Source organism: Paramormyrops kingsleyae, chromosome 24 (genome assembly GCF_048594095.1).
Source record: "Paramormyrops kingsleyae isolate MSU_618 chromosome 24, PKINGS_0.4, whole genome shotgun sequence".
Lineage (NCBI taxonomy): Eukaryota > Metazoa > Chordata > Actinopteri > Osteoglossiformes > Mormyridae > Paramormyrops > Paramormyrops kingsleyae.
The window spans coordinates 12,733,167-12,877,345 of NC_132820.1; the positions used below are offsets into that span (position 1 = coordinate 12,733,167).

At 46.2% G+C, this 144,179-nt stretch overlaps 4 protein-coding genes and 1 long non-coding RNA gene across 10 annotated transcripts; 2 read left to right on the forward strand and 3 right to left on the reverse strand.

Moving 5' to 3' along the window:
* Nucleotides 1-6,935: 6,935 nt before the first annotated feature.
* Nucleotides 6,936-18,703, forward strand: LOC111850595 (ATP-sensitive inward rectifier potassium channel 1-like). 5 transcript variants are annotated; one of them, XM_023824640.2, is made up of 3 exons: nucleotides 6,936-7,348; nucleotides 16,525-16,630; nucleotides 16,884-18,703. In XM_023824640.2, the coding sequence occupies exons 1-3, from the start codon at nucleotides 7,301-7,303 to the stop codon at nucleotides 17,654-17,656; spliced, it is 927 nt and encodes a 308-aa protein (XP_023680408.2). In that variant the 5' UTR covers nucleotides 6,936-7,300; the 3' UTR covers nucleotides 17,657-18,703. The 5 variants fall into 5 exon arrangements, with proteins under 5 accessions (XP_023680408.2, XP_072562506.1, XP_023680405.2 ...); XM_072706405.1 differs by adding an exon at nucleotides 12,513-12,585 and having other exon boundaries at nucleotides 6,937-7,348; nucleotides 16,525-18,703; XM_072706406.1 differs by lacking the exon at nucleotides 6,936-7,348 and adding exons at nucleotides 12,292-12,414; nucleotides 12,513-12,585 and having other exon boundaries at nucleotides 16,525-18,703.
* Nucleotides 8,070-10,426, reverse strand: LOC111850596 (uncharacterized). The gene is made up of 5 exons (XR_002839848.2): nucleotides 9,469-10,426; nucleotides 9,099-9,155; nucleotides 8,822-8,908; nucleotides 8,498-8,656; nucleotides 8,070-8,209 (listed from the first exon to the last, which is right to left on the reverse strand). It is a non-coding gene; the product is annotated as an uncharacterized lncRNA (long non-coding RNA).
* A 220-nt stretch (nucleotides 18,704-18,923) lies between the features above and the next one.
* LOC111850594 (Friend leukemia integration 1 transcription factor-like) lies at nucleotides 18,924-38,784 on the reverse strand. 2 transcript variants are annotated; one of them, XM_023824634.2, is made up of 9 exons: nucleotides 38,695-38,784; nucleotides 33,630-33,844; nucleotides 33,057-33,208; nucleotides 30,282-30,485; nucleotides 28,428-28,499; nucleotides 24,102-24,161; nucleotides 23,787-23,849; nucleotides 22,104-22,151; nucleotides 18,924-21,617 (listed from the first exon to the last, which is right to left on the reverse strand). In XM_023824634.2, the coding sequence occupies exons 1-9, from the start codon at nucleotides 38,758-38,760 to the stop codon at nucleotides 21,088-21,090; spliced, it is 1,410 nt and encodes a 469-aa protein (XP_023680402.2). In that variant the 5' UTR covers nucleotides 38,761-38,784; the 3' UTR covers nucleotides 18,924-21,087. The 2 variants fall into 2 exon arrangements, with proteins under 2 accessions (XP_023680402.2, XP_023680403.2); XM_023824635.2 differs by lacking the exon at nucleotides 38,695-38,784 and adding an exon at nucleotides 37,998-38,246 and having other exon boundaries at nucleotides 19,058-21,617.
* Nucleotides 38,785-53,906: 15,122 nt separating this feature from the next.
* On the forward strand, nucleotides 53,907-69,602 carry LOC111850597 (protein C-ets-1-like). Its single transcript, XM_023824641.2, has 9 exons — nucleotides 53,907-54,040; nucleotides 54,351-54,963; nucleotides 61,884-62,003; nucleotides 62,483-62,683; nucleotides 63,744-63,818; nucleotides 64,226-64,456; nucleotides 65,965-66,207; nucleotides 68,776-68,894; nucleotides 69,369-69,602. Exons 2-9 carry the CDS (start codon nucleotides 54,906-54,908, stop codon nucleotides 69,582-69,584), a joined length of 1,263 nt encoding a protein of 420 aa, XP_023680409.2. The 5' UTR covers nucleotides 53,907-54,040; nucleotides 54,351-54,905; the 3' UTR covers nucleotides 69,585-69,602.
* Nucleotides 69,603-103,308: 33,706 nt separating this feature from the next.
* LOC111850622 (somatolactin-like) lies at nucleotides 103,309-107,929 on the reverse strand. The gene is made up of 5 exons (XM_023824694.2): nucleotides 107,885-107,929; nucleotides 107,541-107,728; nucleotides 106,627-106,740; nucleotides 104,230-104,409; nucleotides 103,309-103,530 (listed from the first exon to the last, which is right to left on the reverse strand). Exons 2-5 carry the CDS (start codon nucleotides 107,712-107,714, stop codon nucleotides 103,309-103,311), a joined length of 690 nt encoding a protein of 229 aa, XP_023680462.2. The 5' UTR covers nucleotides 107,715-107,728; nucleotides 107,885-107,929.
* Between the last annotated feature and the right edge of the window lie 36,250 nt (nucleotides 107,930-144,179).

Sequence of the window (144,179 nt, forward strand, 5' to 3'; positions counted from 1 at the left end):
AGCTGAGGACCTCATAGCTGCAATGATGGAAAACTAAAACCTCAATGTAGGAGTGTTTGGGTTGCTCAGCATGTGTTTGGTGAGCAAACACAGGTTAGCCACTGCTATGGGCTGTTAATGTCACTAGCTGTCAATTCACTTCTAGGACAGTAAACAGAGAGAGCCTGCGTTTGAAACGCGTGCAGACCAGCTTGGCTGCATCTAGTGTAGGCAGGCAGCTCTGCGGTAACAAGTTCCTGTAGTGCTTTAAATTATTTATACAGCTGGGTATTTCACCTCAAGAGATCTGTAGGGCCCTTCCTGAGAGCAGGGGGGTGATTCTTCGTACGTGGATTAAAATATCCTAGATCAGAGGCCTCATCCTGCATCATCTAATCGTGGATATGTTTATCCGGCTGTTTCAGTTCTTCGAAGACACAGGAGACTTGGAATAGCGAAGTTGGATTAAATGATCTGAGAAAACTGCACGCTTCTGTGGACACTGACTAGGATAAATATTGTATATCGACACTCGAAACCATGATCTGCAAATTGTGTGATTGACTGTCTAAGATGCCGAAAGCGAGGGTGAAATCTGTACGCATTTTTGGGGGCATTGCGGGCTTCGTAGGAATTGCGCTCTCGCTTTTACTGTACCATGTTGGGCACATGATATTTTATATACATACATACATACAGTGAGGGAGATAATTATTTGACCCCCTGTTGAATTACTAACTAGACCCGTTAATAAAGAAAATGAGAAGTCTGTAATTTCACTGGTAGGTTTATTTTAAGATAGAAGATAGATTTTCATCAAAACAAACAAGAAAAAATCATTATGTAACAGGTACGAATCAATTTGTCATTTATTTACAGAAATAATTATTTGATCCCCAAGCCAGCAAGAAATTAGGTCAAGTACATGTGCACTAACACAACACAAGTAGTACTTAATTAAGTATTAACAGATACCAAGCCAGTATTGTCATTTAATGGCATTACTTTGTTAAACAGCATTCTTGGGTCACTAACCTGTCTACATCTTCAACCTTATCACCATGGGAAATAACAAAGAGCTGAGACAAGATTGTTGACCTTCACAAAGGTGGAATGGGCTACATGACCATCAGCGAGCAGCTTGGTGAGAAAGTGACAACTGTTGGAGCAATTATCCACAAATGGAAGAAAGACAAGATAATTGTCAATTACCCTTGGTCTGGGGCCCTAAGGAAGATCTCATCTCATGTGGCATCAGTGATCTTAGGGAACGGTGAGGGCTAACCCCAGAACTACACGGGAGGAGCTCGCTAATGATCTCAAAGCAGCAGGGACCACAGTCAACAAGAAAACCATCAGTAACCGTTACGATTTTAAATCCTGCATTGCTTGCAAAGTACCCCTGTTCAAGAGGGCCCATGTTCAGGCCTGTCTGAAGTGTGCCAGTGAGCACCTGAATAATACCAATGAAGCTTGAAAGTATGTGATGTGGTCAGATGAGACCAAAATAGAGCTGTTTGGCATCAACTCTATTCTACCGCGTTTGGAGAAAAAAGAATGCTGACTGTAACCCCAGGAAAATCATCCCTACTGTCAAACACGGAGGTGGAAGCATTATACTTTGGGGGTGTTTTTCTGCCAAGGGCACAGGACGGCTGCACCGCATCGAAGGAAAGATGGCCAGGGCCATGTACCATAAAATCTTGGAGGAGAACCTCCTTCCATCAGCCAGGGCACGAAAAATGCATTGTGGGTGGGTCTTCCAGTGAGACAATGACCCTAAGCATACGGCCAAGGCAACAAAGGAGAGATTCAAGAAGAAGCACATTAAGATCATGGAGTGCCCTAGTCAGTCTCCAGACTTTAATTCCATAGAAAACCTATGGAAGGAACTCAAGCTTTGTCTATCCAAGTGACAGCCTAAAAATCTTAAAGATTTGAAGGAGGTCTGCAAAGAGGGGTGTAAGAAAATTCCTGATGATCTGCATGCAATCCTGGTGACCAACTACAAGAAACGTTTGACAGCTGTGCTTCCAAACAATGGTTATTCCACCAAGTGCTAAAGCTTGTGTTCCAAGGGATCAAATACTTATGACAGATTGGTTTGTAACTGTTACATGATTATATTTTCTTGCTTGTTTTCTATCTTTTGCTGTTAAAATAAACATACCAGTGAAATCATAGACTTCTCATTTATATGTGAATGGGTCGACTTAAGAATTCAGCAGGGGGTCAAATAATTATTTCCCTCACTCTACTATGTGTGTGTGTGTATATATATATATATATATATATATATATATATATATATATATATATATATATATAAAATGAAAAATGAAACATATATGAGACATATCTGACAATCTGACATAGCTGTCAAGGAGCATATGCTGAAGGTTATTAAAGGAGCATATGCTGAAGGTTATTAATGATAACCCAATATACACTCAATTTGGAACACTGTTCTTATTTGCCAAATAATGTATACATAAATGTAACTCTAAACTCTAATGGTGTGAAACTTTTTTCTGCATTTTACTGTAACAGTAACTACATGGACTTTCTAATATGTAATAACATGCTGTGAAGATATAGAGAGGTATTATGCTATACACACAAACACACACACACACACACACAGAGGCAATTCTAGGGACACTGGGGGCCCTAGGGGGGCATCCAACTCCCTCTCCCCCACCATGGTAAAATTACTGTGAAGTGTAAATTAATAATATCTGCAAAGAGAAGTTAATAAACAAAATACCTTTATTTTCACTTTTGTGAAATGCACAAATAGATTTTTTATTGCAAGCAAATTTGTCGTTGCAAAGTACCATGTAATTGACTGCCCTCAGGGGGCCTCTTCTCAGCTTGGAGCCCCAGGCCATTGCCTGCCCTGGCTGTCCTGAGGAAGAGAGAAAGAGAGAGACAGAGAGAGATGCTCTTCTTATTATGATCACACCAATCGGTTGCCCTCGTAAGTAAGGCGGGGCTGTGGTTGGACGGGTTTATTGAATGAGCACCTCTATTTATGTCAGTGATCTACTCTTGTTTACATTCAATAAACCTGCTCCAAGCAGGTCTGAGCTTACTGATTGGTTGCTGTAACAACTAATCCCTAAGCTCAAAAACAAAAACAAAGTTCAACCTTACAAACAGGACGATGTGTTGTGACAAAACTGTATTTATGAAACGGAATCTTAAAAGTTGAAATTGATTGCACATCTCGCAGACTGTGGCAATGCATTCCAAAGTTTCAGCACTGCAACACTAAATACGCCACCCATGAAAGGCTACCTACACCTATAGGTACTGGGTATGATGTTAAACTGCATCCTGCTCTGCAAGTGGTCCTTCAACTTGCAGGGACAAATTTGGGAGTTGATAGTGGGATTGGCACTCCAGCCACTGTAAAAATTTCACCCAGTGCCGAAACGGCAGACAGGACTCCTTTCTGCTCTGTGACACACCATCTACGGTCTAGTGACCCACGTCTTGTTTACAGAGCATTACGCACATCTGAATCTGCTCCTCGGAGAGTTGCAATCAGGGCAGGTGAGGGAACAGTGCTTATGAAATACACTGTACTTGCGACCCTCAGGGCCCGGTGAACTTCTCCAGGCTGGTGGTAAGGCTGTCCTCCTTGCATTGCAGGCAATATTTACTTTCATTTGGAAGACGGGCATCATCCCAACTGACTGGGAAAAAGGAGTTGTAGTCCTTATCTGGAAAGTGAATGGTGATCGGCTGGATTGTGGCAACTACTGAGGGATAACACTGTTCTCAGTGCTGGATAAGGTCCTTGCTAGGGTCATCTTCAACGGGATCCGTAATCACTTGCATGCCTACCAGCGACTGGAGCAGGCTGGTTTTACACCTAAGTCTACCATCGACCATATCCTGGCACTGAAGGTTCTCATAGTGTGCAAATGTGAATATTGGTAGAGTTTCTTTGTAGCCTTTGTTGATTTTCATAAAGGCTTCCACACAGTTGATCAAGCTGCCCTGAGGGACATCCTGAGACTTCACAGGATCCCCCTGAAGCTGCTGGACGTCATGGTCGGCCTGTACACTGGTACTGTGAGGGCTATGCAGGAGGGAGATCCTTTGCGTTCTTCCCAGTTGATTCTGGGGTTCCCCAGGGGTGTGTTCTTGGTCCTACTCTGTTCAATGCTTGTATGGACTGGGTGTTGGGCAGAGTCGTGGGGACCAGCAGCTCTGGGGCGTCCGTTGGTGAGGAAAGATTCACTGATCTTGACTTTACCGACAATGCTGTGACCTTTGCGGAGTCTATGTCCAGGGATTTCAAGAGACTGAGCGTCTGGGTTTGCAAGTATCATGGATCTAAACCAAGATGCAGGCCTTTAATGACCTCTTTGGCCAGCTATCAGTAGTGTGTCTGTCTACGGGAAGAATGTCGACCTTGTCGAGAGATTCACCTACCCCGGCAGCGACTTTCATGTCTCTGGTGACTCTTCCTATGAAGTCAGCAGACGGATTGAGAGAGCATGGGGGTCATGAGGTCGCTGGAAAGGGGCGTGTGGCGTTTCCGATATCTTTGCAAGAGGACGAAGGTCCAAGTCTTTAGAGTGCTGGTGCTCCCTGTCTTGCTGTATGGCTGTGTGAGATGTGGATGCTGTCCAGCCACCTGAGATGAAGACTGGACTCCTTTTGTACTGCGTCTTTTCGGAGAGTCCTTGGGTACCACTGGTTTGACTTTGTGTCAAATGAGCAGTTGCTCAGGGAGTCCTGAATGAAGAACATTACCTACATTGTGAGGGAGTGTCATTACTGAGGACCTGAGTGACTGGACCAGGCCAAGGGGACGCCCACATAACACCTGGCTGCGACAGAAAGACGCCCATTTTCAGGGGGTGGGACTGGACCAACTGGGATCCCAAGGTATTTCATTGTGTGGTGAGCATGGCAATGCACTGTACCAGTGCATCCTTCCCAACCTGACCTGACCTAGCTAGCACGAGGAAATTGGAACCTGAGGGTCTTAGTGTACGGGCCTGAAGAACAGTAATGTGGATGCATTATTTTTAGCTCTCTTCAGGAACTTTCTGCTGTATTAGTTAATGGGTCTCAAATGCCCCACAGCACTAGACTGCTGGGAAACTGCTTTGGGTAACACGTCTGTCCCCTCAGTTTTCACTGCCCCCCCCCCCCCCTCCTTCACGTCTGACAGGTTGGGTGACCTCCTCACCTTCTCCATTCTTCTGCATGCCTTTTCTCCCACTTGCCCCTGGGTTGTTTTGCACTCCCCCTGCTTGGTCCCCGCTCAGCATGGACAATACCTCCCTGGCTTTAAACAGGGCAGGTGTGCTTCGGGGGGGGGGGGGGGCAGACACACTAGTTCTTCAGCTTTGCACTGTATGTCATCTGCAGTGGCCTGATAGCACAAGCTGGTAGACCTGCTAACAGAGAGTGACAGGAGTTAGGTTCATGTCCAGCCTTATGAGTAGTAGTTTATCAATGTAAACATTCAAGTGGCTAAGGATACTTTTCCACCGCACCAGGCACTGTACTTTTTGTACTAAAAATTTGGTACTTTCGCTTTCCTGCTGACTTCTGGTTGAGTACCAGTACCAAAAGTACCAGGACCAAAAGTACCAAACCAACTGGGGTACTTTTTATGTATATAACCTGCAAATAACCTGCCTCGCAATCACAAAATACACACACCATTCTGGAAAAGCGTAGTTACAAATTCAGAAAAAAATTATAAACAAAGTGAAACATAAGTAATAATAATGGATGTATGGACTCCCTTCTAGTTCTGAGCCAGAGAATCAGTTCTTCTGCTGACCTCCCAGCTCTGTCTGCAGCTCTCCTCATGACAGCTGAACAGGATTTCGCAATAAAGTGTCCCAGAAAAAGAACCCCCAATTTTAAAATAGATCATAAAAAAATGTGGCCCTAACTGCTAAATTACAAGACCCATAATTCCAGTTACATTGTATGTGAAACTACAGTTTTGTTGATGCCGGATGCTTCCATGGTAACGCCAGGAGGTGTGCAGCGCAGTGCAAGGTGACGTCAGAGGGCTACGCTTCTCAGTGTGAGAAAATGCAGCTACCCAGCTTGTAAAATCCTTGAGTAAATAGCCCTTTTTTTGGGATTTGCCCCTCTAGATATCACGATCATCTCCTTAGAACCTCTGTGTGAAAACCCATGTTATTCAACCACTCTTTGAAGTCTTTGGTGTGGCAGGAATAAGCTGCAGAGTGTAGGAGAGCGTACTGAGGAGAGCGTACTGAGGAGAGCGTACTGAGGGTCAGAGCGACTCCCCAGGCCTTGCTGTGGCTCTCCTTCACATACTACTGCCCTGACATGCATACATTCTGCTCCAGACTCCCAGACTGCATTTCTGCTGTGCTTTAGGGTTACGAGAAATCGGTGCTGTTAGATTCCGCCCTTAGTACATTCCGCAGACTGGATGCCCGAGGCAAATTTCGATGGGTGGGGGGTTTCAAGCTCGTAATAACACTACCTGGCTGCGTGCCGAATCGGTAACTAAAAAATTTCGGAGGAGGTTCAAACCTGTTTCTTTTACTACCAGGATATGTGCCTGGTGAGAGGCGATCAACTCAAAAAATTATGATTTTATTTTTCCAAATAGTGGAGCAGCCAATTTATGCACCCAAGTCATGGAAGTCTTTCTTTATTAAACATTACCAGACCAAATTACCTAAAAAAAGCTCTGAAAGAATAAAGCAGCTAACCAATCCAAATATTTCAGATAAATATCATATGTATCAGTAGACAGTAGCCTTGCAGTGACTGGTATGCAATTTGCAATTTGCTTTGTTATTAACACCTATAATTACATGTTTTGGAACGTGACTGTGGGTGTGTTGGTTTTCCTACATAAAGATAGAGGGATACCAGAAGATTAATTAAGGGCGTTTCAAATTCCTCTTAAACGCAGAGCGCCAAGCTGTACGTCAAAAGTAGAGTACGACCTTAGACTGAACTCGTAGTGTAAGGAAAGCGTCGGTATCCGTATAATTACCTTTCCCAAAATGTGGCTAATTAGCAGTAATGAAGTCATGTCTAGTCTATTTGAATATTATCTGGACATTAACGCCTCTGCTCATCCAGCCGCAGATATATGCATTTTTAAATAATTTAAGTTACTTTGCTATACTTACTATTTCCGCATATCAGATATGTTAACGTGTCTCGCTTAATGTTACTAAGGCTTTAGACTGGGAATTCCCGAAAACGATATTTAAAGCGCTTCCTCGGAGCAGATCGCCGTCAGGGAGCTCTCCAGTGCTGAAGACGCCGGAGCCAGACCCCCGGTGGTGGGATGAGCCAGCCAGAGGCACCACGGCGCGGGCGAGCAAGGGCACACAGGGTGAGCGGCTGCTTCTAATGGAAAGTTACAGTTTTGTCATCAATCGCGGCACAACACGGTATATACAACAGCTGTATCTTACTTTAAAATCACAGTTTTTCCCAACGCATTGCCGAATTAATGCCGAATTTTCCGTACATTATGTATATTGAACGTTTATGGAACAAAAAGAGAAAACTAGTCATTTTAAAAGATTAACGAGTTAGTCGCCTTATTTATTTGCATTTTCCCCGACTTGCTTGGATTGAGGCATAATGAAATAATTACATATATTACTTATTTTTTAATTCTGATATACAGTCAGCACAAGGACGTCGTCGCTACGTCGCTGATACGTTTTTTGAAGGTCTTAGTATAATTTCAGTCGTTTGCACATTGGCACTACGTAGCGCCTCCGTAACAGCTCCGTCCAGGCGATGTAATCGCGACGTTCTCCGTCTCAACAGCGATGAAAATGCGACGTCTAGGCGAAATTCCGCGATGATTCCCCGACCCTTTTTATTATCCTACGCGATCATTTCCCGACCCTCTTATTATCCTACGATTGGCAATAATTATTTCAACGTTTTCTTTAGTGTTGAACACGTATCGATACTAATATATTTTATTTATAATATATAAAAATACAAAGGTGTTCGTTAAAAGAGTTTATTAAAAAACAAAAAAAAAACAAAACATGAAATGCACACACAAAATATAAAATGCACATGTTACAAAAATTCAAAAATACAGAAAAAAAAAATACTGAAAGGAAAGAACTATCGGACACGCCTGGTCAGCCTGTCACGAGCCACTCTTTGATGGTCGTTTCAGCTTCAGCCTCACTTGGACTAGACACCAGTGGGTTTCGTAATGCAGACTCTAAAAAACAGAACAGGCGCAATTCACTTACATTAGACCTTATTAAATGGTAAATGTCAATCATGAACAGGTGAGTTTATTGTTATTCCTTTACGTTGTGATTGTTCACTTTTTATCTAAAGTCTGAAAAAAAATCAACTTTGGCCATTAAAACCAATGAAAACTATGGGAAAGAATTAGGTAACGTGCACGGGGAGGTTAAATCCATATGGTGTTTAAACCTTTGGGATAAAAACTTTATCCTGAAAGGTCAAATTTTACCTTTGCCTAAACATTAGTTTTACTTACGGATAATCACGTCTATGATGTTTGTATTCCTCATCGGTGTTTTGTCCCCTCTGCCACACCAGTTTAAATGAACTGCCAACTGGGGAGCAAACACCTTTCCACAGATCTTCCAGACTGTTTTCTTTAGTGTTTGACCCCAGCCAGTGAGAGTTTGGAAACCTGGAGGTGACAACAGATGTTTGGTCATACAAAATTTATTACATACTTTTGGGTAGTGTGTGTATGTGTGTGTGTGTGTATATATATGATATAAGTATATATTATATTTCTTAGTATCCATGTATTAGCTATGTATAAGGTAGTTTTCTAAAACCATAATCATACCAGTTTAAAGTCAACATTTCCCAACTGCATTTCGATGTTCTTCAGCTCCTCAATGTCTTGCAGTGGAAGTCCACCATCCTCTGCACACTGAAAAAATAATAGATTCTTATAGAAAGGTCTTTGGGTAACAATCTCTGTCAGGTGTTGGACCTGGCTCTGCAACTCCCCCAACATTTGCAGAAGGATCCTCTCTGTTGCTGTAAGGTCAACAATAGAGAATACAGCATTAAATAATTAGACATTCATCGAGACAGATGTAGATTTGTTTTCAACTTACGTGTGCATTGACTTGGTACAAGTTGCTCTGTGGGTAACAAATTTCTCGAAGGAACATCTGTAAGAACAAGACAGTAAAAAAATACTCTAAAACCCTAAGTGATCACAATTACTATCTTGTATTATATTGAAAATTGAAAAGCACAATTGTGATAATTTTCAGTATACACATGTATTTTGAGAGTGATCTTACGCCATAGTAATACAACTCAAATTAACAGTAACATACAAACACATCACACAAAAGGTCGAGCATGGTAACGTTAGCATAGCCATATTAGTTAAAATTGTTAAAGTGCGATAAAAAGTTTGTAACAATAAATAATTAATCAAATCTGAAACTATTTAGAAAGAAATTATTTTCAACCTACCTTTCCAACCAAGCGTAGGCGATGGAATAGACTTTTTTTTTCTTGTCTTTTAAAGATGATTTAACAGGGAACAAAATATCTTATAAAACCACGTTTCTCAACCACTGATGAGCCACGAAGGCTACAGATTGGGCCGCGAATTTAAAATCAAGACTGGCTATTGGTCCGTATAGGGCTGCCAGCACCACGTTTACATCTAACCATGATGCATTGCGTCAGGACCAGAATGCATTGCTTTAAGACAGCCCTGTAAGCCCAAGGCACAGTGTGTGTATTGTGGATTAAACACTTTCAAACGAAGCTGTAAAACCATCAAAACTCAAGTGGCATATCGAAACAAAGCACCCAGAACTTATTGGAAAACCACTGGAGTACTTTCAGCGAAAACATGATGGACTACAACTGCAGAAGCAGACCATTGTCTCCCTAACAACACACTTATTTAAGAACAGTTGCATGTATAGCCATCTGACATTGCCAAGTCTTCACCCACAGTGGGACATCTCTCAATAGATCTCCACACAAGTGCGCACTCTTATTTAAAATACTGTCATATAAGCAGGATATCAAATAAACATTATCGATAATAACAAGAAACATTTAACAATGTCCAGTATATAAAATAGCTGTGTGAATCATACCATACCCTATAATATGACAAGTAATATTACTACATGAAATAATATTATTGTAGTAATATTATTACTTCCAGAGGCAAACAAACCCTTTTCTAAACAAGACCCGACGTGATGCGTAGTTTTCCCTACCAAAAAGCGACCTTCGACTTAAAAGCGACGATACGACATTTAGACGAGCAACGCTTTTCAACACCGCGACGGTCCGACGTTATCGCGAATAAAACGTGATGCTTCGTAATGGAACGCGATCCAATTGCAACCATCCGCCGTTTATGCGACGTATTGCCTACGTACTTGTGCTGACTGTGAAGTAATCTAAAATTGATTAAATTAGTTCGAGGTTCGGGGGCCAACTGTTCGACCGGGGGGTTAAGTTTACTGAGCTGGGGGCGGGGGCGTCCTACGTAAATTAATTAAAGGAAAAAACAAGTCCTTTGTGTGATCTTGCAATACTTATCTTGAAATACATATTTATTAATTATTGAACTGTGGCCGTTCGAAGTTCAAAGGGTAAACTAAACTATTAAACCATTAAAAGTGACATAAACGTGTCCAGTAAACTGTGCTTTAAGCAACCGATTGAAGGACAAGGAACACCATTTCATTTTAATGTATTTTTATGCATTTAAAAAATAATAATTAAACTGTGTCCATGCAACACCAGCGACTGTAAACGAGCGACAGCTGCGATACTGAATGTGCACAGTCACATATTAGAAAATTCGATAGAAAAGAAACCTGGGAAACGAAAGGCAGTTGCCTGATTTTACGGAAAGACAGGTCCATTACAACTGGAAAACTTTAGAATATAAAGGCAAGTTTCCTGAATACCTCTTGGTATTCGTGCCAGTAAGAAGTAGCCTGTACAGATCACTTGTGTTTTTGTGTTAGCACGCAAACCATTTTCTGATGGTAAATGAACACATTGTAATTATTAATAAATATGTATAAATATACATAATTTTTATATTAAATTTTGTGCACTGCCCCAGTCTATTGCCTAATTAAAGCACAATTTACAGTGCTGTACATAGACTTTTCAAGAGAGAATACATTTTGTTGGGGGTCCGGCAACCTTGCCAACAGGTAGGCCTACATTTTACCAACAGGGGGGTCCTCTCGGTATATTTCACCGACCGGAGGGTTCAAACTCCTCATTTTACTTCGTGGCTACGTGCCCGGTCCATTTGTATTACTCTTTGTACATTGACCGGACAGAGTGCAATTTAAAAAATTATGTATTGCGAGATAACTTCTACTTCTAGTAGGCCTATTTTATGTCCCCTTACGGGCTCGAAACCGAAAGACAATCTGGACCGGGTTTGCAAAGTCAAACGTACATAGTGTGCGATGTTGAGGGACATAAAAAATAAAGTCTTTGGAGCTGATTTTGAAAGCAGACATCGTAACGCAGTGCCATCGCCTCCAATACACAGAGGGAGATCCTCCTACCCCGGATACACTGGGCATAGCCCCATACCCCGTCGGCGCAAGGTCCGACAGATGCGCGCATGCGCACACCCACGCGCTCCCTTTCGCCCAGCCGACGGGACGCTAGTAAAACCGTTTGTTCTGCGTCCAGCATAAAGATAGACGGTTGAATGAAGCAGATGTCAGAAACTGTTCGCGGATGGTTTTATAACACCGCCCTTTGTGTGCCAGTAAAAGGGCACGAAGCGTATGCTAACACCCGTGTGAAAGTGTCGTTTGCTCCGCCGCCTTTATGCATTCGTAATAGGCTACTCGCGATTACAATCCCGTTATCGAGGGCATCTCCGAATTAGGCCATACGCTTTGTTATCTGCCTGTTTTGTCTGTCCACGTTATTTTATAAACTTATGAATAGGATGCTTGTCCTTGTATGCAGTTTAAAACATTCTGAAATGAGGATTATTTTCCTCACCTGGAAAATTAACACATTATGGCAACCGGGCAATCTCACCTTCATTTTTCCTTAAGGCATGTAGCCCAGTGGCTGTCTGTGAAGCAGGTTACTTTTTATCTATTTATTTTTTTTTCTTCCTCATTATTAAACCGTGACTTACTGTGTTAACGGTAAACAGCCCATTGTTGCTACATCTTAACTTAATAGCTAATAGGTTGATACTATTCACAGAAGGGGGGCGGGGGCGGGGGGTCAGACTGGTGAAAGGGTGGCCAGGCCCTGGATGAGGACGGGGGTTGTGGCATAAACACTGGAGAATTTTTTCCATTTCGCTATATAATTCCAAATACGGGTGTGGAGGTTAAGCGTGTAATTGGTGTTTATGGGAGGGGGTGTGGCCATGCAGGCTGAGGATATGCATGGGTAATTATCACCAACCTGGTCTATAAAAAGCCACCGGTGCTGTGCCAGGTACCCAGCCAGTTCCTCTCAGGCTGTCAAAGCCTTTGCCTGTCTTCCAGACTGCCCCCTACAGCACTAACCGACGCTCTCCCTGCTGCCTGCTCTTGGCTTCTGCACTTCCTCCGCTGAACGGTAAGCCTCCTTTCTCACATCTGCCGTCTCCATCTCCCCTTGATGCAATTTCCCCCCATAATGGGGAGAGGGACACCAGAGATGTTCTCTGCAGGCTTCAGGTCAGCAGATTCCAGGTGCCAACTCCGCTGAACCTGCTTGGTGGCCAATGGCTCTTGATGTCGGGCATCTCCTGGGTGATTTTGGAATAATGGATAACAAATTCGGACTGCTTCAGCTGCTTTGGCTTCTTGGGAGCGACGGTGCCTGTTTGGGTGTTTTAGACCAGTGTTTCTCAACCCATTCTTTAGGGACACCCAGACGGTCCATGTTTTTGCTCCCTCTCAGCTCCTGGTAGCAAAAACCTGGACTGCCTGGGGTTCCCTAAAAGATGCTTTAGAAAAACAAAAAACACTAAAAAGCAGAAGATAAAAGAGAAGATAAAGATTAACATTATTTTTCCGATCATTAAAGTTTCGTCAGTGTGTTTTTTATGTATATATTAATTTAATATGGTAGGATTTTATTTTAGAAATACGTAAGTTTGCAAGTTAAATATGCAGAGTACAAATACAAGGTTTTGCACAAAAAAACTACAGTTTAACAAGCTACATGTATGAAACCAAGTGTGGCCTTTGTAATACAAAAGAATCCCATTGGTATTGAGATGTGGCTTTTTACATAAGAATGTTTTGTGATTCACTGCTGAAGCATCTTGTTTTTTTGTCTACAGAAATCAGTTGTTTCCCATTACGTTTTGCCCTTAGGGACACAAAGTCAGCATCTGCATTTAAAACATCTCAGCCACCAAGCTGAGGATGTCTTTGTCTTTCCAAGTGGCGTCTGCTGTGATGTCATTTGTATTACGTATGGCGATCAGTGTTTGGAGGTCAGAGTGGGGAGGACAATGTATGTTGATCAGTGCATGGAGATCAGCATGGGGAGGTGAAATTGAGGATCTGTATGCTGTGGTCTGCGTGCAGAGATCTGCTCGTGGTGTTTTAAAGCAGCTTTTACTCACTTGCAACTAGAGATGCACCGATACCGATATTTGGATCGGTATCGGCGCCGATCCAGACCTATTTGACGGATCGGGTATCGGCCATGCGTGACCGATCCACGTCCTATACTTACTTATTTAGTTTTTGGCAGTCAATCGCACGACAGCTCTTTCCCATTTTACATGTGTGTTTTTGCGGAATTCAAATCGAACGCTATCGCTGCCCCTCAGTCTTTTTTGCTACTCAGTGGGTGTGAGTACAGTGACTTCCGCCTGCTGTGACGTCATGCACATACCCTTAGCAGTACGAGGAGCGTAAGATAAGACTTGATGATCTGGGAGTATTTTACACTTTTAACAGAAACCAGTAGCACGGCGATTTGCAATCTATGTAAAATTAAGTTTTGAGGTGGGAATAGCGTTTAATGGACAATCCCATTTAACAAAGCGCATGCAACTGCGCAGGGGCGTTGTTAGAGATTTTGGGCCCCATGAAAGCATATCATATTAGGCCCCCCAGTCCAAACCAATCCAGTTATTTTCCTAATTTTTTAGGGCCCCTGTCACTCAGGGGCCCTTGGAATCGTCCTAGCTTTCCTCCCCCTTACGGCGCCCCTGCAACTGCGAGACAAAACAAAGCAATGGATGATTTGGGAGTCGCTAACTTAATTGGACTGTTTTGCGAACTCGCTGCGGCTTATGATACAAGAGGGGCTGCCATCGCAACAAAGTGTAACTGCGCTGACGCCAATGGGAGAAAAACTGTGTTCAAACTTTAAGCATTCGCCACTTGTGTATACTTGCTTTGAAGATATTCATACTGAACTGCAAATGCCTCAAAAACGCTTAAAACAAACGAGGGGGAACAGTACGTTATGTATGTTTGTAGTAGCCTAATTAAATATTTTTTGTCATACATTTTTTCCATCTGTACTTACTAGCTTAAAAAAAAAAATATATAAAGTATAACAAAGTAAAAAGAGCTCTTGTATCGGAATCTGTATCGGTATCGGCAGTTGTGTATTGGAATCGGATCGGAACTGAAAAAATGTGAGTCGCCCATCTCTACTTGCAACACTGGGGCTGGTCTCTTCACTGATCCCAGACTGCAGGGTTGCCGACCAATGACACCCCCCAACCCCCCACATGCTGTCTAATGGTGCGTTCGATTATTTCTCTCCAAGTCGGAACTCGGATGAAAATGTCACGATACGTCACGAAAAACATCACTTCCCGTCGGAAACACGCCCCTTTTATGACGTTGAAGTCGGATAAGATTTTGTTGCCCGAGATGCCCTTGTGACGTAATTTCAACATGGCGACTTGGTTTGTTTGTAGTTTATTTACTGTTCGAAAAAAGAATATCGCTATGAATGTACTAAAATATTTTATAAAGCTTTTAATGTGGTTTGACTAGTTCGTGTTTCTTGTTTGTCTCTCGGAAAAATCTAAATTTCTCCATTTTCTTCATTTGTAAAACTCCAAATCTGCTAAAATATAAAGCAACAATACACAGCAACGTGTTCATGGAGGCAGTCATGTTTGTTCCGAGATGTGGGTAGCTTGAACGGGAGATTGTCGGACGTGATGTCACTCAACTCGGAATTTCCGAGTTCCGAGAGAAAAACGAACGCACCATAAGTCCACCTCCACAATCACTGGGGGAGGGACTGAGAGGGTGGGGAGAGGGTGTAGGTGCCTCAGCTGCTTTGTATGGTACCCCTGCTGCTGTTAAGGGGGCTGGGGGCGGGCTGGACATTCCAGCACTGCCCCCCCAGTAACCACCTCAGCCCCCGAACACTGAAGCTGCTGTGCTTTTTGCAGCCAACAGCACACAGTCATGAGAGGGCGGAGCTGGGGAGGGGGGGGGGGCAGGGAGGAGGTGTGGGGTAAGAGGAGGTGTGGGGTTAGTTTTGGGGCAAAGTTGCACCAGTCCAGCAGCCGACACTTAGATGCTTGCGTCACACGTGGGTGACACCCACAATTCTGTTCTTGGGCGGGCGGGGGGATGAGGGGGGGGGGGGGGGGAGCAAAACTGGGACATGCGCCTGGGATTAGAGCATTTCCCGGGGGATTAAAGTTCATAGCACTCGGGTGGGCCGTGGTGAGAGTGGAGGGGGAACCGTCTGGAGAGCGCCGCCGTGGCGTCGGATTGCAGGTACGTCCGGTGCGGTCGGCTGCGGTCGGCTAGCGGCGTGATGAAGATCCTTGTGCGCTGTGTGTAGATACGCTCACAGGAATGGAGCCTCGGGGCTCCACTGAGCTTCCACTCATGCCTGGGTTTGAACTTTTCTCCACTTAATTTACTCCTGTAATAAGTTCAGGTCACTGACCCACGTTAAAGAGTGACTGAGTTTTTTCCACTCTCAGCTCCAATGGCGGTCATTAAAGTCAAGGACATGTCATTCCTGGGCGGTATCCTTTCCGTTTGGTTGGCGAGGGGCCTATTCTGTCAGAACTCTGCATGCGTGAAATGTTGCATTTGGGCCATCATGCGCAAAAGCCGGCCTGGAAACCATTTTTGAAGGCATCGTAGTAGAAAATGCTGGAAAATTAATTACAGTAAGCCAATTGTTCCCCCTTTTGCATCACTTCAGTGGGCAAATTAAACTTAAATTGTAATAACTAAGTGTTTTAGGTTGATCTTTATATTACATTCTGAGTTTTCTGATAGCATTTAATTTTTTTATCTGCTTTTACAGAGAGAATGAGAAGTATCAGAATGCCAAAAACCCAATGTTAAAAGCTTTTCCTTTTAATTTAATTGAATGTATTTTTATTTAGTGCCTTGCACAATATTGTTGCCACAAAGCTCTTCATAAGTGTGTAGATATACATTTCATAGGTCAAACATCACTGACAGAAGAACCATGTACCCTTTTTAAATGGTTTTGTAAAATGTTCAGTCATGTGAATTACAAGCGATTTTATCTTGGCATCTCACTTTCCTCCTCCCACAGTTTAAAGATGTTCCAGTCCCTTCAGAAGCGGCTCCAGAACCGACTGGTGGATCGCCAGACCCAGAAGAACCGCCTCGTGACGAAGGACGGCCACTGCAATATCGAGGTGGGAAACGTAGAATACCACAAGCGTTTTATCCTCCTGGTGGACTTCTGGACCACGGTCGTGGAGATCCGGTGGCGCTACGTCATCTTCAACTACGTCATCTCCTTCACCGGCACCTGGTTCGGCTTTGCCCTGATCTGGTACTGGATCGGCAAGAACAACGGGGACCTGTTGCAGCAGAATCCACCACTGAATCACACGCCTTGCGTACGCAACGTATACGGACTCACCACGGCTTTTCTGTATTCGTTAGAAACCCAGACCACCATCGGGTACGGGAGCCGGTACATCACAGGCGTCTGCCCCAGCTCCGTGGCCCTCATCATCATACAGACCCTCATGGGCACCATGCTCAACTGCTTCATGTGTAGCATCATCCTGGCCAAGATGTCAATGCCCAAGAAGAGGGCGAAGAGCATCACCTTCAGCAAGATGGCTGTTATCTGTCTGAAGAATGGCAGCCTGTGCCTCCTCATCCGAGTGGCCAACTTGCGCAAGACCTTGCTGATTGGAAGCCAGATCTATGGCAAACTGCTGAGGACAACTGTCACATCGGATGGGGAAACCGTCATTCTGGACCAGACCAACATCAACTTTGTGGTGGATGCTGGCAAGGACAACCTGTTCTTCGTCTGCCCCTTGACGCTGTACCACATCATTGACAACACCAGTCCCTTCTTCGAGATGGCCATGGACACCTTGCACCAGCAGGAGTTTGAGTTAGTGGTCTTCCTGGATGGTGTGGCAGAGTCCACCAGCACCTCTTGCCAGGTGAGGACCTCCTACATCCCACATGAGATCAAGTGGGGCTACAGTTTCTTGCCTGTAATTTCCCGGACCAAGGAAGGCAAGTATTGCGTGGACTTCTCCAATTTTGCCAAGATTGTGCCAGTGACCACCCCTCACTGTGCCCAGTGTTTCCACAACGAGAAGGCACACAACCACCAATACACCAAGTCAGGCATCGACAACCCTGCCTTTGAGGTGATAGATATCCATGATCCATTGGACTTCACCAAAATGTGAGTCAGGTGGGTGCTGAGCCTTGGCCCAGTTTTTCTGTACTCATGTATGGGAGCATAAAGCCTTATGGACAAACCAAAGCATCTCTGGCTATTGCAGGAGAGCCTCAAAGGAAGTGGTGACCACAAGTCTCCAAAGGCTTCAACCACTGGGTGGTGCCACCTGGATTGTCTGGGCAGGAGCACTGTAATGGGATGGAGGGAGGGAGTTAGGATGATTCCAAGAGCCTCTGAGAGACAGGGGCTCTGAACATTTTTGGAACATAATGGGATTGATCTGGGTTGGGGGTCCAGTGTGATTTGTTTCGATGAGGCTCTGAATCTCTAGCAGCACTCCTGCCTCTGGACATGTGACGAATGAAGTCACCCGACTGTAAAACTTAAGTTGAATGGGGGCAGGATCAAAATAGCAAATGCTCGTGTTTGATGACATGCATCATCTGTCAAGGATTCAAGCTCGGTTTAGATGCGGAAGTATCAGGACACCTGTCAAGATGGAGAACAAACCTGCTGCTCTTCACACTTTAGAGAGATGTCCTGTAGAACACTTTTACACACACAAAAAGACTATGTAGAAATGTAGCGGTAATACTGCCACCATTCATGACTGTAAAGTTACAGAAAAAAAGGAATATGCAGCTATGTAAGACAATTTGTTGATTTGTTTTGGAAAATTCTCTCAGTACCTTAAACTCACGTCCTAACACTGCAATAGCTAAGGAGCTATTATTCCTGTGTTTTTCATGAGAAGGAGACTGTATTACGGGTCCACAAGAGGGGATTACGATCTAAGTCGATTTTAATTAAATATTTAACTGTCTGCAGGAATAACGGAATTTGTGTGTGTCTGTGTGTGTGTGTGTGTGTGTGTGTTTGTTTCTTTTATAGCCTCTGAAATAACACAGCTCATGTAAAGTCTGAGTATGTATTTTGTTAACTTGAGCACAGGAAGTCAAGATCTCTGCAAAGCAGGAAGTAGTTTTATATTTTCTCAGGGGAAGAAATGACTGAAATAATGTCAGGCCACAATAAAGATATTTGTCACACATCCTCTCATTTCTTGTGTATTTCATTCATAATTATTCTACCTTCTGCCTCTTAAAAGTTCTTGAAATATAAAATTTTGAGTAAGAAACAAAACAACCTTCCGACTGTGGAATTTTTAAAGATTGATTCTCAAGCTAATTAATGTTATTGTTTTTGTCAGCTTGTAGTCAGACACCAAATAACCCAGTAAAATCCAGAAAAATCACATTTCAGTGTATCAGATGCATTTTTGACAGCTGAACTGGTTTATTATTTTACTTTACTAGTAGACCTGCTAGATAATGCTAACCAGACACCACCCATGTCTAGATAAGAAGGTAATCTACTTTCTGTTGGAGATATTGCTACAAGAAACATATTCATATGTGTAAACAATATAAAAACATTTATTTTCTTATTTCTTCCGTATAAGAACTCTTTTGCAAAAGAAATGAATCACATGAATAATGACATTATTTACAAATATTTCATATTCAACGTACATTGCATATGTAAAATAACACTACCTGCTTAGTTTTGCCTTAAGCCAAACGGGACCAAAAGCTCATTAGTGTCATCTGAACTGGAATGGCCCGGAATGTGCTGGATGTTCAACTCAATTCAGGCACGTTTAACTGAGTGTGACTTTTGCTCTGGATGATGACTTTGGCTGACTGGTGACAGGGACAAAGAGTCCAGGTGTTTTTTGTGCTGGGTGGGTTTATTTAGTAAGTTGTAGCAAGCGGCCACAACCAATTTGTTTGGAATAACACAGTAAACTGGCATTTGGGATTAAATATTTATCTGTTGTAGTAAGGCACTGGGAATGACCTGTATTTACGGTACGGCTCAAATGTACAAATTTGAAACAAAATAGAGATGTACATATATACCTCAAAGACGAGTTTCAAAAATATCTGCATTTATAAGCGAGGTCAACTCGCATTAATTCTCCTGACCGTTTAATACTGCGTCAAATATGAAAATAGCTCTGCATAACTTATGTAGCTGGTTGATTTAACAACTAGCTAATGTCTGAGATTGAAGAAGCAGGTCTGGCGAATGCACAGCATTCGTGAATCGATCAGGAGCCCCTCCCTGCCATTGCTGGTCTCATCATGTCTGCATTTATTTAGATAGGCCTTTGCTCGTTGATGTTCCGGCCCTGATGATTCATTGATAGTTTTTTTACAAAACTAACAATGGAAAAGGGAGGTGGCGATGTGGGTAGGCTTGCTGAAGATGGTAAAGAGCACCCTGGCAATCCACAGGTTTGAAAAGCTTCACATGGGCCAAACCAGACAGCAGAGAGAGAGATACAGACAAATACAGAGAGACAGACAGAGAAAGAGAGAGACACATAGACAGAGAGACAGATACACAGAGAGAGACACACATAGACAGAGAGACAGATACACAAAGAGAGAGACACATAGACAGAGAGACAGATACACAGAGAGACACATAGACAGAGAGACAGATACACAAAGAGAGAGACAGAGAGACAGATACACAAAGAGAGAGACAGAGACAGATACACAAAGAGAGAGACACATAGACAGAGAGACAGATACACAAAGAGAGAGACAGATACACAAAGAGAGAGACACATAGACAGAGAGACAGATACACAAAGAGAGAGACAGACACACAGAGAGACAGATACAGAGAGAGAGACAGACAGAAAGACAGACAGACATACAGACAGAGAGAGAGAGATACAGAGAAAGACAGGTACAGAGAGACAGAGAAAGGGAGAGTGAATAAAAAGGACTAGTGGTGGTCTTCTGAAGTTCTCTAGGTGTGCTCGGATACTGAGAACTTCCCCATGACATGGATCTCTTATGAATCAGCACAGAATCTAAGAGAATGTAATGTGCTCAGCAGTGATCTGACCAGATCCCATGATACTACAATGACTGGCCAAAATACAGAACTCTGAGGCTGATGAGCGTTCCAGGATTTGACTCTTCACACCTAAAGAACGGCATCTGTCTATGGTTTGCTTCTTCCAGGTGACAGATCTGTAGACTCCACCATGATCCTGCAAGATTCCCGAGGCACAGGGAGGGACGGAGAGTGGAGATCTGGGGCCCATTTAAGCCCAAAACGGAAGGCGGAAGGTCTCTATCCCAGCTATATCCATGATGACCTGAATGCTGGGCTATTAGGAATAACGAGCCTTACCTTCATGAAAGTTATAATCCATTTGGCACTGAAGCTGAAATAAAGCATTTTCTTTTTTTATGTATCCTTTGGAAAAAACAGAAGAAATATTTCCTCCTGAAGAATGTCAGAAGAACTTCACCTTGCCAGTTTGGGGGAGGGTCCCTCTGCTTCCGGAAAGCTGAGAGTACAAACACCATAACAGGAATGTGTGTGTGTGTGTGTGTGTGTGTGGTGTTAGTTTTAATAATAACTGGCCAGATGTGAGGGCACTTGAGCGTTAGGGTGTCGAGGGACTCCTGGGCCCGGGTACATGCCCCCCCCGGGTGAGTTCCAGTAAGGGGGAGCCGGCCCAAAGAAGTTTGAGGAGGTGACAGGCACTGGGGAGGGGTGTGGGGGGGCAAAGGCCATTTTCTGTTGAGGTGGGGGGTAGGGAGGGGCGTAGCCCAGCTCGGGGGGGTACTTGTAGGCGGGGGGCTCGGCAGGGTGCGGCTGCAGTGCCTGGGCGATGCCGTGGAAGTCGAAGCGGTAGGCATAGCGCTTGCCATGCACCTTGGTCATGATGCTCTTGTCATAGTAGTAGCGCAGCGCGCGGCTCAGCTTGTCGTAGTTCATGTTGGGCTTGCTCTTCCTCTCGCCCCATCGTCGCGCCACCTCGTCCGGGTCCGTCATCTTGAACTCGCCGCTGGTGCCCTCCCAGGTGATGCACGCCGCGTTGGCGCTGTCCGACAGCAGCTCCAGGAGGAACTGCCACAGCTGTATCTGGCCAGATCCTGGGGATCCAGTGTGGGGGGGGGGGAGTGCAAAGGCAGGGGGTGCAGGAGAAAGTTCCACCAATGAGTTTCAGCAAAAATGTTTTTATTTTCGTATTTTATTTGCTGTATTCTTCCAGGTAGCCATCAAACTGGCAGCTGGGCAGCACCTACACCCAACCCTGGCTTATCAGCAGTGCCAGTAAACGGCATTTTCACAAATTAAATAAGAAAAAAAGGCCACTTTTAGGTTACACATTCCTGCAGACAGAGGGGGCTCTTATACTATAAACCTCGGTCTTTATCCAAACCATTTGCACAGATATGAATGTTATGCACGTAAAAAGGGCCAGTTTCACCATTATTTATTTGTAGCTGGAATGGCAGCTCTCTGAGTGGTATGACAGCACAGTCACAACTTGGACTGAGAATCGCATGGGCGCTACGTGGCCTGATGAGCCCCCCAGGGCAGGAACCTGTGAAAACATGCTGAATACAAGAGCTCACCTGGGTTAGCCAGTCGGCTGCTGGTTGGACCCAGGATCTGGTAAGGATCTGATTTAGGAGAAAGGAAAGTTTGTAAGGAGGCACCTAGATGATGTACGGTATGAGACAGACGGCACGGCAGCTCCGAGGCAGGCAGTGCCACCGCACGCCCCCGAGGACGTGGGTTCAGATCCCACACCGGAGGCTGTGTGTGCTCTCCTGGTGACATGCAGTCAGGATATCTAGGAGTTTCTAACTCGCCTGCTGTGTGTGTGTATCCTGTGATGGACTGCCATGCTCTCTCCATGGTGTACTCCTGCCTGGACAGGCTCTACACTGCTCCCCATGTGATCCTGGACAGGCTCTACACTGCCCCCCATGTCATCCTGGACAGGCTCTACACTGCTCCCCCTGTCATCCTGGACAGGCTCTACACTGCCCCCCATGTGATCCTGGACAGGCTCTACACTGCCCCCCATGTGATCCTGGACAGGCCCTACACTGCTCCCCATGTGATCCTGGACAGGCTCTACACTGCCCCCCATGTCATCCTGGACAGGCTCTACACTGCTCCCCCTGTCATCCTGGACAGGCTCTACACTGCCCCCCATGTGATCCTGGACAGGCTCTACACTGCCCCCCATGTGATCCTGGACAGGCTCTACACTGCCCCCCATGTGATCCTGGACAGGCCCTACACTGCCCCCCATGTGATCCTGGACAGGCCCTACACTGCCCCCCATGTCATCCTGGACAGGCCCTACACTGCCCCCCATGTCATCCTGGACAGGCCCTACACTGCCCCCATGTCATCCTGGACAGGCCCTACACTGCCCCCCATGTGATCCTGGACAGGCCCTACACTGCCCCCCATGTGATCCTGGACAGGCTCTACACTGCCCCCCATGTCATCCTGGACAGGCTCTACACTGCCCCCCATGTCATCCTGGACAGGCTCTACACTGCCCCCCATGTCATCCAGGACAGGCCCTACACTGCCCCCCATGTGATCCTGGACAGGCTCTACACTGCCCCCCATGTGATCCTGGACAGGCTCTACACTGCTCCCCATGTGATCCTGGACAGGCTCTACACTGCCCCCCATGTCATCCTGGACAGGCTCTACACTGCCCCCCATGTGATCCTGGACAGGCCCTACACTGCCCCCCATGTGATCCTGGACAGGCTCTACACTGCCCCCCATGTGATCCAGGATAAGTAGTTGAAAAATGGATGGACTAGTTAAGAAAGGGTAGTGGAGTCTGGATCATTTGCTGCGATGACTCTGCCCGCCATTCAGATTAGAGTGCTAAGATGACCATTGCACGTGTATGAAAAAAGGGGCGTTAGCATTTAGCATTGAAGGGACAGTTAATTTAGCTCAAGGCAGAAGCAATGAAGCATTTAGCATTGCAGAGAATCTCAGCATTTAGCACTTCAGGGAAGGTTAATTTGACTCAAGGCATTAGCATTTAGCATTGCAGAGAAGCCTTATTTGACTCAAGGCATTAGCATTTAGCATTGCAGGGAAGCCTTATTTGACTCAAGGCATTAGCATTTAGCATTGCAGGGAATCCTTATTTGACTCAAGGCATTAGCATTTAGCATTGCAGGAACAGTGTATTTGCCTCAGATTGTTAGCATTTAGCATTTCAGGGATGGTGTATTTGGCTCCAGGCATGACACGGTGCAGGTCTGAGTTACCTGGCTGAGTCCCCGGCTGCTCCGTCGTCTTGGAGACACTCTGTGTGACTCCTGGCAGTGAGCCTGGGGGACGGGACGTGCAAGGTTTGGAAAAAGAGGCGGAAATGGGCACCTGCCCCTTCTTTCCGGAGGAGACGGCCTTGAGACGTGGCGTCTCACCAGGCGCTTCATGGGGCTCAAGGAATTTCAAGGTGGGCGGGGCTTTGTTATCACCTGAGTGCACCGCGTGCAAATGGCAACTAGCAAACACTCACCTCTGACTGACTTCCGCTGCTTCACGACATTTCCTTACGATCATTTTAATGTTTCGCTCACCTTTCCCGACATGCATGGGCCCCGTCCAAGCTGCCTGCCCTGGAACTTCATAGGGGGTGTCTGACAAGGGAGGAGGGAGAGAGGTGTAAACGCTGAGAGGGTAATGGCTAAGATGGATGCTTCAACAAGACACGCCCCCTATTTGTATGAGGGGGTAAATTCACAGGTTGCTTCATGCTAGGGCAGTCACTAAGGAATATATAAATAATTGAGTGCCGATTCATCTGACGTTTCATTGAGAAATAAAGTTACTGTTTATATTTAAGCTGTAACATATGAAAAGGAGTGGGGTTGTATTCCAATATATCACGACTGCGATTCAGTAGTAGGCACTACACCTCAGGCATTCCAACGTTAGGCATCCCAATTAACTCAAGTTTAACGTATTGGACAGTATAAGGAAATCGGCGGATCTGCCGAAAAGGCACCCAGACACCGGGCAAACATGCAAACTCCACACACACACACACACACAAGCAGCGGTGTGCAGTGACAGCGCTTTCCAGTGCACTCCTGTGCCGCTAGGCCAGCACGCTGTGCGATGTGAATATCAACATGGCATTTCATGCAAGGACCGCGATTGTCTGCTGGGTTCAAACCATCGACAAATTGCGCTAAAGCATTTACTTTGTCACAGGAAACCGAACTTAATATGCTTTGCAATTTTAATGATGGTTCCTTTTCAGCATTATCTATTATAGGTCTACAAATTCAGTCTGAAGTTAACTGCCGCTGCATTTGCATGACCTCTGCATGCCATCTCCGAGCCAACCATATCATTTTCATCCCGTTGGACTGTGTGGGGCGTTTGTGAGAAATTAAGCAAATGAGTGAAGAGGAGAAAGGCGAAGAAGACTGGTCAGAAAAAGCCATTCGTATTTCGCTGTATGAAAATATTTGGTATTTTATAGTAACAATGAGCAAAAGCAAGTGATTTGTCGACAGTGCTTTGTGTCTGTTGGCGCAACTCTCAGGAACACCAAGTTATTTGACAGATTGTTGGTAGATATAAGCTAAATTAAGGTAGATAAGTTCTACATTTGGCTATACAGACGCTCCTCTACTTGCGAATGAGATATGTTCCGAATGGCTGTTCATAACTTGAAATGTTCGCAAGTTGTTATTCAACATCATTTTAAGCGTATACGTAAGTACAAAGAACTAGGACGCTGGGAGTTCGCACGCTACGCTGCTGCGCGGCGGGAGTAGCGGCCAGAAGTTGTACTAGGCGGAATTGGCGCGCAGAGAAAAAAAATTGATGTTGTGGACAGGAAACGGGAGCCCAATGAACACAATTTGGACTTACAGTCCTCTTCATTCGTATGTCTGAAAGTTTGTAAGTTGAAAGTTCCTAAGTAGAGGAGCGTCTGTATAGTTAATTTTCTCTAAATATCACAATCGTGATCTTTTTCTAGTTTCGTTCAGCCCTACTCAAAATACGCATTGCCTCAACAAAAGTTAATTTATGCTAATTGGTTATTGCGTACCGTATTAAGTAGAATGATGTGCCTAAGCAACAGGGTAACCTTCATTTTAGCAGCAATTATTTTCACATGCAGGGATCACAATAAGCAACATAAATTAAGGCAAAGTGATGACAAAGACAGGCTAGGCTGGACTGAGAGGCCACGTGGCACATATCTATGGGATAGCTAATCTTGCATTACTGGGTGGGTCCGTCAAACCTGAATGTCTTCTAAGATGTATTTGCTTTGCAGTTGCGCCATGGTGATATTCAAGTTCTGCCTTGCAATACTGACAGATGACTGCATTCTTATTCACTTGTAATGTGAAGTGCTTCCACACAAATGATGATTTCGCCGTTTATTTGGATCGTCTTCCCGCATGTGCCGTCTACCTTCCACCATATTGCCGAGTAATCGAGATGGAAATTTTTAATCAGTGCTTTTTTTAAATAACCGAGTAATCGAGTTTAATCGAGTAATCATGACCGCTCTATCCATACCATCCATTGCGCTATAAATACTGGCACAGAGCCCAGGTTGTACCAGTGATTTCTCAACAAATGCGCTATTCAGAATGAAGTGAATAAAATTCACCGGAGATTCTGCATATGACTGAGCCTGAGTTTGAAAAAGAACCAGGGGCCAGAGACTGTAACACCCTCTGGTGGAGCAGTAGGGCACTACAGGTAGGGGTCTGCAAGGTGAGGTCAGCTTCTGGCTGCTGCAGGCCGGCACCAGGAAAGCTGTGCATCCCTCCCACCTCACCCCATGCCACACACTTCAGGCTCTGACCTCACCACCCAGAACTTCAAAAACCACTATCAAAAAAGGGCAAGGCTAAATCTCTGTGGAGTTTCAGCAGAGTGAAATGCAGGGAAATGCTGCCCCCTACTGGCCCAAAACAGAAACACAACAGAGAAAACTCCACATGCTAGGCTCAAATACATTTCAGAACATATTTTTTCTGGTAGTTTCAGTTTTACCTTTACTTAAACATTATTATGCTTCCATAACGGTCGGTCACTGGCTTTACAGAGACGCACCAGCAATCCAAAGAAAACAGCAAGTGAGCAGCTCACTCAGAAACTGATGATCCAGGGATAAACTGCATCAAAGGCCCTTATTTTACTTTCTTCTGACTTCTCTTTGGGCAATACACTCTTTTCACTAAATATAATCAGAAATGTTACCTCTTTCTGTCCATGTGTTACTAATATTTATGTCTCGCCACCTTTCTGGCAGCAAAGTCTGACATCCCTCTGGATCAAATGTCTTTTTTTCACCATTTTACCTCAAAATAGCGGCAAGTGGCAGAAACTTTTCATCTGTTGAGCTCAGGAATCATTAATTACATTAAAACGAGGTCCAGCGGCCTGCTGGGAGTTTCACTTCCTGCCTGCCTTACCTCAGACAGCCCCTCTTTGTTTGGCCAGCCATTTACCACCCCCCCCCCCCCCCCCCACCTTGTTTTTCTCCATGAAAGGAAACCATCGGGGGGGGGGGTTAGGGAAGGAACACGGTATGTTATTTTTGGATGGGGTGCAGTCCAAACAAGACACTGGAATTCAGGCCCAGAGGCGGACGTGAGCGACTCAGCTACTGTCTGTGAGGGGAGAAGGGCAGCCACCCCGGAGGGGGGGGGTGGTGGGGGGGTGGTGACAATGTCGCCCCCTGGAGGGTGCTGCTTCCAGGAAGCGGGAAAACAATGACTGCATCTAATGGGACACAATGATAGCTGAATGTAGACCGGGGGCGGGGGGGTCGGCAAACCCAGGGGACTGGACAACAGAAAGGTGTCAGTTCTAGACTCAGGAGGGGCTCCAGTAGTGTCCTACTGTTAGTTAATCATTCAACAGGGCTTGCTCAAGAACCCAGCAGCACTCTGGGTATTTCATATTGAATGAGATACTTGCGCATATGCAAACCCAGCTTATGAGCTGAAGGAGAGCAGCTTGGACTTAGGCGGAGGCTTCAATGGTCCAACGGTGTGCAGCTCGCCAAACACGCTAACCACACGCAGAATACTGCCACCTGTAGCCCTGGCAGCTGAAATGCGGCCACAGGAGCTTTAACTTCACGTTTTGTTCTCCCTGACAACTAATCAGTGACCATAACAGCATCATGTGACTCAGCAGTAGCGCCTTATTGGTGGGGCCCTTATAAGCCATGTACTTCCATTGGCTCGGCACCTAGGAGGCTCCTGCCTATCAGTGTTATTGCAGCAGGGTGTCCCGCTGGCGACCCGCTTCCTGCTCAGAGGAACAATGAAGGAACCCAGGAACAATGAGGCGGGAACCGATTCCTGGATTGTGTCAGGTAAGTGATTTAGATTCCGACGGCGCACGTCTGCCTATGGCCGTAAATCTGGACAATAAATCCACAGACAGGAAGCGTTTAGTGTGTCGGGTGTGAGGGTGGGGGATTAGGGGGGACAAACTGCCTGCATCAGCAGCCTGAAAGCACCCCCCCCCCCGATCCCAGATGAAACACACATGGTTCCTTACTGTCCATACATAGACTTCACCCCCGCGTCTCTCCTACAGTACTGTCAGGCCCTCTGTGTTATTAGCAATGCACTACTGATCCTCTCATCAGGATACCCCCCCCCCTCCCCCATGTGATGTCACATGACCGAATTGGTCATGTGGCTATAGAAAATGGACTCCTGGTCTATGTGCTTCAGCAGGAGCTGAAGTCCATTTTCTCCAATGTGATTCCTATACCTCAGGGACACTGTGATACCGAAGGTACTTCTGCACGACTTCCAGAACCCATAAGTGCTTTTACAGCCCAAACATGACCGTGGCTCTGTTATGAAGACAAACTTGACCCTCCCAGCATAGTCATGGCATCACCATACCTTCCTTAGCCACCGGTCGCGTGTGGGGCTGGTCCATGTGAGATGGGACATTGTAGGACAACGAAGAGCTACCTGCAGGACAGGGGAAACACCAGAAGAACATCACTGAAGAATGTATTCAGGTGGGGAACATCAGAAGAACATCACTGAAGAATGTATTCAAGTGGGGAAAATCAGAAGAACATCACTGAAGAATGTATTCAGGTGGGAAACATCAGAAGAACATCACTGGAGAATGTATTCAGGTGGGGAACATCAGAAGAACATCACTGGAGAATGTATTCAGGTGGGGAACATCAGAAGAACATCACTGAAGAATGTATTCAGGTGGGGAACATCAGAAGAACATCACTGAAGAATGTATTCAGGTGGGGAACATCAGAAGAACATCACTGAAGAATGTATTCAGGTGGGGAACATCAGAAGAACATCACTGGAGAATTTATTCGGGTGGGAGGGGGACATCAGAAAACATCACCAGAGAGTGTATTCAGGTGGGGAACATCAGAAGAATATAATTGGAAATGTCTTCAGGTAGAGCACGCTGCAGCAACAGATGCACCTTAACCTGTTTAGTGATTGGCTCACAGCTGCAGGTCAGACATGCCCCCCCGCCCTCTAATCCAAGTACTGGGGCCCCAGGAATCACACTCTACATCCAGGTCCGTGTCTCTGGTTGGAGAATAACTGCTCCGCCCCTGTGCTTGGTATTGATTGGGGGGGAGAGAAAGCAGGAGGCATCCAGACTGGAAAGCGATTACCGCCTGCTGTAGACGGGGGCCAGCTGGGATGTGCGTGGTGGCGTGGGGGTGGGGGCGTTGGGGGCTGCACATCCGGCTGGCCCAAACGAGCCAAGACAGAATCCTTAATTATCATTTTTAATTCTCCTATTGCACTTTCCTGTCCTGTCAGCAGATGGCGCTGCAATTGATGGGGGTCGGGGGGGGGGGGGGGGTGTTAGGGGGTGTGAAGCAGCACACAGTGACCCACTGCCCTTTTGACACCACTCGTTTAGGACAGTGTTTACTGGACAAGCTGGGGCAGGCTGACCATATTGGCCACACAGCTGGAAAAACAGCCCCACCATCCAGGTGAACTGGAGGCCATGGCAGTGTCACTGCATCGCCCCTTGGTGACGTGCCCACATTGGGCCCAGTCCCTGCTCCTCCCACTGGGTCTCACTCACCGCTACATGTAGAGGTAAACCTCACTTCCAGAAAAGTTTCCCTCGCCCTCTCCCAAGAGAAACTGCAGTTTATAGCACGGAAGATGAATTTCCATCCATAAAGTTCCATTTAGCATAGGATAGGGGACCCTGGGGGCCCGTAGAGCAGGCGCGGGGGGGGGGGGGGGTGCAAAGACGTGTCGTAAATTGAGGAAATGCTGGTATTATCATCCGACTCACGCAAGCCAACCCACCCCCCGAAGGAACGTTAGTGTTCATGGTCGGGGGTCCCTAGTGCTGGTCTAAGTTCCAAAAAAACTGAAAAGCTGTGATAGAGAGGATCACTACTAGAACATTACGGGGGCATTTACCACATGGAGCAAAAAGACAAAAAAAAAAAAAAGGAAAACTTGATTTTGCTCACAGGAGGAAGACAGTAGTTCCAGATGCTCCGGGAGAACAGAGGGTCTGAATTATGAGGAGCAAAGTTCAAAACTCAGCGAGAAGCTTTCAGAAAGTGCCGTCAAGCTACGCGGGACTCATGCCAGTACGTAGAGATGTGAAAAAAGAGCATCAATGCATCACGACTGGCTCAGGAACTGAGGGCAGGATCTGACTGACCATAAGTTGGACAGCAGCCCAACACGGCGTTGGAGATAGTGGTCCACAAGAGAGGGGTCCTGACTTACTCTCCCTGAGGTAGTGCAGGTGGGACATAAGGACGTCAGCGCTGTACGCGGACGTGAGCCGCAGGAAGTCATCCTTGGCCATCCTGCAGAGAGCCTTGCCGTCGGTGCCCTGAAATGCCGTGGTCTCCACCTCCAGCAACCCGTATTCCTTGACCGCCCAGTCCAGCCACTGCCGCACGTGCTCCGGGGTCCACAGGCCGGGGTCTGTGGGGGACAAGTCGAATGTAAGCTAGTGCTGTCACCTAGGCAACCAATGTCGCGGTGCTGCATTGATATAAGCTGACTGCTACCACACCCACAATTAACGGGAAGTATAAGATGGGAACATTTAGCGTAAAAACACAAGATACAGTGGTACCTCACAACTGGAAATTAATCCGTTCAGAACTCCGGACTGAATCCTAAAAAGTTCGAGTTCTGATCGAATTTTCCCCATAAGAAGTAGTGGAAAACCAATTAACTGGTTCCTGGCCCCAAAAAATGACACTGAAATATGTTTTTTTTTGCATTTAAACACAAAACGAACTGGACAAAACAAGAAAAGCATATACAGTGGTACCTCAGTTCTCGAACTCATTAGAACTCGATTTTCTTAAAAGTCGAACCAACCAGTTAAAAAAAAAATTACCTAGAACTCGATCTGAATCTCAGAAATCAAACCGTGAACGCCGACCTAAAATAACGCGCAGGAAAATGAGTCATGTGGCACGGGGACGGAACGGAGACAAAGGCGCAGACGTCAGGGTATCGGGGAATACGGGGTTTAATTACAGGTAAGGCAGGCAAAACGCAGACGGACAATACAATGACCGGACTGTGGAAACAAACTGAAACGCGGACTAAAAACAGAGGACTAATGACAACAACCAAAAACAGCTGATCACACAGGGATTACACACGGGGTTAACGAGGGGGCATGGCACACGGAAGGAGCGGACGATCGGGGCAGGACACATTGTTTTTTTAACTTTACACATTGTTTGGATACATTTATTTTCTGATTTTACAGATTACTGTTTTGATAAATGTACTTACAGTATATGCTGTTCTTATTTTATCTGGTTCATTTTGTGTTTAAATGCAAAAAAACCATATTTAGGTGTAATTTTTTGTGGTCGGGAACCAATTAATTGGTTTTCCGTTATTTTTCCGAGTTTTTTAGGATTCGATCCGGAGTTCTGAATGGATTAAGTTCGAGTTCTGAGGTACCACTGTACTATTAATCCTCCCATTGAGATAATAATGTTGAAAATTAACTAAAACAAACTGAAAATGGGCCTTAATGGAGGCATAGACGTGATCAATAAAAATTATTTTCCTTACCTCGCCATTTAATTACAGCACAACATTATAACAGTTATTAGTTTACAAATATTATCACTATCATTGTCATTATCCTCAATATTATTGTTATGCTTTGTTGTTGCCCACAAGCCGCTGGTCACTATGCAATGTTGCCGGGGAATTCTGTTTCTCCATGGCGACGGGGCCCCTTCCGTTCCGTCGTGGCCGTCACTTCCCCCAGTGAGCCGCTAGCTACGTCGCCCTCCAGGCCCCTAATTAGCTACCATCAGCTGGCTGCTCGGAATTAATTAGCGCGGCTGAATTTTCATGATACCTTTTGGACAATGAGAGGGACTGAGCGGGCCGGACAGTGGCAGGCAAACCGTGGGCCGCTGCCACAAAGGCTTCAAAGGCTCTGGTGCCCCCAGGGCCCGCGGCACACGACCGGCAGAGTGCGGCGGCCGCGGGAAACCGCTCCGGCAGGGGCCGCTGAATAAAAGATGAGTCTTTGGACGCACAAGCCGTCTCGGGGAAAAAGGGTTTTCATGATAATTTGTGTCCATATTGTGATTAGAATGAAAAAGGCCTAACAAGTGTAACCGACCGGGGGATCCGAAGGAAAATAAACACAGAACCGTGAATGTACTGTGGATTTTATTGGTATTAATACAAATTATCTCAGCTTCCCCCTAACACACACACACACACACACACACACACAGACACACACACAGACAGACACAGACAGAAACACACACAGACACAGAAACACACACACACAGACAGACACACACACAGACACACACAGACAGAAACACACACAGACACAGAAACACACACAGACACAGACAGAAACACACACAGACAGAAACACACACAGACACACACAGAAACACAGACAGACACAGAAACACACACACACACAGACAGAAACACACACAGACACAGAAACACACACAGACAGAAACACACACAGACACACACAGAAACACAGACAGACACAGAAACACACACAGACACAGACAGAAACACACACAGACACAGAAACACACACACACACACACACAGACACACACACACACAGACACACACAGACACACACAGAAACACAGACAGACAGAAAAACACACACAGACACAGACAGAAACACACACAGTCCATGTATTCCTAGTTTTGTGGGGACTCTCCATTCCTTTCTCTGGCCATAACCCTAATCCCAACTATAACAACCTTACACCCTCCCCAGCTCTAACCCTAACCATAAGTAACCAAGCAAAATAAAATAATTTTATTTTCAGTTTTTTAATTGCAATCATCGATTATAAAATTGAGTTTCCCCTAGTGGGGCCCAAAAAAATGGTCCCCACAATGTCAAATATATGTTTTTCTATCACATTTGGTCTCCACAATGTAATACATACATAACCCTCACACACACACACTCTTGATGATGGTGATTCCCGTGATGACAGCCTGTCTAGCGCCCCCTACCTGCCGGGACAATGACCCTCCTCTCGCAGGCTCCGGAGGTCGCCAGCAGGCCACTCTTCTCATCAGCATAGCAGCCGTAGGGGGTGCGAGTGGCGTCAGTGCCACTGGGCTGCTTGGTGCCCTTCAGCAGACAGGGCGGCGCCAGAGAGTCACTGTAAAGTGGGGAAGGCGGGGGTGGGGGGGTGATGCGAAGGCTGGTATGAGGGTGACGTGGGACCCCCTCCTAGAACATCGGGTAGCTTTCCAAACACTGTCCACGTTTTTAACCCTGACAGGTGATTCTTACACCAGCAGGGTGTTAATAATACCAGCTCTCTGCCTAATCGGCCTAATAAAACAGTCAGCCAATGAGCATTCGGCGTGCTCAAAAAGCCACCGTGACTTTGCTGGCGCAGCCGTTAGCATAACCCTTAGCCGTTAGCATAACCCTTAGCCGTTAGCATACCCCTTAGCCGTTAGCATAACCCTTAGCCGTTAGCATACCCCTTAGCCGTTAGCATAACCCTTAGCCGTTAGCATACCCCTTAGCCGTTAGCATAACCCTCTGCGGTAAAGGGGAGTGCGCCCACCCACCTGGAGCCGCCGTTGATGTGCTCATATTCCCGCTTGATGCTCACGTGACGGGCCGGGCTCAGCCACTCATGCTGGGGGGGCAGGGGGTGAATGTCGGGGGCGGTGCCGTAATCCTGGGATCCTGACGCCGTCATGTCCGGCTTAGACAGCGGGGCAGCGGCGGCGTACGGGGGCTCGAACAGGGACTGGTCTTCACTCACGATGGACAACGCCTCCTGGGGGTCGGGATAAGTAAACACAGGTTCACGTTGGCCCCCTCTAGTGGAGATACAAGGAACAACACCATCTCACATGTTACCCCTAGGAGCAGTCCCACCCACAAACACATGGGGGCGCCCTGCCGCCATGCCCAGTCATTCTGTCCCCACCAGAATTTAGGGCCAACCTTAAACTGTCTGATGGAATGTTCTAGCGAGTCAGGTAGCAGGGTAAGGAGTCTGGATTTAATCTGACCGACTTGATTTGCCCAGTAAAATGCCCCTTTGTATAAAGAGGTAAGAAAGTATCCCATCCAACCATCTGCTTATACTGGTTTGGGCTGTGGTGTGCCGGGACCTGGCAGGATGAAACACTGAGCTGGGTGCCAACCCCCCCACAGGGCACACACACCCACAGACACACACATGTTTATATTCATATCTTTGTGGGGACTCTCCATTCATTTCTATCGGAAAAACCCTAATCCCAACAGTGACGACCTTAACCCCTACCCAGCCCTAACCTTAACCATAAGTATCCAAAGAAAATAGTCTGGCAATTTTTATTGCAGTCACAGGTTTTTATGAAATTCAGTTTCCCCTTGTGTGGACCGAAAAGGTGGTCCCCACAATGTCAAAATAACCAGTTTTTAATCACATTGTGGGGACATTTGGTCCAAACAATGTAACATATACATGACCTGCACACACACAGAGGGCATTTTACAGATGCCAGTTATTCTGACTGCCCATCCTGGGTCTGTGGCAGGAACTCCAGGCAAAGGAGAACAGGGGAACCGCAAATGCCCTCCAACCCGCAACCCGAGAGGCATCAGATTTGTTTCCATACCTTTTGCCATGACAGTTTTACCCAGAACTCAAGACAAGAGTCACAGGGAGGAAGACGGTCACCCACATCCATGAACACAAAGACACCCCCCCTGCACAGCAAACGCCCGGGTTCGAGGGAATCAGGGGGGTCAGAGCTACCCCGAACTCAGCCAGACGGCCAGCTGCTTCCTGAGGATGCTTCTCCTCGACGCCAACATCCTGCTTTCTCCCGTGTCATGACACACGGACATGCTGAGGACGTCATGTGGCAGTCTCGCACCTCTGGAGCGTCCTTTTCTGCACGGGGGGGGGAGGGTGGGGGTCGGCGACTCCTGTAATCAGTGGTGAGCTCTTCAGCCACCAGTGGGAATACGATAAGTATACCCACATCCTGTTTTCCGACAAAACTCAGCAAACACGCCCTGAGACCATCAGGAATGGCAGCTGATAACCAGCACCCCTCACCAAATCCCTCGGTGGTGGGGGGGGGGGGGGGGGAGGGAGGGTCCCTAACCCTGACCTGGGTATGCAAACCGCCCCAAAACAGCAAGAATACCCCTAAAGGGATGGATTCACAACTTACAAAACTTTGATCCCGGGACCCGCTGTTTGACTGCTATATCTCTCCTAAAAAAAGGAACTCAACACAACACCAAAAGAATCTCAGCAAAGGAAAGCCAAAGGAAAAGCACGCCATATCTTTTCAGATCTTTCCAACATGACTATGCGAGACATATTTTGCTTCGGAGAATGAAATGTGTGTGTTAAGCGAATTGCGCTGCCAATCTGCGAGCTCTGCATTAGTGTTTTGGAGGGTGGTGGTGTTTACACGGAAAATCATTGCGCCCCCCTCCCCTTTCCCACTTTCAATCCTCGCCTTTCCGCGACGCCTTGGCTCTGTAAGAAGGCAAACGGCAGTATAGGTGATGGAAATATACACTCTGGGAATCGTACAAATCTGCCACCTACCAACCCTGATCTGCATTACAGCAAATAGAACATTACTTACTAAAAATGTGCAGCGTTCCACAACGGTAAACATGAGGAGAATCTCAATCAATATTCCTCTATGAAAAATTTTTTTTTTATAAAGTATAAAATTATATAATTACAATCTAGACAGCCAAAACAGACAAAATAGGAAATTTATTATTTTGTATTAGCACTACTGCAACCTGTGGGCTTGGTGTAAGGAGTTTATTAAACATTAGCAGTCTGTAAATTGATAGTGGCACTGTTTTCTTGTCAGGCAGTGTTGCGACCAGCTCCCCAGCTGAGGTATCGGGTCCTTCACGATAGTGGCACTGTTTCCTTGTCAGGCAGTGTTGCGACCAGCTCCCCAGCTGAGGTATCGGGTCCTTTGTGATAGTGGCACTGTTTCCTTGTCAGGCAGTGTTGTGACCAGCTCCCCAGCTGAGGTATCGGGTCCTTCGCGATAGTGGCACTGTTTCCTTGTCAGGTAGTGTTGTGATCAGCTCCCCAGCTGAGGTATCGGGTCCTTCGCGATAGTGGCACTGTTTTCTTGTCAGGCAGTGTTGCGACCAGCTCCCCAGCTGAGGTATCGGGTCCTTCATTCGCTAAGCTACTCCTGTCTCTTGTCAGGAGGTGCAGGTTTGGTTCACGGTTTTGTTACATTCGTGCCCATTGGTTGTTTTCGGTTGCTTGGGCAACGTTGTCATGCTAAAAGACGTCCAGTTTCTCCAGGTTCTGTACTTTGAACATTTCCTTGGCACAGCTGAGGTGAGGGACAGAAAACGGGGCCTCGGCACTGAGTACCTTCCTGTCACCCATAGCCTTCCAGTTACACGGTCAACGTAGGGGCGGGGGGGTAGTATTGCAGGGGAGAGGGAAGCGGAAATCGCCGCAGCGACGTCACCTGCTGGAGCCAAGGCAGAAGTTCAGTTGGGAAGTGGCTCTCCAGAACAGGAGAGAGACCCTCTGCAGGAAGACTGTGGACTTCTGAAGAAGCTGTTCTTCAAAGCAGAGTCATTATGCTCCTAAGGGGGAAGAGGCCAAGAGGAGGGTGTGGTCTGCAAGAAGGTCCCTTCCAGGCTAAAGAGTGAGACCCATGGCTGAGGAACCCAGTGAAGCCAGTGAAGGTCCTCAGGGTGCCTGCAAGGCAGCCAGTGGGGGTATCATTCCGGGGGGGGGGGGGGGGGGGGGGGGGGGGGGGGGGGCTCGGGAGTCCGTTTGTTTGAGAAGGAAAAAGGAAATCAGGCCATTTAGTCTGATTGTGTAGCGCAGGAAGTCTGTGCAGAGGCCATCCTGCATCCTGGACCGAGCTGATCAGGGGAGCCGGCCGAGAATGGCCGTCTGTATGAGGCGCTCCGCAAGCCGCTCGACTCCGGCAACCTTTCACTTCTCACTGCTGAACCGCACGACAGAAATGACCGTCAGCGTGACAGCGTTTCAGATCCCGCAATCGTGCCCGGGAGAGCAGCTCGGAGTTTTTTCCTGGAGTTTATTCACATAGAGAGCCTTTGTCCTTAAGATGAGGACATACCAGCGAAAAAAATAAAAATAAAATATAAAACACAGCACTTAAAGACTGTGGTTTACACTCTAAATACACGTTGCAGATATTTACATATAGAATACTCACTTTACATTCACTTGTATGATTAAAAACTGGACAAAATGCCCATTCACCACGACCTGAACCATCTTATTTAGATTATAAATGGAATATCACTCATAACAAAATATATAGCTTTCAAACTAATGTCTGAATTTGGTACCTAAAAAGACAGTGTAGCGTATTGGTGCGCTGGATAATTTCACTTTCCTCCAACAGTCAAAGTTATTCAGCGGGTAATTTGGCTCGCTGCAGATACATCAGGCGCACCAACGCAGAACGTTAGTTTAAAGTTTACATTTTTACTTTCGGTATGGTTAGAACAAAATAGATTTTATTAAGAGTGCTGGCTGGACTATTACTCACTCCGTTACTTATACTACATGACAAAATACAACTAGCCCACATATAACTACGACCATCTCATAACAGGCAAACTTTTTTAACGTAGTATATTTTTTCAAACATGCATAATATAATTCCTTATATTTATATGTTTATATATATAGTTTTTTTGTTATAATAATTTCTTCAGCGGCAAGCCCGCTGTGAGCTCTGTCCAACTTTGACAGCGTTTTCCATTTAATCTGCAAATAATTTGTATTTTTATTTTGCAGATTAAAAACAGATGAAATGAGAAGGACACGTCAGTGTCCGCGGAAGCAGACAACGAAATGTGATAATCGGTTTCAGGAGGCGAATTATACAGCGTCCTGAGCACCGCGGCGGGCCGGATCAGATCAGTCTCCCGGTCCGATGCCTTACCTTAACACTCTCATCCATGTCGGGCAATTATAAGGGAACCCCAAAAATAATCCAAACATGACACTTTGCCGCATTAAATCCACAAATCCATGTGTTACGGCGGGATGGAGATGGAGAGAGAGAAGGAAAAAAGTTAAGTGGAAGATTTTACTGACAAAATGTGGCAAGTGAAGTGAGTACGTATGCGAAGGAAGCGGTGTGTGTGTGTCACTGCAGTCTTCCCTTCGTTACCGCTCCCAAAAAGCAGGATACTTGTCCCAATGAGATAAGCAGAGAAGACAATGGATTTTTTTTCTCGTTGAATATTTTCCCTGGAAATGTTTGATGCATTCATCTTTAACATCTGCGACGCCTTTCCAATGTACACGTCACGGGCATTTTTTTCCAAATATTTTTAGACTCAAAACAGCGATATGCCCGTTTATTAAGTTTGAATTTTTTTGCTTTCCATATTCACATAAATATAAACATTTTTAGATTTTGTAATACATATACGTAATAATACAAATCCCTCCAGTTTTCTATGAATTAAATTAAACTGTCACCTAGAGAATTTAAGTCGTCATTTCAGTCTTACCTCAGCCTCGAACAGAAACGGGCTGAAGACAAAATGCATGCAGATGCATCGCATTAAAGTAGGGAAAAAAAACATCGTAAATCAAGCTAAGGGAACTGCACAGGCTCCGTGGCAGCGTACCTGTGACAGGGAGTTCAGCCGCTCCGGCCGCCCACGGTCCCCGGTAAGCTCTCCGTGAAACACCATCAATAAAACCAGGCCGGACCGTAACTGCTGGATGCCTCAGGCTACTTCCACATGTGTGTTTCCTTTATCCGGCATCGGGCCGAGTGATGGATAGTATATCTCCCCGAATGAATGGGGGGCATGTTGGTCGGGTTCAATAATAAGACCCTTGTTTCGGATTCGACTGCCCCCAAGCCTAACCCCATCCCCTGACTTTGGGGGAATTGTAGGTGCAAGATTAAAAACAGACGGATACGATCAGGCATTAAATCATTGGCGTAAATGATACATATAGTTTTTCCCCCAATACTATCACTACTACTACAGATGATAATAGTAATAATAATAACAATATGAACAACAACAACAACAACAACAATAATAATAACAATATGAACAACAGCAGCAACAACAACAACAATAATAATAACAATAATAATAATAATAATAATAATTATTATTATTATTATTATAACAGCAGCATTTATTTAGGTTTAATTAAGGAGGAGACTGCCCCCCCCCCCCCATGAAACAGCCTCCATCAGTGAGGCTGTATTTCTGCCAGCTAACCATGCCCAGGGCAGCCGGGGGCCTGGAGCGCCGTGCAAACAGCCTGCCCCGTCACGGCTGGCTTGAGGGGTCGGCCTGTCTGCTCTCGATTTGGGGCTCTGCTTGGGGGGGAGGGGGGTGGCCCCCTTGGGACCCTCACATCTGGATCTCGCTGAGGTCAAGGCTTTCCCTGCCTCAGGCCGGTGTGGCAGTCTAATTAAGATGGGGGGGGGAGGTCCCTATTTCTGTGATGGAGGTCAGTCTTCGAGTTAATGTTGCATTTTAGCGTCTCGGTGTACAAACTGGTAGTTCAAATCAGCCGTAATGCAAACTATGCTGCTCTGCATTTACTATCTAAAACCATTTGTGCAGATTACACCAGTACATAACCAGTCAAGATTAGGGTTACAATATGCAGGCTTAGCCAGAGCATTTGGATTAAGGTTTCCAGTCATCCTCCAGCTGCTTATTCAGTGCAAGGTCACGAGGGTGGGGGGTGGGGGGCTGGAGCCTATCCCAGGCATCACAGGGTACGAGGCTGGGGACTCCACATTACACAGAGAGAACATGCAAACCCCACACAACATGGGGAGAACATGCAAACCCCACAGAAAATGAGAACATGTAGATCCCACACAATACGGGGGGAACATGCAACCTTCACGGAACACGGGGAAAACAAGCAAAGTCCACAGAAAACGAGAACATGTAGACCACACACAACATGGGGAGAACATGCAATCTTTTCAGAACACGGGGAAAACAAGCAAACTCCATAGAACACAAGAACTTGTAAAGCCCACAAAACATGGTGAGAACATGCGAACTCCACAGAACATAAAGAGAACATGCAAACACTGCAGAACACGAGGAGAACATGCAAAATCCATACAATACAGGGAGAAAATGCAAACTTCACACAGCTTGGAGGGGACATACAAACCTACAAAACATGAGGAGAACATGCAAACCAAGGGCATTTCTGGCTATAGAAAAGATCAGGGGCTTGACTTTTTTCTATTTTTTGAAGGAAGATTGGCACTCGGCTTAAAGTACTCGGCGCTCGTCTTAAAGTACTCGGCACTCTGCTTAAAGTACTCGGCGCTCTGCTTAAAGTACTCGGCGCTCTGCTTAAAGTACTCGGGCTATAGCCCATAGTGATCTGGCTTAATGACGCCCATGGTACAAACCCCACACAACGTGAGAACATACAAAGCTCACACAGTCAGTGCAGAATCTGAAACCCTAACCCCAAGCCCCCCAGACTACGTTTAACCTGGAAGTAAAATTTAATCTGATATTCCTCCTCTATACCTGTCACATTTGAGAAATGTAGCGGTTATGATTTTCTCCATAATCCCATTGAAGGGCATTGATGTGTTTGACCAAGAAAAACAGATTTCGAGGAATGCCGCATTACCTATGCAGCTGCCTTTGTATGTTGTTATAGTCTGTGACCGAGATGTTTGATCCTTTACAGCCACTGCAAGCGTTTTGCATGTGAGCTCTGTGGATACCCAGTACGAAGGTCATGATTTGTGTACTTCTCAAGTGAAGGGGAAAAAAATCGAAAAATTAGGGAAAATACTTACAGAAAAACATTAAGCCTGCAGCACACGGGCCAGAGTCCGGCATGAGGCCATAATTAATTTGAGGTTTATTTGTATTGGAGGCATAGAATCCCGTCAGACCTTAAGCAAATAAAAAGTAGGCTTGGTGGTGGATTCGCTTGAATGAAGCAAAGATTTTCTTCTGAGGTGAGTTTGGTTCCTATTCTACGCTGTGCTGAGCAACGGTTGCCCCGCGAAAAAAGTAAATAACACATCTAAATAACTTCAACCCAGACTCTCCCCCGTTAATTGCTGAAATAAAGGTAGGTCTGTGGGAAATTAAAGCGCAAAAACAATAATAAATATCCAATTTAGAAAACATCAAAAGAACTCCCATATGTGGTCTCTATCGGATTATTTATACAACCGTAATTGCAAAAGGTTATACCAATTCAGGATTCCAGATATATCCTAATTACCACTTCCGGTTAAGACTGAAATATTGTGTTTACTAGTGTTGTTTATATAATGATGGCACGAAAGCTGAAATGTGCCGTGCATTGGGGCAGAGCAACCCAGTGCTGCTAGGCTGCATGCATCATACCGCAGAATTTCAAAGGCGGTAGTTTTTTATAGTGGGTCTATTTTATTTGTTAAAGCAAAATACTCCTGTAGTGTTAAAATATCACAACAAGGAAAACAACGTAGTAATGCTTATTATTTATTTTATGCCTATATCTGATAGAATTTCTTTATTGTGGTGTTGAGTAAAAACATTGTTTTAACATAATACCTTTAAAACATTCCTAGATGTAAATGCTTGGTTCAGATCACCCTCAACACTGTTTCTAAGCGATGTGGTATCAGCTTTAGAGCAGTGATGTTCTTTTTGTTGAAGAAAGAAAATAACTTGAATTAATGTTGCTGCGTAGTTTAATTTGTAGCCTTAATCCATAAAATTATAATTCTCGGATGGACAAAATAGCCTTAGGGTGGTGATTTTCTGGCCGCTGTCCAGGACGCATTTTCGCGCGTCAGCTGTTCACCTCGTTTACATTCTTCAGAGAAACAGAACGAAACCCGTCGACTGCAGGGATGTCTCATCAATTAGATATGTGTCAGTGCAAATACACCTAGATGGCCTTTCGGTTACATTTCAGTATATATTTTTACATTTTACTGTTAATTGCAGCCAGAAGTGGAAAATTCCGGTCCACAAAGTATAAATCCAGACCGAGATTTTGTTTCAACCAACCAGTTGAGCATAAAGAGTCACAGTGGCAGAGTACTCAACTGGTGGGTTGAAACAAAACCTCAGTCTGGATTTATTCTTTGTGGATCTGACCTTTCCACCTCTGATTGTAGCTTGAACTATAAATGACAGCAATCGTTTCTGTTCTGCTTTGAAGTGAAATGCAGTGTTAGGGACTCTTTGAAATATATTCATTTGACAACTGGTCTTAAAAGCCGTCTGTTCACAGTCTCTGCAAAGAAGGAGTACAGGAGAAAAGCCTGTATCGAAGAAGTGTAGAATAATAGGGACGCCACCAAACGTAACGCAGATGGAGCGAGCTTCCTCTAACGCCTCCCTGATGATTAATTCATGGCACTTTAAAAGCAGCTCCAAGAAGGACAAGCTCTTATGAACCATGTGTATTCTGGCCTTCAGCCCTTTTTCCCCAGTTCTGAGTGATGATAATATGCAAACCATAAAATATTGGTTTTGCACAACAGCCTTGATGACGTCATATCCTGGGCAGTAATGAAGGTGTGTTTCCACTTCAGCTTCCACTCTCAACATAAGTAAAAACACTAAATCTGATAAATCACACCTCTCTAAATTCATTCCCCACTCAAAGATCATACAGAAATGCCCCTCCCAGGCTTCCAAAGAGCAACTGTCCATCATCGCATGTCTCCATCCTTAACCACCATGCTAGTTCCTGATTGGCTGCACCACTTCCCGATTGTGATGTCAGATTAGCCGACTGGACCAATCAGTTTGAGGTCCTCAGAGAGCTTGGCTACCAATGGTCCCTAATGCTGATTCTTATACCAGCAGAAATGAATTCATGCTTTATTTGCCCACATATGTGTACAGGTACATTGGAATGCTTATCTGGACATATCCCACAATGCTCTCCTTTGAGACACACATACGCATATATACACAGTTGAAGGCAAAGCCAGAGGATCTGAGGGTCAGGCCAGATCATTTTGCTTTCCAAAGCAGCCAAAGCAGCCATGATAACCCAGAGAGACAAACACTGTTGCTTTGTACTGGCAAATTGGTGTGTTTTTATACTGGGGGGGGGGGGTGGTGTTTTTGTGTTCATCCCTGAAGGTCATTACAGTACTATGTAGAGCCCCCGCTTTCATACACATGTAGAGTATTCATGTATCAAGGGGAATTTACCTCAACTGGATCAGCGGAATATTCAGCTCGATAAACTGAACAAAGCATCAGTCTTCCATGCAGGGCACGCCAGTCTGTTTGAATTTGCAATTAGCTGACGTGTTGGTCTGCGTGTTTCGCTATTTAGTTTTATATTCTGAGTTGGTCGTTGTTCAAAGTTGCAAAGTTTGAAGATGAACTGTTTTGTTGCTTCTGTTGTACCGTTTTTTGACGGAGCCACTCAGGAAACCAGAGTCGTTAAGTTTGTACTAACGATCACCGACGGTTATTCGGATACCGAGCTGCACGTCTGGACGCGTCATTTTCACAGCTTTCATATATCGAATTTTATACCGCACGTCATATATATAAAGGCACCGATTGTATAATTTAGATGGCGCTGCTCGGCTTTGCAAGGATTTATCCATCTTGAAAATCAATGTTTAGATTTCATAAAATCCCTAAAACAACAAATCAGATTTTAACAGCTGACAGTTCACACGTGGCTGCTTTTAAACAGCGGCATAAAATTACCCTGGAAATATACTCTTTCATTCATAACAATCTCATAATAAAAATATAAATGCCGTCTGTTTTCCCTCGTCCTGCAGCGTGTTGAGTGTCTGACTTTGTTTTGTTATCGTTCTCCAGTCAGCATGCATGGCGGAGTATCGCCGTCGGGGGCCAATAGACGTAATTTGATGTCAGAAAACGCAGAACTCTCGGATTTTCTTTCCATTTTACAGGCTAATGTTGGGATCGCCTCATAAAGTTTCCAAAATGCGTCCAATTCTTAAACGGTAAGAAGGCCGTGCAGTCCGGCATCTGCACCCAATTACCCAGCCAGTGACTCGCCGGGACTGTTAAATGACTGCCTCCGCTTTCCTAGGGACACCATTCATGTCAGAGAGCCTCTAGTGTTACATTTTAAGCACCTTGCCGTGCAGGAGAGCTCTGTCCTGCTCCATCATAAATCAACAAAACCTGAGCTCCAAGCTCATAGCTCACTGGCAGACAGGAGTAATATTATGCGAAGCAAAAGGAGCCAGGATTCAAAGGGAGAAAAAAATGTGGAGAGAGAAAAACGGGAGAAAGTGACAGATCCCTCAGTTTGAATTAGAAAAAAAATGTCGAATTCAATATAAAGGTCTGACGGTTTATCAGTCATCTCTCCCCATGCACAAGAAGTGATACAATTCTCCTCTATCGGAGACACTCTGTAAGACATATAACAAAGACAGTGGATATCACTCACTAAACTGGATTTGTTGCAAGTATATAGAGCTTTTTTATTTTAACACTGCTCTCCCACTCACCTTAACTATAAGTTTGCTGCAGCTGGTGAAATTTCCTAGCAGATTATGCTCGGATTTTTTTTTTTTAAACAATAAGTATATTTATTCGACCCGTGACTCTGCTGATTCTGGATGCCGTCGGCAGTCACTGAGGAAGCGGAGTCCCCATGCACCGCATCCCGGGGAAGGAGGCGCCACGCACCGCAGCGCAAATCAGCCGTGAAACGGGCCGAGACCGACCCACGTGCTACCGGCATCGTAAAACATTAATGAAGGAAATACTACCAGCCTCTCAGATGCTTAGAATGTTTAACGGTGAAGCACAAGGCGTCCCAGAAGGCGGCGATCGAGCCGCACCGGGAATAACGGGGATGAGCGCGTGAGCGGCAGGAGTCGCTCATCTGGATTCACAACACGAGTCTGATTTTATTCTTAACCAAGACATATAGGTAAAATAAAGGAAATAAATTCCAGATGTCCCCACCCCAGACAAAAATGCGTTCAGAAGCACCGGTCTCATGAACACGCGTATTACGAAGACGGCGGCTGTCCCGGGACTGACATATGAAACTAAACATGAAGCGTGGCAGGATTATCTCAGTCTGTTTCAATTGCATTCACTTTGGCGATAATGGTACTATTTGTCAGGCGTTTTCGGGTTACCCGCAAACAGGGAAAGCAGGAGGTTAAAGAACATGGGAAGGATGAATTGGTTTTATTTTTTAAGAATGTAGAATTAATTTTTAAACGACCGTAGACTGCAAAGTGGTGAGTCTGCGGGTTGCTTCGCGGGGTCTTCCTTTCGGGGCTGTGCGCTCAGTCCTTCAACTCATTTAGGCTAATTGGATTTATGTAAAATTGTTTTTATTACTATGTATTGTTTTTCCTTTTTATTATTTGTTAATTGGATCCCAATAATTCATTAAATTACAACTAGAGCAGCAATGCTGAAATTTTATTAATCATTTTCAGTTTATACTGGGTTGTTCCCTGTCTTGAGCCCGTAATTAACCTCTCACATAGGCTTCGGACCCCCCGCGACCCTGAATAGGATAAGCGGTTTCATAAAATGTATGAATGAATGGATGGATGGGTGGATGGATGGTTGTATAATTTTTGATTGGGTCTGTTGATTAGTTGATGCACCTGTCATCACTCTACTTAAATACAGGCACGTGAGAGGCTGCGATGAGTTGTTCTCGGTGGGTGTGATATATGTTGTCTTTGGTGTGTTTTGGGGTTTAAGGGACGATCTCGGTTTCTTTATGGTGGGAGCGGAGGTCGGTTCCCTCCACACCACATGAACCGCAGATGAGGGGTCCATGTTTATCATAGGACGCCGCAGGCAGCATTTCGGGATCAACGCTTATAGATCAGTAATTATATAAAAAATTATATAACGCTTATAGATCAATAATTATAAATAAACCGAGTTTTCCCAGTCTGAAGACTGGCTGTATTTCTGGAAAAGTTCTTTGTTTGATAAAGGACGCATTACTAAAGACTTAGAGGGCTGTTCTCAAATGATTTATCCGCAGATAAGGAATTACAGGTTTTTGTTTTGTTTTTTTGCTTCTCTCGGCAAAAAATTCCAAGTTCCAATTCCAAGGCTTGTCGGTCTTAATTAGTATCAGCTGGTGTCGCAGATGCGTGTCTGTCTTTTCATCACTGAAAAATTATGCGTGGACATAGGACAGAAGGTGCGGTGAAGATTAAAATCTCACTAAAACGCACCATGAGCTATGAGTAACGCACCGTATGCTTCTGCTTTGTAACTCCGCACCAACTACAGGGCACCAGTCTGGGGAACCCGCTGTCAAACAATGTTCACCTCAATTAGTTGCGTGAAATCTAAAAATAAAGCCACCATAACATGAAAGCGTAAATCTGGAAACCGCTCATCATTCAGCGGCGCTGCGGCGAACCCATAACAAAGTAAATACGCAGTTATAGATGCGCAGTTTCAGACCCTCTGTCGGCAGGCTGCTTTACAAAGTCAAAGGAGCTCAATAGCATGTTACTAATCTTGTTTTTAGGCCAGACTCGCCTGACAGGCCAGGCTTGATGTGGGCTGCTCACCAGACTATGAAATTCTTTAATCTGTGCCGAGAGATGATCAAATCTGGATGTAATAACGCCGTCCTTGTTTCCAGCGTCATTGCATTATTATCCCGCTAGAGGGCGCCGTGCTCTAAGTTACGGCAATTGCGTGTCGCGGATTCTTTGTGGTTTCGTCTATTTTCACCTAAGTTTCATTAAGGAATAGCATAGGTTAAAGATAAGCTAATTGTTTTAATCGGCAGTCGATAAAACCTCCTCTCTTCTGATAACTAATGCTCACCCTGTGATCACACTACAAGACTAAAATAGTCTAGTTAAAAAACGTGTGCTTTAGGCTTGGCTGGAGCAATCAGCGGTAACTGCAGTGTCAGGCTTCAGAGGGTGGGGGCCAGGAAAAACACGGCTGTGGAAAACAGAGCCTTTCCCCCCAGAGCGTTGGGGAAAAAAAACAAGTGACATGGGACAACAAGGCGTGTCCCCCTTATCCCAGGAAAGAAAAACAGAGACAGTAGGGGCTCCGAAGTGCCGTTTCGGTGATCCAGTCACATGCGATTATGAGGGAAATGCCCCCCACCCCCAAGGATGTGGTGTGCGAGTTTCAGGATACACACTCCGCACTGGGGGTAGCGTGGGGTCAAAAAGGGGTCGAGCTTCTCCTGATGATAAACGGAGAAAGTAGAGAACAAACTGAAAAGTCGTAGCTGCCCTAATGTGCATTTTCTACAGCTTGCGATCACTCGTTAAAACGCCGTTAGTCACATGCATTAAAAAGCGATTCATCACGTTTGGGTGGGCTGTGCTTTGCATTCCACATTGTCGTGTTACGCTACCCCAAGTTCACCAATAGGGGGCAACATTGTGCTGAGCACAGACAGTTGGCAACTGATACTAAATGAGTAAGGTGACCTGGTACCTGAATCTGCATTTTCACCCTCTCCTTTCATGTACAGTGACATGATGTCCATTCTGAGGAAAGCATATGTAGAGTTAGACTGCCCCCTGCTGGTCTGCTGATTAGGGGCATCCAGACCTGGCTCGGCTGGGCCACCAATGAGATGCTCTAATTTACAGAGTGTTACTGTCTGGTGGGATGAAGGCGAGGCAGTGGAGGCGGGGGGGGGGGGCTTAGGATGTGAAAACCATTGACTTACCTCCAGTGCACAGGGTGTGTGTGTGTGTATGTGTGTGGGGGTGGGGGCTTTATCAGGAGAGTGCTCTGTGTGTTTAGGCGGTGCCCACAATACACCTGTCTGGGGGGGGGAGGGGGGCAATGAGACATCATCCTTGTTTTGTCTGCTCAGGTCTTTGGCCTTAAATAGTGTGTTTCTCTTCTGTGGACATTTTTGGCTCATCTGTGTTCGGGGGGGAGGGGGCATTTTAGGAGTAAACTGTGGGGGAAAAACAGATGCTGTGGGGAAGCCCACTCAGCTCCCCAGCCCCGAAAGCGAATGCTTTTAAACATAAAAAAAGCTCATTTCAAGGCAATCTTCATAGGCTTCTTATCTTTCGCAGGTTAGGGATTTTCAACAGCCAAATAAGAGGTAGTGGGAAGTCCCACATATACGTGTATGTGTGTGTGTGTGTGTGTGTGTGAGGGGAGGGAGTCCTCTGAATGTCGGTGTGTGTCTCTGTCGGTGTGTGTGTGTGTATAGCCATGTGTAATATTCACGGTTTGCGAAATGCACGTGTGTGTGTGTCTGTGTGACAAACAGCAGTGGCCCAGGACCCTGTCTCGGCGGTCTGCTCGCCATTTGCAGTCATGGGGGTGTCTCTCCAGCCCTCCACCCCCCCCCCCCCAACCCTCCCTTAGCAGAAAACATCTCTTTCAGTTTTCTTTCTCATTGTCTTCTTTCAGTCTCGTTTTTGACCGCATTTTTTTTCCTTTCTGCTCCAAAGCCACCAGACAGCTTCAGCTTTGCAGTCTGTACCATGCCTTCACCCTGTAACGGATTCGTTTCATTTGAAAAAAGTATCGAGCCCGTGTTTAAACTCCAGCATGGTGCTTTACCATTGGTTTCTTAAATCTGCGCATCATAGATTAATCACCATGTACATCAACACAGGACACCATAACACCAAACAGCAGCTCTTTGTTTGATATATTCTGTCTAGACATACACTCTTAATGCAGAATTCAGTGTTTTCCCTTAATTTAAGTACAGGGGTTGTTTTGACGGCCTTGGCCTGCACCCCCTCCCAGTTCCCCCCGTGTCCCCTCCCAGTTCCCCCGAGTCCCCTCCCAGGCCCCAAGTGAGCGTCAAACATCAGACTGATTCCCTGACTCTAGAGGCTTGTTTCAAGATGTTACGACTATCAGTGGTGATTGGAGCCCCAGAGCCAGATAGCATCAGTGACTGATGTCTGTCTCAGAGGTTGCAGCAGATTTACAGGGCTGCCAAGCGCGTAGGTGGCTAAACTTTACCCAGGGTGCACTGCTGTTCCCCTGGCAACTGTGAAGTTCTGGAACACACATACACAAACGCATTTTAGAATCCCCTCATGCCAATGCAATGGTTCCTTTACCTGTTATATTGTACATGAATGGACTTTATGGTATTTCAGTGGCAGCAGCTGAAGGGTTAATGTTAAGATGTCTGGTGAGGACCATAAAAACAAGATGTTATCAGCAGGCCCTGGCTTTCTGTTTTTGCATGCCTTCCCGTTTACCTTTCGGAATGGTGCAGCAGACAAGAAGCATCATGCAGGTATCCTGGACGCGTGTCGATCGCTCAGAGTGGGGGTTCGCGGGGGTAGTAAACAAGAAGCCTGCACTTTTCTGTGTTTGAATCCACGTGTGTAGCCAGAGAGCCCCACGGCCATGAAACACATCACTGCGTTCATTCATACAACAGCTTCGTCTAAAAATAGTCAGGCAGGAAACAAAACAGCTCTCTGGCTCACAGGGTACGACCTTGACCTCTCGGAGCGGCTGGGCTCGGAAATGCAAGGACCGAAAATAGACGAGATCCTCACAAAGACCGCCTTCTTCAGCAGAGCAACATCTGCTGACGGGTTTATTTAGGGGAGCGGGTTGGTGGGATGTCCATGAAGGCTGGAGATTGGGAAGACCCTGCCCAGCAAGCATTCACGTTTAAACAGACTACCATACTACCTTTCAGACAGGTTCATTTGAAGTTATTCACGCAGATATACTTGTGTTTAGACAGGTTGGTATTTCACTAGAGCAGTTCAGGTTCAGTGTCTTGCTCATAGGTACTGGATGAGTGCAAATAGTGGGACTTGAACCAACAACCTTCTGGACATTAGTTTGCATTTTGAAGTGTTAACCTGCCTGCCCACAGTTTGCTGTTTTTATGATAAATCAGCCCAATAACAAGGGTGCGACCGTTGATCACGGCAGGGTTATAACCTCAGCTGACCTCAGCGATGGGTCTGGGCTGTGATTATAGGGTGTAGAAATGGATCCCCTTTGGATGGTACGTGAGAGAGTGACCAAGCTACACCTGAGTACTGAGGTCCCCAGGAGCCTACAGATCAAATCCCTCTCTGACCCTGAATGTTTTCCTTGAAGAACCCAGCCTGTGCACCTTTGAGTGTGAAAATGCCCACCTCACAACCTGCCGGCATTGCTAAGCAACCAAAACATCACAAAACAGTGACGTCAGTCTTGCTGCTTCTGTATTGGTGACAAGGACTTTAAATAGACCGACAGCAGCCCTCCCTGACCTACAGGAATCAATATTTTTGTCCCTGGCTTTTGCTGTTTCAAAGCCATTTGTGGCACAGCGGAAACGCCGCTGACCGTCATCGTTTCAGACAGAAGAGCCCTGTCTGTAAATTGGCGTATGTGACCCTGTTCTTAGGAACAAGGAGAAAAACTTCACCCTAATATCCATGGCACCCGCTTACGGATCCCAACACTGCGGGACTGCTGGAGATGATTCAGCTTCTCTCTGTGGCACAGGGAATAATGTTAATGATTTTTATCAAGATGACAGGGTGATGGGTTATGGTCACCAGACAAAACATGGACCCTGATTGGACAGACTGTCAGATCCCAACAGATCCATCGCTAGGTCAGGATCCCATGTCTCCCTGCTTGGTATTACCCTTATCGGGGTCATGTGACATCCGAAGGCGTGGCGTTTCAGGTCGCCGTCAGGGACTTGGATTCTCTATTGTGGCTCATGCTTTTAGGGTATGGCTCTATCGTAGAGCTGAGAGGAGCACACCTGGGCCGTGTGACTGGGTCATTACGGTCACATGGGGACGTCACACGGTGATGATGCTGAAAATGTTCAGGTGTAAAGAAACAGCATTTTCTAAGCTCGAACCACTGAATAGGAACATCACGGTAAATTAGCGAAATATCAATATCACATGAAGATGCCAAGCTGCCCCCCTGGAAAGGGTGCAAGGTACCAAGGGGGGGGGTCCAGTGAGGCTATCCCATAATCCTCTGCACTGTGATGACAGGGATAGGGTGGCAGGCCGCTGGAAGCTGGTTTGTTTAAAATTCTGCCAACAGATGCTGCTTTTCCATGCGTGCATAATTCTGATGCGCAGATATTCAAAGACATACGGTCAGATGCGGGGGGGGGGGGGGGGGTTAATGGCCGCCAAAGCCACGCCTCCCCCAGGACTGGCGTCACATGTCCCTATAGCAGGATAGTTCTGAAGCGCAGAGGATGCCGCACCTGCCCGCAGCAGGTTGGGAGGGTGAAATTTTGCTGACTCCTTCTGCCTGGGGGGGGGGGGGTACTTTAAGGGCTGCGTGTGGGTTCATGCAGGACATCATCCTCACACCTGCCTTCCGTTTGACCTCCCCTGGATCTGCTGCTCTGCACTCTTGGTTATTCACCATCACACTGATATCCCGCCTGCTCGCTGCATCGGCCCAGCCTGGGAGCAGCACTTAAAGGTCAGGGGATCACAAGTTTTAAATTGCTTTCCTGATGCAATCATCTGATGAGGCTGGCTCACAGATTTTTACACTTTCATACATCTGGGTAATTTACTGAGAGAATTTGGATTAAATATTTTGTTCCTGGTTAAAGCAGTCTGCCTTTAGCCCCTCCCACGTGTCGCTACAGCCAATCAGACGACATGCAGGCCATGCTCATGGGCTACACCTAGGTACTGAGCATGCACGTACGTGAGGGCACACATGTACAAACACAGACACTCGAGATCTCATGCACCCAAACACGCTGTGGTTGGAAACCATCAAACATCTGTGCTGTTAATGTCCAGGGGTTTATTTCTGCAGCTGGAGATGGATTCGGGGGGGAAGAACAGGGTGCCCAGAGCTGGGGGGCCGCTGAGGATGGGAGGGTCGCGTGGAGTCGGCCCAGCATGTTCCCTGGTGACTTCTTTCTCTTTTTTTTTGTTGTTTTTTTTGATGCTGACTCATTGGCCCAGGGATTATGAGAAAGGAGGAAGTGGCTAATCAGTCCTAAGCACACATCTCCCACCCATCACAGTTAAACAAATAAACAAAGGGCTAGCTACAAGCTAAGCAGCTACAGTGCTAAGCTTCATGCTAAAGTGGCTAAAGTGTTATGCTACAAGCTACAGTACTAAACCACATGCTAAGTGGCTAAAGAGCTATGCTACATGCTAAGGGCTAAAGTGCTAAGGTAACTGCTAAGTGGCTAAACTGCTAAGCTACATGCTAAGTGGCTACAGCACACTTAAGAAATGAGCAGGGGAGAGAATATTTAATTCAATTTAAGAGACTCTGCTTAAGAACCTCTAGGTCATGACCTCAGCTGACCTTAAACCTTCTGGGCACGACGCCAGATTTTTCATCTTCTTAATTAATTTCTGTTTCATTCTGGGCACGAGTGGCAGCTCCTCTTCACCTCCTCCTCAAACCACACACTTGCAAGGGGGCCCTAAGATTTGAGTGGGGGGGCAGTTGGCCACAAACAATTCCCATGCTTGGAGGGGTGGGGGGCCCTTACGTGACAGCTCCTCTTCACCTCCTCCTGCTCCTTCATCCATGACATCCCCTTTTTGGTCGTTAAGGTTGAAGCTGTAAGCGAGGCAGACAGTTTGAATCATGCCTGTAATTGCATGGCACTAAAACAGGGTAAAATAATGAGGTATGCAAAGTACTAAAACAATTTTTGAATGTTTAGAGAGTGAGACTTACGGCACAAATCCAGGTATCAGAATTACATTTTTGAAACACACCCCCAGTCAGAAAATTGCCGGACACCCTATGAAATTTATTTCTGGCTACGGGCCTGGAACACATAGTCAGTAACAGATTCAAATCGAAGCAGAATAAAGACTGCTGCATTTGAATTTACTTGCACCCGCAAATACACACCTGTACAAATACATAACTATTAAGAGAGCTGTTCTTGCTTCTCGCAGACGTAAGAAATACCTCCCAGGCGTGCGGAACCCCCGCCCTGCACACACGCCCACGCCTTTCTCGCCATTTATTGCATTCCCCTGGCGACGGGAGGGCCTTGTTCCCGGAGAGATCTGCTTGCATGACGGAGCCTGGTGACGCTTCCTTGTAGGTCCTGCCCTGCCGGGCATTGCACGATGAAGCGAGTCTGCGCCTCTAAAGCCATGCAAACGCACGCGCACTTCCTGACAGCAATTTCATCGCTAGCGGACACGAATTTTACTTTCTGCTGCATATAAAAATAAACGTGCGGCAATTTAAACTTCAAAGTTGTTTTAAGTTGTTTCGGTTAAAACTGATTCTCCCACAAGATACGATATACATACAAGAGAGCATTTATTAGTATTATTGCAGATGTTTGTACTATTTTCACAAGCTTTAATGCATTGAACAAAGAAAGTAGAGGAACGGCAGATAAATGAAAAATTTATTTTAAAGAAAATTTTAAAAGCTCTACATATTTAAGTATGAAATACGCACTAAAAATAGCAACAATTAAGTGGTACGGTAAACTGTCTGCCTGGAGTGCTGAACTGGACCTGTTCCGTCTGCAGATGGTCCTAAGATTATGCAGAAACCCTCACAATCATACGCTTCGTGTAAAGAGGTATATTATGCTAATTTAAGATTGGAAGCCTAACAGAATTCGCGCTCTATTTGCATGGTCATTTACATTCATATGAGTTTTCTATGAATATAAATTCGACTTCTTTTAATTCACTTTCCGCCCCAGTGGCTCTTCTCGACTCGAATACAGATCGCAGGTCTCACTGCCTACATCGCCGGCTGACACCTGATGACCCCGATCCCGCCGTCGCTCAGATCCGACCACAGGTTTAATCTGCCTACAGAAACGAAACGAAACGAAACGTTTTACCCCTGACCCGGACAGGGAACTCCTACGCCTCGTTTGGGGCGCACAGGGACCAGCTCCTTACCAGAACTCGGGGATACACCTGTGTAGTTTCGATTCACCTGAAACACCCACCGCCCGCTTTTCCTAATGAACTAGACTGTGGCCTGGTTTCCAGCTTCGTTTCAAAATTCATCGCCTCTTTGGTCCAAGGTATAGCCTACATGTAATTTCTCATGACTATAGTGCACGGATGAATAAGACAACATGTGCGTTGCTTTGGTTAAAAATGACGCCTGAAGCAAACGATGTCCTTTGACCGAACTGTTTTAGTGAAAGAAAACCTTTGATCGCCTATAATAATAATAATAATAATAATAATAATAATAATAATAATAATAATAATAATAAAGCTGCGTAAAGTTCTGACTGTAGTGGATAAAAAATACCAGATGCAGTTTTCAGACGCAATGCAATTTCTACACAATAAATACAATATATAAAACATAATATTCCCTTCAAGGTATGGACACACGAGAGATGATGGATCAGAAGAGCAGAGATGAGCGGCTCTCGCAGCGCTAACTGAATCTGTCGCCGTCTCTGTGCGAATGGAAGCCGCAATATCTTTGCCCGCCTGAATCCTGATACATTTCGCTTTATTTTCACCTTTCAGCTACCCGAGTTGCACATAGGATAGTGGCTGATTCTCGACCATCCGCTCAAACCCTTAGCAGCAATACTGGGAATCATAATCGTGGGACCTGAAAGAGACCAAGACACAAACCCGCCCAGAAAAGGGAGGGTGAATGAGTGGAGAGAGAGAGAGAGTGAGAGAGAGACTGCTCAAATAAGAAGTCTTTTATCTAGGATATTAAATCTATTAATAGAGAGTACGACAAATACTATTTACTGATTCTGGTGGGAGAATAGTAGACGGCGTAGCATCTGTTTTACTAAGCAAATTCAAGGATTTCATTTTTTTTCTTTTTGGGACCACAAGAGAAGAAGGAGGAGAAGATCATAGTTTTGGGACTGTCATACAGTAAGAGTGCTTCGGCTCCTGGATACGGGGATCATGAAGGCAGCGGTGGATATGAAACCGACGTTAAACATCAAGTCCGAAAAAGTAGACGGTTAGTTCACTTTCTCTTCGCCACCCGAGGTCTGCAGAGCGCTACAGGCGCTGCCTATTGGTTTTACTGTTTTTCGGTCAATGCAATATAGTGCAATTTAATGAGGCACTGGCTCTGTCCGATGCAATGACACCGTCAGCCGGGATCTAAGTTTAAACAAAGCCAAAAGATTTTCTTGAATTTGTTCTATGTTCAGAACCGCGACACACGTACTGTACTGTAGGCTACTGCAAATATTATAATACAAAACGCACAATACGAATCTGATCTGTACTCAGATAGTTTTCCTGTCGCTCATTGAGAAGCCTGCGTTAATTCTGTCATCCGAGCCTCCCATTGCGGCTCATAAGTGTAACATCTGTATGCTTTTAGGTAACACACGCACCGTCTCTTAATGCGACCTGACACTGCAAACCTTGCGCGGACTCGCTGTGTAACGCCTCGCGGTCTGAGAACGAGAGGTGCGTGCAGATCATGAAAGGCTCATTGCCAGCAGTTCAAAATGCGGGTCTATTCAGACACCATCATCATCATCATCGCTGATGCTGTTATGCGATTTTAATGTCATTGTTTACTTGTGCTGCTTCTCATGTTTTATCCTCATAAACCAAATAATAACATCCACGTATGTACTGCACATGCTGCTTCACCCGTTTAGAAAAGGCTGAATATTTCTTCCACATAGTTAGCAACTGGGACGCCTCTTGTGAAGTTTTAAGACGATTGCAAAACGGAGCTGAAACGCTCCCGGAGCGCCTCCCACGGCTTCGGCTCTGGGGGATGCGCTCGGGATCTTGCAGGGCATTAGTCTGGGTGCTCTGGTTCCCTTCAAGTTTAAAAGGAGGACTTTGCTTCGTTGTGCATGAGCGAATCGCAACGGTGAGATGGTGAAACCGGTATGTATTGCTGAGGCCAATCCGTTATTTATTGTGAAATACACGATTGAACCAGGACAAAACAGGTGATCAGCACGATTAACGGATTTTACAGATATGACTACTTAGCCCCAGCTAGTTTTGGGGGTGGGGATGAGGGGGGAATCGTGAACTCACTGTTATTACTCAAAACTGCAACTTGGTAGGTGCGGTGGCTGCTGTTACCGTTAATATGGTCAAACTGGTACAGGCGGATGAAAATCTGCGCTGAACGTGCAAAAAGCAGCCGCCGCTGTCAGCAAGGCTCGGCACTTGCGTACCAACTTTGTTTCAGAACCCCCCCCCCCCCCAATATCTTACTGTCTTTGCCATTGTCTGAAATCATGCACTGCATTGTACTTCATTGGTATTTATGGATGAGTACAGTGTTCTGGCTCGCTTTTGGGTTGGCAGTTTGCCAATTGGACCTGCAACCTCCCCAGCGTCCAGCCTGGCCTGACTAGGGCTGGATGGGATGCAATAGCCTGCAGGCAGCCCTTACCTCCCTTTCCTGGGCTCCAGGCTCCCCAGCCCTTTGGATGCTCATATCTGGAGGCCGTGTGACAGGTAGAGAGCCCTCAGGCGCCCCCTGGCTGCATTTCACTGAGGTGTAGCTCTCATGCATTCAGCTGTACAGGATAAAGGTGCTCACGAGTGCTTCGGATTTACGTCTTAGCTGCTCAGCGGAGGGAAAGTTTATAGCTTTATTGTTAATATATCTCTGCCGGAAGAATCGATTAGGGTGCAGCAGTCCTCCATAAGGGAACTAAAGCTGCTGGCGTGCACATGAATTCCTAACCGCTCTGCCTCCTGCTGGACAGGTTGCACACAGTCCCATCTGTGTGTCACCTGCACACTGTGCTTTCATCGCGACCCGCATGCCCCCAGAATCCAGGTTACTGTGACGCCTGCACCAGAAACGAGGCGAACGGGAGCCCACAAACTCTGCAAGCTGGTGCAAGCTGGCCCCCGGGCCCCGATTCGCTGCCGCCCACGCTGGGGGGCGTGGCTGCCGGTGCTCGCAGTCGTGTGGGTGGGGTCGCACCTCGGTAACATGTCCCACTCTCTAGTTTTACCTCCGATGATGGAGACCTGTCCGATCCGGCCACCGCTGCGCGGCTCAGAGTCCGAGTTCAGCCGAGGCTGTCCTTAGGGTTGGGTTCATTCGACGACCTTTTGTCTTGTATAACGTGACATATTTGGGGGGGGGTGGGGGTGGTCTTTTCTGTCCCCAGCTACTGTTTCAAGCTTCCTGTACCTGGCAGGCTTTTTGAAAATGACGCCAGCACTGAAAGCGTAGGGAGTGAAATCCCGCCTGGTGGCGCAGATCGTCGGCGATTCGGCCGTCCGGGGGCAGGTGCCGTTGCGTGGCTGTGGTGCCGATGACGGCCGAGAGCCGGTCAGTAGAGCTTCAGGTCATATGCAGCTCGCTTCAAGTGGAGCACATGGAGGCCACGGGATGGTGAGAGCAAGCGCGTTTGGCTTTGAGGAAGAGCGTGCATACTGAATGTGAATGGCAGTATAACCTCATTGAATCGCCGTGCCGGAATAGCGCCTCCTGCTGACCGACAGGTGTAACTGGTACCAGAGGTTTTATCGCTACCTTGCCTTCTTTCACTCGGCCCTGAGTGCCATCCTGAGGTTTTGGGTCAAACACTAGTAAAAATAAAATGCATTTTTTTTTTTTTTTTTTTAAATTAAGCCCCACTTTTATGTTTTGGGGCAATAGACGTCTTTTCATTCTCAGTATCATGACCCCCCTTCCCGTCTTCCTCATCATTCTTGTGAAATTACTTCCTCAGAAGGAATGCGGCACCACCGCAAGTGTTAGTCACAAGGTTAGTCACAGGCGACAGTGTGTGTCCGCGGCCTGGATGCTCACAGACATCGGGGCTGCGGGGTGACAGTGCGGCTTCAGGCTGCTCCATGTCCCCTTTCCGCCTCAGGAGGATTCATTCCGTCCTCCACCATGAGCAGATTCAGCTGTAAAAGGATCTCAATGATGGCTGAACTGCATGGCGAATTATAACGGACCATTCTCTCAAAATGCGACATTTATGCTAAACAGGTTAGATTTTTTTTTTAGTCAAAGCATGTTGCCATAGACATGTTTGTCTGTGTTCAGACTGGCTCACGATCCCTGATGTCACTGATCAGCAGGAGTCAGCCTGTCTGAGTCTGACACATTCCGTTAAAGTTTATGAGCAGGCTGTGCGAGTAGAGCTAGGGTAAATTCAAGTAAATTCAGGCATTACAAGCACGAGCAACAAGACACAAGTACATATACATACAGAAACAAGCACGTACAGCCACGCTGTTGTGTATAAACATTCACACAGTCAGACACGAAAACACGCCAAACGCCTCTGCAGTCCTGGTCGGGGGATGACCCTCAGTGCTCAGACGCTGAGTGACCAACAAAGAGCGGAGCTCTCCGGCATTCCCGTGCCACTTCTGAGAATTCACAGAGGAGAGCAGGAGCGCACATGCAGGCACGCTGCACTGAGGTCAGCGCTGCCCCCTGGTGCACTGGAGGGCAACTGTCTCATCCGGGGCAGCTAATTAACGAGTCGATTTGACACCACTGACGTCACCGGGAGTCTCCTGGCAGTGAGTCACCCAGCCTCGAGGCGCCCCCAGCTGTTTATGATTCCAGAGCTACCAGTTCCCACGCATGCCTCCCCTCCCCCGCCCCCCAGCCCCAGCCTGGATCCCGCTGGCTGCTGGCCTTGAACCAGACACCTGCATCATGTGCTTTCTATCTCCTTATGGGTCTCTGGAACACATGCGTCCTGCTTCCCATGTCTCCCTGTCCCCTAGTCAACACGCCCCATTGTCCCCATCGTCCCCATCATCCCCATCGTCCCCATCGTCCAGCATCGTTCCCCTGCCCCCACCCCACGGCACCATTTCCCGAGGTTCACCTTCCTGATGCCGGGCTGGCGGCTTCCCCACCTCTGGACAGACCCTCATTGGCTCAGCCGGGCAGGGGGCGTGGTTCCGATCGCAATTGCACGTAATCACTGTAGCCGCACCTTGCCGTTTCATTCATGCATAATTAATTAGTTTCCCCCCCATCGGTGCAGCTTGGAGTGTCACTCCGCGTTTTTGGGGCGGTAGTTACCTCAGCGTCTTTGTGGGGGGGTGGACAGGAGGGTTGGAGCGGAATGTAGAACCCAGTGTTGATTACGCAACGCCGCCTTCCGGGATCCAGGCCACTCGTTTCCTGGGACTCGCTGATTCGAGCGTGACTCAGGATGCGGGCCAGAGCTGTGCGGTGCCATTCATTCATAAACCTCTCTGCTGTCTTCTCAGGCGGGTGCGGTGGGGGGGCCTGCTGACGCTCTCCCCCTTGGCTGCCCTCGGTTACGGCGGACTTTAAAAAAAAGAAGGAAAACAAACAAAGACCTGTCTTAAATTAGCTGGTGTGAGTCAGGCGTGGAATGTGGGCCGGCCGCGATGAACAGCCCATAGTCTGCAGCCGCCTGCTCCGGCTTCAAGGGCACATCTGTCAGCCATTGTCTCTGAATGAACTGAAGCAATTAGCCAGTCCTGTCACACGGGGAATTAACGTAAACAGTTCTGTCTATTAAAACGCTGTAGCGGCCAGACTGGCTATTGTTACCGCGCTTGCCCGCAAAACAACGGCATTGTGCTCGTCTGTTATATTTGCTTTCTCTCAAACACAGCAGCCAATTTTCGTGATTTGAACCCATGACCTTTCGAGTTTCAAGCTCATGTCTTTAACCGTTACGCCACCTACTGTCCTGTGGTTGAACTGGGATTTCACAGCCTGAAGTTGGATGGGGCATGGCGATAGCCGCTGATGTAAACAGAACATCTATTTGGCCGGAGTGTGTTTGCGTGGGCATGTAAACATCCCCCGCATTCTTAAAGCGCAGATGCTGGGTGTGTTTCTGGGCAGCAGGGCTGTTTACAGCAGCTGTGCCTTCGGGCCAATCTGCCTCTTGATGCTCTCCTCCTGGTCGCGCTTACCCGACCAATCCCTATGGGGGTGGGCGGGGCCAGGGGCGGAGTCAGTAGTGGGACCAGGGATGGGGTCACGGGCAGGGTTGTAGTAGAAGTTTCGAATTTGTTTCTAGTGACCAGGGTGCTTGTTGATGTTCACCTGACTGGAACGCGGGGCGCTGGACGGACGGGGCAGACACACAACCTCAACAAGAGGGGGACCCAAATCCATGACCCCCTGACCCCTGCAGGGACCTTATTGTCACAGGTTCAGATAATTTTCAGTTTTGAACAGCGGGATCCAGAGGAACTTTACCTGCATCCAGCAGCAGAGCTCGGTTTTTTATAATACAAGCGATTTGGATACGCTTTGCTTGCTAATACTGATGAAACAGCTGAGTAATTTTCTGGAGAATAACAGCTTAAGTACCCTATTTGAGGGAGGGGACATAGCTGGGGGAGGGGGGTCTGACTCGGACACCTTCTTTTAGGTTCAAGATAAACAGCCATTGGGATTGAACTGGAATATGCTAGAATGCTAAAGAAAAAACAATCTTGCATCAGGCTGGCATTTTTGGGCAACGCTGCTTAGGGACAGTAACTAGAGTCTCAAGAGCTGTTTGGTAAGAGGGGAACAAGCAGGAAACAGTGACTGTAGCCTCAGCACAGATAGAAAGAATATATCTACACTTAAAACTGAGTGAACCACGAGTGTTAAAGTCTGTTTAAATGCATGATGATGCACAGGGAGGCACATAACTGGTACGCAAGTACGCATTCACCTTTAAAAACGATACTTGCGGCAATCGATCGTAACAGCACAAATGCGTACGTAGTTTACGTGCATTTGCTCTCACTTGACAAGAAATCACCATGCAATTTATGCTTAATATGCAAATTCGTACTTCATTTGCGGTATAAAGAATAACATGCAGAGTGACTTCATGTCTTGCCACACGAACGGCTTTTAAAGGTGAATTCGTAATCGCGTACCAGTAATGTGCATCAGAAAAGCAACATTACTAGCATTCGGTACTTATAATGTGGTTTGCAGTGCCTATAGTTAAATAAGTGTCCCTGGTTTCTCATAAATTCAAGACCCTTTCTGGGGACCCTTGAGCGTTTAGGTGGTTTCCGAAAGCGGTGGGCTGCGTGCTCGGTGCTTGCAGGGGTCCGGGTGGCCCCGGTGAGCCCCCCCCCCCCCACCCCACCCTATGGCTGCTAGCAGTTTTAAAAAACACCCACGGTGTGGTGACACTCGCCCCCGTGGAAACGTTCAGCGGCCTCACGCTCCTCGCCATTCGCAGAGACGAGGTCGCACCCCCTGACAGAAGCTCCTTGTCACTCCTGTAATGTTATATGTTAATATATAATCCTCTTATTTCATTCACTTATACTTCATTTACTTTTTAAAACACGGATGTCAGTTGTTTGTCTGCTTTGCGGGACGTTTCATGAAAAAAATAGTAGCTAAAATAGTAACTTACTGTAAGCACATCGACAGCGCCCCCTCTGGTGACAGGCTGGTATAACGGAAGGTACTGAATATGGTCCCTGGTTTCTGAAGCAAGCGGTATCCTGATTGGTGCCTGCTGACTCTCTCCACACTCCACTGGCATTTTCACGCTTGTCTCGGTGGCGCCTCTCAGTGGTCGGTGTCTGCCCAACGTGCTGCTGTGTGTTGCTGAAACACAAATCTACCGTGTTACATCACATCTACATTTACTGCTTTCCAGTTTATACAGCAATACATGCACTACGCACAGGGTGCAAAAGTAGCTTCCTGTAGTCTGTGTCCGTAATGATCAAGTATGTGTCTTTAACCACTACGCCCCCTACAGCCTGAGAATATCTTTGGAAGTTGCTGAAGAGGGTTGAACCAAAGAAAGGATTTTAATACACTGCTTGCCTGTATCTCACCTAGCCTGTGTGGCACCTGTGTGTTGATCTGCTGATAAGGGGAGCGGTAGATCTGGGGGGGGGTTATGGAGCCTCTCCTGCGTCTCTCGGCTGAGCCGTTCTCCCCGCCGTCCTCAGATGTGGAGTGTGAGGACGTGCCCCTGCTCACCCCCGGCAGCAAGGAGATGATGTCACAGGCCCTGAGGGCCACCTTCAGCGGCTTCAGCAAGGAGCAGCAGCGGCTCGGGATCCCCAGCGGTAAGGGGGGGGGGGCGCCTGGGGGGGCAGAGCGGTGCTGCATCAGACACATATACACAGCGCTAGGGCACGGATGGGAGGCGGGCTCACACACATAGTAACAGCGTTACAAAGGACAGTAGCCTGGAATAAATAACATGACGGCTCAGTTAGTGTCCTGTTCTGCTGTTTGTCGGTAGCGGTTTAGTAGAGACAAGGCTTCTTATCATCCATAGGATCAGGGTCCTGCACCTCCAGGTCCCTGCAGGACCTTCTTAGAGCTTCCTCTACAGGGATGCCCCACTTGTGCTGTAGCATTTCTCCAGGATAGTCCTGTAGCCCCTACCTGGCGCTTTTATGTTTACTAGCACGTCTCCATGGTGACGGCTATCTGAGCATGCAGAGGGCTGCTGCCCCGTGGAAGGATTTTGTCCCAGTTCCAGCTGGATGACAGTGACACCTCCCCCCCCTCCCCCCCCAATGCTGCTGTGTCTGCGCAGACCCTCTGCAGTGGAGCGAGAGTCACGTGGCAGCCTGGCTCTTGTGGACCGTGAACGAGTTCAGCCTGCGCAACGTGGACTTCTGCCGCTTCTGTGTGGACGGCGCCACGCTCTGTGCTCTGGGCAAGGAGCGCTTCCTGGAGCTTGCGCCAGACTTCGTGGGCGACATCCTCTGGGAGCATCTGGAGATGCTGCAGAGAGGTAGGCCGAGCATGAAGGACATCATCCCGGGCCCCTCGCCGCCAAGAGCAGGTGCCTTACGCGACAAATATTTGCAGAGCTTGTGAACTTCTCATAAATGTCAGTGCTACAAACTTTCTGGAAACACAACATGCCGTGTTAAGGCGCGTTAAGTTATGTTCTCTACCTGAGACAGAACGTATGAGATGGTTCTTCTTGTAAGTGACGTGCTCCTTGAATGTTTGGCTGGCTTTTTTTTTTTTTTTTTGCACAAACATTTTAGTGATGTCAGACATCTGACCCGTAGCGTTTCCCTGTTTCCATTTCGTCTAATACCTCGTCCTGGCGGCATTCCAGGCACATTCAGCGATTGCTTCTCTCGCATAAACAGAAGCTTCCTGAAAACTGCTAATTTATTGAGCTGGAATGTAAATTTTAACAAACCAAGAATCATCCCTCTATTAAGAATCCCCTTAGCCGGATCTTGAGCCGGTCTGATCCCTTGCCATTTAGAATTTAGAGATTAATTGTCATTGTTGACACACGACAACGAAGTGTGTCCTCTGCATTTAACCCATATGTGACATAGCAGGGGGCAGCTAAGTCAGCCCCCAGAGAGCAGTGCTTGGGGGTGGTACTTGCTCAGGGTACCTCAGTGGTGCCTTGCTGGTCAGGGATTCAAACCTGCAATCTTTCAATTACAAGTGCGCTTCCCTAACCATTAAGCCACCACTGGCTTGGGTTCTGGCCTTTGTTTTTTTGGCAAACCGATCATAGGATCTTCTGCTCCAGCTCTCACACAGTGGCCGTGCTGAAGTGGAGCAGCACACAGACCCCGCTGGTGATGCCTGAACCCACAACCTTTCACACATTGAGGATACATCATTCCTCATGTATTAATGAGTGCAAAGCATGGCTGTTCTTGCATCTTCTCAGAAGGAAGCTGTCTGTTGTGTACAAGGCGAGCAGGGAGACAGAGAAGCACCATAAGGTCACCTGATAAACCGGGAGACACTGAGCCGTGTTATTTTTACCGCCCTAGAAATGTTCATCTGCTAACAATGACTTGTCTCTCCTGAAGATGTGAAATACTTCCACACTGATGTGGTGAAGCCCACCTCCCAGGATGCCTGCTATCCTTTGGATTATTTTGGAGGTAAGCGTATGGTAACATAGCGTGGATTTTTGGTTTCGCCCCCAAAATGAATGATCACAATGGGACTGCTGATGGAATGTAGCTTTTTTGCTAACTCTTGGACAGCTACTAACTGTTCATTGACCCTGTCAAATAAAGCAAACAAACAAGCAAACAAACAAAATGAATAAACAATAAAAATAATTCTTACAGCTAACAGCTAACAATTTTTAGGTACAAAGATGAAGAATTTAATTCAATGTACAGCTTTTAGTTTTAGCTAATAATTATTTTACCTGACTAGTTTGTCATTCAAGGATACAAATGCATGATCTCTGCCTGGGCTTGATTCTGTCTGATTCTGTGTCTCAGCGTTACGTGACTCTATGCGCAGATTAGCAAAAAGAAGGGCTTTTCTGCGCCCGCAGGTTACGGCATTGAGCATGCCCAGTGCGTCCCCCCATCTGAGTACTCAGATCCAGGCTTCATCACCGAGTCCTACCAGATGCTGCACCCCATCAGCTCAGAGGACCTGCTCCCGATCAAGTACGAGAGCATCCACGCTGGGATCCTCGACCCCCTCCCCAGGGACTACCTCCCCACCGTCAAGCAGGAGGTCGTCTCCCTGGACAACATGTGCGTCGGCCACATCAGCCGAGGTGAGGATGTCGGGGAGCCGGGGGGGGGGCCGGAGCCGTGGCTGGATCGTGCCCCTGAGATGGGGAGCCCAACCACGATCACTTTGAGTGTCACTCTTTTTAACAACAAGTTTAATTACTCAACATGAGTGAGACTCTGACAAGCTAATTGCACCTCTGACACATCAGGAAAACATTAAAGGATAAGATCAAAACAATTTGTGAATACATTTTAAAAACTTTACCGCTAATGAGAACCTCTACAGATGCCTGAGGCTCTATGTTCCAGCAGCTTGTATGTTTTTCTTTGGTCTTTTCCAGTAAAGTGGTGACAGGAAGCACTTTGGTTTTTGTTAACTTGGTGTAGCTCTGCTGTCACATGTAAGAAGAGATAGGCTCTAAGTTGTGGGTTATTTATTTTTTTTGACTGCCCAGAGCTTCTATGGTCATGTCATAGCGAAACCGACAGGGGCCTCGATGGGGTTTAGCTTTGAGCACATTTCTTCGGCATCAAGGTTAGTGTGACGTTAGTGCCCCCTTTGGGGCGTGCCAATGGCTTTGAGGCTCCCTGCAGAGTTCGGGGACGGCAACCAAAACTCGATTTTGTTTCAAAATTGGCTGGCCTGGTACACAGAGATGTGTCTCAGCCTCTGTATCGGGCTGGTGCCCCTCCCGCTTGGGCCGCCAGTCCGTACCCAGGGCTCCCACGCCACAGATCCTGCGGCTGTCAGCATGCCGTTGCTCCTCTCGTGGGAAATTTTGCGAGTGCCAAACCCCAGACTACCTACACGTGGCTTCAAGATTATCTGTCAAGGATCAGCAGCTTTCAATAACAAAATACAGATTCTGCGCACGTCAGCGATTCTAGCTGCCAATTTGCCCAGTTTTGTCAGGGTGGAAATATTAAAGCTGGACTCAACCTTTTGGAAAAAAAATTGAGTGAAGGGGGAAAAAAAAAAAAAACGTACAAAATTGATGTGAGTGTATCTGCTGTTTCTGAAGGCAATCTGGAAGCGGGCTTAGAAGCGGAAATGTTAACTCTACACCTCAGGTAGTGTGGCTATTAAAAGCTCGATCAAACGGTTCAGGCGACTTCTGGTGTACCGCCGAGTGCTATGAATGGCGTCTTGAATAGAGAATTAAATATTGAGCCGTTATTGGTGAGTTAGGTAATAGATGACTTGATAGTGGTTGTACTTGTCTCTTTATTTATAGGAGAATAATCACAAATAATGCAAGAACCACTGAAACCAATGATATGTATTAGATAGCCATCCTGTAATCAGACCGAGCAGAGACACGTGCTTCATACTGGGGTCGTGTCGCTTGTGACTTTTGTGTAGATATTTTTTTTCCACAGCCTGAAGTACGTTGACTTTTAAAAGTGTGAACAGACCTACGCGACCCACCTACACCAAAGCCAAGCTAAACGCTGAGGTCGCCTAAGCTTAAGACGCATGCTGGGGGGGGGGGGGGGGGGGGGATGGGGGGACGAGGCCAGAATGTTGACTTTCTCCGGGGGTCCGCAGGCACGCTGGACGGCCAGGACTCTTTCGAGAGCACGGAGAGCACAGAGAGCTGCGAGTGGAGGCTGATGCCCTTCACTGGCCTGCAGAGGGTGCCGTCCTACGACGGCTTCGACTCGGAGGAGAGTCCAGAGGTGCCTCCAGCCCACCGGGCCAAGGGAACCTTCAAGGACTACGTGAGGGAGCGGCCCGAGCTCAGCACGGACAAGTCCGTCATTCCGGCGGCCGTGCTTGCGGGATACACAGGTGCGTTGTGGCAGGGGCTCGCTCTGTGTGACTCAGTAATGGAAAGGAATCCCCGAAATACTTTTTGCCGTTGTTGTAGTAAGTGCGGATTCTTTTATGGCAATTTTTTTTTTTTTAATTCATTATTTGATTCACCTAGTACAGTCTGCCACAGCGAAAATTAGCAATGCACTATTAAATATGTTGCGTTGGGGAAATTACTCAAAACGTATCTACAGAGGTGGATAGTTCAGGTCCAGAAAGTACACATGCAGACCAAGGTTTTCAACCAACCAGTTTAGTACTCTGTGACTGTGAATCCTTATATTAGATGGCTGGAATAAAACTTTGGTGTTTATTTGTGTTTTATGGACCCAAACTTTCCACCTCTCTGTATAATAGCTTACCTTTGTAAAGAACTTCCCCAACACTGAATATGTTACTGACTTGATGGGTCGGTCATTCTCCGAGGAGGCCTGGAAGCAGGCGGTTGGATACTGGGAAGTGGATGGTGGGTCAGGGAGAGGTGGAGGTTAGATGGTTGTTGCTGGAGAAGGTGGAGGTAGTATCTGCAGGAGAGGGAGATGATTGCACTAGTTTCCATGCTGTGTTGCTGTGTTGTTCAAGCATTTGATCAACTTTAAGAGGGAAATAGGTGTTCCGGTTGCTGGCCACCTGTAGTAATCGGCCGCCAGAACGATCTGAAGCACAGTGACGAAGTGGAGCTCGACAAGAAATGAGCACAGCGACCTGCCATGTTTCTCACTCTCCTGCAAATGCAGCCAAAGCTTCTGCTCATCTGCTCATCACCTACTTCGCTCATCTGGATCCCACATCCTGCTCGGTTGTCTTGGCAACTTGGAAGCATAGCGACAAGATTTTATTTTTGAACCCCCTTTTTACCAGCAGCGATACGTCTTCAGCCTTATCTTAGAGGACTTCAGTCGACCTACGTCACCGCCAGTGCAACCTGCGTCTCTTTTTGTAAAAAGTGAATGTTTCTTTGAGATCTAAAAAAGAAAAGAAAGTGGTTTCAAGCTAATCTCTGAGTGCAGGACGTAGGTGTGAAGAATGTGTGGTTAGATCTGAGAGACTCGGAGGTGCTGCAGCCAGAGATGCACACTCCATCCTGGGTTCACATACTCGGAAATCATGTTTGACACTTGAACCAAACACCCTGTGGTTTTGGGTTTTGGCCCAAAATTTGTCCAGTTTTGCAAGGAAGCAGTTCAGTAACCCTAACCCAGTGGTACACAGACAGTGGAGTTAACGCATCCACACCTGTCAACATGTTCTAGCCATTATTAAGACAAAAAAAAAACCATGATTATGTAAAATGAGAAGCTCAGAAGAAAGTAAACCTGCAGCAACTGAAATAAAATGGATAATAATTCAAACTCGGTTCAGTTCACTTTCATTTATAGCCTCCAGGCACTCGACAGCACTTACAGTACTTAGGTGAAGGGTGGAGGGTTCGAGGATGCCTGTGAATTCTCAGCGAGTTGTTTCGCTCACTTTTTCCTCCTGTGCCAAGAATGCGGGCATGCAGGCAGGGAGAGGAAGGGCCCCACTGCAGCCTTACTGAAATAAAGTTGCGGGGGGGCGGGGGGTGGGAGCACAGCGACGATGAACCGAAGACGCTAGGACTAATCCGAGCCACAGAACATGCCCCCCCCACCACACCTTCTTGCATCCCTGTACAGCTGTAAGGTCTTCATGCTTGGGTGGAGATGGGGCTGACGATAAGGGAGCCGCGCTAGAGATGCGTGAGAGATTCACGTGTGAGCTTTGAGGTCGGCTTGTTTTTCACAGCTCGCGCGCAGCCGGCGGCGGCGGCTTCTCGAAAGGCTGCTCGGCTCCCGCCGCGGTGCAGCGTTTTTCAGGCCACCCTGCACACTCTTTTCTTCTTTTACCGTAAGGCCCTCGTCGACCTGGAGACGTCTTTAGGCAGGTCTTGCCGCTTTCCTGACTTCAGAATTTTCTACATGTTTCTAAAGTTACTGTACGCGATTAAATGCTTGTCTCTTGAAAAGGATTTAAGGGTCCACCATTTGTTGTACACTCAAGAATTGTGCCCCCTAGTGATACTTATTAGGTATAGGAATGGACTTCCTAATAAACAAAGCAAAACATTTTATAAGGTCATTCAAACAAAGAACGATGGCCTCCGCCACACATACACATTCACTGCTGTCACGGTCCAGAATTCCAAGCACAGTGTCTATTTGAACAATTTGATTAACTTCTAGGAAAGCATTTTCTTTTGCTGGCTTTGAATCTCTCCACAAAGGGGAACATTGCTGCGAATCGGATTAATGTAGGAAACCCGAGACCTGCAGGGTGGCTGCTTTTCAAATGCATGTTATGTCACTTCACTTTTCAGATTTGTTGAGGTTGGCTTCTGTCTTAAACCTTTATTTTTTAACTTGTAGCCTAAAAGCGTAGATAAATGCATAGAATGAGTGGGAAATTAATCTAATGAATCTAATGAAGCCAATGGATCACACTGAGCCACAGACTTAAGCTTCTACCGTGTTGTGCTGTTTACTGACCCGGTTCATCTGGCCCGCCCCTGTGTCTGGCTGGCAGGAAGTGGACCCATCCAGCTGTGGCAGTTCCTCCTGGAGCTCCTTACAGACAGGTCGTGCCAGACCTTCATCAGCTGGACAGGTGATGGCTGGGAGTTCAAACTGTCTGACCCGGATGAGGTGAGTGCAAATGGCCGCCGAGGAGTGAACATGGCGACCTATCAAAATGAACTGCCGGCTGTCAAATCAGAATGTAGGGTACAGAATCTGCTGTTTGACTACCACTCATTCAAGAGGCTCCATCAAGATTGTTTTCATGGTCAAACGGCAGCTTTATGTTTGACGGCTACCAGAAATGCCATGACCAAGAATGGATCATGCTGTAAGAGCGGTCGGTAAACCCTAAAGCGATACTCGGAGAGGCTCAGTCATGTTGTAAGAGCAGGCAGTAAATCCTATCGCGATGCTTGGAGAGGCTGGATTGTGTTATAAGAGAAGCGGAGAAACCCTGTCGCAATTCTCAGAGAGTTTCCATCGCGTTGTAAGAGGTAAACCCTGTTGTGACAGTCGAAGAGTCTTGATGGCGTTGTGATGCCAGTCACTAAACCCTGTCGCGATACTTGGAGTGTCTTGACCATGTTGTAAAACCCGCAGGTAGCGCGACGCTGGGGAAAGCGGAAGAACAAGCCTAAGATGAACTATGAGAAGCTGAGCCGCGGCCTGAGGTACTACTATGACAAGAGCATCATTCACAAGACATCGGGCAAGCGCTACGTCTACCGCTTTGTCTGTGACCTGCGGAGCCTGCTGGGGTACGCCCCCGAAGAGCTGCACGCCATGCTGGACGTCAAGCCCGATGTGGACGAGTGAGGGGGTGGGGCTGGGGGAGTTGGGGGGGGGTTCCAGCTAGAGGGTGGGCATGATCCCGCCGTAAGGAGACGTGGATGTATTCACTTTCACGTCCCAGTGTGGATTGCACTATGCACGCTGAAAAACAGAGCCTGCCGTCTGCCCTCTTACCCCCCCCACCCAACCCAAAATGGAGCACGACAAGTTTGTTAGCAGATGTTGTGGGGAACAAAACTGGGGATTCAGGGATGAGCGATCTTCCAGTGAGCGACCAAAATGAAAACGATCTATGCAAACTTGTTTCATTTCTTAGCTAAATCTCATGTTCCTACCCCCCCTGGGTACAGACTAGCATGGAGATTTTTCAAAAAGTTTCCTCCTTTGTTGTGATATTGCTGATTCATGCCAGTATTATCTGTGACAGCCTCCCACCAAGCCTTGCGGTGAGCTCTCACTTTGTATAATTGTGGCTTGTTATTCCTGTTCGTGTCGGCCAGAGCGAACAGTCCATCGACACTGTGGATCTCCAAGGCAGTTCTGAGTGCCCCTCCTATGAGAAATCGGGACGTGAGCTTCACTGCTCCCCTGACAACACTGGACATGGTTGGGTCAGGGGGGGAGGGGGCCTGTCATTGAGAAAAAAAATTAAATAATGACTGAGACCCGGAGCAGTGAGTGTATGCAACTGAAAGCGTCAGTTTTTCTCCAACTGCAAAGAGAAGAAAAAGAAATTCTTTATTGGCAAAGATTCTCTCTGGTTGGTGTTTCTGTCTGCCGTTCATGTGCCTTAAACGAAACCAGCAAAAGCTTCTATTATTCCACAGCCACCCATTTCCTAGAGCTGATTGTACTGTTATTATAACTGTATCTTAGCAAAGGAACCTGGGAAATTGACGGCCTGGGTTTGCTCTCACTGTTTTTTGGCCGTAGGGCATTTCGATGAAGGAGAACCTGCCTCCTCAGGGCTGGGGGGCAGCATGCTGGTGCAGTGAAGGTATTTTCCAGAAGATCAGGGTCAATATTTTGGTGGGTCAGTGCTGAGAAGGGATCTGAGGACGTCACCCCCAAGTGGGCTTCCCACTGGCTGGGAATCACACATCCAAGTCCTTTTGGGACATGGGAGGTGACTTGATGTTGTATTTTTGAACAAATTACTTGACCTAAATGGCTTAATTTCTCAATAGTGGCAAATTAATTTCCTTTTGCATGTTTGACACAACTGCTGTTTTGAAGTTGTTTTTTCCTGGTTTAGGTGTAAAGTCTCTGGTTTTAAGACAGCAATGACAATATCAGTGCTCATTCAGGTTTAGCTTAGCCAAACACCAGGCAGCACAAATTCATTCAGGACATGGGGACTCGTGCAGCCAATTTCTGTTGTTTACATCTGACCCCTAAATGCTGTTTATTGCGTTTGGCTGAATATGGATGAGGAATGAAATTACAGAATGAAGTTATCGGCCTCCAGGCACAGATCCTCTCCTCATTTATTTCTTCTGGATGAAATTCCCCACAATTTATTGTTATGACTGGAGAGCGGTATCACTGAGTTTATTGTGTGATTTTTATTTTTTCTCAGCAGGGAATCACTGTAAACAGGGCCGATGCTGTAAGATGAGGCCTGTCGGTGTATTTAATCCGTATATTGTGTTTACAGTCTCTGAACTCCAGCAGTCATGACCGTAGGCTTACGGTTTGTACAGATTGCGTTTCACGGTTTTTAATTGTTAGGGGGCTTTGTGGGGTCCTCATTGGCAACGGCTCCGTCTATTTATAGTGTCTAAAGATGGAAACTGCAGTCTCTTTGCAAGAAGCATGGTGTTTGTTGGTTCGGCTCAGTTTTATCGCATTAGCTATGTAGTGCAGCCATGTTTATGCTGGAATGGCATGTCCCTGTTACGGGATTGACTGAATCTTTCCAGATGAAGGCTGAAACAGCTATGGTTTGTTGGCTCAGCTCGGCCTAAAAAGGTTTTTTCTGGGTGCTCTCAGTCACCCCGTCTCTGTCTCATACCTCGAAAACAGACGGCGAGTTCTCCATCAAACCGCCAGCCACAGCAAAGTCTTACCTTTGAAGAGAACGCAAGAGCGAGAATTCAGGTCAGATTGCAACCGATTCCCCTTTGAAATCATTTCCCTAAACAGTGTTAGTTCAGTACTTGCATGGATCACATCAGTGGCCTCGGACTAGAAAGGCCATTTAGGTCAAGCTCCCTCGTGGTCGCGAGAGACGGGACAGCGAATGAGGGCTCATCTTACCCCGGCTGTGAGGAGGTGTCCTGCACTATTACTTAGACAGGAACTGTAGCCTATTTTTAGCATTTTGGTTATTCATGTCTCTAACTAAAAGTGCCTTAGACTAACATTGTTATGGACTAGTAGTCTCATGAGTCTAAATTTTACATTTTAACGTACACATTGATCTAGATTAGCACCACTTTTCGTCTACATTGACCTGGATTAGTAGTGTTCTCGGTCTACATTGATCTAGATTAGTAGTGGTCTACAGTGACCTAGACCAGTGTATTGGGCCAGTGATGATCTAGACCAATGATCCTTCAGACCAGGATCACTTTGGGCCAATATTATTCTGAACTAGTAGCTTTCTTACTGTAATGATCTGGCCTAGTTGTACTTTGGACTTTTTCAGGACCAGAATTGCTTTGGTCCTACACTGATCTGGACCAGCAGTGCTTTGAGCCTGTAGCACTTCGGACCAAAGTCATGTTGACCCCGTCAGACTGACAGCACTTCTGCCACTTGTGTGTGCCCCCCCCCGTCAGACCAAAGCTCACCTGTAGCACCTTCCAATCCCCATTCCTGTTGTTTTTTTGTATTTCTATGTTGAGGTGTTTTTTTACTTGTACTTGGTTACACATCTTATGAATAATTTATATTTTATTAACATTGAAATAGGAGAAGAAAAATTCATATAATGAATATAACTTTTTTTTTAATTTTTTTTTTTTTTTAAACAAAACAAAAGAAATATGTATGCCAAAAAATGGAAAAAAAAAGATAATGTATAAGAATGGCTGATGCTGGCCCATCCTGGACATCTACTGAAAAATTTTATATACTCATATATTGTATGTGGAATTTTTGTTATGTAAAATATATATTGAATGAAAAAACTTGCAATCTGTATGTGTAATTATTGCCATGTGGGAAAAACTCTGTTGCCTTTCTGACACGCTCTAAATTTAGAATGACGCACACTGAGCATGTAAATGAGTTACAGCGTTAGGGTCCCACAGACTTCCCGGCATTACTGCGCAGACACGCGCAGTCACGTGCAGACACACGCAGACGCAGTCCCTTCATCCGCTCTTCTCCCACATCCAGATGCTGTACCATCTTCTGGGCTCCGAGCCGTGAATGACGTCGCAGTAAATGCGCTACAGCTGGAGGGATCGGGGGAAGGATTCACCTGGATAAAAATAGATGTAGTCACAAAGCTGGGGTGGGTGCAGATCTAAGCGTGTTCGCCCTGGGGAGATGTGGTTGTGGTTAGTATGCGCCCCCCCCGAATCTGGGGGAATGAATGAACTTTGTTATGTCAGCGAAAATTGCAGATGGACCAGTAACAAACCAGAAAGCATTGACACGACGGTGAAGTGAGGCTCACCGGAACCCCCCCCCCCCAACTGAGAAATCTGTCGACTGTGACCCCCATACCCCCGCACCCCCTACTCCCCGACATGCGGGCCCTCCTCGAGTCTTGCTGACCCGTCTGCCACTTGGACGCTGAGCTATTGCAGATGGCCCTTTAAGCCTGATCCGCCCCCCCCCCCCCCCGTACCCTGACCCCCCACCCCTTTGAATCCCCTATCACGACTTCCCTGTTCCTAATTATTTTTCTTTCCACAAACACAGATTCCCAGCTCACTGCTGGTTATTTTTGACTGCGTTCAAAGCCAGTTGCCGCCTTTGGAGCAGAATGAGACGAACGACGAACTTGTTATAAAAATAACAAACAGAGATAAGTGGTGGCCCAGGGACCGAGGGGGGGGGGCTCAGCTTTTGTGCTGCCGGAGGGGGGGCACTGCAACGCGTGTCAGGCAACAGACACGGGGCCCCTGACAGTCTCTTTGCCACTCTGCCTCCCTCTCCTAGGCTGCTCAGACGCCTGTGGGGGGGGGGGGGGGAATCACTGGTTAGCCCACACAGCCCCCACCCAGACGCTCGCCTGAAGGCTCTGCTGCCAATCTTCTCCGACAGGAAGGCAGAGGCATGGTGTAAAAGCGTGTTTTCAGGAATCCCGCAACGAGGAGTCTGGCCAATACAGGGAACCTCTCTGCCAGTGAGGGGGGAGGGGGGAGGGGGGGGGAGGAGGTCTCCGTCTCCATCTCCGGTAGAACTGCGGTCCGAAGTGAAAATGGATGGAAGACGACTGTGTTACAGCCAGATGGTGCTCAGGAGGTACGTTAGTGGAAGTTCGACCTACATCAGAACTGGACTGCAAGAGCACTGCACTTGCAGAAACGCTCTACAGGGAGACCACAGAAATGTGGCTGCTCATGCTTCCTTCAGAGCTTTCCAGCATGAAACCTGTGCGCCACGTAATGCTTGCCAGGGTATGCAGTGCGAAAGGCCGGCATTATCCGGGACAGTCCCACCCATTCCAGTTTCGTTTTTTCTTGGGTTAAGTGTGCAGAAGCAGGTTGTCCGGGGACTTTGAGGAACATCTGGTCTTAGTGACGTCAGAGTCCAAATGGAAAAAAAAAACTTGAGGACACGAGCTGCTCATGTGTTGGTCCCTGCTGTAGCACCACTGAACGCAGTAATTAACCTGCATTATTCTGGAAATTCTCTGTTTGAATAAAGCCAGCGTTGGTGGAAATGAGAGTTTGGGCCCCAGGGGAGTTATTTGATGTATGCTGTCAGTCACCAAGATGTCAGCTAAGCAGCTAAGTAGATTCAGTTTTGTAGCCTACAGGGAACCAAGATCTTTCTTCACTCCAAACCGACGAGAAGAATTTTCTGGGACAAGAAAAAAACAGAGCAGCTGCTGGACGGTGACTGTAAATGGCCTGGGAAGAACTGGAAGTCTTCTCAGCCTCTGAGGTCGGCCGAGAATCAGCTCCTCCGAGTGGGGGGGGTCTGAAATGAGCGCGTCAGACAGGAAGCCTGATGGATCCCACCGCCCCCCCCCCCCCCCCCCCCCCCCAAGATCGCAGCGAGAACCCGACTCGTATGATGCTCCTCAACTCCTCATTGTACATTGGGGAGTATGTGCACGCGTCTGTGTGTCTGTTTCACATGCAATGTTTGTTTTGAAAATGCCACCCCCACTCAAGCAGCGTCACGCCAAACGGAAGAGCGTGAAAGCACGGCGCGTAACTGGGTCGAGGGTGATGGAGCGGCAAGCCGGGCCTCCGGTTCTGAGAAGCCAAACCGCCATCTTACTCCCAGTGCCGCTCACAGGCCTCCAGATATGTTATGATAAAGAAAATTCACAAATCTGCTTGCTGATGCAATTCCAGTCCAGTTCCTGCTCATAAGCCCCTTAACGGGGTGCTGGGGGGAAGGGGGGGGGGGCATAAATATTTGTATTTAAAGGGTTTTAAGAGTCCCACAAGTTTCCATCAATTGGGAACGTAGCCAAGCTTCCCGGTTTTAGCCGTCAGAAGTTTCGAAACGTCAGAGCAAGAAGAGCGTAAAACATTATGAGTTATGGTAAATACGGCCTCGCTGGACCAGCCTGGATCTGAATCATACCAGTCAAATGTCGTTGATTATTTTGCTATAACCACACACCTCAAAGTGGTTCATCCCTTTTATACCATGACTACTGAACAAAATAATAATAATAATAAAACAAACTAGTCGGTTAGTTTTTCAGAATAAAATAGTTTCAATTTCTCGTGTACATATCTCAGGTCGCTGTTCCCATAGTATGCTGCGTATTTTTCATCCGCTATACTTTGCCAAGAAGTTTATAGTAAAATAGCTTAAATATATTTTCATGATTGTTCATTTGGAGGCCTCTTAACCTTTAGCCCAATTCAGCTTGTTTTGTGGATTAGGAACGATAATAGATTTCAATCACTGGACCCTTTCAGAGGTAAAAACACTGAAGTTAGTGTATTTTGGGAGGTGGGTGGTTTGCTATACATGTAAATATACAGGAAGTCATATTTGACCAGGCAGTGAGTATGAATTATTATTCACTATCATTCTTTGTAAGTTACTCTTGTCAGAAAGGTGTTTAAAATTGATATAAAGTTTCATATTTTTATAATGTCAGCATCTTCCAACTCTTTTTTTCTTTTAAAATTAACACAATTTTAGCATGCCGAATGTGAAAAGAGCAACTTCCAGCTTGCTGGAGGACCAGTGTTAGAGAAGAGAAAATTGTATTGAAATGATGTAAAAAGTTGAGTTTGTTTAGAAACTGTTCTTAGTGTTCAGGGAAGAGGTGTACAGGAAATGTCTGAAGTTAGGGCTATTTTGTGGCTTGATGTTTAAACAGGCGCTCACAGGTTACGAACAAGATCCATTCCCTAAGTCCGTCTTTAAGTCAGATTTGTAGTTATGTCGGAATAATAATAATATTAAAGTACATAATAACATCACAATTAAATGGTAATAATACAAGTAACCATGTAAGTTCCACGTACATAAGGGTTAAGTTAGCGTGAACAGGCACTTGCGTTCTGAAAACCAAGGAAAATTACTCTGATAAGAATAGCTGTTTATTTATGAGTAAAAAGTCACACACCGTAAAACGTATTAGGAATGTTGAGTGAAATTAGCGCACATTACTATAAAATCATTATTAGAAAATAGTATTTACCGACGCTGAGGTATAATGCGTGTTATGGGTTATATAGGTAAGGGATACAGAACAGGGGTGAAAGGAGATATTTAGTTTTGGGTGCGTACCTTCATCTGTGCCCAGCAGTGAGTCACCTTCACAAGGCATCAGCACGCAACTGTCAATGACGATCACAGCCGGCCTCCACCCACCTTTGTCGTTTGATGTTGTGGGCTTGGATGTATCGGGCGATCTTTAAGGGTTTGCCCCACATATAGTCTGGTTTAGCTACTTCAGGAAATTCCCTTTTGTGTCAGTGGTCAGGTGTGAAACCACAAGCTCGAAAATAAAATAAAAATGAATGTTAAGATAGCCTGAGTTTGCTACGTAACATGTCAAAGCCTCTCTGCACTTGGTGAAACTAAATGTGTGTGTGTGTGTGTTCAATCCCTGGCATCTCCAAGACATGGATTGTTCAGCAAGTGCAAGTTTCTCTTGTATAAAAATGTTTTGAGGGCAGAATGAAAAATAATTGGTTCAGTGATTGTACAGGAGGTGGGTACACCCAACTCATCTTCAATTTGACTCATGATCTCGCTGAACCAATCGCTTTTCCTTCCTCAGAACATTTTTATATAAGTAAAAGTCCCATGTGCTTTCTTTTGGAGGCAGTGTGTGGCTCAGTGGGCTAAGCCTCAATGCCTGGAATCAGAAAGACTCCAGTATCAGCACATCTGCAGGTCCCTTAACCTTAACCCCCAGCTCCCTAAATACAGCAATAGATGGTGGCCCTTAAGGTCAGCTTCCATTCACCTATAGAGAACAAGTTGGAGAAGGCATAAAGAGAATTTAGTGTACAGAATACCATGGTGTCTCTTATTATCTGTACTGACAGACTCATTTAATGTTTTTGACACAAGTCACAGGTGCATCACAGTGGTCCTTCTAACTTCAGGTCATCATTAATGGGCCGTCATTTGATTATCATGCTTGGCATCTCAGACCATTTTAAGTACACTTTGCATACTTTTAAAGCTTGTTATGAATAAAACATTTATTTCCCAAATCCTTTCAAGTTGGCCACGTACTGTACACATCGGGCTGGTTTATACTTTACAAGTGAAACACGTGCGTTTATGCGTGCTGTCGCTACGCAAGCGGTGCTGGAGGATTAAAGGTCATGTCCAGCAGGGGGCAGTGGGAGAAGACAGTCTTGGTTGGCTCCTTCGTTTCCGGTCTCACTTGTTTTGCGTGAGGTTGTGATACGAAACGTTTTGCACTCGCTGCTCATTTTGTGATACTGCTGCAATATTCTATGTATTCTAACCATAGATTCTAACCGCTTCTCCACATCGTACTGGTACTTCGCTCTGCCACGTATCACTTTAAACCCCATATTGAATGTTGCATTGTAAGATATCTCGTAGTAGGCCTAGTTAGCATATTTCGTATTACCACTGCGTGATATTGTAAAAAAAAAAAAAAAAAAAACCCTTTGCGATTAATATTGCAATATTTATAAAGAAAGATGGAGTTCAAAATGAATCCATTTCTCGCGAACACGTCTATTGAGCGTTTTAAACGGCGAGGATGAACATGATTAGGATTATCTTGGAGAGCGCACGTATTGTAGAGCTCATGCTAAACCTATATTAGATAATTCTGAAAAGGAGCGGTTATTAACATTGTAAAGCTTGCTAAGTTTTATTTCCCATTACAATATAAATGTTAAAGCTCTACTGGAACTGTTCTGAAAAAATAATGTTTGTTACGAAAGTAGGCAAGTCAGAGTTTCAAGTTTCAGTACTTCGTACATATGGCGCTGCTTTATTAGCTAAGACTGAATTCGGAAACAGAAGAAGCGTAAACTGCCATTAAATTTTTAAGGCGCTGTGCACAGATTCACACAATTGTTCAGAATATTTTCTTTCTTGCTTCTGAAAATAAGAACATAAATTTACAAACCCATCAAGGTCATTTGGGGAGATCTTAACTAATAGCTCAGAGTTGTTAAAATCTTATCTAGGTCTAATTTAAAGTTACCCAGGGTTTTAGCTTGCACTACACTAAACAGGAAGACTATTCCAAATTTTCCACCCGGCCACGAGTTCTAGTATTTAAACTAATATTGAAGTAGCCATTTGGCCGAACAGCATCCAGACCTGTTCGAATCTTATATACCTGTATCATGTACCCCCTTAGTCTCCTTTGCTCGAGGCTGAACAGATTCAGCTAAGCTAACCTCTCCTCATAAGACATTCCTCTAAGACCAGGAATCATTCTTGTAGCCCTACGTTGAACCTTTTCTAAGGCAGCAATGTCCGTTTTAAGGTCTGGTGACCAAACCTGCACACAATATTCTAGGTGGAGTCTTACCAAGGAATTGTATAATCGTAGCATCACCTCCTTTGACTTAAACTCCACACACCTAGAGATGTAACCCAACATCCTATTGGCCTTTTTTATTGCTTCCCCGCACTGGTGAGAATGAGACATGGACGCATCAACATACACACCAAGATCTTTCTCATAATCAGCTACCTTTATTTCAGTAGGTCCCATAAAATACCTGTACTTTATATTTCTGGTCCCTACATGGATTATGTTACATTTTTCTATGTTAAATTTCATCTGCCAAGTATCAGCCCAGTCGCTAATTAAATCAAGATCCCATTGTAGCCTCTATGCTGCTAGATCAGTATCTGCTACACCACCCACCTTGGTGTCATCTGCAAATTTAACCAGTTTACTGTATGTATTGGTGTCAATTTCATTAATGTAAATTAATTTTTGAAGTTTGTTTTTAAATATCTTCTGGCCGTTTATTCCTAAAGAATCTACTTTTATACTGACTGTACCGCATACAAACACATAGTTCCATGACACAAGGTGACCATACCCCCCTCAAGATTTTTGGTGGTAGCGTTAATCAGTCACGTAGATGCACAGGCAACGTGGAATCGGCACAGGGAACGCGTGGAGGCTGTGATGTAGATGTGCTGTGACCATCCAGTGTAAACCGGCCGTTAGGCGCAGTGTATATAGCATTAGTGTGTTGGGAGGCAGCCCTAGACCCCCCCCCCCCCAGTTAGTGTGGTCTCAATCATCTTGTGGTATCTTACTACACGGATTTTCACTTCCTCATAACAGTAGCTGGTAACTTGTCCGATGGTGCGGTTCATAACAGGCCTTTAGACTTAAATGTAATGAACAGCGGCAGGCCCCAGTGTCGCATTCAAGCATGCGACTTGTGAGTCAGAGATCACACTCGCAGAGACGCAGGATGGGAGGTAACCTCATCACAAGAGGCATGACCTCAGCAGATGATTAGGCTCTCTGCTCTATATTGTTCGGTCAACACTTTGTTCCATTGTCAGGAATACCCTCTGGAGAAACAAAGATATTTTTGCATCTCTGAGATGCCTCAAATGTAATTTCCTGTTATGTTTATGTCGAAGGCCTCAGAGACAAAATATATTACTTATCTCAGCTACTCAGATGTATCCAAAGTCTCTGGTTTGCCGTTTCTGGTGTTGAGGGCTCGGTATGTAGGATTCATGTGAATTTTGTTTCTAGCATTTTCAAGCATTTTTGTAAGCATGTTTAATGTCTATTGTTGGTGGAAAAAAACAGACACAATGGTACTTTGTACACTGAAAAAGCCTGTGTTTACGAATGCAAGGAACAAACGGCCGATTCCCAAGTCGCCGAGCTGAATTGCAGTCCTGTGCTGGTTACAGATCTGTGTAGACAGGAGGCCGGCAGAGAATCCGCTGGGTATTCCCATTCAGGCAATCGATTCAGTTTCGCAGCTCTGCTTAAGTGCTCTAGCCTGAGGAAAATCTACATTGTGTTTTTCAGGATGTCATGAAACTAAAACCAGGATTGCGAAATGCAAGTTTTGACAGTCCATGTTTCTGATGCGAGCTTTACTAGCTTGCATCATCATGCATAATCATATTTTTTCTCTGGCCAATCTATCAGTCAATCGATCAGTCTAAAATGTATGCTGTTTATCACTATTAGGGATTGTCCAGTGCATGTTGGCTCCCAGTGACTGTCTAGATCAGGGTTCTTCAACTCTGGACCTCGATTCCAAATCCAGGCCGTGTTTTCAGTTCTCCCAGGTAGTTAGTTTAATAATAACTGATTCTGATTGGTCAGAGGCTTCTCACCTGACTGACAGGTAAAGGAAGGCTGGAAAACCAGCAGTGCTCGGACCTCGAGGACCGTGAGTTGAATAACCCTGGTCTAGATTACGTTCCTCCGGAACATTCTGTCTTCTGTCAGGGTTTTGTGGCCTCAAAATGACACGTTCATTGTTGTGATGATTGAGCCCCTCTATCGTCGCTGGTCATCCTGTTCCTCTCTGATCTCTGCGTACCAGTGGCCATGTTTGCCTATTTACTGGACGGTTGGTGGGTTGAGTCCATTTCAAGAATTTTGTCTTTCCTTATCAATGCTTTGGCCAAAATTACATCAGTCCGATGACTTCAGAATACAGTTTTCCACTAAGGGCTTAATTTTAAGGGACAGAAAAAAATGGGAAAAAACTGAGTATTTGTAAAAAGTATTTGGGAAAACAGAGAATAACGGCAGTTCTGGGAAATTGTGTCAATGGGATATAAAAATTGCCAAGGGGAGAGTGATAATGATCAGATTACCCAGCTGTGACAGGCTGGGGGGCCAAGGGTGTACATATCCAGATGTGTTAGTATACTGGATCAAGCTGGTCCATTGTTTTTGTGGTGTTACAAACTGACTATCTGGGTTTAGCTGATGATGTCATAGATAAGGGTCACATGACCCTGAGAGGGCGAATGAATGAGGATCAGTGAAACAAATGAATACACAGACAAATTATTTATGAAGCACCTGCATCCTACGCCAGTCAGGGTGTCACTGGGCTGTCCTGTGACGACCTCAGCAGATCTGCTGGGCTTTAGGTGTCCATATGGGGATAGAAACTGGTCTAAAGTTGGCTGGACAGGGGAGGAGACTGAGGGGGAACCAGGAGGAAACTGAGACAACCTGAGGGAAGATTTCAACAGGGATGCATGCCCCCCAGCCCCCGATCTGCTCCTCAAATATAAAATAACTGAAACAATATCAGACTCGCATTAAAAATTTGCAGGCAGAAGCACGACTGAGGCACGCAATACAGTACTGAGGTGCATGTCATTCGCATCCTGTGTCAGACCGATACCATTCAGATGGAATCAGTCATTCTAACGATGCTAGAGAATCAAAAGGAGCCCAACTAGGATCTGGAACTGTAATAGACAAAAAGCACAACAATGAAGGATGGGAAGCCGTAAGTGTTACTGTTAATGAGAGCTCTGGTAACTGTGTGGTTAATGCTTTGCAAACCTGATGTGCAAATTGAATGCAAATGACGGCGTGCGATAATGAAAGCATTTCAGATAGCCAGGCGGGAGCTGAAAGGGCCTTGGCTCCAGAAGACGCAGCACCGAGGAATGACCTGTGTTTAAACTTCTAAACTTCCAGGACATTATTTATTAAAATTGACGGGTAGAAATATCAAGAGGCTGATATTAGTAGAGAATGTGTCTTGCAGACAACTGTATTGAAGAAAGTATTTCACTTGCTGTTTCCTTAGGTAGCATCTGGAGTGATTTACCTGCAGATAAGGGTGGACTCTGACCAAAGGTGGAAAGTCCAGAAAGTAAAACTCCAGACCACGATTTTGTTTCAACCAACCAGTTGAGCATAAAGAGTCACAGTCACTGAGTACTCAATTAGTTGGCTGAAACAAAATCTTGGTCTGGATTTTCACTTTCTGGACCTGAAGTATCCCCCTTTAGCCATGACAGTGATGACTGCGTCTGGTTTGGGTTCGATGCCATACCAGACTAGACTGTCATTCACATTCAGCAGGTCAGGGTAATGGCTGTTGTTTTTTGCAAGGCATGCTGGGATATGATGCCGAGTGCTTCTCTGAAACCCAGGTGCAAATGTATCAACAGCAACACCGCATGTGGTCGAAGTGCATTGACACATATTAAACGTCCCCTTTGACATATCACAGTATAGGGCAATGCGTTGTTTTTCATTGGTCCCCTCTTGATTGTGGCATTTCTGCTAGGTCAGCAGAAGCAGAGGTAGCTCTTCACAGCACATAGCGAGCAGAACATTTCCATCACCCCTGGGGTGGGGCAGTCAGATGTGGTGGCTTTGTGGTCATGCAGAGAGTCTGTTATAAGTGAGTTGACCTTTTTTTCACTTCCAGGACCTACACAGCCGGCCAGGGCTATCAGAGCAGTTGTGAATCATGCGCATCATTAGCTCTGATCACTATGGGCTACAGCCCCGAGTATCTTACCCCCGATGCCAATCTTCCTTCAAAGAAAGAAAAAAAAGTCAAGCCCCAGGTAAACTTGACAGCCCGGATCTTTTCAATAGCTTGAAACCCCCCCTGGTGCAGCTCAATCACTAGGCTCCCCCCTGCTCACTGTACAGCTGTTTGTTACACCATCTCCACTGTGGCCTTTCTGGTGGGGGGGGGGGAGGTTAAAAAGAGATCAAGTTTCTAGTCCCTGAACGCGTCTGTGCAGTTACCAGCGATTCTGCATCAACCCACAGCGATCTGGGCTGAGCCTGAAAGAGGATGGTTCCTAGGCAACCAGAACATAAGCAACTCACTAGGACCCAGGAGCAAAGGTAGGGGGTTAGGGGTCTGGAACGGCCCCGCCACAGACCTGCTGCGCTATCCCGTTCTGGGCGCTCGGTGCTACGGCATGGGTCCTAAGAGCGCTATAACGACGCAGGCACCTGCGTGTGGAAACCACACTGTTTACAAAGAGGGAGCTTTAGAGCGCTGCCATGGCAACGGCACAGTCAGCACAACCGAACACGAGCGAGCAGCAACAAGAAGAGCTACTTGTTTACTTCAATAACAATCGTCACCTGCTGGGATGTGAGACATAAAAACAGAAAACAGGACAGTTTGTCAAACGACGGCTACAGGAATGGCATCAATGAGCTTCGAGGTAGCTCGCAAAACTAACGGCTGCATGTAAACGGTCCCTGTACAATTTTAATAACCTTAAAACAGGACAATGCGGAACAGTGGGGAAAGAAACTCAATAGCAGCATTTTAAGATAAAAAATAACGTGAAATATCGGCAGAAAGAGTGTTAAATAAATCTGGGTTTATGAACTGGCTTGATGACTGATCTTCAGGAATCATAAAATAAACAGGACAGGTGGAGTCCTGTCTGATTTAATGCCTTTTGGTTCTTGATTTTTTCCATAAATGTATAAAGGGACATTGAGGCTGAGATAAGCAGCCGTGTCTTATAGTCAGACTGAAGTAGGTTATGTGGAAAAAATTGCTTGTTAGAATTAAAACTGAGCTGGTAAACCGCAGTCATTTTAGCGTATGTTTAAAGGGTTATGCTGGGTCACTCCATCACACGCGCACACACACACACACGTGCGCGCATTTGTATTCATATCTTTCTGGGAATTCTCCATGATGACCTTAACCCCTACCCAGCCCTAACCTTATCAAAACAGAAGGCCTTTTTTTTATTGCAATCATACATTTTTATTAAATTGATTTTCCAAAATGATAGGTTTCGTCATATTATGGGGACATTTGGTCCCCATTATGTAATGTATACATGACCCACACACTCAAACCCTCAAGCAAAGCCTGGTGCTTACACTGGGGGTGGGGGTGGGGGGGGGTTGGTCTTCTTGCATGATGAGCTTTGTCTTCATTAAAATTTCTGAAAGGATGATATGGCTTTGACAGTTTAGTTAGTTGTACCTGTGACCGGAAGGTTGCTGGTTCAAATCCCACCAGATGGATGACCCCTTTGGAACCTCAGCAAGGCCTTTAACCCCTCCTGGTTACTCCAGGGACTGGCTACCTCTGCTTTATGAAAAAATGTATATTGCTTTCAATATAAGCTTCTGCTAAATTAGCGTGATGTACATTAGAGGCGTAAAGTCCTGGAGGATAGCAGCCTGTTGGGCGGCTACTGGAGAGTGACACTGGTGTTATCTTAGGTGATAGGGTTCGACACTCTCAGTTTCGCGGGATTATTCAATGCAGACCAAGGGCTGCTCACCACAGCTCCTCCCAGGATGACTTTCTCTTGCTGTGAACCCCAACCCTGATTCAGTGGCCTCCTACGTGCCGAGGGCAGGAAGTCATTACGGGTTTTGTCAGAGGGGATGGCTGATGTTTTCGAGTTTTTTGTCTGGCTCTTCCTGCGCACCATCTTTCTCTGTTAAATAATCCTCAAAATGTGTTGCGAAATCGATAAATGCTTGAGCGTTACTTTGCGGAAGCAGCAAATACTGTACAAAACGCCACCAAACTGAAACACCGCTTGTTTTACAAACTGTATTTGAGATCAGGTTCTTAACATAGAAAAAATGTTTATAAAATTGAAGAGGTTTTTAAAAAAGCTAATTCTATAGCGAGAATCCAGTGTGTCATTCTGCTTCAGAAACTCTGCATCTTGCAGGCCGGTTAAATAACTTTGGTTAAAAGAGGACCCTGATCCTGGTGTGTGATGGCATCTTTTTTAAGCTTTTTAGTGCGGTAAAGTCACACAAAGGCACCCATATGAGGAGTTCACACACCAACAGCGCGCTGGGTTGTGGCATAACGACACCCGGCGGTGTGTAAATGGCACTGAGCGTCCTTCTCTTCTTTCAGGTGCTGACCGAGTTGTCGTTACGCTCGCTTTTGCGTTCAAACTTTGTGGGTGGAACAGAGATCTCACCGTGAAGAGCCTGTTTGAACCTCCAGCTGCAGTTTCAGACTAACCCGAGATCCCAGGCATCCCACTTTTAAGAAAAATGCTAAATAAATTCTCGGAAATACGTCTCAGCGAGTCTGTTTCATTTTATCAATGTTAGTTGACATAAAAGGAACAGACAGCACCTACCCCAGAGTTTACATGTGGGCTGAGAGACTGTCTTTGACTGGCAAACTCCCACGCACACACAAACACACACTCAGGTTTGTAATGATATCTTCGTGAGGACTCCCCATTCATTTCAATTTGCATAACCCTAATCTCAACAATGACAGCCTTAACCCCTACCCAGCCCTAACCTTAACCATAAGTAACCAAACAAAATGCAAGACTTTTGCCATTTTCAGTTTTTTTAATTGCATTTTCAGATTTTTATAAAACTGAGTTTCCCCTTGTGGGGACTGAAAAAATGTCCCTATAAGGTCAAAATAACACATTTTTTTTTTTTATCACATTGTGGGGACCAAATGTACCCACAATGTAATATATACATGCCCACACACACGTGTGGCACATAGACTCCCCCCCCCCCCTTCCCTTGCATGAGCTGGGCCCCTTCAACATGAGTGCACTGCTCCCTGCTGTGTGAGACCCATTCACAGACTGGGCCGGGGGGGTGATAAAGGAGGCCAGACTCAAGTGGCTGAAGGGACTGACCCATTCATTAAACAGTGCAGCTTTCAGAAGCCGAGGCAGCTGGTTTACCTACGACATGGAGCCGACTGTCCAATATGAGCAGAAGGCAGGAATTCACAGCCGCCGATGCATCTTCCTGCCGCCCCCCCCCCCCCTCCGGCTGCTGGTTTCCAGCAGAACCATGTTACAGCTCCAGCCAGAACCATTTTGCCAGGCGAGGGTGGGCACAGTTTAACTCACCGAGAGTAATACTGGTAATACGGCTATGACGATGTTAAAACAGCAACTGGCAGGAGTTATCAAATAAATGATAAACTAACATGTTAAAACCACAGGCAGCACAGCCACCTTGTAGTTTACGTTGTGTATCGAAATTTTACTCCACACAAATAAGACATCAGACATACAATACAAGTTCAGTGGTTAATAAAAAAAACCCTTCTGATGCCTATGTTTTAATCTAAAGAAACCAAACTCACTGTTTTACCACATAATGTCCATTTTCCCACATTTTTTTCAGATTCGCTCTCAGTAACTTACAATTTCTCCACACTTCCGTGTCATTTCCAAGTTAGCACCAGTGCTTGTGATCAACCAATCAGCAAGCTCTGTAAGGGGCCAGTAATTCTTGTTAGAAATGAAATAAGGGTTCCGGAACTGCCTCTGAGAAACTACAATCGGGCCGAGTTAATGCAGTGTGAATGCAACAAAAGTTTCTAGTTCTGGAAAAAGGTTCTGCTTCCTGAAAAAGGTTCCTATGGTGGGAAAGTAGCTTTTGTCCTGGTCATTTATGGTCTGCCTGGAAAGTTCACCTGAATCCACTTCTGTACGGACTGACCTGAAGCGGGCCTGCTGCTACTCCACCTGGGCCCAGGTCACAGCCACTCAAACGTTCCTCATCTCCCCTCGCAGCTGCAAAACTGCGGGTTCCAATCCAGTGCAAACCGAACTGTCTCTCTGCTCTCCTGGAGCATTTCCATTCCAGCACCAGGCGGTCCGATTAACCAGCCAGTTAATCCTGAAACCTATAATGAGTGAGATTGGGAGGCCCTGGAGCCTGGATTGTGGAACGGATGGAGGGCAGTCATCTCAGCACAGAGAGCGGAGTGACAGCAGAGAGTTTAACGCAGTAGAATTATGGCGGGAGTTTGCCTCTTCCTGCTCTAATGCACTTCCCAAACCGCCGGCCGATTTGGCTTCCAGCCAGTCTCTCGCTAACGGGGCTCTCCCACTTAAAGCGTAGCTCTAATTGCATTCATTAGCACTCTGCAAATCGGCTGTAAAGTAGAAGCTCATGCTGATGGAGGTAATTTTTGATCATTATTCTTAATTTTGCCCATTTATCCCACATACAGACTAGCTGAGTGTCCAACACCGAAGTTCAGCTACTTATCTCAGTCAGTCAGTCCATTAACATGTTTATACTGAATTAAATGTAACTGATTTCTCAGGAAAATGGAATTCACCCGATTGCTTGAGCCCTTGGGAGAGAACACTTAACACTGCGCCGTTTTTATGAACACCCATGTTGCCACAATTTGCTCACATGAAAAAAACAGAAACGATTAAACTTATTAATCTTTCATCTTATCAATTAGTTAAATCTGGTTCACCAGACCCCATGTCTGTTTATCGCCACCTCCTGTAAAATTTAGCACATCGTATCTTGGTCCATGGTCATCAATAGCTTTCTAACCCCAAACTTAAGGGATCAAACGGTACATCGAGGGATTGTCATATACGCGAAAGCTCTGATGTGTCAGTCAGATTCTGCACCATAGAAAGGCAGCAACGTCCAGCTCCATGTTTTGAGTGATCTTTAGATTACAAACCCTCTGTGGGATGCGTGTGACCCCTCTGAGGTGCGATGTGGCTGAGATTCTGTGTCCAGGGTAACATCAGACCCGAATGTTTGAAAACAGCATTGTCCCGAAAAGGGACAGAGGGAACCAAGATGGCGGCCTCCTGGAGGCTGAAAGGAACGTACCCGGTCTGCCCTCCAAATGTGCCCGTGTGAGAGGGCCCTTGAACCGCTGCAGAGACGCTCAGATCAGACCCGAGACAGCAGGGAAACACCCCACAGCGACAGACACAACATTTGGCTCTTTATGCTCACCCAGACACAGACGCCAGTTTACAGTTCGCTCAGCCAGGAGGAGTTAACACAATCTGGGGAGTCCTGTATCCTATATTCAGCACCTTAGACAGCATGAGTGCATTTGTGATGGTGTTTGCAAGCGTATTTGTGAGCTTATTTTTTGTAAGCGTATCAGTGAGTGTATTTGTGACCATATTTGTGTTTGCAAGCATCTTATTTATAAGCATATTATTGGTGAGTGTATTTGTGAGCGTGTTTCTGAGCATTTTATTTGTGAGCGTATTTGTGAGTGTATTTGTGAGCGTATCTGTGAGTGTATTTGTTAGTGTATTATTTGTTCAGGGGGGTTTGTTTGCCAGGTGCAGGAGCAGAGAGGAAGCATAATCGGAGCATAGCGCAGAGTAAAGGCCAGGCACGCTAAGCAAAGGCAGCCCCAGTGGTATGGAACGGATGCCTCACAGGGCGTTTTCACGGCTCGTGCGTCTAATGACCGCCGTCACATTCTGCAGATCAGTTTGCCCCCCCCCCCCCCCCCCCCATCATTTGGGCCTGGGACCCATCAGGCAGCATTAGCCGAACTGTGCTAAACACCCCCGCAGACACTCCGCAGACACATCTGTGTGATGCCAGAGCAGATGATGACAAGCATGGTCAAATAGAGGGGATTGAGGGGGGGCAAGAGGAGTGCTGGAATAGCAAGGGAGGAAGTCCTTCTTTTGAGATTTGCAGGCATTTTATTTTGGCATCACAAGCAGAAGTGGGCAACACGGTCTGTTTAATGGGCAACACAGTCTGTCTTTAATGGGCAACACGGTCTGTCTTTAATGGGCAACACGGAATGTAATATGAGGGCCCCCGGTGTGTGACACGGGGGCAGGAAGTGAACCGGGGGCGAGTGGGATTCAGACTGGCGGGATTCAGACTGGCAGGATTTAAATTGCGGGATTTAAATGCCGGGAACCAGGGCCGGCACTGCTGGTTACTCGTCACAAGCTGTTGTGTTGTGGGCTAGGGGGTATTCCAGGGCGGCCTCCCCCTCCCCATTTATCCGTGCGGTTTCATGACTGACATGAGCACTGAGCAGCAGGATCGGCGCCCCCCGGTGGACGGCATGCAGATGTGCAGGAGCCGGAGTCTCCTAAGATGACAGCATGGTCTTCTGGAGATTCAGTAAATGAGTGTGAAATCCAAAATAAAAACGGGCCAGATCGCCGCTGTGAACTGGATACTGCCATCTGACGTCTGTGGTTTCACGCCTCCGCTGTGGGTATTTCGCTGCTAAGCCCTTGCGGATCCTCCGTCATGGTGGTTCTGCTCCCCCCTGGCTCGCCGCTGCTGCCCACCCTCCCTCCCGCCCACGGACTGGCCGCACCTGCTCCAGAAGACGAGGGACTGAGCGGGAGAAGGAAGGTTGGTGGGAAATCCGGGGAAGGTGGGGGTTTCTCAGATGCAGACCATCTGCAGGACGTCCCGGAGGAAGAGAAGAGAGCCAGACTAGAGAGCAGAATTGAGGAGCGATGGAGACGGCGTGTACTGTGTGCGTCTGAAATGAAGCAGAAGTCAGTGCTGGGAAATAATGGATCACAGACCATCGCTGTGGCATTGCCACCCGGCTGGACGCTCTGAGCATGCTCCTCAGCGGCATGGTGGGTCTGGGGGGCGGTGTGCCAGGAGGGCATCTCCACAGACGTGTGAAGACACGGGGCTCTGTGACAGCTTACCATCACCCTGTAAGGATTGTCCCTCTCTTGGGAACATGTGATCGGCACTGTTGGGTGAGGATTATCATCTACTGTCTCCACTGTGCGTAACATGACTGGACTTGAGCTGGTCCGGGCCGGCCCGGTCCAGTCGTGCCAGTAGGCTCTGACATTATTGGGTTTTCTCTGTGATCTGGCACACGAATCCAGACGGCTTCCGCACGGAGCGCAGCTCGATTCTGATTGGCTGCTTGATCATGTCATTTTGGTTCCTTTGGGCGTCAGTCCGCTCAGTGCTGAGTCTCATTTACCTGCAGCATCCAGAAAAGCTCCCAGCTGAAGAATGGCTGGTTGATGAGTCAAGCACAGGAACCCGAAGAACAGCTGCAGGCTCTCAAAACATCCCCTCCCTGTCAAAAGCTGAAGCTGAACTCCTGGCCCAGAATGCAAAAGTGAAGCATGACTCTCATCTAAGACGCGTCGGTAGTTGCCCATTTCCCTTATGAGGCAGACTGTCCCACGGCCAAATTGCACTGCAGGAAAGCATCCCTCTCACCTGAACACCCTGTAAGAGCAATATGTGGACAGCCTGAAGGTAAAGATGCCCCAGCCTTAACACGGAAGAGGGAAGTCCTCAACACCAAACACAACACTGGCTTTGATTTAATTCCCAACACACCTGTAGTGGGATCGCAAAAGAAATGAGTAATTATACAGTGATTATATGATCAACAGTATAAATGCTAAAGGTTCTTTTAGAATTACACAAAAATAACTGAAATGCATTATTAATTAATCATTATATGGGTACTTCATGAATTAAGGACAAATCACTATTTAATTTTACACAGAACTCTTTGGTAAATGAGATAATCAAGAAGTAATCAAGAAAAAGAACCGAGTTAGACCTATTTTAAAAACTACTGTGATTGTTTTACTTTTTACAGTTACTGTGGGTACTTTACTAATTTAGACAAACGCTTGTAGCCTTTTGATCACAGGCTCACATCCAGAAGCATGATTACTGCCTTTTCTGTTTTGTATTCTTTCGTAAATTCTTTAAAAAAAAAAAAATGCTAGCATTGCTGGTTTTCACGTAAAAAAATTAAACCACATGCGTCTCAGTTTAAAAAAAAAAATATTATAAGATCCTATAATTATACGTGAAATGGATAAATGTTGCAGTAATTACAGGACGAGACTTCAAAGGGCACTTCTGAGCCAATCCGGACCAGGTGTGTCGTACACAGCACACTGTGGCGGGAACAGGTCTGTGGGAATGGGCTGGCTTTGCACGTGCTCAGTAAAGGCTGATTTCCTCGTATTCAAATGAGGGCGGGTAGCCGAATTCGGTTCCAAGCTGCCGCTCCGCCAGATGTTAACAGCTGGGCGACAGACAGAGAGAAACTTTATACCGGCCTGCGAATACCGGCCACATGTGTTTCTCATCTTTACTCGAGAATAAGGATCAAAATGGGCCTTAGACTTGAGCTAGGTCTTAATAGGACGACTGGGTTCCGCACAGCGGAGAGAAGGTCCGTGCGGGTTAGGAGCTGACGTGCTTATGATTAAGTGGATTACAGCACATTACAGACAGCGGAGGGCTCCAGGTCCCATGGCTGCACTCGGAGCCCCATCCTGGGGCTTGTTGCCGTTACACGAGGCGTGATTCATGGTAGCTTCCCGTACACTAATTACACAGCATTTCTTCTGCGGCCATCTTTATTTTGAGGGCCATAGCAAGAGAAGCGACAGCAATGTAATTAAAATAAAATCAACAGGTGCCGTCTCAGCAACACACTTAACCTAAAGAGTTCCAGTAAAATATCTAGCTTATAAAAAAATGACACACAGGTCTGCCAAACAAATAAAGAGGTGTATATGTATGTAGTGTCTATTGATTTGCTTATGCAGCATTCAGGTCCACAGTAATTGTATGGGGCAGATTTCAGGATCTCTCAAACCCCGGAAGACCCACCCCATCCTCAATCTGCCCGGCCAGCATGGACTCACAGTGGGTTAAAATATTCTTTAGCCAACCACAAGGGGGTGCTGCTCCACCTGCTACTGACTTATCGTTAACGTCTGTCATAGCCTTCATCCATTATACATCTGGGGGATTTTATAAAACGATGCAGCAGACCACCATACCCCCGCACTCCCCCCACACCTCGAGCATGAAATATTTCTGAAGAATCTTTCATGACCCCGGCTCACCCCCCCCCCCCCCCCCCCGGTGACATTCTTCATAATACCCCGCAATCAGCCATGCTCCTTATCCAATGTTCCTGCGTCATGACGTGGCGTGAGATCAGAGAGGTCTCCTCTTACATGATATGCATTCTGGAGGCCCGACTTCAATGGACGCTTCCAGCCCTCAGGGAGAAGGAACTCCACCCTGCCGCACATGCTGGCCTAGGGAGGGGGCCGTCTGCTGGATGGGACACCCCCCACCATTAAGTCAGTACGCCTCAGAAATGGGGTAATTATTTACACAGAGATATCGTGGGGTTAATGACAAGCAATTTCCTGACACATCAAAGCCTCTGTACAGGAGAACGGAACAGCTTCCCAGACACTGCATACAGGCGCATAATCCCAAACCAGCAGGCTGTCGGGGCTCGTCCCCTGCTCCATACTGCCCCCTTCAGGAAGAGATGGGCACACTTCTCAGGTGATTCCTCTGGAAGATCAGTAACTCACATGAACGTTCCCTTTGTTACGAGACTAATGCAGACAGCACACTCCCAGCTACGACTTCACGGTTGTGACCTGCCTTCTCTTTACAGACACCTCTTAAACACCCCCATCCAGCTGTAGCCTGAAAGCACTTCCCGTTTAAGCTTGGACCATTTCCTGTGTGCTTTTTTTGGAAAAGGACAAGTTATTTTGGGACTTTCCAGTTGAAAATATTCACTTTAAGGTGTCCCTTCTCTTCTGATACTTACGGCACCTATTCGAGGTAAATTCGACTTTCAATAAGTTGTATCGTAGGTTAAAAAATATAGCGATAAAATAATGATAAAATGATATACAGGATGTGAAGACAGAATCCTGTCCTGCATTCTGATTTAAATTGGGGGTCTGCAGCAACCCCAGATGGTCCTTGTTTTTGTTCTCTCCCAGCTGATCAAGAACATGAAATACCTGGTACAGGTATGGTGGGATCTGGGAGGGAGCAAAAATGTGGATCGTCTGAGTGTTCCCGAGGTTGGGAAACACTGCTTTAGCGGAGTGATCTTGGCATAAACAGAGTCTGCTGTGCAGGTTATGGCCCCAGCCAGACAAGCATCCTGAGTCCATGTCATCGACGGTGCAGGATCCTTAAAGACGGGCGGGGCAACGAGACCCAGCATGACCCGTCGGCATCAACATCAAAGCCGGCCGGACGGCCGTAAACACGCAGCCTCCAGGAACGAGGGAGATGCACAGGAAAGGGGAGGAGGGGATAGAGGGAGATCTGCAGCAATCTGGAAAGGCGTGGCCTCTGGCGCCCCTCTGTCTGCTCTTCTGCATGGGTGCATCAGGGGGCAGAGCGGCCCCATGGGCCCCGGGGGGCCGGAAAGCTGACAGGGAGACAGTTTACCCAAAGCCACCTGTAGCCTTCAGCTCTGGTTCCACGATGACTGTGCCACCCATCATCCTACCTATTTCATCAACTTAATTAAGTGTGATGCTATAGTGTCCGGCTCAAGGACTCCATTGTTAGTTTAGAGGAACTTGCTTGTGGTGGAATGTATGGATTCTTAACCATGACGCCCCCTGGTGGGACCGGTTCTCGGGCCGCCGCTGTGGAGGAGGGGAGGTGGGACCCAGCTTGTGGTGAAGCGCAGTGTTTGCTCACGGGCTTCACTGCCAGGGGGGGGGGCCCAGATTTGAAAGCGACCTCGAATCCAAATGTCTGCAGTCGCCACGGCACCCGCGGTCCCCGGGTGGCAGAGTAGAACCCGTGACGCGGCCAGTGACGTGATACCACCCACCATGACAGGAAGCTGCTCCCATTACCAAGGGCTTATCTACATCTCTGTGGCATAATTATATTTATAAAAGTCACCGTGAGCCCGACTATGATAAGCACTTAAATGAAGGATGGCTGGATGATCATACAAGCAGCAAGCCCCCTGGATACATTTTCTTAAATTCATTCTCCATGGGGGGGGGGGCATTTTGGTATGAGGGGTTTTACTGCCACCTGGAGGCGATTTTTGTAATTGCAGTTCCCTAAGTCTCTAAATTGAATTTGTAGGTGAGTCGGAAAAATAATTAAATGATTAATTTAAAAGTTATGACAATAAGTATACAGTAAAAATAAAAGTAACTGCATACGGTACTTTACTGTACCTCAGGCCCACGAACCGCTGAAGCGGATTTCCACAAATGGCCGCTTAGTGAGCAGGGTAGTAGCAGGTCTGAAAGAGTTAAACACTGCAGGCGATACCCAGAACAGCTGCAAATGTTCCCTCCAGTCCTTCCCTCACTGGTAACCGTGGCGACCTGCATCACTGTAAAACTGGTGTGATACAGCCGGATGTTATCGCTGCTGTTAAACACAATGCCCTGTGAAGCATTAAATCGCATGAAGCATCGTGAAACGGCTCAGAACCACAAAAGCGGGTCCTGCCTTCATATGAGCACAGCTCACAGAGGCAGATTAATGGGTGGCACAACTGGCCTCACTGGCAGGGCATGTGGGAGATGAAACTGGGTTATGGGTGGCACTTTTGGGGGTCACAGGTCTAGAATATTCTCCATTTTAATTAGACTGGGAGCCACAAAAATCATATAAAAAGATGGAGATTTCATATGGCCTCAGTGAGTGGACATAAATCAGATGAATGCTTGCTTGAAATGCACTGGAAGCAGATGAAATGTGAAATATATTGGTGTGGAATTTTATGCACGAAGAAGCAATAGTGAACTAATATATAATATATGACACTTCAAATATATTGACATAAAAAGTCACTGCTCTGCCGCAAAGACAGCGTACTATTTCATGTCTGTGATGAAGCACACTGCTGTGAGATCAGGCTGATTGACGGTCTGCTATCACTTAAAGAGAGCGCCACCTGCTGGCTGTTTATATGACGAGCAAGTCGCAAATGCACATGTCCCATTTCTGTCCTGTTGATGATGCTGTTTCATCCTGCCGCTGATATGATTTCAGCATTTTAATTAGTGTGGAATCAGTCAGTCAGACATAAATAATGACACTACGCAGAGTACGCTGAGCGCTACACTAAAAAGAGCAATTATTATATTTCATAATGATACTGAATTTTGACGCTTCTGCATATATTTTCTGCCAGACTGCCTGATTCATTTGGCACTGATATACCAAAATTAGAATATCAAAAGAATCATTAAAACAAATGCTTTGTGGTTGCTGATTAACTTACCACTTCAGACTCTTTCTTGTTTCAAAGGAACAGTTTTCTTTTATTAGATGATGCGAGGAGTACAGGCGGTGGTGTAACACCTGCATATCAATGCTAAATCCTGGATGAACCAGACTTGGCTCATTCACAAGGTCCCGTGGGCCTGAACACTGCATATGACAGCGGAATAAATATACTTGTACCTGTTTTACCACCTGGTGGTCAGATAGGGAACTGCAGCAAGATATGCAGAAGAGAACCAAAAACATTAGAAGTGTCGAATGCTGCAGCACAGAAGGTGAGAAGACATTTGTGCACAGACAAAAATGTTCTGCTCATATTGCTGAGCAATTAGGGACCTTCACACACAGCCGACGAAAATAACACAGCCACAAGCAGACTAAGGTCACCCAGAGCGGCATTAGGCAGAGGTGTTGTACCCCGTTCCGGGACAACCATGAACCACTCTTCTGTTTTCATGGATTCCTTTCAGAGATATGTTTTAGTTGCTTAATGCTTAATTTAATGAAGAAAAACATAAGAGTAAAATGGAACACTAGAACATGGAAATTGATTGCTTAATTCGATGATAAAAGCAGGTGAGTGAAATAAGACAACAATAGAACACAGAACAATGAAACATGGAACACTAGAACATGGAAATTGATTGCTTAATTCGATGATAAAAGCAGGTGAGTGAAATAAGATACAATAGAACACAGAACAATGAAACATGGAACACTAGAATACTAAAAGCTGAAATTACTAATCTGCAGGATAGTAAAACGACATTGATATAGTAAATGAGTTCAATGATAGTTTTGCACGGGTATTCACTGTTGAGGACACTAGTAACTTACCAGTTCTTATTACTAATCCAACATCGTCTATAACTAATATATATATATAACTGAAGCTGATATTTTGCAAAGCCTAGCTAAGCTCAAAATAAATAAATCACAGGGCCCTGATGGCATCTTACCTATAGTGTTAAAAGAGATGAGGGATATTATTTGCCGACCCTTAACTCTACTGTTTCAAAAATCCTTATCTGAAGGTGTGGTACCTTCTGATTGGAAGCATGCCAACATAACGCCCATTTTCAAAAAAGGGGATAGAAGTCATTTGTCAAACTATAGGCCAATCAGTCTAACTTGTATAACTGGTAAAGTTATGGAGGCTATAATCAAAGAGAAAATGGTAGATTACCTGGACTCAAATAACATTTTAAGGGATAGCCAGCATGGATTTAGGAGAGGTAGATCCTGTTTAACAAATCTGTTGGAGTTTTTTGAGGAAGCTACTCAGGAAGTTGATGATAAGAAGGCCTATGATGTCATCTACTTAGATTTCCAAAAGGCTTTTGATGTTGTCCCCCACAAGAGGCTCTTACTTAAACTCAAAGCGACAGGTATTTTAGGAACTGTAGCGACCTGGATTGATAACTGGTTAACGGATAGGAAGCAGCGAGTAGTTATAAGAGGCTCGATGTCACAGTGGGCCTGCGTTCATAGTGGGGTACCGCAGGGTTCAATTTTAGGACCACTATTGTTCCTAATTTACATAAATGATATAGACACCAATATATACAGTAAACTGGTGAAATTTGCAGATGACACCAAGGTGGGTGGTGTAGCAGATACTGAACTAGCGGCTCAGCAGCTACAGCGGGATCTTAATTTAATTAGTGACTGGGCCAATACCTGACAGATGAAATTTAACATAGACAAATGTAAGGTACTCCATGTAGGGAGCAGAAATATAAAGTACAGGTATTTTATGGGACCTACTGAAATAAAGGTAGCTGATTATGAGAAATACCTTGGTGTGTATGTTGATGTTTCCATGTCTCATTCTCGCCAGTGCGGGGAAGCAATAAAAAAGGCCAATAGGATGTTGGGGTACATCTCCAGGTGTGTGGAGTTTAAGTCAAGGGAAGTAATGCTAAGATTATACAATTCCTTGGTGACACCTCACCTAGAATATTGTGTGCAGGTTTGGTCACCATATCTTAAAAAGGACATTGCGGCCTTAGAAAAGGTGCAGCATAGGGCCACAAGAATGATTCCTGGTCTTAGAGGAATGTCATACAAGGAAAGGTTAGTTGAGCTAAATCTGTTCAGCCTCAAGCAAAGGAGACTGATGGGGGACATGATCCAGGTCTATAAGATTCTAACAGTTTTGGATGCTGTTCAACCAAATAGTTACTTCCGCATTAGTCCAAATACAAGAACTCGTGGCCATAGGTGGAAATTAGCGGGAGAACATTTCAAACTGGATTTAAGGAAGCACTTCTTTACACAGCGTGTAGTCAGAGTATGGAATAGTCTTCCTGATAACGTAGTGCAAGCTGAATCCTTGGGTTCCTTTAAATCAGAGCTAGATAAGATTTTAACAACTCTGAGCTATTAGTTACGTTCCCCCAAGCGAGCTCGATGGGCCGAATGGCCTCCTCTCGTTTGTATAGTTCTTATGTTCTTAGAATACTAGAACAATTCAATGACAAAAAACAGACAAGCAAAATACGGAACACTAGAATACAGAATTTGATTGAGTGGCACATGATCACGGGGTTCCGTGTTCACGCATACATTGCCAGGTTTACATTTCATTTTCATCTCTGTCTGTTTCAATTTGCTCTCCACCCTGAAGCCCGTCCGTTTCTGTGCCTGAGCTGTCAGCTGAGTTTTAGATTCCGTGTTCCATTTAGGGAGCTGTCACATTCCTCGCATGCTTTAGATAACAGCTGTGTTTCGCTCCATTAATATAGGGTGTATCTTTGAAGCCCACCAGCTTCATAATCGGCTTCAGTCAAGCAAGGATGAAGAGAGAATAAGACAGAACTTAAATCAGACGTTACTGTAGCTGTCACTGCTAAACCTGAAGGCCATTCATCCTCCATTTCAGGATATAACATACATGAAATCTATACCATCTCACGTTCTTGCTATCATTTTTATAACACCCCCCCCCCCCCCCCCCCCCCAAAAAAAAAATGTTCTGCTTCCTCAGGAGTAACACAAATGCAGCCCTGACCCTGAAGAGTCCTACATAGCATTTACACCAGCATCTGAGGGCAACTGCCCACAGCCCGAATAGCAGGAAACCTAGATCTCAAATCAACCCTGTATTACATCACTTAGATAAATACTCCTAGTGCTTCAGTCTTCGCTGTGCTGATTGGTACTTTTACATTACGTCATATTGTGCGGGTATGTTATGCTAAGGGGAAGTCACACGATAAGTAACCACGATAGACGTCACAGTCTCACTGCTGTGCTTGTAGAGAAAATCAGTGAAGGACACTTTTGGAACATTCCGCGAACTTCTGCGGAGAACAAAAGGATGTGTGATCTTTTTCGCAGTGTTACGCAGTGATACTCTCCCGACTTAGAAGGAGTGAGTAAAATAGTCCTTAATTAAGCCACCAGATGATGGATGGGAATTCATAAATCATATGAGAAAACGTATGAATACGGATGAAACAAGAGCTCATTACAGATATGGGGTCAAGTTATAAAAGAAAGTACAATTTGAAAGTATCCAGTAATTACAAAAGGGACCAGGCAATTATTATTATTATTATGCATTGCTGTGGATATAGCATTATAACATTGGGCCAATAATCGTAATAGTCATTTTGTATTATTTAATGTCGATGATCTGAGCTAATAATCATCACACGCGGCGTACTGAGTTAACCTTGCTTGCGTGGCACCTCCGGAGAAGGTCAGTCCATCACTTCGCCGGAAAACGCTGACTGCGTTATCATTTTAGCTGCGAGCAGCCCTGCACTCAAGAGGCGATCCCTTTTATCCATCATACTTTGAAACATGCTCATTAAGACAGGCTCCCGTTTTTCGGGTTTGCCCTTTCACGGTTACTCTTCAAAACCTCTGCAGAACAACGGGTAAAAACTTTCCGCCTTGTCCCCTAATATGACGCGTTTAATTGCCTCCGCGGCTTACTAGGTTGTGTGCTGCATCCATCTTTGGCCAGTAGATGGCAACAGACCATGCTGTTTATTTTCACTGGTTTGAATCCATCATTCCGTCTTCCAGCCGTTTATCCCAGCAGGGGTAAGCACCACCTTAAAGTGAGCTTCCAAAATGCGAACTTCCAGAAATTCCGCAGAGGCACTACATTAATACTCCGTGTTTATTCTGCACCTATACAATACTATTATACATCATATGTCCACACAGACCTACAGCTGTGGAAAATTTTAAAATACCATTAACATTAACAAAACAATCTGCATTTCAAAATCCTGGTTTAATCGTGATTCAGCAGGTTGCTTCCAAGTTCAAAGTTTCTAAGACAGCAGTACACAAGAATAAGCAGGAGACACTGGGAACGACCAGAAACCAGCCAGTTAAAGGGCGGGCTTTCTAAAGCCAGAGATGACCGTTAACTTATCTACCAGTTTCTCATGAATCGTAGGATGACATCAAGTGACCTACAGAAGGAATGGGAAACATTAAGTGCAGGTGTGAAGTGCACTGCTAGGACAGTGTGTATCAGGCTGATAGAAGCAGGACTGAAGTCCCATAAAGCAACGAAGAAGCCCTTTATTAACGAGAAACAGAGAAGAAGCAGGCTGCAATTTGCAAAAAACAAATATATTATTCACAGACACACACGCAAAAATTGAGAAGTGAGTGAAACAAAAAATGCGATATGGTCTCTTAATTTTTTCCAGAGCTTTGTGTGTAAAAGCACAGGAAAGTAAAACTTTTCGAATTAATCCATTCTGTCATTGTGACATTTATAAAAATGAAATGAAAAATGGGAGGCATTAGCAAAGATTATAATCTTTTTTTTTTTTCTATTTAAGAAGGGCGTTAGATTCTGACTCCGGCAGTTTAATCCAATTCTTGTTCTTTTTTCAGAGTAATGTAGGGTCTCTTCTTAATGTTTTTACCTGCTGTTTCGTAGCCTTGCCTCATAGGATTGTGTTGGGACTGATTTATTGATTCAAACGGTTTTAATTTAGGTAAGCGTTTAAAAATACAAAAACGGCACTGGGTGAGTGTGTTAATTTAGCCAGTGCACAGGGAGGTTTAAAACGCCAGCCGTAATACGTTCCGCCTTAATGGCTCGCCTCACCTCTTCTGCCGCGCTTTCTGTCATTTAATTTCGCTAATACAGTGTTGAAGTTCGCAGGTCTATTTAAAAAGTCTCCCTTTACACGAGTGGATGAGCGATTATTAAAGTAAACCAAGCAGCCGTATCAAGAGCCATTTGCTGCACAAAAGAACTGGAAATTATCCAAAGGTAAAATATGCGTGTTTTGTGGGAAAAATGCCGCCATTCAGTTAGTCATTAAGTGTAAGCCGCAACGACCAGTGTCAGACGGGACTGAATGCCGTATTTAGGCGACAGGTGTAAGCAATCCTGTTCAGAATCGACCATTATAATATCCAGTTCAGTGGACTTTTAACTGTGTACTAACTGTGTAACAGTTTACGCACTTTCTCTAGCCACAGGCTGCAAGAGTCTTTACAATTCCTCACAATTACCCACAATTCCCCTGCACTGTAGAGCAGAACCATGACCCCCCCATTTGTATTCAGGCTGAGAAAGCCAGCGTCAAAGCCGGTGTAGCGGCCTTGCTCCACTCCCCTTCCTGCATCTGAACGTTACATTTAGTTGGTTAAGTGGCTCTTTCATCCAAAGGCACTTTTAAAATGTTTACGCAGCTGGTGAGTTTGGCTGGACTCATTAGGACGAGGTCCTTCCTAGAGCTCCAACTTACAGTTTTCAGGTAATAAGTCTTTAAATACTGGACCCACACCCAGAAGCCTCTAGAATGGGCCTTGGCTCCCGATGGGGCTGCAGTAATGTTGTCAGCTGGGGTCCATTAGACTCCAGCGTCAGGCAGAGAAACAGCTACCCTTCTACGTTTAATTCAGCCCATGTTCCTGAGGGGGAGGCAGGGGAGCAAGGTAGGGGTGGGGGGCATTCATTGGGCTGCTTTTTAGGAGTAATCTTGGGCATTTTTAGGCCCACTTGTCAACATTAAAGTCACAGTGAAGATAATATTTCCTCATGCTAACTGCCCTTTCATCTCACTGCAACGCCATCGGTCACATTAATCGTTTTCCATTCACTCGTCTTGCTGTTGCTGCACCTTATGTCACTATCCACTATTGGAACAGTGTGGTATAGTAATGAATTGTTAATAAATGAGACCACAAGCTAGAGACACACATACCAGGCCCGGCTGGGGTAACAGACCTAGAGAGGCACAGACCAGGCCCGGCCGGGGTAACAGACCTAGAGACGCACAGACCAGGCCCGGCTGGGGTAACAGACCAAGAGACGCACAGACCAGGCCCGGCTGGGGTAACAGACCTAGAGACATACAGACCAGGCCCGGCTGGGGTAACAGACCGAGAGACGCACAGACCAGGCCCGGCTGGGGTAACAGACCGAGAGACGCACAGACCAGGCCCGGCTGGGGTAACAGACCGAGAGACGCACAGACCAGGCCCGGCTGGGGTAACAGACCGAGAGACGCACAGACCAGGCCCGGCTGGGGTAACAGACCGAGAGACGCACAGACCAGGCCCGGCTGGGGTAACAGACCGAGAGACGCACAGACCAGGCCCGGCTGTGGTAACAGACCGAGAGACGCACAGACCAGGCCCGGCTGGGGTAACCGACCGAGAGACGCACAGACCAGGCCCGGCTGTGGTAACAGACCGAGAGACGCACAGACCAGGCCCGGCTGGGGTAACCGACCGAGAGACGCACAGACCAGGCCCGGCTGGGGTAACAGACCGAGAGACGCACAGACCAGGCCCGGCTGGGGTAACCGACCGAGAGACGCACAGACCAGGCCCGGCTGTGGTAACAGACCGAGAGACGCACAGACCAGGCCCGGCTGTGGTAACAGACCGAGAGACGCACAGACCAGGCCCGGCTGGGGTAACAGACCTAGAGACGCACAGACCAGGCCCGGCTGGGGTAACAGACCGAGAGACGCACAGACCAGGCCCGGCTGGGGTAACCGACCAAGAGACTCTGGGACCAGACCCAGCTGCATACCAAGGGGTCAGACTGGGCAGACCATGCTGGGCACTTTGTGTTCACAGCGGCAGGGTTTGTTTTAACAAACCCTCAGTTTCTGGAAGGTCTGATGGGAAAAATGACACTCCCCCACATGGAAATGACACTCCCTCACATGGAAATGACACTCCCCCACATGGAAATGACACTCCCCCATATGGAAATGACACTCCCTCACATGGAAATGACACTCCCCCACATGGAAATGACACTCCCTCACATGGAAATGACACTCCCCCACATGGAAATGACACTCCCTCACATGGAAATGACACTCCCCCATATGGAAATGACACTCCCCCACATGGAAATGACACTCCCTCACATGGAAATGACACTCCCCCACTGATAATTCTCATAGAGCACTTCATAATGACCGCCCCCCCACCTGTCCTCAACGCTCATTAAAGACTTTAAGATTTAAAATGTGTAAATACGTCAAACGAAAACAAATGTGACAGTTAAATAAATAAAGTCAGCAGTTTAATTGGACTTTGGGAACTCATTACGGCATAATTTCTGGTGCTTATAATTGTCCTGACATGCTTGAAACTTTTGGAATTTATACTGTACCAGAAAACACAAAATTTATTAGGAAGTTTTAAATTGCTTAATTGACAGAATGCTTATTACACCACTTCTGATTAACTAACACTAACATACTTGTTTCCAGGCAAAATTAAATCGAAACCTTTCAAAGTCATAATAGAATATCGGTTAAACTCTGGCCTGTAAAAATAAATAGAATTGGTAAGTTAATTGTGCTGAGAAATATATAAATAAACACAATACATAACAACAGTTGGGGTATTAAAACATTGCTTTAAGCGATGGTATTGCTGTCTTGCTCTGTGACTTATTTTAATGAAGGTAATATCTGTGCAAATCTGTGGCACACCAGGAGAAACAGCCCCGGTCTGGTCCAACATGAATGGATTTGTCGTGTTAAAACTGCACAAAATGATCAGCAGAGCACCATAGTGGTACCATTTTATTTTGGTCTTCATCTCTATGGCCACAGCAAGGAATATCATAGAACTGCCTCTTAGAACATTACCCGAGTGAGAAAAGTGCCCCTTTATTTAATTAGTCTGGTGTTTCACTAACAGCAAAAAATGTTGCTTATTAATTCAGTTCAATAATTCAATTTATTTTTGTTTTTTTTCTCCACTGAAAATAAGGAACAATCTCAGTGGCAGGTGTGAAACAACAAAGAAAGAATTGAGCAGAACCTACGAAAAAACGCTTCACAGCAATCAGCCCCGAATGCACGGGGCTCCGGTTCCGGTGGCAGCGCCCAGGGCTCATGGCGAGTCTGCCCGCTGCACGGCGACGCAGGCGGGGCTGTCCGTCCTCCGGCACCTGAGCAGCTTCAGGAAGGTCTCCACCTTGTGCATGTCCTTGCGGAAGCAAGTGAGCAGGATGTAATCCCTGATCACCGACTCCAGTGGGCCCTGTGGCGAGTCAGCTGGCATCCAGCCCTCGGGAGGGAGTGGGTCTGCCACGACGGCATCCTCATCCAACAGCTGGGGGGAGGGGGTGGGCAAGCCGGGGGGGAGGAGGAGATGCCAGGAAGATTGAGTGAAGAACATGTCAAACCATAGCTTATCTTCATTGTCATTCATCAACTAAGCTCCTTAATAATATTGTTAATGATTGTGGCCTGTTTTCATAGTGAAGTGTTATAAATAGTTAAGGGATTCAGGATAAGTGTATAAATCGGGGTGTATTGCGCCAGGTCCTGGCCGGAAATCTGAGCCTGGAACATTCCAGATAAATTGCCATAAACCTGTGTTCTGCCCCTAAACATGATTGGTGGAGTCAGAACTGGTCAGGACCAGATGGCCTGTTTGCCTTGGTGCTTTTGATAAATGGCACAGGATCCTGGGAAAATGTGCATGGCTGCGTTTCCCATGTTTATTTATCCTAATCCATCATGGTGGCTGACGGATCCGGAAGGGGAGCTTAACGTAAACCTGACCCTGTCTCAGGAGAAAAATCCCCCCCGTCTGTGGGATTGATCCATTAAAACGATTGAAGACATGAAAGTGTCTGGTGTAGAAGTATCTATTGAAACATCTGCAGCCATCCCAGCATGAACTAATGAAGGGCTAGTTGATTGGTTGATCTGTTTAATCAGGTGATCTTATGACAAACGTGTAGTGGAGTGCTTGGGGTCGGGGGGGGGGGGGGGTCTCCTCCCTCGCCCATGAGGAGTGGCGCACCTTCCCCGTCAGCACCACCACACCCTGCTCCAGGCTCCTTAGCCTGCCCATCAGCCAGTGGGTGCCCTCCAGCAGGACCGCGGGGGCGTTGTCGTACTGGTCCAGTGAGGCCTGCAGGCCCAGCAGGGGCCCCATCCAGGACCGGATCAGGGTCAGGACCGTGTGGAGGAGCCACTTGTCCTACAAGGAGAACCATGGATCACGAGCTTTCAGAGAAAAGCTCCAACTCTGAAGAACTGTTTGAAACATTCAGGTCCATCCTGCTAAATGCTGTTGAAGACTTTTGGATACTAATGTTAGGGCCACACTCAGCGACCGTCAGACACCCCTGATTAGGATCTAGGACACCCTTTTGTCTCCAGAACCACTGCAAGAGCCATGTGTTCACAGAAGCCTTTTGCGTTCCACTGCGGTACCATGCTGCTGTTCTTGCACATGTGGTCTTCCTGTTAGCTTTAGCTGGTAATTCTCTCCTCTGACTGCTCACTGCTCTCTCTGCTCACAGAACTGCCCCCACCTGGATGTTTTTATGTTCCTTATTGTCAGGGTCTGTACTTTCCGACCCCACCCTCCGTGACCCTTCCACGTACCCCAGCAGGCATTATTGGCCATTCCACCTTTCCCCCTCTCTGTCGTTTAGTCCATCCCTTTCCTATTTGTTTGCTCCCCGTTCGGCCAGCAGGTCCCTCTGCTGATTCCTGGTGTTGCCCTGCTCCCTGGTGTTGCTATGATTCCTGGTGTTGCTCTGCTCCCTAGTGTTGCCCTGCTCCCTGGTGTTGCCCTGCTCCCTGGTGTTGCCCTGCTCCCTGGTGTTGCCATGATTCCTGGTGTTGCCCTGCTCCCTGGTTTTGCCCTGATTCCTGGTGTTGCCCTGCTCCCTGGTGTTGCCCTGCTCCCTGGTGTTGCCATGATTCCTGGTGTTGCCCTGATTCCTGGTGTTGCCCTGCTCTCTGGTGTTGCCCTGATTCCTGGTGTTGCCCTGATTCCTGGTGTTGCCCTGATTCCTGGCGTTGCCCTGCTCCCTGGTGTTGCCCTGATTCCTGGTGTTGCCCTGCTTCCTGGTGTTGCCCTGATTCCTGGCATTGCTCTGCTCCCTGGTGTTGCCCTGATTCCTGGTGTTGCCCTGCTTCCCATCAGCATTATTGTAGTTCTTGTTTCCCCTATTTGCTTTAGTGGTCCTGTTTTTTTGTGCCTTCCCCAGTGTTAGTTCCTTCGATAAACTCTCTTGTTGTCTCAGAGCCGCTAGAGGATCGTCACCTTCTTTTGTATTTTTCTGTCTGTATTCAGTTGCAGCCATGTGACTGGGCATGGAGGAGCATCTGTTTTCATTACCTGGCAGGTGTAACTGATCAACTAGCTACTGCATGTATATTAATCATTCTCTTACATGAAACTTTTGTGGATTGATGTAATTGAGTTGTGCGGCAGCTGCCTTTACCCAAAGGGGTCGCATCTTTTAAAGCGGTACACTTTTTGTATACTGTTTATAAATTTGATCTCCTTTCCCAAGGGGTACAACAGCAAGGGGACATGTGCTGTCTTTCATCTCGACGGATCCTAATGCTTCGCCTGCCTCATCCTCTAGGCTGTTGGCAGCCTCTGCTCTCACCCTGTAGCACAAATCCATTGGGAGTGGAATCGCTAGAGCAGGATGCTCTGCTCTTAGGACCGATTCAGACCAGTTAGGACCGGTTCAGACCAGTTAGGACCAGGTGGGACTGGTTTCAGACCTCTTACTCTCATTTCTTGCCTGTTTTTTTTTTACGTGCAGCCAGCTAATCTTTGGGTTTTCAGTACATTCTTTTAAAATTCACACATGGGAGGTAACCTGGGGGAGTTTGTAACATAGTGCCAACATGGTTCAAGCTCAGTGTTTCAGCTGTGAGGTGTTAATAAGCCTTGACAGCATGCTCTTTGTTTATATTGTCATAGGAAGGTAGAAATACTATTGCTGGTAAACAAGATAAGCGTTAAAACGAATGAGGCAGAGTAAAGATGCAGGAATACCTCGCCGCTGCGTTCTATTTTGGGCATGACGTCCATTATCATTATCGATATCCCAATCAGCACACTCCTGTGTTTGTTGAGTCTTAGTGAGGAGCATGTTGCAGTTAATCATTTCATTCTTCTGTTCTATTTCACCTCCCTTTATTTACAGCCAGTTAGTTGTTTTTTTGGTAGTGTCTTTGTAGCTGAAGGCAGCAGTCTTGACTACATGCTGGATGATATTAAAGAAAATGGATCTTTCCCAACTCCTGAGGACACTCTTGTGGGTTGAAACCTCAGACCAAACATGGGACCTCTGGACCTTATCGGATTGCACACTGTTGCACATCTGCCCCCATTAGACCCGTTACCCTGCATTATCCCGGCTCCAGGCCAGATTCCACCGCTTACGGATATCGACTCGGCTTCCACCTTGGATCCGGGGATGGAGATGCTGTTTATGTTGCACTTCTGGCCTCTCTGCAGGTGCTGGGAGCGCATGGAGAGGGGGATGAACATCTCCTCCTGCCAACGACAACAGCGTGAACTCCGACACCGCTCTCAGGGCCTACGAGTGCAGCTCTTATTCACAGCGGATTGTAGCGATTCGAGTGCAGACCGTTCGGACTCGCCCTGCCTTAATCCGCCCGCACCGCAGTGCAGAAGGCTCGCTCCTACAAAGCTGCATGCTGCAAGAATCCATACAGATCCCGCTAAAAGAATACTATAGAAGTCTTGAGGAAGCGGAGATCATTCTAGTTTAGAATTTACTGGTCTGCTGAACGTACGGACTTAAGAAAGATAAAACATTAATAATATGAAGCTCTTTAGGATTAACCGTAGAGCTGATGTATTAAAGGAGAATAATGTTGGCTTCATGGTTTTCTTCTTTTTAAATTTATCTATAACCATGCAAGTCTCCTTTCACCCTCCTTTACTGAAGCACCTCTGCCTTTCAGTATCAATGCCAGCCTCTTGCTCAGCAGACCTTAAACTCTGCTAAATAATCTGGCACCAGCGTCTGCAGGACCAGAGTTTCCCGCCTAGTTGCCAGGCTGTCATTAAGACGGCAGTGAGTTATTAGCGCACCTTGTGTTTGTTGGCTAAAGCTTCCATCCAGAGCAGCGCACACCTTAAACAGCTGCCATTAGTCCTCCCATGATTCAAGTTAATTACCACTTGTCCTGATAAGTAGGCTGCAGAAGCTACAGCAAGCTTTCCTGGGGCTGGAACCAATCACATCTGCAGCCTATCTTAGCTCTGTGGCCTCATGCATCCAAGGTGGACAAGTGCTTATGGATGGATGGACGGACGGTCCGACTCACAAACAGAATGCGGGACTCTTCGGAAACCTGGTATATGAGTTCAGCGTGCTGCATGGCCCGCTCCAGCAGCTCGTCCAGCGGGATGTTGGTGCACTTCCTGCTGGTGTCCGTCCATTCCCTGCACGCCGGTGGGTATCCCAGCATGCCTCGGCAAGGCCACAGCAGCAGCCACATGTAGCCCTGCAGTACTGTTCCACATAACACGCTACCGTCAGGCCGATGTTTGATTAGCCACTTAGCGCACAGTAACTACTTAATGGTCCACATGTTACTCATCTAATCACTCAACACACAAATATTACACTGGCGCTTAACATGCAAACTTAACACATTATTGTACTTACTCAACACATTATATTCAAGTTAGCTTGGCTGCTGAAGACACTGACTACATTTCTAACATTACTGCCTGAACACTATTTGCTGAACCATGTGTGTCTAATTTATTAATGGAGAAAAAATACATTTTCCTCCCGTTTATCGTTTTTCAATATTATATTTTTAATGTTATATGTGTCTGTTTGAGCAACGCTTACACGTGCCTTGTCATAAGCATTTCAAAGTCAAGTCAAATAAAGGACTTTGATATATAAAAGATCAGCACCACAGACCGCCATCATCCGGACAGAGATCGATAAAATGTCACCGTTACCTTTGTCCATCTCAGAAGCAGCGGAAGGACGGAGGCTGTGTCCAGCTCACCTGACAGCAAGCTGGTGAGGAAGGACTTTATAGGGTGGGAGCTTATGAATGAAACAGTGGGATTCTGCGGCACGGAAGGCGTAAGATGATACAGTTCTTGGTTTTACACATGATGTTCAGCTAAGAAAAGAACAATGGAAATACATGGTTTAACGTTACTGGTTAACAGGAACATCTAGGGTCTCTTTTGACAGTAATTAGCACTCAGTCTTTGGGGTCAAAGAAAAACTTTAATCTCATGTTTGCTTTGCTTATTGTTTATTTATTCTTACAGTTTTACACTGCAGACCATGTGATGAAAAAAACATTGTTTTAAACCCAAATGGGATTTAATTCCAATAAACATGTATTTGCGTGTTTAATGTCAGACAAAATCTTGTTAAAAAACATGACAAAAGAAGAGCAATGGGATTAATTTTTATATCATTAAGTTAATTAAACTCAGAAGATATTAAATATAACAAATTCAAGTAAATATACCAGAACTCCACACAACAGTAATAAGTGTATTCAGTTATATTAATGCAGCTGAAACATGTATGTCTTAAACTGGCATATTTTCAGTGTTTTTTATAATAAAATGCATATTATTGGGAGCACTGAAAACAGCAAGATCCAGGGTAACATGCTAACATCTGCATCCATAGCGATGGTCCACAGCCTCCAAAAGAGCTCAGAGGTTGAAAATGGAAAACAGGACGAGTGGTTCTCTATTTTTCAGTTAATAAGCTAACATTAGTTAGCTGGTGGTTTGGCTAATGAAGCCCAGGTGACCTTGATGAGGTGACTCGCCTCGTGAAGTTTAAAATGGACCAATGGGGTGTGTTAATAGTACTCGGCTCCAGTTCTGGGGACCCCCTGTTATTGGCTGATTGAGAGGCCATCCCAACCCCCCCGCTCAGCACCAGCCCTCCATGGATCAGGCGGCCCACTCCTGGCAATAGAGAATGACTGTGTTTGAGTGTGGCTCCGATCAGGGCTGTAGTGGAGAGTAAATGCACGTCGACGCCATTTATACAGCTTTTTAATTACATAACAGCATTTGCTCACCTTTTCATGATAGCTTACTCACTCGTCATTATCCAGACTAAAAGGTTTGAGGAAAATATTCATTGTTCACTGCATTAACTTTCGACAGCATACCACACTGACCCCTTTAACAAACTGACCCCCCCCCCCCCCCCGTGCTTAATTCCTTGACAATGTGGCCAACGCTTAGAGCAAGCAAATCAGTGGCAGGGCCTGCAGTGTGCAAGCGGAGTGGCGGACGTCGGACAACGTTTCGCGAGAATCGCAAAACCGCCTCCAAAAGAGCCCAGATGGAGGTTGTAAATGGTAAACAGGACGAGTGGTTCTCTATTTTTCAGTTAATAAGCTAACATTAGCTATCATCAAGTGTAGCCTGCAGATCGATGCTGTTTGCATTGGAGCTAGCTGGCTAACAGACATAACAGTAAAGGGGTAACCTTTCTGAATCAATGCAAACGTATTCCCATTTCTGCTAGCTGGACAGGAATTTCTCCATTTCCACATCAATACGATTACAAGATGATGATGATGATTTGGTTTCAGTGGTAGTGCAGACCTGTATAGATGTGATGTAGTTTATTCACCTTTTTTAATGACACACAGGGGTTTCTCCATGGATGTATATAGACTGCCCACCTTATTTATTACCACTATACCACTGCCCGACCGCCCGCCCCCCCCTGGGCTGGCATCCTGACCAGGCTCTGACCCCCAGCCTTGTGGACGAGCACTTTCTGGGATCAGCTCCAGGCCCCTGTACTCAGGATTAGCGGTTACTGAGTCTTCCGGAACACAAGCTACTGCTGTGCAGGTACGTGACCTGCCCCAGACTTTATTTAGAACTTTCCAAGCATGAGTCAGCACTCCCCAGTGAGGTCCAGTGCTCCCAGTGACCCCGATGCCTGCTCCACCCGCCTCCCAATTAAGGACACCCCTATCCCACACATGCACAAACATGTCAGGTTTTGCCCCAGAAACCATAACCAGGATCTCTGGCTTCAGCTGCTGCTCCTTTCTGCTTCCATCAGAGCATGTGAGCGAAGAGGAGTGAGGAGGGAGAGCGGAGCAGGAGGATTTCGGGCCGGAGCGGGAGCGGGCGTGGCGTGGGAGGGAGCACGGAGCGGCATATTTGAAAAACACTCCAGCATCACCCGATCACCTCTTGAAATAAATCATTTGTGCTTGAACGAGGATTTAGATGCTCAGTTAGCTGGGTTACGGTTCAAGCTGAAACTGAAATACAATGCAAATTGTTCCTTTTTTGGAGCGAGCAGTGAGTGACTTCATTGCAGTGGGGGAGCGTCTGTGAAGCAGGTTGAGCGGGGGGGGAGCGTACCGCTCCGTGAGCGATGAGTGGAAATTGTCATCGCTCCGCTCACATGCTCTGGCTTCGATACAAAAAGTCACAACTTTAGACGACTAAGACGACTAAGTTGGAGGATCTCTCACCCTTGATCGCCTTACCCAGGCGCAGCACACCGGCGTACGAGAGGTAAACACCCCCGACGTGGGCCTGGCCCCTGCGGCGTGCAATCGTCTGAAAGGAAGGTGTCCTTGGGGGTAGTCGCGGGGTTAACCTTTCCCTCTGTGAAACTCAATACAGGGATCAAGTTAGATTAGCAGGCAGGGTGGTGACTTCCACCTGCGAGGTCTATTCACACGACAATAAATACACCGCAGATGAATATACAGCGCCTTCTGGTGCTTCCAGCCGCCGGCAGAGAACAGCGTGACAAATAACCTCGTCTGCATTCTGCGGGGCAACTTATAAAACCGCGAGGACATCTTTGCTTGTGTCGACAAACAAACAAAAAGGATCTACTGTACGTGTCTTTCTGGGGCAACGGCATTCAGGAAGGACGCAGTCGCCTTCAATGGCTCGGATTCTAGTGGAAAGAGAGGTGTGCGTGTCCTTGGGCCAGTGGGAGGTTCAGCCGCGAATCTGCCATTTACTGTGGCCATAGAAAGTTAGTCCGCAGCTCACCTTTGTGTCAAATCCAATCAAAAAACAAGCAGAACTCACTTTGTACACACCGAAGACACATTTCCTCTATCAGAGCCCAGCATTCAAAGCATCTGATTTCCTGTTTACACAGCTGGCCACATTTTCCCACAGCGATTTCAGTTTATTGACTTCCTCTACAGTGTAGCCCAACTGGGGACTTGTTCCAGAAACATTCAGGGTGCAAGCTGGGGTTGTTACCTGTGTGTCAGGACAGTAAAGCGAACCATGTGACACTGAGGTAGGAGCAAAATAGTGCCTTTAGTTGGATATGAATGTGGTAAAACTGTGGAGAGAAATTAAATCACTCATGGGAGTTTGACTTACACAAAAATGTTCTGAGGGTAGAATGACAAATTGGTTCAGAGAGATAACCAATGAGATTGTAGAGGAGGCGGGTCCAAGCATCTTATTAGCTGATCTTGCCTCCTGTAGTTTGTTGGACCCACCTCCTCTATAATCTGATTTGCTATCTCTCTGAATCAATTATTTTTCATTCTGCCCTCAGAACATTTTTGTGTAAGTAAAACTCCCACGAGCAATGAAACTGGCAAGAGGACGACCCAGGGAGACAAAATGGCGCCGGGTCGGGGGAAGGAATTGGGCAGCTAGATCTGGTTTAGGTATCTGGGTCTGAGAGCAGAAGCTTGCTTTAGTTTATTTGTGGTTCGGCACAGAAGATCGAGCAGGCCTGTCACATGATTTCGTCCCAGCCTTGGACGGTTATACTCCCCACCATTCAGTCAGCACTGTGTTTCTGTACTGCTGCATGGCATAACAGGGATAAGGGACTTAAACTGACAACAGGCATAAATTACACTAAACTCCGTCGGCTCGTGGCACCGGATAAGTTTTGTTTTGAAGAGAGACAGATTTCCCAGCGGCACATCAGCGAGCCAGCAGTGAGGATCCGTGAACTATGACATCCTTAACGGGCTTTTGTCGTACGTCGGTGACAGCATGCCTTTTAAATTCGGGGGGAGATGTCAGAGCTGTGGTGATGGGGGGGTTGCGTGTCTGCACATGATATGGGCTGAAGTTCACTCCCGCGACACCTCGCTCTGTGAGGCGGGGTCACTCGGGCCCCAACGTGCCGCGCTTTCAATCACGGAAATTAATAAGCGCAGAGATGGAATATTCTCGATTCCTCACATCGACGCCTGTCATGTGCTGCTAAACGTGTAAATTATTGACTTCGTTCTTTGTGGCTGACCTAACTGAAGATTTTATTTTATAGCTAAAGAAGGGATGTGGTGAAATGAATGACACTCCTTGTTTCCTTGTTGTTCTTGGCGCTCGATGTTAATGGAAGTGGCATTAAATGGATGAGCAATATCAATAAAATATGTCAAGTTCTGACATCAGAAAGAATTTGGCAAAACACAGCAGGATGGATTTTAATATTAGGGCTATGAATGTGGGTGGCATGGTGATGTAGTGATTAGCACTGTTCCCTCACATCTCTGGGACTTTGCCCAGGTTCCATGTGTGTGGAGTTTGCATGTTCTCCGCTTGTTGTTGTGGGGTTTCCTCTAGGTACTCCGGTTCCCCCTCACAGTCCAAAAACACGTTGAGGTTAGAGTTACTGAATTGCCCATAGGTGTGAATGAATGGTGTGTGAGTGTGTCCTGCGACGGGGAAGCTCCCCATCCTGGGTTCTTCCCTGCCTGGCACCCGTGCCTCTGGGATTGGCTCCGGACCCCCATAACCCTGAATAGGACAACTGGTTACACAAAATGGATAGATATGAACATAGAGGAGGTATCAAAGAAATGCTCACTGCCAACTGGGCTGCAGGCATGTGTTTATAATTTAAATGGGGCAAATGGAAGCTGTCTCTCCGAAGCAGAAAGAGGTGATGTGTTTCAGCTAGCGCCCCCTAGCAATGGTCCTCCCAAGACCGACAGGGGGCTGACAGGCAAGCTGAAGGTCTGTTAGCTCAGACATGCTTTTGTGATAACGCAGTGGCCCAATCCAAGAAGCTGCAGGAGTCACAGGGGTGCAGAGTGCTTAAGGGAGACAGTGTAGGTCAGGGTGTTGCAGACAGTGTCACCTGGAGTCGAGGTGCCCCTGTACCCATCAGGTCTTACACGCAACGTCCAAATTACACATTTTTGGTGATTAAGCTGTCAATTAAGCTGACATTACGATGTAATTAGGGGTTTTGGATGCACAGTAATTAGCCCTCAGATTATTTGTCAGGTGCTAATGTGTAAGTACTGCTACTTGTGCCAGGCACTAAAATCTCAGTGAGGAATGAGGGGCTTCCTGGTTCAGCTGACCTGCTCCGTTCTCCGTACTGGCGGACTGAGGTTCTCCACGGGGGCCTGTGTTCTCAGGACCACAGTCAGACCCCAGCCTGAGACTCCCCGGCGCCCCCGGCTCCAGCAGCTGCCCTGCACAGGATCTGCAAAAATATCTGTCACCAATCTGCCCGTCATGTAGGGGGCACCAGACAGCTCCCGCGCCGGTCCGCTGGACAGGAGCCTGCTGGGTGATTGGGCCGGCGCGCTTGGATGGAGCTCCGAGGGCGGGATCCATTAGAGGGAATACGGCACAGAAAAACACAAACAAAAGGCTGACAAAGATCCATACTGATAAATAAATATATGAGTGTAGAACCCCCCCCCCCCCCCACTAGACAGTGTGGAGCTGTCTTCCTTCACCAGAGAGACATTGTGTAAGCTACACCCCCAAAATCTCATTCCCTTTCTGAACGGAGTCATTCCTCATCTCCGGAGAGGCTGCAGAATTGTTCACTGCTCAGAGTTGACACTTCAGACAGCCCTGATCCTATCACTCTCCCTGGCATCCGCCCTGTTTACCTACATTCACTATTTATATATATCTATTTATTTATTTACTCATCCTTTATTCCATCCCATGCTGCTTCTGACCGTCGGTAGACAGCATAGCGTGAAAAGTACGTGTAAAATTTCACGGTTACATACTTCTAAAATGCCTTGAACTTGTCTTGCGTGTAATGTGTTACAACGGGGCGCAGCCACCAAGACCAAATTCTTTTTTATGTTTAAAATACTTGGCCAGTAAAGAACTTTGATTCCGACATTGGTGATCATACAGTGGGTGGGGAATTCTTAACGAGAGAGATGGAGAATTCTTCTAGTCGAATTTGGCACCAAGTCTTTAAAAAAACAGACTGAAATACCAAGCCCTATATTAGCATTAGCGTTAAAGGCTCCGCCCCACTGTTAAAGGCCCCGCCCCACTCATCCTCCAGTGAAAATCGTTAATGGCTGCCCCACTCTTGCTCCCACTTGCTTGCCTCTCCCCATCCAAAACCATCCCACTTCGGCTAGTCTGTGCCCGTTTGCCAAACCATGCAAATCCGGGAACACTGGGCCCCCATTCGATGTCTCTCCAGCTCCGCCTCTCCTGTCCCTCGCTCTGCGCTCAAAAACCTCTGCAGGGAACATTCCGGAAAGGCGCGACTTGGCTCGTCTCCGGAACGCCGCCGACGCAGCTCTGGCGGGCTCTTCTTCATCGCCAAGATGGACGACTCCTTCCACATTTGAACTTTTGCTCCGCGGGTGACGGCTTGGCCGGCATGTAACACGCGTGCCACGTCGGCGGTTTGACGTGTGGGAAGTGCGCGCACATGTCTGCTCTGAGCCAGCTGCTGCCGCAGTGACATCAAAGAGCGGCGCTACACAGCCACAGGGAAAGGCTACCCCTGCGTTTATACGCGAATATTTTATTTATACGCGTATTAAATATACATTATAATACTTCTCAAGTCGTCCTTTTAAAGTAGCCTCCAGTTCAGCGTAAAACACATGGAATTCATATCAAGGCTCAGTGTGAGATGGAAATAACTTGTGGCAATAAGAGGACATTAGCAGTTAAGAACCGGCATCCACAGAGATGGGGCTTTCCTCCGCTATGGTGCTACATCTCTAAGCATAAACAAAACACACAGACCATTAAAATAACTTTTTTAAAAGTCATTAGCTAATTACAGCTCAGTGTTGTGTCATAAACGAGCTCTGTATTATGGGACCACATAGGCAGCAGTGGGCAGTGCATAATATCTTTATTATTTCCAGTAATTAATGGACAAGGGGGGGGGGGGGGGTTCTGGATGTGGCGAGTTAATTGATTTATTGAAGGCAAGGTTTGAGGATTAATAATTATTAATTACAATTACTCACCTGACTTCGTGGGTAAAAAAAAAAAAATATTAAAACCAATAAGCTGAAATTAAATGTATTGTAGCACTGGACGGACCGAGACATCGTGAGGGCAGCGAAGGACAAGGAGACTTGCTTTCTGGGGTGGAACACGCTCCTTATTTTCAGTCCTTAACAGGACTATAACAGGCACCCAATGGGCACCGATCCCCAAACACTCACAGCTGAAACACAACGAGGTCAGATGCTGGGCTGTAAGGTGCACACACGGTGGGAGAGATATACAGGCTCGGAACACACGAGGAGCGGATAGAGGACACACAAGACACGGGCAAACATACACGCCACGATCGGGAAGGCAACTATAACCATGACAACAGTACAAGGGCTATTTACAATTACACAGACACAGGGCTATGTACACGAGCACTCGTGAGACAGGCTGGGGTGCACAGATCTTCACTGGCGAGTAATATAATGAATGAATTAAGAAAATGAGTGCAGGCATGGTTGGCACGGTGGCACAGTGGTTAGCGCTGCTGCCTCTTAGCAAGAAGGTCCTGGGGTCGGTCCCGGGTCCTTTCTGTGTGGAGTTTGGGGGCTCCGGTTTCCTTCCACAGTCCAAGTGTGCAGGGTTGGCTGACTGGCGAGTCTAAAATGGCCCTGTGTGTGTGTGTCTGCACCCTGTGGTGTGTTGGTTCCCGCCTGCGCCCCTTGTTCCCGGGATAGGCTCCGATCCCCCCTGCGGCCCCAGTTGAGAGTAAGTGGTTACAGTGATGGATGGATGGAGCGCAGGCACAAGGCAGAATGATCTAAAATGTAATCCTCGGATGTATTCATTTTGTGTCAGAATACCCCACTATTTCCCTCGTATGGAAATAGCAGAGTGGAGTTTTCCAGAAAGTCTTCGCGGAGGAAAACCCATGCCCTATAAGGAACCACCCGGTGAAAACCTCCAGATATTAGCTAATTAACATGTGTAAGATGCATGTAAGATTTACTTGGCATTCAAAGACCCAAGTCAAGACTTCTGCTGCCCTGTCGTGATGCATAAATCCCAGGGAGGTTCCTGTGGTTTCCCCTCTGTACTGGATGCCAGACGTTCCACCCGTGAATGAGCAGTCCGGGTTCTCGGTTCATATTAATCTCCGCAAATCTCTTTGTGGGCCGATGTGTGTGTGGTGGTCTCTGTGCGTCGTGACTGGAGGGGGGGGGGCATGGTGTGTGTACATGTCACACACAGAAAACTTCACTGACACCTGAACAAAATCGGGGATGTTGCCACCTACTGTCAAGATGCACGAGAACATTTGAGGGCTCCACTGTTAGATTAGCTTTAATTATGCCGAGGCTGCAGATCTTCTTAGCGTGAGCTTTGAGGAGGAAGCCCACCTGGCCAATCAGGGTGTGAAGGGCCCCATTCCAGTATGGATGATTACCCACCAGCACGTAGTGCCGCTCTCTCTATCTCGGCTTTCCAGATGTGATCTTTGGATCCCAGACAGGAACATTCAGGCCACATCTGGGAGATATAAGATTCATACTCAGTGGGAATTGGTTTATTCACTGAAGACACTTCAAGCGTGTGATAGGCAGCCCTGTGGGGGCAACACCGCTAGTGTCTAGGTGCTGAGAGCTTGGTTTGGTGAAGAGATTATCCTGATTGGTGACTGGCACGCGATGACTGTGGGCCGATTGGCTGAAAGGGGCCGAGGGGCTGGATCTGCAAAGGGGGTGTGGCCAGGGTGAGAGGCGGGGTCATAGGGGTTAGGTTCAATAAGATGTTGGAGTATGATGCCAAGTAGGTGGAATCTGAACATGATGGAGGAACAAGTGGGAGTCCGATTGAAAGGCTGCAGCAAGGAGGCATGAGCCAGCCTAGGAACACCATTGAGAAGTCTGCGACCTCGAATCGGGCCTTCATGGCCGAGTGTGTCCAGGACTATTCTGAAGAGGTATGCGCAGCAGGAAGGGTGCTGTGATTATCAGGTAGCAGCTTTCATGGTCTGTTTTACTCAGCCTTGATTCTCACCCCACTTTTGACAGAACAGCCATTTCAGATGCTGAGTGCTAGCTAATCGTGTCAGAACTCTGCCAGGAGAATAAGAGGGCTGTCAGAGACGTCCAGTCACGTCGCGATAAAAGAGCCGAGGGCCGCGTCTGTCCAAGGTGGTGCTAAACAACTCACGCTCCCCAAGGGCCGAGCAGTGCTGATTTTCCAGACTTCCTTTACCTATCAGCCAGTGTGTAGCTTCTGTAGTCAGTAACTATCAAATTAACTACCTGGGAGAACGGAAGACGAGGCCTGGATTTGGAATCGAAGGCCAAGTATGAAGAGCTCCAGTCTAAGGATCATTTATGCTGAGGCTGCAGATCTTCTCAGTGTGAGCTGAATCTGTCTGCTGGACAGACAGCAGGGGGCGGTTCGTGCTCCACCAGGCCGCGGCCAGATTCTGTAGCTCGTAACGGCACCAATGTTTTTATTGGGCTCCTTTGTCCATTATCCGCTGTTGGTTCCTGTACAGGAAGCAACTGTGTGCAGAGGGTGCAGGTCAAACCTTGGCAGCGACGGCTCTCGGCGCTGCTGGTGCCGTCCGTACCAGAGCCGAATGCTAACGCTAGCTGCCGATAGGCTCCGCCTCTCTGCTCAGTGGTCCGCCTCTGAGTCTGGGCCCCTCAAACTTCTCCGAGGCACCCCAACTGCTGGGCGGCCCTGGAAAGAACAGAAGGAGCAGAGTGAGGCCAAGGGCAGCCCACTCGCTTTCCGGCGAAGCTCTCCGTCCTTCTTTTCCTTTGTATGTAGAATGTGTCACAAGGACGACCTATTTAACAACATCGGGGACACAGAACTCAGGCCGCTTCCTTGGCGGACCTTCAGAAACACAGTTTCGTTTGTAACTGGCGAGCTGACAAACAATGAGTCCATGGGTCGCGTATTCTCTGGGGAGGGTGGGTGTGTGTGTGGGGGGTAGATAGAGCTATAAGGCTGGAGTTAAGAGAAAGCTGGCTGTGAAAGTAAAAGATGAAGTCAAGGAGCGATCACACAAAGAGATCTCCGCTACATGTGGAGGATGTGGCGATGGAATTTCAGAATGGCATTCTCCACAGACATGACATAAATAAGACACTGAAAGGAATGCATTGGAGTGTCCCAATAGTTTCTTGATTTTCCCTACTTCTGATTTTTTTTTTGATCGTTTCTGTCCATTCTGAATTAATATTAGTGCATAATCCACTTCACCAGACGCGCACATGATTTATCAAACCACGTATAGCTGTATTATACTGTACAGCCACAAATATATGCTGCTCTGCTCATCATGACATAAGGAAAGACTTTGTTCATATGAGAGGTAGGTGGCACCTTGACAATGAGACACTAAGTCAAGTCGCTGAATAGCCGGTTATTGTGAATTATCGCGCGGCAGTGCGGTGGCGCTGTGTTTCACCGTGCCTTATCCCCCGGCGGACACTAGATGGCACTGCGACCTCTGGAAGGCCAGCCCAGCAGGTCCAGTGGCCACGGCCACCCGCCCGCTCAACCCTCCCTGATTTAATTGTGGCTTCCGAAAGTAGGGGCGCGACAGCGGGCCGGATGGAACCAAGGAGCCACGATGGATGCAGCGGCAGAGCCGGCAGCTGAAAACAAAGACCCAGAAAGTATAAATCGCGATTCATTAGCGGGGCCCGCATTATCCGTCATCATGTGAACATGGGCCCGTGAGAAACAACCTATTATGTTCCTTCCTGCTTTTATTTGTTTAGTGATTAATTATTTATTCCTCTCAATCCTTCATGGAAGGAGTTGAAGCCGAGGTCCTTATCCCCGGAGTTGGCTTAATTAACTTGTGCCATGAGGTAACAGATCCGTAATGGAATCCAATGCCCCTTTTCCACCGCTACCTTCAGGTTTGGGTAGCCATCCATGAAATAGGTCTCCGTGTGGCCCTAGAAATGTGGCTTTGGCTCTAATCCCCCATGTGGGTAATCGCGTGGATGATCGGGGCACTGGCAAATGGCGCGGCTGAACTTGGGGGGGGGGGGGGGGGGCGCTTCAGTCCCGGCCAGTTAATTATTCAGCAGCCGTTTCTCCGAGGCGGGGCAGTGGGGTGAACTCATCACACGGTCGTTAGCTTCTCGCGAAAACCTCGCTTTGTGCTCAGAATCCCACGCAGCCGGAAACGGACACATTCCTTCGTCAGCACCTCTGACGGACAGATTTAATCGTCTCCCTCTAATCTTATAAACTCTTCCCAAATGCAGATGGCATTTCAAGAATTTGACTTAGTAGGGGATCTGTTTACATCTATCTCACCAAGTCTGTAACTGGGGTGTAAAAGCACTCGAACCTGAAGTATCAGGAGGTATTGTAACATACAATTCATTTATATTTGGAGAGTTACACACATGACCTTGTACTATACACAGCCTCATAGAGTAACTGTGAATTGACAAGATGTGAATAACAAACAAACCTCACTAGAATCCAAAAAAGTTTAATAATTATGTTAGGCAGTTAGGGTATTAGTTAACCTTGGCACCAATGAAATAGCACTAATTTCAATTCTTTCCGTTGAAAAAAAGCGTGCAGGATAAAACCGTAAGCCGTTGGATGTATATGAAAGCTTTTCCTGAGCAGTTAACAGAAAACGGGCAGTGAATTTAACACAGCCCATTAATTTAAGTTTTCCGAACTGTAACTAGGCCATTACAGAGGAAGGCATGTTCTTTAAGCCCATAAAAGTTTGGATGGTGAAATATGCAACTGGCCGATGAATCCGCAGAACTACAAAGGCTCATTTAAACTGCAAATGCGGTAATTATGCTAGCGAATGTACTACTAGATAAATATGTTGCCATATTGATACATAAATGGAAGCAGATGTCCACCTCTGGGGCAGCGACGATCAGAAGTGTGACATCGATTGTTCATGTCGCTCTGTTAAGCCACTGTCATGCACTGCGTTCCTCCAGTAGCCAAACAGAACGCCAACAAAACACCGCGAAGCGCGTATGGATGCCACAGGGAGGAGCCCACAGCTGGACTCAGACACACCGCAACACTGATCAAATGGACAACATCTCTAGCTACAGTAATTCGCTCTTGGATGTGTCTGAGCCAAATGTATAACTCTGACCTGTTCAGGTATTCACATCACAGACAGGGAGCGTCAGAACACGTCAAATCATACTCTGTTTTTATAGACCCGCCACAAAACAAACACGTGAATTTGTGGAGGTAAAACGACATTATTTCCATCCACTCACCGGGAATTTTGGAGAAGGTGCTTCCATGGTAACATATTCAGCGCCCGTCTAATCTGTAAATAAGCCTCATAAATGCAGTGTTATCAATTACGGCGACATAACATGTTTTTTAACTAATTGGTCGGAAATTAAGCAGAGGTTAATGAGGGCAGCTCATTATTCTACTGTAGCAATTCAGACACAGGATGGAGGTGAAAGCCACAGAGCTTTTGTTAATTCTGGGTGAATCTTTAATAATTGTCCCACGGTGACGTGACGGGGTACATACGGACCCCCCCCCCCCCGACCTCAACTAATTAAATAACTGCTTTAATGTGTGGAGACAGTGACAGGTGGGGAAAAAAAAACAAATCAATTATGAACCTCCATCCTTCCGCCGTACGGACAATGCCGCCTGAATGTGCCTGAATTCGACACCACCTTTCACCTTCCTCATTCAGCTAACTCACTGGCTTTCTTAAACGCTGGTTCCGAGGACCAGTTTAACGGCCTATTAAGGCAGTCCCTGCCTTGATGGAGGGGAGGGAGCAACACTCATTTTAAAGCTATCCCTCCCCAAGGCAGACGATAAAACAACTTTGCTGACAAGGGTATAGGGGATAGGTTATCGACGATCGGTGCATACGGCCGCCTCACAGGAAGTCCATCAAGGCCTTTCTGTTCCTCGGTGATTTTTTTCACAGTGAGGGGCTTCCTTTACCGTTCCCAGATCGACAGCTACATCGGCTTTTTAACTACGCCTGTGGGGAGACTGAGCACTTTAGCTTAATAAAGGTATTGGACGAGAAACAGCTCCGCTTTGTATGACTTACCAGCTGGGATCCATCTCCACTACGACATTAACTGTGGGATGTTTACTCGCCCTGGAAAATATGTTGCGGTTCTCAGACATGGGAACCGGAACTGAAACAGTGAGACGGCATGTAAATTGTGCACTTGCAGAGAAAGGATCTGAAATATAAAAGGTTTTTCTGCAGCCTCCGGTTCAAGCTGTCTCAGCCAACCTGCCGAGGTGTGTTTACCAGTCTGAAATCACGTCTTATTACATATGTCAGCCGCTTGCTTAGCATACGCTCCCTCAAAGTCCTATCAACAAGTTTGCTCGACACCTTCTATTTTCTGGCTAAATATGTACCAGTCAGGAAAGCGAAACTCCACACATTTCGAGAAACGCAACCACCTGGTCCCACCGGTGGTTTAAGCCAGACTAAAAAGTCCATTCCACCAGGCCAATGAACAGGGGGACACACTACACGTATTCCACCGGGGGGGGGGGGCTATCAGCGAGGGAGGGGCAGCAGCAGTGTTAATCACTACCATGCATTTGCTTAGGGCCCCCCCCCAAGGTTTGGGGGTCCCCTGTTGGTCAGAAACAGTCACTACCCTGGAAGGAGAGGGGGGGCCTAAAGTGGCTTTTTGAGTGGCTGGTGGCTTTCTACCATTCTACATAATAGCAGTATGTGTCACATACAACTTCCACACTGCCATGCTCACTGCTGAATACTGAATGAAGACCGATTCAGGTTAGCCATTCTGCTCAAGGAGTCTGCTGTACTTGAACTGCTTCGTAAATCATTTTTATTCCATAATTATATATGTGCGTTTTTATCATTAAACAACATATAATGTATCTCATATCTAAATAAATTGTTTATATATATATATATATTGCATTTTAATGTGTGTTGCATGGGTCATAAGCACGAGCATAGCGCATAAACAAGAGCATGGAGCATAAGTGTGAGCATGGTGCATAAGCGTGAGCATGGTGCATAAGCGTGAGCATGGCGCATAAACACGAGCATAGAGCATAAGGTTGAGCATGGTGCATAAGCGTGAGCACGGCGCATAAACAAGAGCATAGAGCATAAGCGTGAGCATAGAGCATAAGCGTGAGCATGGAGCATAAGCGTGAGCACGCCGCATAAGCGTGAACACGGCGCATAAGCGTGAGCACAGCGCATAAGCGTGAACACGGCGCATAAGCGTGAATACGGCGCATAAGCGTGAGCACGCCGCATAAGCGTGAACACGGCGCATAAGCATGACCATGGCGTAAAACATGAGCATGGTGCATAAACACGAGCATGGCGCATAAACACGAGCATGGCGCATAAACACGAGCATGGCGCATAAGCAACCTCTACTCAGAATCCCCTCCGCTTGTCATCTGCGGTTAAAGCCACTTGCCGCCTCGACCCCGTGTTAAATCCACACTCGTTATCTCCCCTTCGTTAGCCGACGTTCTGTCTGCCGTCCCATAATAAGCATGCAAAGGCCCTCGCTACCTTGGCTGTGCAGCTCTTGTTGTATAAGACCATCTGTTAAATGAATAAGTATTAATAGGGACACTGGCAATCTCTAACGGTGGGCTGGACAGCTCTTGGTAAATATTTAAATATTCAAACAAGGCTGCAGCTCCCTGCCTCAGACATGTTCAGATTTATTTTAGAATAAAAAGGAGTTTAAGTGTCCGACGTAGGTTTTCGGCAAGCCTGCTGGAAAAACCCCAAGTTAATTCAGGTTAATTACTTTCTAAGTGGCCTGATCTTTCAGAATACAACCACATATATATTGGCAGGAAAAAAATCCTTAAAACAGCACGAGATACACATCCAAGTCGGACACTTTAAAAGAAAAAAGGGCTGAAGAGTGTCGTTGCGTAAGTGCCGAATGGTATCACACTGGATCGCCGCATGCCAGGTCACGATAAGGGGAAAATTCGGAAAAAGATGTAGAGGATTCCTCAGCTCATGATACTGCCATCTCTTTGGTTCTGTGAAAACGTCCGCAGTCGGTTCCGAGGAAAACGAAATTATGGGGAACCGACTTTCACCCAAAATGAGCTTTACCCTTTAGTGTGAGACAGACGGGGACTCCACACCCAGATGATTGCACACAATAATAAATGTCATGACATTAATAAGGTGGGATGGAGGTTGGGGGGTGGGGGGTGAGTGGAAAGTCGATACCGCGACCCAAACACCCCCCTTTATGGCTTCAGAAGAAGACCAGAGGGGGTTCTAGAATCACTTCCGAAACGATTCATTACCATGGCAATTTCAACACCATCAGGTTCCCCTAAGTAAAGCATGATAAAGAGAGGAGACTTCATTAAATGGCGCATAGCATCCGTGGGAGCCGGGCCTAGTTCCCCCTCAGCGCCGGATCGAATTACGTCTCCCTACCTGCTCCCGTGGAAGCTGCCGGAACAGGGCATCTCTTGCACTGGCACAGTCGGCGGGATGCTCAGTTGCTTTCCGCAAATATTAAAACCGCTTGTGAAAACCCTGGGCGAAACCCCGAGAGTCCCCAAGAGTCCCCAGGCGCCGAGCAGCGGTCGCTGTGGCTCGTTTTACGGGAGTATGATTTTCAAATGTGCAAAAGGGCGTTGAAAAAAGCAGAAAGCAATATGATGGAAATTATGAATCTGACTTAAGCAATAAAAACACTGTTGCATGCAGTAAGCACACGATGCTACAGTATTTTACAGAGAACTGACATACTTGTTGGAGCATGAGGAGAGTCCGAGACTCCTGGTAGCCTCAGGGAGAGAAGGTGGAGCCTCGCCATTAAAGGGCACCTTACCTTTACTTAGTAAGCCCAACGTTCACTCTCCAAGCAGGCGCGCACCTGGCACCAGGGATCGATGGGCAAACCCTACGCAGGTGCAAGGAAATATTGAAAAACCAAGGCAGCTGTCTCCCTTAGCACGACACTCAGCCTGTCTCATCTGCCCGGGTGGCGGCTGGATGGATTAAAAAAACTCACCTGAGCTGTCTTTGTCTGTCCTGGGTGCAAAGACTTGAGTGGTGCTGAATGTCCCCTAGCGGAGGCTGAGGCTGCATCTCATTGCACTCTTCTGATGTTCAAATGTTTATACTGATGTGATCGTCTTTCGAAATGCACTAATACCTTTTGACATCAGAATATGAACAAAAGGTGCATATCATGCTAAACAACTTGATGACAGCATCATCTTATTGTCATCCTTGAGAGGATCTTCACCTTCTCCCATCGCATAGCAACAGTAAGCTGGTAAATGTCTATTATACTGTGTCTGGTGAATCTGCCTGTACTTTATGAAGCTGTCAGTCACACTGCTGCTCCAGGATAAGGTCGTCCCGCATAATAGCAGCTCCTTCCTGGTTGGGTTTTCTGCTGGCTAGTTTGCAGAATACTTTGGATTTCATATCAGCCTCCACAAAGAGTCTACCCTCCTAGTCTCTCTCCAGTGGCTATAAGTTGGTGCTTCCATCAAGTGTATGATACTGGCATTCAAGGCTACCAAGGGAACGACAGCACCACACCTGCGAGATCAAACCCAGCTCCGCTTCAAGGTCACTAGCCTTTCTCCACATCAGGTCGTCTGACAGCTCCAGGCCGGAAATATCGGGAATTAATATCCGGGGTTTTGACCATGGCCTCCGTGGGGTGGAATGTTCTTCCCCTGTCTCAGGACTGCGCAATCTGAAAAATCCATTTTTTTTACTACACTTCAGCAAAAAGTCCCGACTGCTTCCACAGCCTTTACCCACCTTAATGCAGATACATCTTCGGCATTTGTTGTTGACTGTTTGTAGGTTATTTGTGACTCTGGTTGTACAATAATGAATCGCTTCTTAAATGGGCTCGGTATGTTTTCTGCTGTGTTGGTTCGCTCATATTAAAGGGTAACATCGCTGTATCTCAGATAGCAGCGCGGCAGAAGACCCACGGCACTAACCGGCTGCCTTTGTGCTCGTGCTCTTTGTTTCGTTGCGCAGGCTGACCTGTAAGTCGCTTTGGGGGGGAAACGTCTGCCAAACAAACAAATCTAAATGTACGTGCTAGAAGGAAGAATGCAATGCGAGTGACCCTAGCGTTTGTCGAATGCAGCTGACGGTATGAAGCCATGTTTTATGTATGGCCGCTATACAGTCCTGTGGGCACGTAAAGCTAGACGCTGAGATCAGGGCTGCGGGTACGGCTGCTGCTTTGCATACGCGCGGCTCGTTTTGATAGAATGTTTAATGAATCCGGTTTATGCTTCTTTCCCCCTTTGTTTGAAAATCGGTGCACTTGATACATTAGCAGCGTGAACGAGCGCGTTTTCGCTACATGAAAAGATCTTCCTGTCGCATGAGACCCATGTCAGCGCAGACGGAAGGGTTCTGAATGACAATTTGCCGCCTCACCGGCATAGTTGTGTCCTTTGCGTTTGTTTGGATAGCAAACCTCGTACATTACCGGTTTACTCCGTCAAGGTAACAGAACAATGCTGCTGCGTTTCAGCGTGTGCGTGTGTGTGTGTGTGTGTGTGTGGGGGGGGGGAGCTTAAGGCTTCCTAACCTGTCAAGGGAGACATAAATGATGAAAGGGATAATTACATAGCTTAGCTGACACAAAGGGATAGTTATGTAGCTTAGCTGACGCAAAGAAATAGGTGTGTAGCTTAGCTAATGCTAACAAATAGGTGTGTAGCTAAGGAATAGTTATGTGACTGTGCCGATGGTGATTTTTGAAGCAATTTATCATTTTACCCATTTACAGGGCTGGATATTTTCCAGGGAAAATTCCAGCTGGACACCTGTCTGAAAATTAGGCCTTGTCTGGGACTTAAACCAGCGCCAACAACATATGAAATTAAACCTAGTCTCGTTCTCTGCCCGTCGTGAGGATAAATCGGCAAACAGGGAGGATTTTTGGAAGGAGGTTTAAGAAGGTAACTACAACAGGTAAAGCTCAACAAACCTTCCTAACCTCCCCTCTCTCTCTTCCCCTCAGACGGCGTCTGTGCAGACAGCTGGAAGAGCTTCCTAAATACACCTAAGCCTTCGAAGCACTTGTTGGGGACAGCACTTTGGGAATGGGGGGTTTCAGCAGGCAGTGACAAACAGGATTATGTGCGGCTCGTGCCTGTCCGTCACCGTGACAGCAGTAACGAGTGGGCAGAGTCCAGCCCCAGCCAGTACACCACCTCACCTCTGTGGAGGGATTAACTCAGTCCGGGTTAATCTGCAGGTGCTACTTCCAGTGCGTCCACGGTCCGGCGGGAGAGAGCGGGTTTTATGTAATTATTTCACGCCTCCCTGCTTAGGCCCACCTGAACAGCCCCCCCCCCCCTCTCCACCCCCCCTGGGAGAACGGGGCTAGAAAAAAGATGCTCGCTTCTCATTAAAAGTCAAACTTAAGCTCATCTCTGTGGACAGAACCCACATGAGCCCAGCAACGGCGGCAAACCTTCGCAAACATCGGCGACAAAACAAACAAACAGAGGAACAAAAGGACGACGAGCAGCCAGTTTCGTCAAAACACAGAAGCACCGGGGCGTTCCAGCGCGCTCCGTTTTTCACGAGTCCTCGACGTGACTGCATGGACGTCTCTCGGTCGCGGTTTCGCGTGTCACCCGTCCCCCCTTCGTTCACGCCAAACTAATTACCACAGAATCTTCCGGCAAACGAAGGGTGCCTGCCTAATGAACGCGCGGAGCCGAACGCGGCAGATCATACGGTGTATTTCCAGGGAGGAGCGGAGTTTCCCCGTGACGGCGGCGGCTGTGTCACACCTGGATGCACTTTGATTTTGGCGCAGAGACGCAGGCGGCTGTGGCGGGACGGAATTGTTTCATGCTGCACGCTGTGATTCCTGATTTACTCATTTTAATAATGGAGGAGCTGAGGGAGTCGCGTATGCGGCGGCTTGTGAGTGACGGCTTCTGAGCGACGGTCGGCTGTCAGAGGTGTTTACAGATAACAGGCCTCCATCGGCCGGCTGGAAGTCGCTCTCCTGCCTCTTTTGTTCCCGTCATCGAAGCACGCAGATGATATCGAACTTCCCCTCACGTCTCTGACCAACCCTCCCCCCCCGGCCCCCTGGGGGATGGTTCGGTAGCTGTGGGAAGCCTAAAGGGCCATGGGGCCCCAAATTAAGCTCGACACCCCCTGCCTTAGGAGGACCAGGGAACAAGGAGAGTTCCCCTCTTGTGTATGGCATGCTCTCCGCCTGGTGTGTCAGCAGCCGGTGCCAAATTGGGTTTAAGACACTCAAGTGTAAATGACAAGGATGGCATGCTGTGTGAGCTCATTCTTTAATAATCAGAACTGCCACACTTCACTTATCGCCCACTTCAACTCAGTATGGCTTCTTTAGCATTATGGACTGCTGCTTCTGGAAAGGAGCATAATTGGCCAGGAATACAAACCAGTATCATTAAATGAACAAAAGCCTTGGAGAAGGTCAAGAGAAAATGGTCAGGAAAATTTAGAGGCTTCTAGTCTGGGTCAACATGGGTCCACTGCAGCCGTACTCAGGGTCATTGAGGTTCAGCCTTGCTGACATTTTGTTCCGACATCCTCCTGCTCCATGGCTCCTCGCAGTGCCCCCTGCTGGTAGCAGAGAATGACAACGCCCTATAACTTAAATGTTATCTATGCAAGGAGCAACAAGGAAAACATTCTGTGCAGAAAAACAGTAAGCAGGAGTGTTTTTCTGCTTGAACCAGGGAAAGGAGGAGCGTGACAAAAGGAGAAGGGGTTCGACAGCGACCATTCACCTCCGCGCCGTGCGTGGCATCCCGTGTTGACATTTTCCCTCCTAATTGCTTCCCTGCCTCATGTGCCAGCCTGACTGCCCGTTTTTTGTTGTCATTAGCGCTTTCGGATGACAACATCGGGAAGAGATAAGACCGCCGAAGACGAAATACAGAACAGGCACACATTAAGAGGGTTGTGATTCACCCAACAGCATTTTGTACGACAAAACAAAAGCAACACGCTGGATCGGGGTCCCCCTTGTCTCTTACAATTGCTGTGATCGTTTCTGTGTAGAGCTGCAGGGAGGCTAAGTTATCTTTGCATTTTGCCCCCCAGTTCCCCTTACCTCCCCCTCGGAGAAAAAGATCAATATGCAACCTTATATTAGACATTTCAAAATCCAAAAGCTTCCAATTTAAAATGAGTATGAAGTGAAGACGGTAAATGGGCAGTAAAAGATGGAAAATAAAACTTTTACCCGTGCGATTTGCGCCACCCAAACAAATTCCCTTTGATATATTTGGACTACGGCATAAAATTAATTTAATCGCCGCGTTGCATAAACTGCTTCTGAATGAAACCCACAGCGCGCAGATTTACGGCTGGGCGCTCCGTTGTCTGGATGCATTTTCCCGCATTCGTTCCCCGCCAGAGGCGCTCAACTGGGATCAGACTCGCAGAAAAGGACACTTAGATTAGAGCAGATCCACCTGGGAGAGCGCCAAAATATCGCTTTATTTGTTTGCCCGGCGCTGCAGGGGCCGTGATGGGATTGCTTATCGGGATCGCTCGCCTTCCGCAGATTTTTAAAGCCCAGGCGGGGGCACGCCGCGCTCTTAAAAGGGGACACGGTAAAGAAAGGCAAAGTCACTGAGCAAAGCGCAGCCACTAGACCATAATAAGACACCTGGTTACCGCATTAGAGAAAATGCATGTTTCACCCTCTTAAAAAAGGCTCATCTGTCACCACGGAGCCCTGGTTTGAATAGTGAATCATTGTGTCAGGTCTGCTTAGTATTCAGACATTGTCCTGCATATCTATTTGGAATTAATATTTAATATTTCCTTTTGATGTCCGATTGCAAATGCGTACCGCCGCGAATTTAATTTATACACGCGTTTCACTTGTTGAGGCAATTATGGTGGCGGCGCCAGCTGGACTTATCGAGAGCTGAACTTTGCAATCAAAACAAAATGAAGCGCAGTGCTGGGCAGCCCTTGAAAATATTTGCGCTTTGTTCTGCCAGTGAAGGTAATTTCAAACAGGCTCCCATCTCTTTAAGACTTCAAAGGGATTATCCAAAGATTGTATATTCACGGAGTTGGATGGCAGTCTTTGATGAAGGTTGAAACGTGAAAATTTACACATCGAGGTTTTGGTCACCTGACCTAAGAATTCTGTTGCCAGGGTGCGGAGAGCACGCGCGCGCGCTCACAAGCACAAGGGGGAAAACACAACGCGATTAATCGTTAATGGACCGTGGCATCTAGGTCTGAGGGCTTCTCATAAGCTAAGAGCCTGACATCTCTGTTACGCTGGTGTCAAAATGAACTGAATAGATTTGTTTAAGAAAATAATGATAAGAAGAAAGTATAAAGTATCCTTATTTGTATATACCAGAAATTAAAGAAATGTAGGAGTATGTAGACATGTTTCTATATATATTCTATATATATATATATATATATATATATATATATATATATATATATATATATATATATATATATTCTATCTATATATATATATATATATATAAACAATTTATTTAGATATTAGATACATTATATGTTGTATAATGATAAAAACGCACATATATAATTATGGAATAAAAATGATTTGATTGTCATTCATGCCAGGCCTAAGTCATCACAATTTGTGTTTCCTTATCGAAGCACAACTGACAGCTGATAGAAGGTAATAATATGGTGCAAGTGAGATATGGAGAGAAGGTAACATATTTAATATTCTAGCCGGGGCTGAAGAAGTCGTTCATTATTGATTCTGGGACGAGTGCTCGCAACACATTCTGAAGGTTATGAGTTTTTCTGCTCCTTCTCTAATTTAATAACGGCGTGACCACATTGTGTTAGTCTGCGTATCTGCCGTGAAGATAAGAATTTTCGACTGGTGGACTTGCTGTCACAATGCATGTTCACACACACACCCACACACACAAAATGTGCACCTTAAGTGACCTCTCCCCCCACTCCGGCATCCAGAAAAGTTATCCACATTATCAGCATGAGTGCAGTGAAGTCATGGTATAGTAACATTGGGATAGAATAGCTGGAATATTAAGCTGTGCGAAGGGAGAAACATCTCCATAACGGTAAAACAAATGTGACATCTGAGACACTTCAGCTGAATGTGTAATGCAGGACTTCAGCCGGATTCTGCAAGTGTGCGGAAGATGGAGACCTTGTGTCACCCAACAGCTGCTCTCTTTGACCCTATTTGTTAAATTAATACCCAATTATTTTGGGGGAAACTATCTTTCTTTCTTTCTTTTATCTATCTATCTATCTATCTATCATTCTATCTATCTATCTACTCACCTACTTACCTACTTATCTATCTATATATCTATCAATCTACTTCCCTACGTATCTATCTATCTATCTACTTACCTATCTATCTATCATCTATCTATATCTATCTACTCACCTACTTATCTATCTATATATCTATCTATCTACTTACCTACTTTCTATCTATCTATCTATCTATCATCTATCTATATCTATCTACTCACCTACTTACCTACTTATCTATCTATATATCTATCAATCTACTTCTTACGTATCTATCTATCTATCTACTTACCTATCTATCATCTATCTATATCTACCTACTCACCTACTTATCTATCTATATATCTATCTATCTACTTACCTACTTTCTATCTATCTATCTACTTACCTATCTATCTATATCTATCTACTCACCTACTTACCTACTTATCTATATATCTATCTATCTACTTACCTACGTATCTATCTACTTACCTATCTATCTATCATCTATCTTTATCTATCTACTTACCTATCTATCTATCATCTATCTTTATCTATCTACTCACCTACTTATCTATCTATATATCTATCTATCTACTTACCTACTTTCTATCTATCTATCTACTTACCTATCTATCATCTATATCTATCTACTCACCTACTTATCTATCTATATATCTATCTACTTACCTACTTTCTATCTATCTATCATCTATCTATCTATCTATATCTATCTACTCACCTACTTACCTACTTATCTATCTATATATCTATCTACTTACCTACGTATCTATCTACTTACCTATCTATCTATCATCTATCTATATCTATCTACTCACCTACTTATCTATCTATATATCTATCTATCTACTTACCTACTTTCTATCTATCTATCTATCTATCTATCTATCTATCGTTTACACCTCAGGCCATTACCTAACTTTGTCAGAAAGCCTGCCTGTTGGATATCCAGTGTCAGCAGTGTCACATAATGAATCGATACTCATGGCCGCGCCTGCTTCTCCAGCGGCCCCTGCGGTGCCCAGCTTCTTGCTATTCTCCCCTTCAGCTTTCCTCCTACTTCATGTGATGCACGTTAAAAAAAAGCTGGACATGTGTCGAGCTGTCAGTCGACATGCTCGGCCGTACACCCTGCAAAGAGCAGACTCACCCATCATGCAGGTAGTCATACACACTTATGGATTCATATTTATGGTGCTCGGATCATATTATAAAGTACCTAATGCGCTTTGTGTGTCAAGGTGTTACCTCTACTCGATATGATATCTGTGACCTATCCCACGGCCAAGTCAGTTCCCCCCCCCCCCCCCCCCCCCGCCGCCCCCCAAGCAGGTTCAAATCCTCACCTTCTGATGAAGCATTACAGCTGCGACATGCAGTAAACTTGGAGGGTAACATGGAATTTTGAACCTGGATGAATGGAAGGGATACTTAACTGGTTGGTTCTATCCGTAATGGATAACTTTTGTGAATAACTTCCCCAAGAGTGACTATGAATAGGCAGTTACATGGCTTACCAGGAAGACTCGAGGTTGTTATGCAATCGACCAGATTTTGACCTGAGAAACGTAACGGTCTCATCATTCCGCTAATTGTTTACATTAGTTTTTCATTGTAGTTTTGGTGTCTGACAAGACTTATGTCTAGACCTACAGATGTAAAAAGACGCACGGAATTCATGGTCCGTGCTAATGGTGGGTATTTTTCTTCACATTCTCACACTCACTGTATTTCTCCTGAATATATGAACACACAATGGAGCCAAACAGCTACAAGCATAATGTTAAATTAGGAAAGGTAAGCGGTCGATGATGAGGGACCACAGGGGCCGCTGTCTGCCTAATTGCCTCTGATTAGCTGATGAAACCCCCCCATTCGCACTTTGCCAAATTATGGTGTCACCTTTGCGGCTTCCTGACTGCGATCACGTGCACAGATACCTCACCGGCTTTTATCTCTGAGCCGAGCGCTTAATTACCGCATGATACAACTGTCACAGCAGCCATTGGTGCAAATGAAATGCTCTCTGTTAAAACGTTTTAATAAAGACGCGGATGGATTTTGCCAAGGTCTTTTTATGGGGAGCCTCTCTCCTTCGTTTTCAAGCAAATACGTGGTTCTTTATAGCCAAGGCAGAAAAACTTCTATATGGCTTTATATACACTGAATTCAATAAATTAATAAATTAAAATTTATTAAAAGGCACTGAACTCTGTCTATGCCCCACATTACCTGGTCAGGCTACGTACCAGTGATTTCTCCACCTTCAGCCCGTCAGCCCAGCTCCCCTGCAATAATGCTGCATTTTTTTCCCCATCATATTAGAAATTTAGCAAATTTACCCCCACACACATTTTTCTGACATTTTCTGCTCCATTACTATTCAAGGAATTGCTTTGTTTACAAAGCAAGAAAGAAATAATTCAGTTGCCAATTAAAATACTCATCAACTCAGCTCAGCCCTGTAATAAAGCTTTTATTGCGAGCGAGCCGCGGTCACAATACGATGCTTTCGAAAAACTAATTATGAGAACAAAAACTCCAAGAGTTGGCCATCAGATTTGCCAAAAGATTTGAAAAACAGACCGTTTCTCCCGCTGTATCCATCACGTGACTTAATATATGTGTTAATGAGGCATTTTTAATTCAACTGGATACACAGCTTCAGCAAGAAAGCTAATTCAATTCATTCTAATTAAGGTCTAATTTAGCTGTTTTAGAGCAATCTGGCACTCCTCATGAGAAACGCTGGTCATAGACCTGTTAAGAATAGTGGAACATCTACAGATTGTGTGATATTTTTTCCCCTCTATGTAACTAAAGAGCACTGCATTTTTAAAAGGATGATAATCGGCCTTGTTTGCTACAGGACACATTCAGGACTGGCACTTACAAGCCTTGCAACTGAAATCAGGCCCCCAAAAGTCACGCCTCGCTATGTTCATGTTAATTGCCACAAATGACGGCGATAGCTTCCACGGCGCTGCTGTGGCTGCATTGCCTGACTGATGCAGATGTGCCATTCGGGGACCTGGCCTTGTGTGATGATGTGGTTGGGGTCACTGGTTGCCCCAGCAGTGTCCTTACAACCAAGGCTCGTCAACCTGTCCGGACACGGACAAATGTGTCGTGGCAAGAATCGCCCGTCTGTGAAAAAAAAAAAACAACTATGTAGGCTACATTTTTAAATACCACGTCCGTGGTGACAAACTGCATTTATATCACAGTGTACGTCAGAATTTACCTTGCTGTTGACCTCTGCTTACAACATGCTATTTTATTCCTGTTTTTCATACGCTGCACTGACTGTGAGATTTTTTACAGCTAAGTTAATTTACATTTAATTACTTCACACATTGCTGCTGTACTGCTTGTCATCTGTACCTTGTCATAACGGTCATATAACTCCCGCTGATGTAAAAGGCAGCCTAATGATTAATAAGAGCATTAAACGTAGAGATCTGGTGTCATGTTGAAAGATGAAATCGCAGTCCTCCCTGGACCCTCTAGAGTTGTAGTCATCTGCTTTCTGTCTGCTGACCATTACATTCATGCATGTAAAAACTACAGAATTTCCTTCAGAAAATTGCGTATTTCTTGACTAAATCTACATGATATATTTTTACCGTCGGCCTCACTCTGAAAATACACTGTTTTTTTTTACCATACTGTATGTGAACATATAGTTCTGAATAAAATGATGGCATTCTTCACGAAATGAACATAAAAATTGACACGGCGCTCAGAGATCCCTGGGTCTTCGCAACATTTACAACCTTGCCATGACCATGATGACCGAAACTGGGCACATTCCTCACACTGGTCCAGATTTCTGTGCTGTGTGACCCAGACCCATCCTGTAAGGTACTTGAACAAGCCCACCATTTTCCAAAACAAAATTAAACAGAATACATAAAGTCTTCCCACAGCCCCAAGTAAGGCAAAGACAGCAGTTACAGAGAAACATAATTAAGGCTTTAAAAACATTGAAAAGGGAATTCATTAACTTGTAGGGGCCAAGGGAACGACGAGATCTTTTACAGTAGGGGGAGAAGAAGGAGAAAAAACAGAAATTTGTGCTCGTTGCTGAGTCCAACCCATAGCTGCAATGAACAGACTTAAACGCAAAATAGGAACAACACGTCCGCAAAGGGGCATGGATAATCGGCTCGGCGTGGGATTAATGGGCTAAGTGAATGTCGAGCAGATCAAACGGGCAGAACAGGAGTGTGGTTATGCTACATGATTAACACTGACCTCTGAATTGAAACCTAGCAATGAGGACTGGAGAACGGCTTTAAGTCTGAGATGCATCACCGCTCAGCGGCAGGAGCCCCTTACCGTGCGACACCTCGCCAGCGCGGATATTTATTGAGTTTAGGAGACACTGCCACAGTAAAGCTCAATGCGCAGCTTTTACACACGCGGCTGTGTGTTTCAGCGGCGTGATTCAGCCGGTAGGATGCGGACTTTGTTCAAGGAAACGGCAACATGCATTCCGCCTGATCTTCGAACCCTGAGGTCCCTCGCTGCCTTATCCTCCCACAGAAATATTTCACCGCTTAAAGCCATATTTTTTTTATTTCTCAGCGGTAACGCCGAGCATCTCATTTCTAACTCTATAAAGTTTCATTGTTGTTTGAGATTCCTCCTGAAAAAAGCAATTGGAGAGCGAGGTAAACACATTATAAAAGAGATTCAAAACCGAGATATAGGAAAGTTTTGCGAGACATAATTTTTAAATTAAATGAGAAATAATTTAAAAGCAAGCTATACAGATCGGAGGGGGTCAAGGGAACAGCCAGGGGAGATGCTGAAGTAATCGTATTCCAACACGTCCGGAGATACTCAGAGATGGAGTCACACTTTTCCGAAAGTCCATGGAGATCTATTTCTTAGATTTAACCGAGCTTTTTGTGAGACTCCCAAAGACGATTTCTCGTGAGACATATCTATGAAACGTGAATCATATCAGTAAGTCTCATCTCTGCATCACAGTGATCTTGTCTTTATCTCAGAGAAACAGAGAAAAGAAAAAACAGAATTCTTTCCACATATATATTTTTTATCTCCACATGACCCCAGTCAGATAGATCTCCCTCTGGTCCTTTTCCCTGATGTCATTATTCTTTTTACAAATATGGAATTGGGGTCCACAAACTTAATCATGTACATCGATTACAGTGACTTCCGAGGGTCATTATATCAGCGTGGGAGGACCCTACATTAATTAAACCTAAAGCAGAACAGAGGAATAAGTGTATATGAACGTGAATAGACGGTAGATTTACGGGGTCGGGATTTCCGCATTTCGTTAACGCGGTAAAAAGGAGGGAAGCGGTTAATCTCGCAACATAATACTGATGATTCATTGGAGCAAATGAGGAGGGGGAGCGGTACTTTCCTCTGACCGGCATAACACGTTACGTGGCCGGCTATACTCCAGCTGCCCTAACGAGGTTAATAATGGCAGATGATTTGGATGTAGCTTGTTATCGCGAATAATACTGCCGAAGTCGTTCCGACTGAATTGGAGCTCTCACTGTTAATGCTAACAGGGATTTTATCATCGGGATAAAAAAATAAACAAGTAGGAATAAAGAAAAGAGAGACCAACCTGCTCAAAGGGCACGGATAACTCTTATTAAGCCAATTTGGCTTGCTGTCGTATTACTGTGTGCGCACTCTGCGCTCAGATGTGTCTCAAGAGTGCTAAATTAACCTGTTTGTCCTTATCCTGCGTCTATGAGATACAAAAATGCTCCATAAACAATAACAAAGAAAAAGTTTGTTTATGTGCCTGTTTTTAAAACCCAGCATATTATATATTACACTAAGAAATAGTCTGCTGTTGGATTATGAGCTACAATCAGTGAGACGTGCGTCTGTGCACAATAATTTCTGTTCTTTACTAGGTTATAAGGCTAATTATCTGCTAGCTGTCTGGTGGATCAACTGGCATCTAGTTTGTGTAAGGGGTTGCTAGGCTAGGGTTCGAGTTAGGTTTAGGGTTAGAGTTAGGTTTAGGGTTAGGGTTAATGGAGCTATCGAAAATGTAAGGTATTCAGTTTGAACTGGACCAGTTAAATATACCAGTGTTTTAATGGTTAAAAATAGTAATGTCACTTAAATTAAACCATCAGGGAAATGGCGTAATATGACTTATACTGGATTTACATTACACCTGTCCTGACATAATGACAGTGCACCCCCTGGCAAGCCGAGTCTGCGGGTAATCGCGACGTCAAAATGAAAACTTTGTGTCTTGCAGAGTCAAGATAAGGCCTGGGGGGGTGCGGGTTCAGATCAGTTTGATGGGAGACTTTTAGATGCCACAGAAATTGGACGAGAGATTTTTTTTCTCTCTCGCAGCAAACAGCGGGCACAACTTCGGCTGGCCAGAAGGAGGCTGCAGATGAAGAAGACCAGGAAGGTCAGCATCTCCAGGAACCCGAGGAGCGGCCAGGAGCACGGGCCAAATTACTGACATATAACTAATTTAAGGAATAAACTAATCAGTGCTGAGGACAAGCAGACTGCCGGCCTTGAAAGTCAGACACGATGGATGCAGGGACATAGTCAGGGTTTGAAAAATAGCGAGGTCTGGGACCACAGAGGGGGGGGGGGGGGTTCATCAATCACTTTATTGACACTGACCCCTAAATAGGCTGTTTATTTTTTAAATTAACTGTGAATTAAATGAAAAATTAAATGTGAAGCATTAGTTAACCTATTTTTCATTCCAGTGAATATTTACCTTCAAATATTATTTCTAGCTCTTAAAAAAATGACAGAGGTCCGGATCTGTGACCTCATAGCTGGCTCCAGCCCTGCATGGATGGAATTAAAGACCATCAAGGCTGCAGCGTGTTAAGGAAACTGACTATCCTTCTGAAGAACTCGTCAACAATGGCAGACCAACCTTAATAAGACACGCGGAGGCTTTACCAAGGCGGAGACCTCGGCAGCGTGTTGCAGAGCTGGGAAATATGCGCTGGCTTTACTGGGTTATGTGATGTGAAGGAGAAACCCCACGGCGGGGAGATTATGTGGTTTTCTGATTTGGAATTGTGCACATTCCGAAGAGGAGGATCACTGCTCCTCATCATGCCTGGAACACATGCTGAACCAAAGGGGGCTTCCATGGAATCACCCAATTAGAGGCCTGTTTGCTTGATTAAAAGAAGGAAAGATATTGTTTTGTGGCCGATGCTCTATATTGGCTCCCTAATGAGCATCGTTGGATAAATTGGGCCCTCAGAATAACCTCACTTGTTTACATGTACATTATACATGTATCACCCAAAGAGAGGGATCGTCTAATTTCTATACAGAAATCTGAGACAAAAGTCACGTGTATGTCTGCATGTGTGTGTGTGTCTGCATGTGTGTGTGTGTGTCTGTGTTTGTGTGTCTGCATGTGTGTGTGTGTCTGCATGTGTGTGTGTGTGTGTCTGTGTGTGCGTTTGTATGTGCGTTTGTGTGTGTCTCTGTGTGTGTGTGCGTTTGTGTGTGTCTGTGTGTTTGTGTGTGTCTGTCTTTGTCTGTCTGCATGTGTGTGTGTCTGTGTTTTTGTATCTGCATGTGTGTGTCTGTGTGTTTGTCTGTGTGTCTGTGTGTGTGTGTGTGTCTGTGTGTTTGTCTGTGTATGTGTGTGTGTCTGTGTGTGTGTGTGTCTGTGTGTGTGTGTGTGTCTGTGTGTGTGTCTGTGTGTTTGTCTGTGTGTGTGTGTGTGTCTGTGTGTGTGTGTGTCTGTGTGTGTGTCTGTGTGTTTGTGTGTGTGTGTCTGTGTGTCTGTGTGTGTCTGTGTGTTTGTGTGTGTCTGTGTGTGTGTGTGTCTGTCTTTGTGTATCTGCATGTGTGTGTGTGTGTGTGTTTGTCTGTGTGTGTGTGTCTGTGTGTGTGTGTGTCTCTGTGTCTGTGTCTGTGTGTGTGTCTCTGTGTCTGTGTGTGTGTCTGTGTGTGTGTGTCTGTGCACTCATTGCATATTTTAATAACTCCGTTTCATTGATATCAAAAGTTCTGGTGTTGTATCCACAGCTCATTAATGACGGCTTTGAATCCCGGCTGTTTATTTTTCTCAAATTCAAAGGTTGTGTGGTTATTATTATTATTATATAATTGTTATATAATTATTATAAAGCACAGCCACTGGATCATGCCTGGAGTGTTACTGAGACATATAAAGAGGACTGACGATGACAATGACGATTAAGATCATGGCTGCATTCATACCTGAAAAACATGAACCACCTTGGTATATGAACTGGATTTACATTACACCTGTCCTGTGTAATGTTGTGTTGACTGTTGTGTTTGATGACGTGACACATCAATTCTGGAAAATCTGTCATACATGCTAAGCCTGAGATGGGGGGGGGGGGGGGGGGGGACGGATGAGTTAGGAAGGGAGCTGAATGTGAGGGAGGAAAGTAGGAAGGTGGAAGATAGAATTTAGGAGGAAAGGATAAAGGATGAAGTGGAAAGAAGGAATAAAGGAGATGGGAGGAAGTGGGAGGAAGAAAGAAGATGGGAAGGAATGGAAGAAGGAAGAGGGGAGGAAGTGGAATGAAGGAAAGAGAGGGAAGGCGAGTGGAACAAAGGAAGAAAGAAGAGGGGAGGAAGTGGAAGGAAGAAAGGAGAGGGGAGGGAGTGGAAAAAAGGAAGAACAATGAGGGGAGGAAGTGGAAGGAAGAAAGGAGAGGGGAGGGAGTGGAAGAAAGGAAGAACAATGAGGGGAGGAGGTGGAAGGAAGAAAGGAGAGGGGGAGTGGAAGATAGGAAGAAAGGAGAGGGGAGGAAGTGGAAAAATGAAACAGGAAGGTAGGAAGAGAGTAAAAAGGTGCAGGATGCTGGCAGAACAGCACTGTCCCGATTCCCCATATCATGCTGAGCCCTTAATTAGCTCTGATTGGTCATGCATCTCTGTAATTGACTGATTTGTCTTTTCATTTATCTTTTTACTGCCAAGAGTGCAGACCTCATTTTAAATCATAATTATTTGTGGGCCCAATTCCTTCATTTGATTATTGGACTGAAATCTTTTGCACCTCTTGTCATATCGTGGTTGCATTTTATGGCACCTGGCTATGCAGTGTCACACCGCAAATAATTTCATATGACATGAATATCAAGACAAGAATCTCATCTTCTGTCGGGTTTCTTTTAGGAATTCTGATATACATTGTTATTATAAAAAATAGTACCGAATTCTTAAAAAACCCAAACAATTTCTAATTATGTCGATTACAGTTAATTAGTGCAAATTTTGTTAACATGTTAAAGGCAATCTCCTGTTTGCCAGGAAAACATTCATCTGATTCACACCAGTGGGTCCCAATTGTGTTCTTGCTCCCCCGCCACCCCAGCAAAATGTTTTCAATCCAACCCTACATTAATCAGGCTCATATGATCTTTAATAGGCCAATAATGAATGTAGCAGGTTAAAAGCAGTGTGGGTTGGAATTAAAACATTCTGCGAGGGAGGGGCACCAGGAACAGGATTGAGAACCACTCCAGTACAGGCAAGGTTTCCTTAAATAGTCGTGCTGCAGTAGTATTACGAACACACTTCACTTTCGGTTAATTGGCAATTTGGATAATTGACGCCTGTGGATGTCACACAGGTTACAGTAGAGGGGAGACCCAGCTGAGGATTCTGAAGTACGGCCCTCATGGTGGGGGCCAGTTAGCAAAATCTTCCGCTTCTGAAACATCGGACAGAGGCACGGTCACGTGGTCGATCCGGCGTTCGCCGTTGGCGGGCCTCGTAACGGCAGGCCGTGGCTGTCTCCGCTATCTGATGTGTTTTCCCCTCTCGCCACTTCCCCGCCCCCCTGTCGGAGGAGGAAACACGATGGGTGGGCAGTGGAGGGTGAAAGAGGGACCATTCTCGGGAGGAAACCCCTCTTTCTTCTGTCATGAAGCAGAAAATACCTCCTGATTCGGACCTCGTGGATGTTCTTCGCACCTCTGGGGAGCCCTCCCGCTTCCCTCCCATGCATGAGTGTCCTGCTCACGGATTGGCTACCAGACAAAAGATGCCCCCATAACAACCGGAGAGAGCTTTCAAGCAAGGCCTCAGCTACGACTCACTCCTTAGTTACAGAATGTTCCGCCTCTTAATGTCTCTCATTCAGCATTATTAAAACCAAAAGCCCTGGGTCTTGAAGGTAAAGGAATTCATTAGTAAAAGAAATTACATGAAGGCTAAAGTAAATCAGCGTGAAATAATAAAAAAAAAACAACTATAAAAATGCAAAATAAAAAACAATTATGAGAAAATGCATTTTAAAGGAAGGATTTTTTTCAATGCTCTTAGAACCGAATGAAAAACAATTTAATTCACGTACAATTCGTAGGTATGGAGAGAGGAATACAAACAGTTATAATCAGACATTAATCAAGATATAATGAATGACTTAAGATTAATTAACGTTATGAGCTGTGCTTCTGCTTTCCTCTTTGTTTCATTTAAAAACGAATTATAACTAATTAAACTTTTACTGGTTCTTCAGATGCTCAGGCACATTCCACAAAATGGGCATAACTTAATCGCAGTTTAATGCAAAAGCTCACGACATTTAATGTATCATCATTCCAAGGTTCCTTTTCCCTCAAAATCCAAATGCTTAGAGCAGTGTTTCTCAACCCAGCCTGCGCGGACCACCAGACGGTCCACATTTTGCTCTCTCCCAATTCCTTGACTGTCTGGGGGTCCGCGAGGATTGGGTTGCAAAACCCTGGCTTAGAAAATGCTGCCTTGGGTCTCTCAAGAGGTCGGGATGACGTGACAGAATCACGCGGGATCTTCCATCCTCAGCAGACCGCCTTGACCCGTTACTGCGTGAGTCCCGGCAATGACGGGTCACGGTGTTTTCCTGGGGCAGGATAGAAGACGCAGAGGACAGGAGTGGAAAGGAAGAAGCTATGATGGAGGTACAGGGAGTGGGAGCTGAAAAACCATTTCCTGCCAAAAACTGTGCATCAGTACGATGTTTGTGCAAGAGACTGGGCAGGAGGTGTATCCTGGTCTCAGCAGAATGAGAGACAGAATGAAAATAGCTGCCTCATGCATTTCATATGCATCTCAAAGCAGAGCATTATGGGATATGTGTAAAGAAGCATCCCACCGTATCTTTACTAATACGCGTACAAATGGCAAATAAAGCTTAATTTCGCCTCAGTTCTGCGCATCTGAGTGATTTTGTCCATCTGCTGTGCTTAACCTGTCCTAAAATCACAGCCTCAGTTTGTGGTATTGAAAGGCAGCCAGGGCTGCTGGGAGAACATTGACAGCTCAGAAACATTCACAGCTAGACAGGAGGCCGTCGTCTGTGCATGGGTCCTGCCAGCAGGGGGCCTCGCTCAGGCAGATCGTGGATATTTTGCACCAAAAACCCTGCGTGGGGTGATCATTCAAGCTACCATTCCAGGGGGAACTAGCAATGCCATGGAGGGCAGATTTCAGTATGTGCACATGAACATATTATCTGTGAGTTAAATACAAATTTCTGCACAGCTGGAGTGTTTTACAGTGCATGCGATAATTATGTAGAATCAGTTTTATAGTATTTGTCTCGGAGAGTAACGTGCCAGCAAGCCACTATGAAACTACATCTTCATAGAGGTTTGATTCAGTCAGTCAACTTCTGTTTCCAAATGGATTTTTGAAGAATTAAATACATAACTTTGGGTGACTCAGAAGAAAATGTATAGATGATGAAAAGTTAGCTTTTAAGCAAGAGTTTCTGGTTCATTGAGGGTCAACTTCCATGCGTTGCAGGTGAAATATCTGGCAACGTTGTTTAATACTAGAGTGACCATGTTCGCTTTGCATAAAAAAAAAAGCAACTCAAATATACACACAGGAAGTATTCTGACTATAGAAAGCAAATGTCAACATGAAACCAACCCCAATCCCAGATATTTCAGGAATTATTAGGTCTTAATAAGGATAAATATGGAGAAAAACAGGCGAATGGTCACCCACGGGAATTCCCCCTGTATTCGTACACTAAGCTATAGGCGTCCGCTAACATTGTCAATGTTGTTGAACACATAGCTAAGCTACATGCTAAGCTACAAATGTGTGTTATTGTCACTAATGCTGCTGAATATGAAGGGCTGCATTGCATTAGCACGCTAAGATACAAACATGTGCTGCCGTCTCCAATGCTGACGAATTCATAGGGATGCCCTGCATTAGCACGCTAAGCTACAAGTCTGCACTACCATCGCCGATGCTGCTGAATGCGCAGGAAAGTCCTGCATTAGCACGCTAAGCTACAAGCGCGTGGTATCATCACTAAGTGTTTTAGTATGTCTTGAAAAAGACTTTGCTGTCAACATCAACGGAAAAGAAAATCAAACTGGATCACTGGTGAGTGAGAGAAACCTCAGTTAATTTTCATTTATATCCATCTTTGATATGACAATGTGTACTCTGACATTCCTCGACGGCTGACGAACGGCACCCTGCCGCCGCGAACGCAGCCGCGCTGGATTTTCCTCCTGTGTTCATTCGCAAAATTGTCTGGGGTTTTGTCGTTTGCGCTTTGATCTTTACATTTTGGAAGGTTTATAGGAATTTGCTGTCAGAAACAGTTAGCGAGACAAGTTGACGACCGCCCCCCCCCCCCACCTTTCACCCGCCCCCTTTCCTTGGCTCCCGCGTTTTCCTTACTCGCAAACGCGTCCCTATTATGTCACTGCCAATTAGCTAAATGTCAAGCAGTGGAATAAACAGCTCTGACATATTAGTGAAGGACATCTTTAACAAGTGTCAGAACTCACATATGGTTTTTGACAGTAGCTTCCAATTCTTTATTTCATTGTTTTTGTTCTTCGCTCGGGTTAAAAAAAGAAGGGAAAACAGGAGCACAGATTGACAGCTGACATGAATATTCAGGACTCCCGCAGACAAAGGCCGCCGAGACCTTCTCCAGGGGGCGCTGTCGAGTGAGTCCCGCGGTGAGCGACTGAGCATTCATTCTCATGCGTGTGAGAATGTGCTGGAAGTTATGTAAGGAGGATAAACACAATTTATGAAGGGTACAGACCATCACCGGGTCACTGAAGTAATAGTCTGTACCTGGGAACAGCTCAAACTGAATACTTCCGACTTTATCCATACATCCCTTTTCTAAGTGCCTCTGTCAGTCAAGGCCACAGGGGGCAGCAGAGGGCACAATTCAAATGAGCTTCAATTCACATAAATGTTTCAGAGGACGATGGGCTTAAACACATTTGTGTTTCTAATAGGACTGAAAACTTGAACCTTGTGCTCACACTGCGCAAGGCTTGCATTCCTGGCACCAACACAGATGGGAATATCTGTAGGACCACCTTCCATCATGGTTCATGCAGTAGATTTAGGTTTTACTGCACGTGGGTGCTTGGCCATTGTGGTGGACTGGTCTCCTATCTAGTTTGTC

Coding starts and splice junctions, on each gene's coding strand:
- LOC111850595 (XM_072706405.1), top strand. CDS start 16,532: ATGTTCCAGTCCCTTCAGAAGCGGCTCCAGAACCGACTGGTGGATCGC.
- LOC111850594 (XM_023824634.2), bottom strand. CDS start 38,760: ATGGTGTTTCACGGAGAGCTTACCGGGGACCGTGGGCGGCCGGAGCGG. Junction 30,486..33,056: donor GAGGGTCATTGTCCCGGCAG/GTAGGGGGCGCT, acceptor TGTCCCCCACAG/ACCCCGGCCTGTGGACCCCG. Junction 28,500..30,281: donor CCTGCACTACCTCAGGGAGA/GTAAGTCAGGAC, acceptor CCTGTCCTGCAG/GTAGCTCTTCGTTGTCCTAC.
- LOC111850597 (XM_023824641.2), top strand. CDS start 54,906: ATGAAGGCAGCGGTGGATATGAAACCGACGTTAAACATCAAGTCCGAA. Junction 62,684..63,743: donor TCTGGAGATGCTGCAGAGAG/GTAGGCCGAGCA, acceptor TCTCTCCTGAAG/ATGTGAAATACTTCCACACT. Junction 68,895..69,368: donor AACTGTCTGACCCGGATGAG/GTGAGTGCAAAT, acceptor TAAAACCCGCAG/GTAGCGCGACGCTGGGGAAA.
- LOC111850622 (XM_023824694.2), bottom strand. CDS start 107,714: ATGTGGCTGCTGCTGTGGCCTTGCCGAGGCATGCTGGGATACCCACCG. Junction 106,741..107,540: donor AAGAGTCCCGCATTCTGTTT/GTGAGTCGGACC, acceptor TGTCGTTGGCAG/GAGGAGATGTTCATCCCCCT. Junction 103,531..104,229: donor TGGTGGTGCTGACGGGGAAG/GTGCGCCACTCC, acceptor CCCTCCCCCCAG/CTGTTGGATGAGGATGCCGT.